Source organism: Epinephelus fuscoguttatus, linkage group LG8 (genome assembly GCF_011397635.1).
Source record: "Epinephelus fuscoguttatus linkage group LG8, E.fuscoguttatus.final_Chr_v1".
NCBI lineage: Eukaryota > Metazoa > Chordata > Actinopteri > Perciformes > Serranidae > Epinephelus > Epinephelus fuscoguttatus.
Genome location: NC_064759.1, coordinates 43,647,160 through 43,791,338, shown reverse-complemented (window position 1 = coordinate 43,791,338; position 144,179 = coordinate 43,647,160). Strand labels below are relative to the sequence as shown.

Here is a 144,179-nt window from a genome sequence, read left to right as displayed (position 1 = left end):
CACTTAAGCATTGTGGTGGAGAAGTACTTAGGACTCACTGTGAATCATTTCTAAAAATAGCATGAGGATGGGTTCAGAAAACACTAGTGGAAAATTAGGGGAATTACAGCTTGTCCTGAGAATGACCCTAGTAAGAGGAGGCGGTCTTAGATCTAGGAAAAACATTACTCAGCAGAAATATGACACCATTATGGTGGGAAAAAAGTGACTCAGCAGAGGTGGGATATCGTTACGATCAGAGCCAAGTGGGAAAGAGATGACTCAGCAGAAATTCTACGATAAAAGAGCGAGCGCAAACAAAGAAATTTCGGTCTTGCTCCGGAGCTTGATTCATTGGGTTGTGATGTGTTTGTTGCCTGCGAGCACATTAAACTCAGTTGCATCTGATTCTACGTGTCTCCAGTGATTTTTTTACCTCTGAGTATTTGAGTTTTTGATATCTAATGGAAGACAAAGAAAGTCCGTTTGAGAGGAGAAGAGCGAGGTCGCGAGCTAACTGGCCCAGCTCCCGACCATTTGAATTATTTTTCTACAGTAACTCTAGCCTGTTTCAGAGAGAGAGGTAACTTAAGCTCTCGGTCAGTTACCGTAGTAACAGACTCTATGAACCTAACCTGGTCGGGACCAGGTTTTCTCTGTTTCTCTCTGTCTCTGCCCTCTTTCAGAGCCACACTCTCCATTTGATTTCCTCATTCATTCAGTCAGCAGGCGAGCTTTGGCGTAGCCTAGTTCTGCTGTCTGTCATTTCAAAAAATCAGAGTCAGTATATTAGAAGTCCATTAGGCACAGTAGGTGGCGACTGTTTTCACTAACATGGCATGTCCTTTTGATAACGATCCCGTGGATGAAGGTGCAGAATTACTGCGCAGAGGATTAAATATTCGTTGGGAGGTGGTTATCAGACTGCGCGTAGATGTTCTAGCATTTCCACACAATTATCTTTTTGAGCTGTACCGTTTCACGTCACAGTCCATCATCTACATACACAACCTAATCCGTCCTTACATTTGCAACATTACCAATCGTAGTCATGCTCTCACATCCCAGCAGATATTGTGTGTTGCGCTGTGTTTCTTTGCAAATGGAAGTTTTTTGTACAATGTCGGAGATGCTGAGCCCTCGAGTAAGGCAACTGTCTGCAGGGCGGTCAGAAAAGTGTGCTCGTTTTACGGGCATCTGCCTTCTTTCTGTTGGCTGAGTAGAAGTCTGTGTTAGTTTAAATAGGCTTAATTATTTAACAGAACATGATATAGATGAGAAGACATTTATGTGTGTGAAAACAGCATTATGTTGGGGATAAAACAACTGCACAGTCAAACAGCCACTTAATATTTACTTTACAATGTAAAACATGATCAAAATGAGGTACCCCCATGAGATTATGCCGAGGTCTTACCTGTTTGAACAATGTTTTTTATATTTCATCCTAAACTGCTGCCAAGTGCGCTTCTCCCCCGTGGGATTGCAGCTAAATGAAATAAATTAATAGGCTACCATTCAAGCAGTTTTCCCCGGTAATATTATTGTAATTGCGAAGGACTACATTTAAACTGTCATTTAAACTTACACAATGACCCGAGCAGCAATGTTCTCCCACGCCGTCTCCCTCTCTTTTGCAGCTGCAGCGGTGTTGCACTTCTTCTTTGAAAACGTGTGCAAACTCACCTCAGGGCTCCACTGATGCTGGCTTTTTATAGTCGTGGTGCATGCGCTTAACTCCTGGTGAAACTACTCCGAGTTGATTAAACTGATTCAAATCAGCTGTTCTGGAACCGGAAACTCAGAGTTTCCTATCTCAGAGTAGATCAACTCAGAGTTCAGGATTAGACTCAGAGTTTGTTGAACCTGCTTTGTGAAACGGACCCCAAGTGGGATAATATGGCACTATGAGCTCTCTAAGATATGATGGAACCTGACCATTTAGAGCTTTGTAAGTTAGGAATAGGATTTTAAATTTAATTCTGGATTTTACAGATAGCCAGTGCACAGATGCTAAAACAGGAGAAATGTGATCTCGTTTCTTAGTTCCTGTCAGTACATGTGTTGCCGCATTCTGGATTAGCTGGAGAGTTTTCAAAGACATGTTACCTAAGGAAGCATAAAGTGAACAGAATTGGTCCAAGCACAGAACCTTGTGGAACTCCAAAACAAACTTGAGTACGTAAGGACGATTCATTATGAACGTGAACAAACTGAAAACGATCAGATAAATAAGATTTAAATCAGCTTAGGGCAGAACCTTTTAGGTCAATTAAATGTTCCAGTGTCTGTAGCAAAATTTGATGGTCAATTGTGTCAAACGCCGCACTAAGATCTAATAAAACAAGTACAGAGACAAGTCCTTTGTCTGAAGCAATCAGAAGGTCATTTGTAATTTTAACTAGAGCTGTCTCAGTGCTATGATGCACTCTAAATCCTGACTGAAATTCCTCAAATAAATTATTATCATGGAGAAAATCACACAGCTGGTCTGTGACTACTTTCTCAAGGATCTTTGACATAAAGGGAAGATTAGATATTGGTCTATAGTTGGCTAACACCTCTGGATCCAGGGTGGGCTTTTTTAGAAGAGGTTTAATTACAGCTACCTTAAATGACTGTGGTACATAGCCTGTTTAATAAAGACATATTGATCATGTCTAATATGTGAATGTTAACTAAAGGCAAGACTTCCTTAAGTAGCCTAGTTGGGATGGGGTCTAAGAGACACGTTAATGATTTAGATGAAGAAATCATTAAGTCAACTGTTGAATAGAAATCAGGGAGAAGCTATGTAGATATATATTAGGTCTTACAGCTGTGTTTGAGGGCAGATTGGTTCCATTTGAGGGCAGGAGGTCATGAATTTTGTCTCTGATAGTTGTAATTTTGTCATTAAAAAAGCTCATAAAATCATTACTGCTAAGGGCTAAGGGAATACAAGGCTCAATAGAGCTGTGACTCTCAGTCGGCCTGGCTACAGTGCTGAAAAGAAACCCGGGGTTGTTCTTATTTTCTTCTGTTAATGCTGAGTAGTAGTTTGCTCTGGCATTGCGGAGGGCCGTCTTATACAGCATAGCTATGAAATGACACACCAGACTGACGGATGATAGATCTCAAAGGCAACATGTAAATTGAAAACAGCAAAGGTCCGAAGACACTGCCTTGGGTCACACTATTGTCACCATTAATTGTCCCTGATACAGTGCCCTCCAAAAGTACTGGAACAGTGAGGCCAATTCCTTTATTTTTGTTGTAGACTGAAAATATTTGGGTTTGACATCAAAAGATGAATATGGGACAAGAGATCAACATTTCAGCTTTTATTTCCAGGTATTTACATCTGGATCTGATACACAACTTAGAAGATAGCACCTTTTGTTTGAACCCGCCCATTTTTCATGAGAGCAAAAGTATTGGAACATGTCACTGACAGGTGTGTTTTGTTGCCCAGATGTCTCCCAATTACACTGATTATTCAAACAATAAATAGCACTGAATGTCTGAGCTCAGTTTCAGATTGGGTACGATAGATTTTGCCTGTGCAGACTGCATTTAGAGGTGGAACCAACATGAAAACCAGAGAGCTGTCTATGGGTGAAAAAGAAGCAATTGTGAATCTGAGAGAAGATGGACAATCAATCAGAGCCATTGCACAAACATTGGCCATAGCCAGTACAACCATTTGGAATGTCCTGAAGAAGAAAGAAACCACTGGTGTACTAAGCAACAGACGTCGAACAGGTAGACCAAGGAAAACATCAGCAGTTGATGACAGAAGGTTGTGAAGGTATCACAATCTACTGTTCGCAGAAGACTTCATGAACAAAAGTACAGAGGCTACACCAGAAGATGCAAACCACTCATTAGCAAGAAGAATAGGAAGGCCAGGCTGGAATTTGCCAAAAGGTACAGAGATGAGCCTCAAAAATTCTGGGAAAAAGTTTTATGGACTGATGAGACAAAGATTAACTTTTTCCAAAGTGACGGAAAGGCGAAAGTTTGGAGAAAGAAAGGATCTGCTCATGATCCCAAACATACAAGCTCATCTGTGAAACACGGTGGAGGTAATGTCATGGCTTGGGCTTGCATGGCTTCTTCTGGGACGGGCTCTTTCATCTTCTTTGATGATGTAACACATGATGGCAGCAGCAAAATGAACTCAGAAGTCTACAGAAACATTTTGTCTGCTAATTTAAAGAAAGATGCAACCAAACTGATTGGGAGATCCTTCATCATGCAGCAAGATAACGACCCAAAACACACTGCCAAAACAACAAAGGAGTTCATCAGGGGCAAGAAGTGGAAGGTTTTAGACTGGCCAAGTCAGTCTCCAGACTTAAACCCAATAGAGCATGCATTTTACCTGCTGAAGAGGAGACTGAAGGGAGTAACCCCCCAAAACAAACAACAACTTAAAGAGGCTGCGGTGAAAGCCTGGAAAAGCATCACAAAAGAAGAATGCAAAAGTTTGGTGATGTCAGTGGGTCACAGGCTTGATGCAGTTATTGAAAGCAAAGGATTTGCAACTAAATATTAAGTCTCATTCACTTTAATCTATTTTAAGTTTATATGTTCCAATACTTTTGCTCACCTACAAATTTTGTGTTCCATTACAAATAATGCTGTCTTCTAAGTTGTGTATCAGATCCAGATGTAAATACCTGGAAATAAAAGCTGAAATGTTGATCTCTTGTCTCATATTCATCTTTTGATGTCAAACCCAAATGTTTTCAGTCTACAACAAAAGTAAACGAATTGGACTCACTGTTCCAATACTTTTGGAGGGCACTGTATATGTTCCCCAATTCTGACCTGAAATTTCCTTTCAGAAATATAAGACTGAAACCAGTTAAGAACTGTACCAGATAGACCCACACATTCCTCAAGATGGCTAAGTAGAAGATTGTGATCAATAGTGTTGAATGTGGCACTAAGGTCAAATAGGACAGAAATATCCTTTTTTTTATTTTAATGAAAATAGAAAAGTCTTACATTCACAACAAAATGACAATACATTTCATGAAAGAACAGAAAGCCAGTGTAAAGTGAAGAGTAAGTGAATAAATAAATAAATAAATAAATAAATAAATAAATAAATAAATAAATAAATAGTAACTGTGAAAATAATACCAACATAATAACAGCTAATTACCTACCAATATTAAACTTTTCACAAATGTTCTTTGTTTTTATGGCTTTCTTATTTCCTAGCGGGGTGAGGGACTGTAAATATAATTCAAAACACTTGTAGAAAACAGAGAAAATGGGTTTATCTCCAGCAAATTTAGCTCTGTGGATGTGGAACTTTGCATAAAGTAGTACCAGGTTAATAACAAAAGCCTTATCCAGGTCTTCTGTAGTATCAGAATGAAAGCCAAAGATAACATGTTCAAAATGCAGATTAAAGTTCATATATAACTTATCAGAGATACATTTTGCAATATCCTTCCATAACCTTTTTGTGTAGTTACAATGCCAGAATATGTGGTTAACTGTTTTGGGTTGTACCGAGTAAAAGGAACAATTGACATCAATATCATTCTTAAATTTCTGCATGAAATGCTTTACTGGGTAAATTTTATGTAATATTTTATAAGACACTTCTTTGACTTTGTTAGTGATCATATATTTGTGTGGTAACAACCAAACCTTGGTCCAAGGTATATTGATGTTAAATTTAGGCCAGTAGGTGGTGATATAAGGTTTCGTTGAGATTTCATTCATAAAAAGTTCCTGAATGGCTCTATTGTTGCTTTTGTGTGATCCAAAACAGACTTTGCCACAGACAGTGTTAAGCGAATTTACAACGGAGACAGTACACGCTGAAAGGAGCCTCTGTACAAGTTTACAACACCTGTAGGAATGGAATCAATTACCTGGTAAAATTATTTGACTGTAACCGGAAAACCAAACTTTTGTATAAACTCCACATAGGACATTAATAGGCCATCTGGACTCAGCAACTGAGCAACTGTATGAATATCTCTTTCAAACCAGTTTCTAAGGAAGAGGCTCTTTTTGTTGTGTAAAATGTCTCCGTTGTTCCATAGATAATACTTCTGAGGGGAGAAATTGTGTTTGTAGATTATTTTCCATGTAAGTAAGACCTGTTTATGGAACTCTGACAATTTTAGAGGTATTTTATTAATCTGGTAATTGCACACTAACAAATAGAGAAGTCCACCAATTTGGTTAAATACAAATTTGGGGATAAAGTTCCATAAAGAGGAATCATTTTAAAAAAAAAACTTTTTAACCAATTAATCTTAAATACATGGTGTAATGATCCAAAGTCCAAAAAATCAAGCCCTCCATTCTTTCTGGTATTGATTACGACAGATTTTCGGATGTAATGTATTCTATTCTTCCACAAGAAGTTAAACAACATTTGATCAATTTTTTTGATTGTTTTACTGTCCAGAGCCAGAGAAGAGGCAGCATAAATGAGCCGTGAAATTCCCTCATAGGAGCACACAGCCCCTCAAAGACAGATCTCTCAGCAGCCATTGATTAAACCTGCTCTCAGCCTTTTTTTATTCTGGGCTCAAGGTTCAGAGAGCATCTCTCCTGCTGCTCTTTTGTAATGGTAATACCTAAATAATTTACCCTACTTTTAACACAAATATCATCGATTGAGGTTATATCATTGTTTTTTAATGCAAATAATTCACACTTACCTAAATTTAAGCATAAACCTGATGCTTTAGAAAAAACCAAGATTGAACGAATAGCCGGCTTTACTTGTAAAGTATCTTTAAGAAAAAGTGCAGTATCATCTGCTAGTTGACTCAGGCAAATTTTCCTACCAGCAATAGAGATGCCCTCCAAATTACATGATTTTATATATACACAAAACATTTGAGCCACCACTAAAAACAAATAAACAGAGACAGGGCACCCCTGTCGTATTCCTCTCTCCTGATAAAACCTCTGTGTAGTACCACCAGTCAGTTTTACAGAGCTGTTACCATTTCTATAAAGAGTTTTCATTGCATTACAAAAATATTCCCCAAACCCAAATTTTTCAAGGCAATAGAAAATAAACGGATGCTCAACAGTATCAAAAGCCTTGTAAAAATCCAGGAAAAGGATAAAACTATCATCTTCAATCAAATCTGAGTAATCAATCAAATACAAAACAAGTCTTAGGTTATTAACAATGTGACTTTTACTCATGAATCCTGATTGATTTTCTTTTTTTTTTGCAATTATCTTTTTTATTTGGAAAAGTCAACAATTTAGCATACAGATTTTCTACAATTTTTCATACTGTAGCACACTTTTCCAGTTTTCCATTTTGCCGTTCTCTGCATATGTACAAGAAAGAAACTAAAAATCGCAGTCCTCTTATGCAGAAATTCAGTCCATACAGACCTTTCAGTCCTTCACTCCCATGGATGAGAATTCAAGGAAATCTCATTAACCATTCATCTTTATAACACTGAGCGTGCTCATCTGTGTTCTCCCACAAAACATCAATTAGCCATAAATCCAACGAATTTCTACCTTACTCTGTCCGCCATTAGGTGTTCCATTTTCACACATATGCCCAACTCTCATTCCAGGAAATACTAACTATGTACAACCGAACTGAAGGGAGCTTACATTTTTACATTTTTCATAACAACGGGAAGAAAAGGGGTTTGAAACATTAATGGAGTTATACAAAGTCTGCTCTCATTGGGGTTATAAATTCAATCCATTTGTGCCACGTTTGGAAGAATTTGTCTTTTTGAGCTCTCAAGGAATAAGTCAATTTTTCCATCTTAAATATTTCTAAAATTACATCCTGCCAATCTTCCACTGTAGGTGGTATTGTATTTAGCCATTTTCTGGTGATTGATTTTTTACTAGCAGCCAAAAGGGCCTGCAGCAGCTTTGTATCCTTCCTCTGTTTCAAGCACACAACATGGCCCAAATAAAGCGTCTCAATATTCATGGGTAACTTAATTTTAAATACCGTGCACAATGTCTTATGGACACCTTTCCAATATGAACTCAATTTAGGACATCCCCAAAATATGTGGGAATGGTTTGCCTCCATTGACCCACATTGTCTCCAACACCCTGAACTTTTAGTGTTATATTTTTCTTGGTGTGGGGTCTTAAAAAATCTTACTATATTTTTCCAACAGTGCTCCCTCCATTCCATAGAATTAGTTGAGGACCACTGAAAGCTGCAAATTTCTCCCCAAGTCTCCTCCGACATCCTTATTCCTGCTTCTTTTTCCCATTTTTCCTTAATATACAGGGCGTTTTCATTTCCAGCCAGAAACAGAGCATTGTAGAGCTTAGAGATTGATTTAGAGGGAATCGAAACAAGGGCCGACTTTAAAATTCTGAAGAACTCAGATTCTGCTTTTGAAAAATCAGCAGGTCTGCACTTCTGATTAAAATAATGTCGCAATTGAAGATACCTGAAGAAGTCCCTCTGCTCTAGGCCGTGTTCATCTTGTAAATGTTGGAAACTCTGTATTGTGTTTTTGTGTGTAAATGAAAGATAAGTTGTAAGCCCTTTCTGTATCCAGGATTCAAATCTTTTGTCTACTCTATTGGGAATAAATTCTGTATCGTAAGCACACCATCTAAAGAGCCTGAGCATGTTTTGAATTTCACATGATTTAACTACTTTCTGCCATATCCTCAATGTAATACTGATCCAGGGGTTATTTCTCCCTTCTAATTGAGCTATCAAACCTCTATCTGCAATTACAGCCTGCAGAGGGAAATCTAAGCTGATTTCAGATTCTAGTTCCTTCCATCTGGCTTTATATTCACTGTTGCACCAATACAGTAAAGGGGTTAGCTGTGAAGCATAGAAATATTTTTTTAAACAAGGAAGTGCCACTCCTCCTCTTTCTTTCCTCATCTGTAAAGTATTAAATCAAATTCTGGGTTTCTTTCCTTGCCAGATAAATCTAGAAATCCATTTATCCCACTCTCTGAACTGGTTATCACTTACTTCCACTGGTAAAGTCCAAAAACATATAATAGCTTTGGGAGAGTGTTCATTTTAATTAATCCTTGAGCTTAAATTTAGGAAGGGAATGAGATTCCATCGATGTAGGTCTGATTTTATCTTCAATGATAATGGCCCATAATTTGCTTGTGACAATTTTGAAAGGTCTTTTGTTAGCGTTATTCCTAGATATTTTAATGATTCAGCGTCCCAATCAAGGTTATAATTGTCTTGCATGCTCTTTGGTGGAGTGAAGTTTAAAGTCATAACCTGTGTCTTTAATATATTGAGCTTGTATCCTGATAGGTTTCCATAAACGGCCAACAGTGTCATCAAACCCAAGAAGGACTTCTCTGGCTCGCCCAGAAGAACCAAAACATCATCTGCAAAAAGCATCGCCCTCTGTTCAATCCCCCCCACCTCAATACCTCTGATAGCATTACTCTGTCTCAATAATTGTCCTAGGGGTTCAATAAATAAAGCAAAAAGGAGGGGGGATATTGGGCAGCCCTGCCTTGTTCCCCTCTCCAAAGTAAAAGAGTCGGAAAGGTCTCCGTTAATCTTAATCCGTGCTGTAGGCTTATCATAAAGGGTCTGAATAATTTTTATAAACTTATCTTGAAAGCCAAATTTTCCCATAACCTTATATAAAAATAACCATCTAACGGAATCAAAGGCTTTCTCTGCATCTAAACCTACAATCATTGCTTTTGTTTTGTCCTTCTTTATCTGTCCTAGAACATGTAAGGTTCTTCTTATGTTATCTAGAGTCTGCCTGTGTTGGATAAATCCTGTCTGATCTAAGTGGATGAGATCAGGTAAAAGTGTCTCTAGTCTGCGGGCTAAAATAGATGTAAACAGTTTGTAATCAACATTGAGAACACTAACCGGCCGATAGTTACCACATTCTTGTCTATCTTTTTGCTCTTTGGGAATAACTGATATAATTGCTTCCCTCCAAGAGGGTAGAAGTTCTCCTTTCTGCAAGACCCAGTTAAACGTATTAAGTAGTAATGGTGATAGTTGTGGTTTCAAGACCTTATACCACTCTGGAGTAAAGCCATCAGAGCCCGGGGACTTACCAACCTTCAATTTAGAAATGGCTAAAGTCAATTCTTTTACAGAAATTGGTTGAATAAGGCTCTCGCTCTGTGAACTGCTAAGTGTAGGTAATTCTAATGAACTCAAAAATGAATCTATTTGAGTTTCATCGGGAGCCTGGGGTTGAGAATACAGCTCCCTGTAAAATATTTCAAAGCTCTCTTGAATTTTCTCTGTTGTATTTTCGACAATTTTTGTTTTTGGATTCTTAATTTTATAAATTGTATTTTCCATTTGTTGTTTCCGTAGCCTATATGCTAACAGTTTTGCTGATTTGCCCCCTATTTCATAATTTCTTTGTTTCAAGAAAACACACTTTTTTTGGGTTTCCAGTGTAAATATATCATCAATTTCGCTTTGCAATTTTTTAATTTCCTGTTTCAAATTAGAGTTTATTTTATTACTGTCAGCCAATTGTAGCTTTTTTAATTTCCCCTGTAGGTCTGCTAATTTTTGCCCTTTAAGTTTCTTCATATATGAAGTAATGGAAATAATTTTCCCCCTCATTACAGCCTTTAATGTGTCCCACAGTGTTGCTGGTGATACTTCCCCCGTGTCGTTAAGGTCAAGAAAATCTCTGATGTCCTCCTTTAGCTTCTCCAATACTTTTGTGTCATTAAGTATGGAGGAATTCAGCTTCCATATGGGTTTCTTTACTTTTCTTCCTAGAGCTAATGACATAGAAATAGGGCTATGGTCTGACAGATCAATTGTTGCAATATTACAATCCCTAATCTTGAATCTCTCAGAGCTGAAGACAAAAAAGTAATCCAACCTTGAGTAAACTGAATGCGGGAAGGAGTAGTGTGTATAATCTCTACTAGTAGGGTGTAATTCTCTCCACACATCTATAATGCCCAACTCTCCCATCAGAGCTTTCAGTTTCCTAGTCAGAGACCGATTCTGTATAGTCGCTTTTGAAGAATCTAGTGCTGGGTTCAGCCTGATGTTAAAGTCCCCACCGCATATTATCACTCCTTGAGAGTTAACCATTAAGTCAAAGACATGTCTGTACAGTAACCAATCACTTCCCGGTGGAACATAAACATTCAGTAAAGTAATTATAGACCCCTCTATTCTCCCAGTGATCTTGATAAATCTTCCCCCTTCATCTACAGTCTCTGATATGTGTTCATAAGCAAGTGCATTTGATATAAGGGTAGCAACACCTCTCTTGTGGCCTGACTTAAATGAGGAAGAAAATACCTGTCTAAAACCCAACCTTTGTAATTTTGCATGTTCAGACTGACTCATGTGCGTCTCCTGAAGGAAGGCTATCTGTGCTTTTTCTTTTTTCAGTTTTGACAAAATCTTATTTCTCTTAATTGGATTCAAAACCCCATTCACATTATAAGAAATTATTTTCACAAGTCCACTTTGCATTCAGTCATAAAAATAAAAAAATAAAATAAAAAATATCCCCTCTTCCCCTCTATGTAAGTAATAAGCAGTTCCTTCTCATTAGAATAACAGTAACACAAACTAGAACAGAAACCTTGAACGTTCTTAACAAGGAACATTATAAATTTTGTCCACACTTCCAATCTTGAGGCTTTTTCACTCACCAGCCTCGGTTTTGAGGGATAACCTTTCTTCCCTAACTGGGATAAAGGGCCCTCCGCTGTCTCAACAGCCACAAAAAATCTCTAAAGTGTCTCGACTCCTCTCATAGTGAATTAAATTGTTCCGTCTTGATTATAGCGACTATTTATCTAGTTATTTTTCCTTCAAATTAGTCCTTATCTTCTGTTTGATCCCGTCTGAATACCTGCAACTTTTCTTTATATCCTGGTGCTCCACTGGTCCGCGTCGCTCGCTGTGCCCTCGCTGGTAGCCATGACCTCCGCTGGATCCTCTCCAGAAGGGATACCGGCTGCGTAATAACTTTTACCGATAGTCCCCGGGCTGCAAGATCCGAGGTTGCCTCCTCCGCCGTGTTGTAGGTCTTTGTCCCGTCCTCATAGTGAACTCTCAGCCGGGCCGGGTACAGGGTCTGGAACTTAATGTTTTTTTCTTTCAAAGCCTTCCGCGCCTCTGCGTATTCCCTTCGTTTGGTCAGGATAAACGGTGCATAATCTTGGTCGAGGTTGATTTTGCAGTTTTTCCACATGAACCCTTTCTTTTGCCATGCTAGTTTTAGCACCTCTTCTTTCGTTCTAAAACTGAGGAATTTAACAAGGATCGACCTGGGTTGGGCACCTGCCGGGGGTTGCGGTGCCAGTGCTCGGTGGGCTCTCTCTATCTGTAGATCCTTCGAATCGGGTATGCCGAGGTTCTCTTTAAGCAGCTTATCCAAGGCGATCATTGTTCTGGGCCCGTCTTCCACACCTTCGGGCACTCCATATATCCTCACGTTTTCCCTCCGTGCGCGTCCCTCCTGGTCCGCTAGCTTCAATTGGAACTGCTCCTGTAGAGTTAGCATTTCTGCTAGAGCCTCTTCCGCGTTTTGCAGTCTCTCTTCATTCTCCATAATCCTTGCTTCGGCTTCGTCCAGCCTCGAGTTGGTCTTTGTGATTTCTCCTTTAATATCTTCAAACTGTTTTTTGTTGTCTTGTCTAAAATCTCGAATCTCTCTGAGAATCACGGTCAGGCTCACCGACTCCTCTCCTCCTCCCATATTATCGCTGCCGTGGCTAACGGGGTGTGAGCTACCGTTAGCATCACCGTGTTGCTGTCCTTTGTTGCTTTTTTCAGAGTCCAGAGCAGGTTTTTTACTCTTAACTTTAGACGTCATCCTCGCCCCTCTACTTTATATAATGGCAGTGAACCAATTAATGTAACACTTCAACTTTGGGGCAAATTTCTATTTCTTTTGTCGAGAGCGCTTTCCCTACGCAGCCATCTTGTCGGTGACCCGGAAGTCCTCCGAATCCTGATTGATTTTCATCGATTATTGAGTCCAGAACTCCTTTAAATCGCTTTGCAAAAATTAAAGCAAATATCTTATAATCATTATTTAATAGAGTTATGGGTCTCCAGTTGTCAATAAGAAGCACGTCTTTTCTGGGGTGGGTATTAAATTAATTAACCCCTGTGTCATAGTAGCAGGAAGTTGTGCTCTTGCAACGCTCTCAGAAAAAACCTTCAAAAGAAATGGTGCCAACAGATCAGAAAACTTTATAAAACTCAGAACTGACACCGTCATTCCCAGGTGATCTATTGTTTTTAAGGTTTAAGATAGCGTCTTACACCTCCTGCTGGTTGATTAGGGAATCACACATCAGCTTCTGAGCATGAGTAATGGTTCTAATAGAGTGTATATTTATATAACTAAAGAACAACAACATAGCATTATGATCAAATTTAGTTTTGTAAAGAGAGGAGAAGTAATTATAACAAAACTCGGATATCTTTTCCTTATCATTGATAACAGCCCCACTGATATTTAACTCAGATAAAGAGTTGTGCCTGGCTCGAGATTTCTCCAGTTTCTCCAGCCACTTCTGCCTTGATCTAACAAAAGCCCCCTCTGCCTTACATTTATACAAGTCATCAAGTTTCGTTTGGAGTTCAGTCAATCTGAGTCTATCTTTAGCAGAGAGTGAATCTGGAGGAACGCTGGTTAGGGATGTTATCTCAGAGGTGATATTTCCTACTTCTTTTCTTCTAGATTTAGCTAAGTCGCTACCATATTTCCTCATATATTTACCCATTTCATATTTCAACAATTCCCAGTTTTTGCCATAAACTTTGTCCTTCTGAGCTTGATCCCAATGCCGCGTAATCAATTTCTGCAATTCAATTTTCACAGAATTATGTTTTAACAAGGAGCAGTTCATTTTCCAATAGGAGAAGTGTTTTACATTTAGATTGTCTCGAGACAGGTTAACATAAAGCAATACTGCCTTATGATCTGTCAACGGAGTGGGTAAAAGATCAACTGTGATGGAATCCTTATCTAGAGAGTTAGAAACAAGCCAATAGTCGAGCCTTGATTTTCTAGAGCCATCCTTGTTACTCCAAGTGTAAACTCTGTCCCTGGGGAATTTCTCCCTCCATACATCATAAAGATCATATTTATTCATCAGTGTTTTTAATGAAGAATTTGCAAGCGAGGGCTTACCGGGTGGCCGTCTGTCAAGAGACTCGTTCAGAACAATATTAAAGACCCCTCCAATTATCAGGTGTGCGTTAAAATAATTTTGTGTTAAAATGGTAAGTTTAGCGTCCAAAGAGCCCAAAAACTCATCATTATCTGACCTGCAATTATAGCCATAAATATTAATAAAAAGGAAAACTATGCCCCTTATTCTGCAAACCAGACAAAAGTAGTGACCCTGTTTGTCACACAACAATTGCAAAGTTTCCCCTTCAAAATGACCCTTCAAGTTAGATACCCCTGCAGAGTGTTCAGTCTCATGTGAGAACCAAATATCACTGCCCCACTGTGCTTTCCAAAAGCTTGTGTCTTTAATGTTGGACTGTGATTCTTGCAGAAAAGCAAAATCAACTTTTAGCTGTTTAATAAATAAAAATAAAGCTTTATGCTTCAGCCCATTTCTTAAGCCCCTGGCATTCAATGAAATAATAGAAAAAGCCATAAATAAATTGAAAAGAAAAAGAAAAAAGAATATTTAACCTTCTGCCTAAATAGTGTCGTTAAATTAAACTAATAAGCAGCAGGTCGTTATCAGTATTAATGTGTTGATGACAGAGCTCAGGTGAAGCTACGTGCAGCAGAGCAGGAAGGCTACTAACCCCACTAGCTGTCCCGGATGTTAGCGAGTGCTAGCACGTGTCTCTCACAGCAGCAGAACCGCAAAGTAAAAGAAATACAGTCCGAGTGAAGCGCTTGAGCCGCGGGCGGATACCCGGCCGTCACCGACAACTAAAGCCTCGACTGGTAACAAGTATGAGGGCCGTTGTGGTGACCTAGCTCGATGCTAACTTCGGCTAGCGGTAGCGGTTAGCATCCGCCGCTAACACCTGCTTCCCAGCTCACCACAACGGCCCTCCTGCCCGTTGCAACAAAACGCTGGAGGCTCCTGTTGCCGGTGACGGCCGGGTATCGGCCCATGGCTCCAGCGCTTCACTCGGACTGTATTTCCTGTCCTAGGAAATAACACAAAACGCAAACATCAACTTAATCAAATTACAGTGTAAACACAAAGAGTCATGTAAAGGCAGTATTACAAACATATATATGTAAAGAAACAAACCATATTCATCCATATTGTGAGCAGAAGAGGGTGAAATTAAATAATATAAACACATTTTATATTAAATCAGGGAATTTTAAGTATTTGATAAACAAGTCTGATATTTTTATGGCTTTGTTGTTTGATGATGTTGTTATTGTATTAAAGTATTGTTTGAGTTCATTTTCAAAGTATTTTCCATTTGGTTTTTTCTTTGCCCATTTTGTTTTGTGAATGTGAAATTTGCCCAGGATGATGATAGTCTGTAACAAGAGGGAAAGGTTGTGAGGTATGGAGGGGTTTTCAAAGTGAAAGAGGATGTGGCTTTCCTGGAGGCCCATCCTGTGTCCGGTTTTGTTATGGATTACTCAGATTCAGATTCAGAATACTTTATTAATCCCCGGGGGGAAATTGTTTTTGTTCCAATGCTCCGTGCAAAGTAGAAATAGAAATACAGTATGAAAGGAAACAAGAGATAAAGATGAAGATATAAATAAGATACTAAAATAGCCAATGAAATAAATAAGATAAATATTAAAGTAGACATTAAAATAAAATAAAATAAAATATTAAAGTAGACATTAACATAAAATAAAATATTAAAGTAGACAATAAAGTGAAATAAATAATAAAAATAGTAAAGTAGACAATCTGAAATATATACAATATACAATGAAAAGGTTGTAGCGTTATAAATGAAATAAGAATGAGTAATTATATTGTGTGTTTTGTTTTATAAATAGCCAAATGAGTCCGATCATCAAAGGGAGGAGTTGTACAGTTTAATGGCCACAGGTAAGAATGACTTCCTGTGGCGCTCAGTGGTGCATTTAGGAGCAATCAGTCTCTGGCTGAAGGTGCTCCTCTGTTCGACCAGAGCGTTGTGGAGAGGGTGAGAGCCATGCTGAAGTATCGCCCGCACCTTTGACAGCATCCTCCTGTCTGACACTGCTGTCAAAGGGTCCAGCTGCACCCCCACAACGTCACTGGCCTTTCTGATCAGCTTGTTGAGTCTGTTGGCATCGGCTACTCTCAGTCTGCTGCCCCAGCACACCACAGCAAACAGAATAGCACTGGCCACCACAGACTCATAAAACATCCTCAGCATAGTCCGGCAGATGTTAAAGGAGCGGAGCCTCCTCAGAAAATAGAGGCGGCTCTGTCCCTTCTTGTAAAGGACTTCAGTGTTCTTAGTCCAGTCCAGATTATTGTCTATGAACACACCCAGGTACTTGTAGTGTTCTACGATGTCCACGTTATGCCCCAGGATGGAAACTGGGGTCACTGGTGTCCTCGTTCTCCTCAGATCCACCACCAGCTCTTTTGTCTTTGTTGTGTTGAGCTGCAGGTGGTTCAGCTCACACCATGAGACAAAGTTATTCACCACAGCCCTGTATTCAGCCTCCTCACCCTTGCTGATACATCCAACTATAGCAGAGTCATCAGAAAACTTCTGAAGATGACAAGACTCTGTCTGGTAGCTGAAGTCCGTGGTGTAAAGGGTGAAGAGGAAAGGAGATAGGACAGTACCTTGTGGAGCCCCGGTATTGCTGACCACTGTGTCTGACACACAGTGCCGTGCGCACCTGTGGTCGGCCAGTGAGGTAATCCACAATCCAGGACACAAGGGGGGGATTCACCAGCATCGCCGTCAGCTTGTCACCCAGTAGAGCAGGCCTGATGGTATTGAAAGCACTGGAGAAGTCAAAGAACGTGACCCTGACAGTGCTCCCCGGCTTGTCCAGGTGGGCGTAGATGAGGTTCAGCAGGTAAATGAGGGCATCCTCAACTCCAATCCGGGGCTGGTAGGCGAACTGGAGGGGATCCAGGTGCGGCCTGACCATAGGCCTGAGCTGCTCAAGGACGAGTCTCTCCAGGGTCTTCATGATATGTGACGTCAGTGCCACCGGTCGGTAGTCCGAGAGACCACTGGGCTGTGGCGTCTTTGGCACTGGAACGAGGCAGGACGTCTTCCATATCACAGGGACCCTCTGGAGGCTCAGGCTCATTTTGAAGACACGATGAAGCACTCCACAGAGTTGTTCGGCGCAGGCTCTGAGAACCCGTGGGCTGACACCATCAGGGCCTGCAGCCTTACCAGCGGGGAGTTTGCTCAGCTGTCTCCTAACATGTAGAGGTGTAAAGAGTGCAGGTTGAGGAGGGGGAGAGTTGAAGTCCAAAGTGAGAGGAGGGCAGGTAGCATGGGAGCCAGAGGAGGTGTGAGGAGTGGGGGATGGGTGTGAGGGGCTCACCAAGTTGGATGAGGTGTTATCAGGAGGAGGAGGAGGGGGGGTCAGAAGTGGTGGTTTTGTATGTGAGTCCAGAGGTTTTTACTGTATGAGCACTGATAAAAGAGGTGGATAATGGTTTCTGGTTCTGTTTGGCAAAAATCACAGTTATAGTCTATGTTTAATTTAAATCTCTCCAGGGTTTTTTTTTTTGCCGGATATAAATTATGACAGATTTTGTATGATATTTCTTTGACTTTGTTGTGAATGAGCAGCTTCTCGCCAACCAGCCACGCCCTTCTCCAGTTTATTTCCCCATACAGTGAATTCCAGTAAGAGTTGGCTGCCGGTTGATTTGAGGGTTGAATGAGATTCCTGATAAATTTATTTGAGCAGATTTTAGTTGTTATATCTATGTTATGGATGAATAGTTTGGTATCATTTTTCTGTGTAAGAGGATGGAACTGGGAACCTTTCAGGAGCTGTAAAATTTCCATTGGTATTGTATTGGAAACTGTAGTGTATTCTGTTTGTGAGATTGTATTTATTGATAAATTGATTGTAAGATAAGATTTGTCCTTGTTCATCAGTTAACTGATTAACCCATAATATCCCCTGATCAAACCAAGATTTGTAAAATATTGTTTTGTTTCTGTGCTGTATGTGTTGGTTGTTCCAGATGTAGCAGCTGGTTGGCGAGAAGCTGCGTTTGTAGATCAGCCCCCAGGAAAGCAACGCCTGTTTATGGAAGTTTGATAACTTAATTGGTATTTTGTCAATTTTAAAATTACACTTGAGTAAAAAATGAATTCCTCCTAATTTATTAAATAGATAATTTGGAATTGCATTCCACATATTGACATTTTCTCTGATGAGGCAACATAACCAATTAATTTTGAACATATTATTCATAGTTTCAAAACTTAAAACTTCCAACCCTCCATTTCCCCTCTGGTTACAGAGAATCTTTTTTTTTTAGATAATGGGCTTTGTTTCTCCATATGAAATTAAAAAGCATTTTATCCAGTTTTTTACATATGTTTACAGGTAAATCCATTGACAAAGACATGTATACAGACCTTGATATTCCTTCAGCTTTAGCTAATAAAACTCTACCATAAATGGACAAATCTTGCATTAACCACATATTAAACCTTTTCTTTACTTGATTTATGATGGAGCTGAAGTTCAGTTCAGATCGATTGGACTGGTTGTTTATTGTTACCCCAAGGTAAGTAACTGTGTTCTTGACAGGAATACCACAGACTTCTGGCAAGCTACAGGTTTTAAGTGGCAACAATACAGATTTTCCTAAATTCATAGTTAAGCCAGATACATCAGAGAATTCTCTAATACAGTTTACTACTTTACTTACTTCTGTTTGCGTCTTAATAAAAATGGCAGTGTCATCTGCCAGTTGTGATATTTTAAATTCTCTGTCAAAAGCACAGATACCGTGAAAGTTTGTCATTTTAGCTTGTGTAGCCAACATCTGTGCTACAAGGAGGAACAGGTATGGGCTTAGAGGACAGCCCTGTTTTATTCCTCTGTCAATACTGAATCTAGGAGAGGTTCCATGTTGTAGTTTTACTGAGCTGTTGCATCCCTTGTATAAAGTTCCAATGATATCGATAAATCATTCTCCAAATCTCCAAGGTATTGAGTGTTTTTACTATGAATTGGTGGTTTACTGTATCAAATGCTTTGTAAAAGTCAAACAAAACAAGACTGTCCTCGTTTATGTATTCATTGTAATCTATTAAGTCCAATATTAATCTTACATTATTAATTATACTTCTACCTGCCATAAACCCAGATTGTTCCTCATCAATAATTTCACCCAATCCCACCTTTAGTCTCTGCGCAAAGATGGAGGCAAATATCTTAGCATCATTGTTTAATAAGGTTATTGGCCTCCAGTTTTCTATATTCATTTTGTCTTTATTTGGTTTGGGTATTAATTTTATAAGTCCTTGCTGCATAGAAGGTGGGAGTTTGCCTTTGGTGATTGATTCTTCAAAAGTACATGCAAGAAACGGGGTAAGGGCATCCTTGAAGCTTTTGTAGAATTCGCCAGTAATGCCGTCGTTTCCGGGAGATTTATTATCTTTTAGTGAATCTATAGCTTTAAGTATTTCATAATTAAAGATTTTTTGGTCACACAAGTCCTTAAGTTTGTTGTCAATTTTTTTAATATTTTGATTTATATTTCGGGCGGCACGGTGGTGTGGTGGTTAGCACTCTCGCCTCACAGCAAGAGGGTTGCCGGTTCGATCCCGGGCGTGGGAGCCCTTCTGTGTGGAGTTTGCATGTTCTCCCCGTGTCAGCGTGGGTTCTCTCCGGGCACTCCGGCTTCCTCCCACAGTCCAAAGACATGCAGATTGGGGACTAGGTTAATTGGTGACTCTAAATTGTCCGTAGGTGTGAATGTGAGCGTGAATGGTTGTTTGTCTCTATGTGTCAGCCCTGCGATAGTCTGGCGACCTGTCCAGGGTGTACCCTGCCTCTCGCCCAATGTAGCTGGGATAGGCTCCAGCCCCCCCGCGACCCTCAAGAGGATGAAGCGGTTAGAAGATGAATGAATGAATGAATGATTTATATTTTGACAATACAGATCCATTTGATTTTCATCAAGAGTTTGTCTTTTCAGCACTGTAGCCAGGCTGACTGAGAGTCAAAGCTCTATTGAGCCTTGTATTCCCTTAGCAGTAATGATTTTATGAGCTTTTTTAATGACAAAATTCTAACTATTAGAGGCAAAATTCATGACCTCCTGTCCTCAGATAGTACCTATCTAACCTCAAACACAGCTGTAAAATCTAATATATATTTAGATTGCTTCTCCCCAATTTCTCTTCAAGAATTGACTGCAGTGATTTCTTCATCCAAATCATCAACGTGTCTCTTAGACCCCATCCCAACTAGGCTACTTAAGGAGGTCTTTCCTTTAGTTAACACTCATATATTAGATATGATCAATATATCCTTATTAACAGGCTATGTACCACAGTCTTTTAAGATAGCTGTAATTAAACCTCTACTAAAAAATGATCCCACCCTGGATCCAGAGGTGTTAGCCAACTATAGACCAATATCTAATCTTCCCTTTATGTCAAAGATCCTTGAGAAAGTAGTCGCAGACCAGCTGTGTGATTTTCTCCATGATAATAATTTATTTGAGGAATTTCAGTCAGGATTTAGAGTGCATCATAGCACTGAGACAGCTCTAGTTAAAATTACAAATGACCTTCTGATTGCTTCAGACAAAGGACTCGTCTCTGTACTTGTTTTATTAGATCTTAGTGCGGCGTTTGACACAATTGACCATCAAATTCTACTGCAGAGACTGGATCACTTAATTGGCTTAAAGGTTCAGCACTAAGCTGGTTTAAATCTTATTTATCTGATCGTTTTCAATTTGTTGGCGTTAAATGAACCATCCTTATGTACTAAAGTTTGTTTTGGAGTTCCGCAAGGTTCTGTGCTCGGACCAATCCTGTTTACTCTATATATGCTTCCTTTAGGTAACATCATTAGAAATCACTCTATAAATTTCCATTGTTATGCGGATGATACTCAGTTGTATTTATCAATGAAGCCAGAAGAAAGCAATCAATTAACTAAACTCCATAATTGCCTTAAAGACATAAAAACTTGGATGAGCACCAATTTCCTGATGTTAAATTCAGACAAAACTGAAGTTATTGTTCTTGGCCCCAAACAACTCAGAGACTCTTTATCTGATGACATAGTTTCTCTAGATGGCATTGCTCTGGCCTCTGCCACTACCGTAAGAAACCTCGGAGTAATATTTGATCAAGATTTGTCTTTTAATTCTCATTTAAAGCAAACCTCACGGACTGCATTTTTTCATCTGCGTAATATTGCGAAAATTAGGCCTATCCTGACCCGAAAAGATGCAGAAAAATTGTTCCACGCTTTTGTTACCTCAAGGCTGGATTACTGTAACTCTCTATTATCAGGTAGCTCTAGTAAGTCCTTAAAAACTCTCCAGCTAATTCAGAATGCAGCAGCACGTGTACTAACAGGAACTAAGAAACGCGATCATATCTCTCCTGTTTTAGCTTCTCTGCACTGGCTCCCTGTAAAATCCAGAATTGAATTTAAAATCCTACTGTTAACTTATAAAGCTCTAAATGGTCAAGCTCCGTCATATCTTAGAGAGCTCATAGTACCATATTATCCCACCAGAACACTGCGCTCTGAGAACGCAGGGTTACTCGTGGTCCCTAAAGTCTCCAAAAGTAGATCAGGAGCCAGAGCCTTCAGCTATCAGGCTCCTCTCCTGTGGAATCATCTTCCTGTTACGGTCTGGGAGGCAGACACCGTCTCCACATTTAAGACTAGACTTAAGACTTTCCTCTTTGATAAAGCTTATAGTTAGGGCTGGCTCAGGCTTGCCCTGTACCAGCCCTTAGTTAGGCTGACTTAGGCCTAGTCTGCCGGAGGACCCCTCTATAATACACCGGGCCCCTTCTCTCCTTCTCTCTCTCTCTCTCTCTCTCTCTCTCGTATCCTATTACTGCATCTAGCTAACCCGGCCATTCTGGATGTCACTAACTCGGCTTCTTCTCCGGAGCCTTTGTGCTCCACTGTCTCTCAGATTAACTCATATCGCAGCGGTGCCTGGACAGCGTGACGTGTGTGGTTGTGCTGCTGCCGTGGTCCCGCCAGATGCCTCCTGCTGCTGCTGCCATCATTAGTCATTAGTCATACTTCTACTGTTATTATACACATATGACTATTGTCACACATGTATACTGCCAGGTATTAATACATACTTTCAACATATTGTACCGCAGTAGCCAGAACTATAACTATAATATTATTACTTTCATTAATGTTGTTGTAAGCTACTGTCATTACCTGCATCTCTCTCTCTCTCTCTCTCTCTCTCTCTCTCTCTCTCTGTCATATGGATTACTGTTAATTTATTATGCTGATCTGTTCTGTACGACATCTATTGCACGTCTGTCCGTCCTGGAAGAGGGATCCCTCCTCAGTTGCTCTTCCTGAGGTTTCTACCGTTTTTTTTCCCCCGTTAAAGGGTTTTTTTTGGGGAGTTTTTCCTTATCCGCTGTGAGGGTCTTAAGGACAGAGGGATGTCGTATGCTGTAAAGCCCTGTGAGGCAAATTGTGATTTGTGATATTGGGCTTTATAAATAAAATTGATTGATTGATTGATTGAGTACAGTTTTTCATAGAAGTTAGCCACGTAGTTAGAGATTATTGATTCATCTTCACAAATTGTACCATTAATTTTAAGTTTGCTCACAGAAGACATTTCAGCATTTCTTTTTTCAAGGTTAAAGAAATACTTAGAGCACTTCTCGCCTTATTCTAGCCATTTTCTTCTGGATCTAATGAAAGCACCTCTAGCCTTTTCTTCATAAATTAAATCCAACGCAGATTACAGTGAGGCAAGTTCATTGGCCTCATCCTCAGACGGGTTTTCTTTTTCAGTTAAGTTCATAATTTTTGTAACAATTTGGAGTTCTTTTTCTCTTGTTGTTTTAGACATTTTTTTGCCCAATGCTATAGCCAATCTTCTGATTTCATATTTTAATAACTCCCAGGACTCTCCATACAGGTTGGTAGTCACCGCTTGTCTCCAGTACTTCTCAATAAGCTTTTTTATTTGGTTTTGAAAGCCATGATTCTGAATTAGTATTTTATTTAATTTCCAATAGTCTGTGTTAATTTGTGGTCTTTTTGACAGGTTTATCCTAATTGAAATTGCTTTGTGGTCTGTGAAAATAGTGGGTTCAATGTCTGTTCTCTACATTATCAATTATGCTGGCTGAGACCAGCCAGAAGTCAATACGGGACTGTAAGGATTTATCTTTATTACTCCATGTATACATTTTATCATTTGTTTATGCCTCCATATGTCAATTAAGTTTAATCTATTACATACATTATCTAGCTCATTCATTGCTCCTTTATTTTTTGTAGGAAATCTATCAATTTCATCATTCATAACTGTATTAAAATCCCCACCCCAGATAATCTTAGCCAAAGGAAATGTTGACAACTATCCATTGATTGCATCTTCTATAGCCAAGAATAGGTTAACATTTTCTTTTTTATTATTGGTTGCATAAATGTTTACCAAAATAAATTGTGAATGATCTGTGTTTAATAACAACATAATCCATTGTCCCTTATCATCTGAAAGGTATTTAATAATTTGGCCTTTAAAGTTTCCCTTTAGGACAGCGACCCTTGCTGACTTGTTTGTACCAAATGAAAACCAGATGTCTTTCCCCCATTGATTTTTCCAGATTAAACTATCTGACTTTTTGGCATGCGTTTCTTGGATGAAGTAAAAGTCTGCTGGTTTTCCCTGACAAAACAAGAACACCCCTTTCCTTTTTAAGTCATTTCTAATCCCCCTCGAATTTATGGACAAAACAGAAATAGACATGACTGGACTAATGACTTAAAAAAAACCCAAACAGAACGGACAAACAAACAAAAGATTTAACGAAATCTCAATCCTCTCTTAGGTCGAGATAAAAAATAAAACTGCCCCCTCTCGGTGTTAGGCCATAGGGCTAAATCAAAATGTTCCTCTGTATAATTAGTGATATCTGTTCAGTATTTTAGTAAAGAGACAAGAAAAGCTTAAGTGTATAAGGCATTACATTTACTTTTTTTTTTTTTGTAGTTTTGGCACATTTAATGTGATCTTACGTCATGCAGTCACTCTTAGTCCATCGATGTAGGCGAATGGCCCCCTGAAGCCAGCTCTCTTGCCCTCCTTGCGGGCCTGCTCCACCTGGGGCCACAGCTTGTTTCGGGCATCCTTCACCTGTTGCGCAAGGTCTTCAAAGACCCTGATCTTGTGCTCCTTGAGCACTGTCGCTGTCCTGGCGTCCCTCCAGACGCAGTCCCGGTGGGCTATGGATATGAAAAGCACAATGATGTTGCGGCTGGACCTCTGCTCCCCGGACTGGGGGCCCAGCCGGTGTGCGACATCCACCGTCAGCTCCAGCTGCTCCTTGATTCCCGGGGAGACCTGTCCAAACAAGTCGGTGATAATCTTCCTGGTGTCCTCGCCGGTTGTCTCGGGGATCCCAGCCACCCGAAGGTTCCAGTGCCTCCTGTACGCCTCCAGCTCGTCGCATTTCTCCCGCAGCTCCGCTTTCTCTTTTTGCAGTGCGGTGACTATTGTCTCCAAGGTTTGAACTTTTGTTGTTACTTCTTCCATCTGCTTCCCCATGCCATCCAATGTGTCTTTGACCTCTTTCACAGTGTTTTCCACAGAATGTGTGCGTTTAAGCGTTTCCATCTGCAGCCGTTCAATTCTTTCCATTGCAGCAAAAATGTGGGCGTTAGAAATGTGTCAATCATCGTCCTCCGCACTGGCTAAAGTTTTTGATTTTTTTAGATGGTCTGTTAGGTTGGCTGGCAGTGCCTGAAGCATCTGTAGTGGAAGCTTTCTTGAGCTCCTCGTCCATTTTTTCCAATTGTTCATCCATAGCTTTTCTCGCATAAGAGTGTATATCCTGAATATTACTCATAATTGTCCAAAAGCAGCAAATAATGTCCAAATGAGGCTTGTGTCGCTGAAGTGCAGCATTCAGGCTCACCCACACAGGTGCGTTCGTTTAGCCCAATCAACACAGTGGCTCCATTTCACAATCTTAAACCTCTTTAAAAACTTTTAGGTCCTTTAGTCCTTCTTAGTAAAGTCTTTGTAGCTTATTAAAGCCCTTTCAAGATAATGCAAATGTCAGTTTACCGAGTTAGGTGCATTACACAGTTTCTCACACCACCGGCATGCTCCCACCGCGAGCTCACTCCCCCTGACAACTGCTGTTGCTGCTGTCTGGGGCAGGATGCTACACAGTTGAGCCAGAGAAGAGGGGCCCAGTTTGAATGTTATGTTTACAAACTGCAACGAACAAAACTCCAGACTCTACCTTTAATAGATGAGAACTGATAAATCACTTTGATGGTGCATCACTCTAGCCCGTATTTCCCATGGAAGTATGTAGCCTATTGCAGTTCCCCAACCCATAGCAAGTTCCATGTGTGTTTTTCTCCCTCATAGTCAGCGTGTAGCTTCTTACCAGGCTAGTTAGCTAAACAAACCAAAAAACCCACTGAGCTTCCTGTCTGTGACGGAAGCTGTCATCAGCAGAAAACCGAAAAGGCACCAACGTGGGGGGCTGGAAAATGACCAATCATAAGAGTGCCAGGGTCAGCCTTGGTATCCGCCCCCAAAGTGTCAAAAGTCCTTGCTTCCAGTGAGCAGAGCTCCACCGCGAGCGAGCACAGGGGAGAGAGAGAACGAGAGCTGGAGTGAGCCAGCGCGCGCAAAGCAGCTGCACAGTGTTGTTGTGTGTGTCGCTGCTGTTTTTTACTCGCTCGCATCTGCCTCTGCTTCACTCTGTTGCTGAATATGTGTGCGAAGATCAAACAAGTGCGCGCGGCAGTTGAAATCTACGCGCGACACGAAATAATTTACATGAGAGAGAGATCTGCGTGCGTGCAGATGTGTTATCCACTCGCGCGACATATGACACAAATATAACGCCACAGGGAAGCTTCAAAACGACCGGCAGAGTTAGCATGGGATAACCAGATCTCAGGTAAAAATATTAAATGTGATTTGTGTTCAGTCATCAAATCTTTGATGAAAAAGCTCTTGTTGGTGAGGGATCTTACATTAAAAAGGGCCATTTTGGTCTTAGAGGCAAGTGGATGATCAGAGGAGGAAGAATGTTGGTCTTTGAGGGGCATAATACAGACAGGTGCAAGTGTCCTTTTGATATAAACAAGGACGTCCGCGATCCCAGAAAAGATTAGAGTTGTCAATAAAGTGCGTGCTGCTGTTTTCACATGCAGAGGAAAGCCAAAAGTTAATGCTGAGCAGCCTACTGAAATGCCCCATTTCGCACTGCTATGGGACTGTTTAAGGACGTTAAAGAGACTGATAAAGGCTCGTTTTGATAGTTTGGACTGCTGTTTTTTGATGTTGTTTGTGCTGACGTGTATTATGATCTTCCCTTTCTTTCAAAAATGCTTCAGAAAGTAGTTGCAGACCAGCTGTGTGACTTTCTCCACGATAATAATTTATTCAAGGAATTTCAGTCAGGATTTAGAGTGCATCATAGCACAGAGACAGCACTAGTAAAAGGAGGAAAAGCGCTGCAGAGAGTGCATCACAAGGAGTGAAGTTGCGTCTTCTTTTCCTCGCAGATGATGGTTCGGGTTCATTCTCTCCTGTTGCGTGGTAAGTGTGGTCCATTCGCAAACTTTATAACTAAAAAAACTTTTCACTACTCTCCATCGACGAACTACTAACACTCTCTGCTGTTTCCTCCTCCTTCTTCCTTCCTTCCGCTGTCTTCATTGGTTTATTTATACACGCGAAACTTGTTCTCTTGCTGGCTGGATTGTCCGCTCGATCTGCCGTACATACATGGTAGCGCAAGATGGCGACCTCTCTAAAGCAAGGCCCTTGCTATATATATATATATATATATGTATATAAAAGCATAATTATAAGGCTCCGAAAACCAAACGAATTTTATTTTATAGCGATTATACACTTGTATAAACATATTAATGGGTAGAATATTCAGATTCAGATTCAGATTGACAATAAACCATGCCAAATATTACACACTGGCCCTTTAAATCTTATTTATCTGATCAATTTCAGTTTGTTCACATTCATGATGAATCATCTTTATATACTCAAGTTTGTTTTGGAGATCCACAAGGTTCTGTGCTCAGACCAATTCTATTCACTTTATATATGTTTCCCTTAGGTAACATCATTAGAAATCACTCTGTAAATTTCCATTGTTATGTGGATGATACACAGTTGTATTTATCAATAAAGCCAGAAGAAACAGATCAATTAACTAAACTTCATAACTGCCTTAAAGACATAAAAACCTGGATGAGATCCAATGTCCTGATGTTAAATTCAGACAAAACTGAAGTTACTGTTCTTGGCCCCAAGCAACTCAGAGACTCTTTATCTGATGACATAGTTTCTCTAGATGGCATTGCTCTGGCCTCTAGCACTACCGTAAGAAACCTCAGAGTAACACTTGATCAAGATTTGTCTTTTAATACCCATTTAAAACAAATCTCATGGACTGCATTTTTTCATCTGCGTAATATTGCGAAAATTAGGCCTATCCTGACCCGAAAAGATGCAGAAAAACTGGTCCACGCATTTGTTACCTCAAGGCTGTATTACTGTAATTCCCTATTATCACGTTGCTCTAATATGTCTTTGAAAACTCTCCAGCTAATCCAGAACGTGGCAGCACGTGTACTAACAGGAACTAAGAAACAAGATCATATTTCTCCTGTTTTAGCTTCTCTGCACTGGCTCCCCATAAAATCCAGAATTGAATTTAAAATCCTACTGTTAACTTATAAAGCTCTAAATGGTCAAGCTCCATCATATCTTAGAGAGCTCATAGTGCCATATTATCCCACCAGAACACTGCGCTCTGAGAACGCAGGGTTACTTGTGGTCCCTAAAGTCTCCAAAAGTAGATCAGGAGCCAGAGCCTTCAGCTATCAGGCTCCTCTCCTGTGGAATCTTCCTGTTACGGTCTGGGAGGCAGACACCGTCTACACATTTAAGACTAGCCTTAAGACTTTCCTCTTTGATAAAGCTTATAGTTAGGGCTGGCTCAGGCTTGTTAACTCACTTGCTAACTCGGCTCTACTGCATGTCACTAACTCGACTCCTTGTCCGGAGCCTTTGTGCTCCACTGTCTGGCAGGTTACCTCATATCGCAACTATGCCATGATGGTGTGATGTGGTTGTGCTGCTGCCGTGGTCCTGCCTGATGCCTACTACTGCTGCTGTTATCATTAGTCATACTTCTACTGTTATTATACACTGTAGGGGAAATACCTCTTTAAGAATATTTGCACTCATAATAAAATTTTGTGGCACCACCCTCCTGAGGGAAACGACTAATCAAATGAGTAACTCCGTAAGTCACTTATTAATTCATCAGCACACTTATCAATAATGAATCAATCTCAATATCTGGTTTATGAATTCTCTATACAGTGATCTCAGCTCCTGTCCAAAAGATATATACACAGACAATGACTTGGCGATAAATGAAGATTTATTTAAGCTAAATATGTAACAACTGAATAAATGAATAGCAAATGATAATTATATGACATAACACAAAATCAACAGCATATAAATGGAATGAAATGAGAGGTAACACTTGTGTGAGTTATTAAGTTTGGCAATAGTGGGACACTATATATATATACATATATATCTTTTGGGAACGCAGGGATGTGCAAAACCATTCACCTAATGAAACCTAAATTAAAATCAGGATAATTAACTAAGCCTCCTGCTCGACCTCACTCTTCACTGTACAGCGGCTCACTCAGGTCATGGAAGTTCTTTGCCTACTTTTTAGCAGCGGGGATCAAAGGCAAAGCTCCTCTTGGGGCCCCGGACTGTTACTTCGCAGCTTCTGGACTTTCCAGCAGAATGAAGCCAGCTGTCTCACAGCAGTGTGGGAGCGGTTGAGTCTGCAATGTGCCTGGGTGCCAGGTTGGTTGCCTTACGCTGCAGAAAGCCTTTGGGCTTGGCACGAGAACCACTGTGGCAAGTGGCTGGCAGCAGCTGGTTCCGATGAATCTGGGGAGAAGAGCTCGGTCGGCAGCTGCTGGTCTACTTCGTTGTGATTACTCGCTAATAATAATGGTGAAAACAATATTGTTGGCCATTCGATATTGTTGCCAAAGTTATTATTAAAGTGCAAAAATGTTGAAAACAAGGAGCAAGTAGATAAAGTCAAAAACTAAAGAGCGTACGCAAACATAAAAGCAAGAGACTAAAAATGAAGAAGAGCGCGACACGAGAGTATACAAAAAGCGGAAATTACTCAAGGACGGAAAATACAAGAAGCAAGAGAGTCACAAGGTCAACAAGAGGAATAAAACAAGAGGAATCACAAGAGCGTAATAAGCAAGAGAGCGAGCCGCGCCGAGCGCATTCCTCTTTCTCTGACCAAAGTGGGCGGATTTGATAAAGTGGCCTCTCTAGTTAAAAAAATAGACTAATCATGTTATTTTGGAGGAACTTAATGCCTTTCTTATACGAGGTCTAATACTTTGACATGTTACGTGCGATGGACACACACTACATTATGGTCAAAATTGATTCTTAACATCCAATTAAAAATACAAACCAACATTAAATCAAAATACAATTATTATGCCGCGGTATCAACTAGGCTACTTCAAATACACATACCCTAGGCTAACCTATAGTTGCAATATATAATGGAAAAACAAAATGAAAAAGGACATATTCATGCGAACAAGTTGATTAATAATCCCCAATTATATCTTAATTCGAACTATAAAGTTAACTTCCTTATGGGAACTTTGCTTAACTCCGCCACAAGATGGCAGTATGGCTCCATGTTAGACGAGGGGTTAACAGTTGAAATTGAAATTGAATTTTGCAACTTATCAATCTTTTGTTTTACAGGGTTAAAGCAAAATATCATTCAGGTAGAATGCATGATTATGCACGTGTACAAGTTTAGGACATAGAAAAGCAACCAACAAAGAGGAAATTAATGTATAATTTCACTTCCAACAGACATTTCAATTTTGTCACACAGAAACATTTGGTAAGAGAGGGGTTGGCGTGATCCCCCGGGGTGACAGGAAGGGACGGGATGTGGTGGAGAAAAGAAGCATTGTCTTAGGTCCTGTTTAGATGACAACGGTTTCTCTAAAAACGGAAAAGTCTGTCATTTGCGTTTTAAAAAACTTCTGCGTTTATATGACGATGTTACTGAAACGATCCCCGTTCACATGGAGCCACAAAATCTACTGGAAACGCTGTAGTATGCACGCCAGGCCAATGGGTGGCAGTGTAAGCATGCAAAGATAACTTTGTCTGGATGGACGACGAGGTGGAGTTGCTACAGTAACAGATCTACACTTCAAATCAACAGGGTGAGCAGCACAAACAGATCTCGGCATTGTTGTTGTGGCGGTCGGCATGCCTAGTGACTGGAACGGTAATGCGCATGTGCGAAAAGTCTCCGTTTTCAGAGGAACTGCATATTGCAAGTTTACATGACAACGGAGACGCTGCCGTTTCCAAAAAGTTGCACTCTGGAACCAGTTTTCAAAACGTTGCGTTTTCAGGCACCCAAAATGCCGCTGTCGTGTAAACGATCGGCCAAAACGCAACTAAAGTTTGCCGTTCTCAGTTGGTCGTTGCATAAACAGGGCCTTAAGATCCTTGCAGGGCTGTTAATCAAGATGCGTTGCCTCAGGGCGGAGGAGGGGACCCTTTTATAAGTTAATGACTTAAAAAGCATTTTAAGTACCTAAATGAACCCTTTACCCCTCCTTTTTGGCGCCCAGATGTCTGGAGGACACATCACCGGAGTAAGCTCGGGGGCAGGGTAATAAACATTTGACCCTCACTTGTGGCCTTCTCACTGTCTTTTTTACTTGTAGTCCAGAATCTGGAGAGCTGAGGAAGGCGGTATGCTCCTACAACACATATGATTATTGCCACATACATATACTATCATATATTAATATATACTTACAACATATTGTACCTCAATAGCCATAATTATTCTTATGATATTATTACTTAAATTAATGTTGTTGTGAGCTACTGTCATTACTGTCTGTCCTGCATCTCTCTCTGGCTCTGTCTCTCATTATGTATCATTTTGTCATTAAGAATTACTATTAATTTATTATGTTGACCTGTTCTGCACGAAAGTTACAGTTACATGTCACTACATTAGTCAGCCATAGAGCAAAATAATGATGATTCACAAGTGCACTGATGACCACAGTATAAACAGTGCACATGGTTTATTACAGAGAAGTCAGTATACGTAAGGATGAAAGACACCACAGACAAAGAACAAAATAAGACAAACTAAATATCTCAACACAAACAGTGATCAAAGTTCTTCTGGATAAAATACATTATGATGATATAAAAATATATAGCATAGAATAATTAAACAGGACCAAGTAATCAGTGCCACATAAGGTTTGTGCAGAGATGCACACTGAAGATGTTCAAGGCCATCATGAACAACCCAGATCATCCACTCCACAACACCTTGATGGACCAAAAAAACTGTGGTGGAGGGCTCCCCTCTCTCTTCGATGCAGGACAGAGAGATACAGAAGATCCTATATATATACCAACAGCCATCAGGCTTTATAATTCTTTGACATATAATAGATGAGCTGACAGATAATTGAATTTCCCTTTGGGGATGAATAAAGTTATTCTTATTCTTAATCTTCTTAATAGTGCTTGACAGTTTGATTTCACACAGCATTGTCTATCTGGGTACAGCCTTCATCTTACTGCACTTCACAGGGTCAGATCAGTTACTGCGATAATCTTAATCATTCCCATATTATACTGATACATAACATCATGTTTCAGATGAATTTGTACAAACAGTTTTATGTGTTTATCATGAATATATCAAAGAAATATTTACTATTCTTCAACACTGTACATGATTACACAGTGTTAATGAATGTTTCATGAGAACTGTTAAGTTAAGAGCAATGAGTTGCAGAAGTCATTGTTTTGCAAGTCAACAGAAAGTTTCATCCAGTCAACACCCAGTCCTAAACAACGTACTATGCATTCTTTACAAAATATAGATACATTATTTAAAGGAATATTTAACCCATACAGTGAGCATTGGTATATCAATTAGTCATGGTGTGTTGTGTTGAATTTGTGAAGTAAAACTTTATGTTTCTCTCATGCCTCCACGGAAAATGGCGAACACATTGTTTTATTGGGATCACGTTTATCAACAGCAAAACTCTGTTTACAAACTTGCACAATAATCCAAGTCTCACTGATCCAGATATATGATTAATATTTCCCAAACACATATTTTTTTGCTGAAATGTTTTTAGCAAAAATGCATGTATTTGGGAAGTGCTGAGCATAGAACTGGATCAATGAAACTTGGATTATACTACACGAGTTGTGAGTTTTTAAATGAATGTTTTGATAGAGTTTTGCTTGTTTTGTTTTGCTTTGTTTGCTTTGTTTTTGAAGTGCGAAAAACTGCAGCTGGCTCCAAACAGAGTTAATCCTCATAGACCATATTAAAATTCATAATTTAACAGTAGAAATAAACATGTTTACATTCTGGTACAAAAAGTGTTGGTCTCTATAGCCAATTTAAACATACATGACAACTGTACAGGAGTGAATTTTTATGTAATTCACCCATTTACATTTTCTTAAGGCTCAAAGTTGCGCATTTTTAATGGAAGGGCTGCTTGATAGACAGGCTGTCTGTGAGACGTCGCTACAGTCTATGTGTCAGATCCACCCCTCGCTCCTCCACAGCTCCACAGGCCGAGATGCCGAACTCAGGGCTTCAAAGTGGGAGTCCACAAACCAATGGGTAATGTAATGGTAGTTATGTCCATTATTTATACAGTCAATGTGTTAAATGTGGTTCTCAATCAATGAATAAATCAATGTTTGCTGTTTCCATGCATGCAAGAAATCTGTTTTCTTCACAAATTCAAGGCAACACCACATAGCTTAATGATTTACAAATGGCCTTTTTGTGGGGGAAGTATTCCTTTAAATAGCGTAACATAGTATACTGAATTTACAGAAATAAAAAAAATCTCTATTTACAGTAATTCTTATATCTAAACTTTATAACATTTCAAATCAATGGTATGTTACTCCCTTGACACAGTTCCAATCACCTGTCATTTACTGAATGTTTCTCATGTTGCATTCTGAATTTGTCTGAGTCTGTCTGCTGGTTGAAAAAGTCATTAGCCAGTAGATTCAAAGTTCGGGATGCATGATATTGGATTTCTTTGCCAACATGCTGATATGTAATAACTCATTAAAACCAATAACCGATACTGACACTGATATATCCACTTTTTTCCCCACCTAAGTTTAGTGATCATCAAGTCTCTTCTTCAGTGGTATTAACATCATATTATGCATACTCTTATTGTGATGACCCACCAGCAGATGGAGATTTTATTATTATTTTATTCCTTACTTGAGTCTCACACAAGTCCATGTCATTCAGGAATTGGGAACTGACATAAACAGCGAGTGTGGTCAACATTCTAACAGCATTTCTGCTGACCCCTCACATGTTCTTAAAGGAATACTCGATGCCACACGACGATTTGGGAATTATGCCCTTTCTTTATCATTTTCATATTGAGACAACATGATCGATATCTTTTTTGTGTCTGTATGTCCAGTGGCTGGGTCTCAGCAGTTAGCATGGCGCTTATAGGGGTCAGTACGTCTTGCGCTGTGATCCGCAGAGGGATACACCGGTGAGCAGGCACAGGCACAGACGTAGCTTGTAAACAAAACTCAGCTGTTTATTTAGCCTAGCGATATCTCTGGACTATAGTAGCTGCAATGGATGACTTTGAACGCGATTTTGAAGAGTTTCTTGTAGCGGACACAGACCCAGAGCCATACCTGTTTGAGCCGCCTACAAGTGCCATGCTAACCGCTGAGACCCAGCCACTGGATGTACAGACACAAAAAAGATATCCATCATGTTGTCTCAATATGAAAATGATAGAGAAAGGGCATAACTCCCAAATCGTTGGAGTATTCTTTTATGTGAAAATACACAGTGAAGACATAACATAATCCTAACACAACAAAGCTGTTACCTGCAGCCTTCGCTTGCAAACGCTACTAACATTAGGTCAGTCCAAGTAATTAGTGGAAACATGCTAACGTTACACACAAATTAGTAGTAAAGTAAGACCTGTTCATAAATGTTCTGGTGTAGCTCTGAATTTCTTACAAACTGAGGACAACTGCCTGCTGTATATTTGTGTTCATGGTCACAGTCACAGATAATTTTACATGATGCTCCTTCGTTTTCCGCCATGACATCAAAAGTACAACCAAGCCCTCATAGATACATCTCTGGTAAAACTGTTAGGTGTTATGTGTTTAGCAATGCTCGCTGCATACTGCTTACTCGATGAACACTGTAAACATGGCTCCTTCTTCTTCTGTGGTTTAATCGCTGCGGGCCGCTGCGGGCAGCTGCGGGCGAGCAGAATCACTTCTGCCTCGGGTGCCGTATTCTGGTTTGCTGACTTCCGCTGTGCGTCCGACCCGAGCGAGGCTACGCTCAATAGCCATATAAAGAAAGGCCTTTTTGTCGCTGTTGGGTTCAAATAAATATGCGGATCTTCAAGGGGGGGTGATATGAACTAGGGGCAGTTTTATTAATGGTAAAAACTTCAGCACAGCTGCTTTAAACATTAATTTGAAAAACGAGAGTCCTTTGTAGTCATTTTAGAAGAAGTTTGATAAATGGAACTATAGTGTGTTTACGCCCTGCGCGGAGGGATACACCAGTGAGCAACAGCGTAGAACAGAGTAATGTGTGTGCAAAGCTGTATGAAAGCTTTGTTATACATCATTTTAGTGTAACTTTATTATTATTTTTTGCTGTGAAAACACTGGACTACCGATAAGTGCTCGGTCTTGTCGGAAAGCTGCGGTTCTGCTGTTTTACATGATATGAGTGGCGGTTGCGGAGAAAATCCATAGAGAATAGGTGTGAATTTGGACGCACTATGCGTCGTTCGGGCGCCCTCTTTAGGGCACACGCATAACATCTGCAGCGCAGCTCGCTGAGATACGATATAAAAATATCTTTGCATGCGTGCCGTCGCCCACAGTATTTTAGTCGATATGCGTAAAACCAAAGGTAAAACTAAATGTTGAAATAGCAGTAATACCACATTCATTCAAAAAATGATACAAGGGATGGAAAGGGGGAATGGCAGTTTTAAAAGGGGGATGATTTTGATCGTTTTTTATTTCAAGAGGGATGCCATCCCCCCTCATCCCCCCTCAGCTCGAGTACTGCCCGCAGCTACACGACCAATCCTCCCCTGACCTCCGTCTCCCCTCAGCCCCTTGCTGTTCCGCTGCCTCGAAGGATTCAGCCTCTCTTCTTGCCCGCTCAGCATCCAACACCTGGAGTTCCTCATCGGTATACTCCGATTCAAACAGGTATGGCTCTGGATCTGTGTCCGCTACAAGAAACTCTTCAAAATTGCGTTCAAAGTCATTCATTGCAGCTACTATAGTCCGGAGATATCGTTAGGCTAAATAAACAACTGAGTTTTGTTTACAGGCTACATTTGTGCCTGTGCCTGCTCACTGTAATTTTGCTCTGTATCCCTCCGCGGATCACAGTGCAGGATGTAAACACACTATAGTTCCGTGTATCAAACTTCTTCTAAAATGACTAAAAAGGACTGTCGTTTTTCGAATTAATGTCTAAACACGTTTATTTTAAATGCACATGTAGAAATACCAGCTTCAGGGTTTCTGTAACGTTTATTTGTTCACTTTTTTTTGTTAGACTTCAATTGTATTCGCTAAGCTAAGCCACAATGCTAACCGCTGAGACCCAGGCACTGGATATGCAGACACAAAAAAAGATATCCATCATGTTGTCTCACTATGAAAATGATAGAGAAAGGGCATAACTCCCAAATCATCGGAGTATTCCTTTAAGGGAGATTATCAACTGCCCTCCAACAGGCCATTCAGAGTTCCTCCATTTAAAAACAACAGGCTGAAAATTTCATTTATGAGGAATTACCTGAGACATGAAGCTGTAACTTTTCTGCAGATTGACATGAACTGTATTTCATATGACCAGAAGACAACAAGCTAATTTGAGGTCACATCATATCTATTGGATGATCATAAAAAAATAACATCTACTTTGTCAAAATCACTTCATATTCTGTCCTTAGTGCAGCTTTTTCTAGTTTTTTTTTTTACAGTGAATGTAAATCAATGAAAACCAGTAGAGTATGCTTTGGAAAACTGCAGTAAAGTGAAGATTGGCCTCATCCCCATACCACACTGCTTGCGTGAGCTTGTGTGTTGTGGGACCTCTTTTTTTAAATTTTATTTCAATGCCGATGTTAACCGGTTACAATGGCTAGACTGCCTGTGTGAGTAGCGCGGCTCAGGCATAGCTTGGTTAAGGCTCAGCTGCAACTTATCTAGAGATTCAGAGTCCTGCCTATTTTATTCTGCATGAGGCACGCAGTTCACAACAAAAATAGACAATCAAAATGATCTACTGATCGTCATATTAGCATCATACCAAGAACATTACACCTTTCAGTACAGTTTCAATGTTTATATCTGTAGAATGTCTCAGGCATGGAAAAAATATATCTTTAACTGACTTCTTGTTTTGGTTTCAAATGAAAATCCCTCTAGTGTTTCTGTGGAAAGAATCCCTTGATTTGTTAACACAAGGCTTTAATAGTAAAATATTGATGGCTGGCAGGCAGCAGCGCCACAGCAGTAACGCTGTCTGTGTGAACACCACATGCGTGCCAGCCGCAGCAGTTCAGTGAAATAGCTGTCACACACAGGCAGAGGTAGGCAGTGGCCTGGGCACGAGAGGCTAAAATGTACAAAGACACTGGTATGACAATAGTAAAGAGAAGCTGACATGAACAAAGTTTTTTCTTTCTGTATAGCATAGTGATTATGAGGTTGTTACTGTGACTGTCTTTTTCGTTTTTTAGTCATGAAACCAACATCTGATCACTCAACGTCCTTTGTGTCCCAGATAAAATGCAGAGGAAAATGCTCCATCTCTTTGAGGAAGACCTCATCAAACCTCTCGTTTTGGGCCACAGTGAAGTGATTCTTCCAGTCTCCGATGGTGCCTTATATTCACAGCACATGAAAAGAGAAGGAACAGGTTGCATCATGAATCACTGGTGTGGATATTCAGTGCATTCCAGCAGTTTTCTGGAGTGAAGTACTTTATTTTCGAGTTGTTCCCTCTTACTACTTAATTCATCTTGTCTGCATCTGCTTGTGTCCAAAATGTTGGTCAGTAAAATGAGATAAATACATTCTGGTTCTATACAGTCTGTATGAATACTATACTGTATACACTGTGTAGTATAATTGAGTATACCTGAAATTTATGACAGCGCTAACACAACAATTATGTGACTGTCCAAATATTTAGGGACTGCACTGTATGTATATCAATTCATATGATGGGGACAGAAATGCATGTAAGACACCACCAGATTTCTAACAAATTGCCCCCAGCATAACAAGCCAATAAGTCCTGCAATATTGTTGAAAACTCAAAAGTAACGATTCTGGGGTTCAAGCCAGTGTGGACTGTTAAAAGTTGAAAACTGCTAAGGATCAAGACCTTTGGCCATTTACAACTCCTGCATTAAAGAAAACTAACACATTGTTTGATGATCAGACAGAGGCACAATTATTTCCATCCAAATCCATGCCGAGAGACGCCCTTCTTTGATAACATTGTCGCCCCCTTTTGGACAATTGAATTAACATTTTAAATGCTTCAGTATTTTAATATAATGAAGAAATATACATTTGGTTAAAAATGAGATGAAATAGAAAATGTTGTGCATACAGTACAAAATTGCTACAAGATATTGAATATCACTGTGGGCTAACCATTAAATTGATCGGGACACCATTTGAAACGTGACATCTAGTATCCAAAGAATGTCTGTGTCCATTTTGGTTGTATTTGAATGAAGACTTGTTGAGATATAGATAGGCATGTAACGATATATCGAATTTCGCGGTTTTGTCACAATACAGTAGGGATGTAACGATACCAGAAACTCACGATACGATATTATTACGATAAAGAGTCCACGATACGATACATTATCACAATATCTATTACTGCTAGGCAGGTAGACATTAAAGTGCCATAACAAAGTCATATCAATTAAAACTATAGTGACAGAATATGAAAATGGAAACATTCAGTCTTTTTTAACCTACTCTGAACAAAAGTAGTGTAGTACTATTACTAGAAAGTCATCTGAATGACATCAAATTATGAAGATAGAGTCGTCTTAATATTCATCAAATATACAGAACTTAGAACAATCAGACCCTGCAACAACAACAAAATTAACAAATTACAAATAATGTAAACTCAAAAACACACAATCCCTCAATCACAGATACAGAGAGAGAGAGAGAGAGAGAGGGAGAGAGGGAGAAAGAGAGAGAGAGAGGTGGGTAACGTTAGAGATGTGTGTAAAAGAAAACCAAAATAAATAAAGCTCAGCCATTTTCCTGGAAGTCATAGAAAAACTCAAAAACACACATTCACTCAGTTTGTTCACACCAGGTTTACAATCTTGACATCAAGGAGACCCTAACACTTTCTCAGAACAGGAGATGAGGAGAGGAAAGCTCTGGTCCTGCGCTTTCATGTGATATGCATGGCATTACTGTGCGAGCCTGCATTCGCGAGTAATCCATCCAAGAGTAATGTGTGTACAAAGCTGTATGAAAGCTCTGTTATACATTATTTTAGTGTAACTTTATCTTTTTTTTTCGCTGTGAAAACATTGTACTACCGACAAGTGCTTGGTCTTGTCAGAAAGCCACGATTCTGCTGTTTCACGTGATATGTGTGGCTTCTCGCTATGACGAACGGTCGCGGAGAAAATCCACAGAGAATTACAATCAATCTCCTTACTTTATTCACCATTCTAGCATTTCTGTTCACTTGTCTCGTTTCCTCTGATCACGCACAGGTCAGAGAGTCGAGGTTGAGAGGCTGAGCTGCACGAGTCTGCTCTCACCTGCGCGTGCAGTGGCATGCAAAGGATTATGGGGAATGTAGTCATACGGTCATATTACCGGCTCTGTAGGAGAACGCAGCTATATAATTACCGTGGCATTCCCAGAATTTATTTTATCGCGACACCGTGAAATTCGATAAATCGTTACATGCCTACAATACAGTGGATGTGCTGAATAACGTTTATTAAGTTTTAAGTTTAAGTTAAGTTTATTTCCTTTATTAATCCCCCTGAAGAGAAATTGGGGACCTATACATGCAAAAATTGGAGAGATGTCAGAGTGAGGGGGCTGCCCTTGGTGAGGCGCCCCAAGCGGTTGGGGGGTTCGGTGCCTTGCTCAAGGGCACCTCGGCAGTGCCCAAGAGGTGAACTGGCACCTCTCCAGCCACCAGTCCATGCTCCATATTTTGGTCCGAACAGGGACTCAAGCAGGCGACCCTCCGGTTCCCAACCCAAGTCCCTATGGACTGAGCTACTGCCGCCCCCAACCATGACCCTGAGATTAAAGCTCTGTAGAGCGTACTGGTGATTTCTAATGTTTTTTTGAATTATGGAATGTGAAATGTTTTGAAATTTAGATTTACTGTAGTAAGCCACACCCTCCTTAAGCAATCATTACCAAATTATAGGCATTGACTAAGTCATAACTCTAGATGGCACAAACCGAATTTTGTATGAATCCCTGTAGCTGATTATGATATAACCTTTGCACATTTATGGCATGCTCACATGACAGAATATCCCAAGACTGGTTACTGAAGGTCTGACAGAGCATTCGCAAATGTGCACCAAGTTTGGTTACAATCATTTGAGCCATTTTTGATTTATGAGTATTTCTGTAAAATTGAACTTAAAGACAGATGTTTCAAAATGTATAATTTCAAAACGGATTCATGTACCATAATTTCTTTGATAACTTAGATCAGTGATATCTGTAGATGATCCTGCCAAGGTTTTGGGACGTTTGGACTAACGGTCTGGGACAAGTTTGCAAAAGTATGATTTAGAGAAAATTGAGAAAGAAGTCTTAAAATTTGTCATTTTTAGAGCATCTAAGTAAAGATGCAAATAAATTGAGATTAAAATGGTGATAGAACTTTGATTCCAAGACAAGCCGTACTCGAGATAATTGCAAAAACATGAATTTGATTGTTACAGCGTCACCTTGTGGTCAACAGTTGTCATTTTTTGTACTTCAGAAGTGGGTGGAATTTGCAACCTATCTGCCAATTTTGGTGAGTTTTTGTCATATGCTTGTTAATTCATTAACAAAGCTCAGTTTCTTCGATCAGTGGGGCTGTCATATTAGTGAAGAGTGTCAGACTGAATTTACAAACACACCATGTCAGGTCACTCACTCTCCGGGACCGCAAGTGTTACTTGAATAAGTAAACACTGACCAACAGGACCAGACTGGCTGACCCATATGCTCTCACCCAGTAGATGGATGATTTAACAGGATTGACGAAGGTGGGATGGCTGGCTTTGTGGTTGATTACTGTACCAACCTTACAAAAGAGGACAGCACTTGAATGGTTAGGCTACCTCTGTTTTGTTTTGTTATTGAAGCTTAGCTAATGCACTAAAAAGTTAGCGTTACAGAGAAATCTAATATTCCTCTTAATACCTCCCCAATTTCTGATTGGGTGGACAAGATAACCCTTAATACACACAATAGCTTAATAGATACTATGGTGCAGAAGGCAGAAATACCAGTTTTTGCAGGGTGTTTAGAGCATACTAGCATGATCTGGTACCAGATTCAGGTAGCTAACATTAAGAAAAGGGACCTGTATGTAATATTTTTAGATCTTGCAAATGCATTCGGTTCAGTACCAGATAGCCTCATTTGGAGTGTGTTTGACTGCATATTTTCAGGATATTAGGTTGTTGGCAGAGGCTAGAAATGACAGGTATTATGACAGGGTGTACAATTTCTCTATTACCATTTACTATGGCGATGGAAGTAATCATCAGGGATTCCAAGTAAGTGGGGAGAGACGGCAGAATGGAGAGCATCTTCCACCAATTAAGGCTTACATGGATGACATGATACTGGTGACCACAACAATGCCATGTACAAAGAGGCTACAAGAGAGGGTAAATAAGAACCTCAATTGGGCCAGCATGAAGATCAAGCCTAGTAAGTTTAGAAGCATCTCAACACGTAGAAGGAAGTTAAGTGATAGGAAGTTTAGATGATGAGTAAATCCCAACAAATAGGGAAAAGAGCTTTGGTAGGTGGTACAGTGTGAAGTTGAATGATGAGGAACAGGTGGTGAAATTCAGAAAGGATGTGGCTGAAGGACTGGATAGAATAGATAAATCACAACTTCCAGGAAAGTTGAAGTTGTGGTGTTTGCAATTTGGGCTATATCCTAGGTTAATGGGGCCACTGTCAATTTATGAAATTCCAATATCCGTTGTGGAGAGAATGAAAAGGTTGGTTAGCTCCTATGTTAGGAAGTGGTTGGATGTTGCATTGTATGGAAAAGGGATACTTCAGCTGCCAGTATCTAGTTTAACAGAGGAATTTAAATGTACCAAGGTCAGGACAGAGCTCTTGTTATCTGGGAGTAAGGTTCCAAATGTGGTTCCAAATCCATCCAAGGGGAGGGAGTGGACCCCAAGGTTGGCAGTTCAGGAGGCAGAGGCAGCTCTTAGGCATGAAGAGATTGTAGGTAATGTTCAGTTTGGCTGGGGAGGCCTGGGACTTGGCTCAGGCAAACCGGTATGGAATAAAGCAGGTCCCAAAGATAAAAGAAAGCTGGTTGTGGAACAGATACGTAGACAGGAGGAGATTAGTGGAGGAGAGTAGTGGCTGAGGCTAAGCAGAGACAATGGTTGAATTGGGAAAGTATAGAGAAGAGGAGGCTTAGTTGGAGGGACCTGTGGAATATGGAGGAGAATCGTATTAGATTCCTGGTAGGGGCTACATGATGTGTTACCAACCCCCCAGAACCTAAAATTGTGGGAAAATGGGGCCCATCATGCCCACTGTGTTCAGGTAATGCAACCTTAAAGCATATTTTGTTAGGCTGTAAAGTTTACTTGTCACTAGGCCAGTATACATGGTGACATAACCAGGTGTTGAAAAGCTTAGCTGCAGGCATTGAAGGGAAACAAAGACAGGCAATCAGAGGCCTGACATAGTGTTGTGGTCAGTGAGTCAACAGATAGTTTATTTCATTGAGCTGACAGTTCCTTGGGAAGACTCAGTGGAAGAAGCCTATGAAAGAAAAAAGCTTAGATATGCAGACTTAGGAGGAGAAACTGAGAAGCAAGGGTGGAAAACTAGGATTTGTCCAGTGGAAGTGGGGTGTAGGGGATTCATAGCAAGATCGGCTGTCTCACTCCTGGGGGAACTTGGAGTGCGGGGGCAGAGTTTGAGGAAGACAGTGAAGGAAATGTCAGATGAAGCAGCTAGATCTAGTCAGTGGATTTGGATGAGGAGGAATAATGTCAGTTGGGGGCTAGGGGTGGGTAATATGGAACAAAATCAATATCTCGATATCTTTACCTGGAATTTCGATATAAGATATATATTGATATTTTCCGTAATAAATAAATGGCCGTTTTAAAAGGTGGTGGTCCTACGACAGCGGCGCTGGTATGCAGCCCGCCAGAGAGTTTGATCTGGCAGCTCAGAAGGATCACATTTGAAGAAAATAAAATAAAATTTGAATAAATAAAATGTATACAAGTGAGCACATTAGCGATAGCGACCATCTCCGAGACAAAAGTTGCGGGTCAAAGTCAGCACAATCAAATATGATAGTGACAATGAGGGGAGGGGGGGGCGGCGCTCAGAAAGAGGGACAGGGAGAGGCGGGGCAGAATGTGCGTGTGTGTGTGTGTGAGAGAGAGAGAGAGAGAGAGAGAGAGAGAGAGAAAGAAAGAAAGAGAGAAAGAACCGGCAGCTGTGGAGCGGAGAAACAGGTGAGATGGCGTGTAGCAATGGACCACATCGATGTAAACCATAGCGTCACATTCCATATCTCGTTTTAAAAAATATCGATATATCTGAAATATTGAGATATCACCCGGCCTTAATGGGGGCCAGCAGGGGGACCTACTAAGCAGGGAACATAACTCCTTGAGATCAGGTGGAGAGATCCACCAATCAGTCCACTCTGGAGAAAGTCCAGGATAATGAAGGTTATTTAAGTGTGGGAGTGGCCTATTTGAGTCCCTTATGTTTTAGACCATGCTGCAACCCAGATGAGTGTGTTTGCTGATTCTGTTAGTTTATCTTCTCTACCTCCTTTAACTTTAGCTTATATTGGGAGTTATGTTATGTAGCATGTGAAATAGGGCATGGTGAATGTGCTGAGAAAGTTAGTATCGGCACGGTCACTACTTCAAGCGTGCATAGTGCATAGAGCATAGAGTCTGGGTTTGTTGAAGGTGGCAGTGCTGTTTGGGTTGAGAAAGAGCGTGTCTATGACAACCAATCACATCTGTTATAAGAAAGTATCACACCCAGCAACAGGGTCAACCACACCCCCTCAGTGAGATAAGCCTTATGTTATTTGTGTTATTTACACGATGACATGTAATTTCTGTCTCTACATGGTCACTCATTTACAATTCTCTTCTGCTCCCTGTATTGTGCACGGCAGAGTTCCACCCCGATGCGCACACACACACACACACACACACACACACACACACACACACACACACAGAAACATAGGTGAGCACACTAGAGCGACCAAACCCAACCTGAGTCTGAGACAATTATAATGGAGCTCAGCCCGAACCCGACAGACTTTGTGATTTTTAAGTCCAAACCCGACCCAAGCCTGACACAGTTTGTTACCTGACATAGTTATTGTTATGGACAGTGTGTAAATGACCATTAAAAGACTGCTGTTACACACGCCACTCACACAGCAGCTAATGAATCGTACATCGTAGCCTGTTGTCATTGTACAGTCTGCGTACATCAAACTTGATATCATACCCAGATTTATTACATCCATGTCACACAGTGTAGCTGCACTAAACTTGTTAAGATTGCTAAAATCTCAGTCTGTGGGAGACTTTATTTATTATCAACTCGAGGCTGAGCAAAGTGAGCCACAGTGTTGAGTTTCTGTATCAACTAAAGCGGTAAATGCTCTTACCTTTCCTCATGAATCTTCCCTGATGGTGGCTGAACAGGTCACCTGGCACCTGCTCATAGTTGGCCTGAGGGATCTTCCTCATGTTGTTGAAGGTGCTGTGTTTCACCACATTGGTCAGCTGCTCATCAGTCAGCTCTTTACCCAAGAACAAGGAGATCCTCTCCACTGCTGACTGCAGGTCCTGGACAAAAGACGCAGGAGTAAGAACTAAAGATCTATTTTCAAAACCATTTTTACAGACTGATACTTCTTAGCATAGGACATGTCAGCTTATGGACATGAACATAATGATTTTAGCTCCTACTTGAATCATCTCTTCATAAGTGATGAACAGCATGTTCATATCATCCTTGTGTGAGTACCAAGTCTTAATATGCTCAAACCAGCTGCACCCAAACACTGCAATGAATAACGCACAATGTTAGTGTCACATGGCAGACTTTCATCAGGAACTACACAGCTGAGAAATGCAAACATTGTTTTGTGAGTAACAGAGAGCTTACCGTCTCCTCTCATGAATTTCTCAAAGAAGTCATTGAAATCCTTTGGAGTTTCCAACATGTTTGCAAGCTTATGGAAGTAGAAGTAAGACACAAGGACATCTTTGGGATTTCTTGCCACGTAGATGACCTACAAGAGGAACAGCCTGGGTATCAACTGTTTATTGGGGACTGACTGCACTTCTGAGAGTTTCAAATGATATTTTGATGGCCTCTGATGCAGGTGACTGTTCTATGTTAGTACTTCTTGACCTTATTTATTTATTTGGTACAGTAGACCATCATATACTCATTAAGAGGTTACGTGGTGTTGGTATGTTAGGCTTATAATTAGACTGGTTTTAATTCAATCTCACTGACAGGAGTTTCTCCATCTTTTTTTTCAAGACTTCATGTCTGTTTCCTCTCCACTGTCCTGTGGAGTCCTGCAGGGCTCAGTTCTGGGGCCTAGATTTTTCTCTTTATATTTGTTGCCCTTTGAATAGATCATAAACAGATATAACATTGCATATAATTTATATGCAGATGACATCTAACTCCACTTCTCTTTCAAACCTAGTGAGACTTTTAGGTTATAAAGACCTACTGAATACCTTAAAGCTATTAGGGCCTGGACAGCAGACAACTTTTATAAGTGTAGTCCACTGATTGTGTGCATTTGAGTTAACTTAAAGTCTACTTAAAGTACAGTTAAAGGTACTGTAAAGGTAGAATTCAAGTATAAAATATAATACCTAGATAGTAACATAGTATTGTACTTAAAGGTGGAAATATATATATAAATAGTGATTTATAAGTATGATTTTAAGTTCACTTAAAGAGAACTTGCAAGTGTACTTGTAGTATAAAAACTGAAAGTCATTTTCAGCATTTTCTCAATGACCCCCTAACCCCAAACTGCAACATATTCAATCCGAAGTTCTAAACAGAGTTCACCTGACACAATATAAACTACACAAAATGGGACTTACAGCGACATTTGTACACACTTGGGTCCCAAGCGGGACCCAAGCGGGACCCAATCCCAATGCAGCCCTCTACTCTGCAGTTCTAGGAGATTTGAATGGAAACACATCCAACATATACTAACATCACCCAGATGTGCTGATCACCAGAGCGGGAAAAAAAGGAACTGGCGGCCAGCACCTTATCCCTGCTGCTTTTAGGTAGCCTCAGGATGCAGAATGACATACGTTGTATGTCATTATATAAATGGAAACACACTGAACATGATAACATACAGTACGACATGACCCAGATGTGAGGATCATTGACACCCTTCTACGTATGATGTAGTCTGTAAAGACATGACGAGACACAGCAACCTTTTTTCTTCTTGTGGCCTACTAGTGGAAGTGGGGCAGCGTGGATCAGCGTGGATCAGTGTGGATGAATTAAAACCTGCTTAAATGCACCACATAAATTCTCCACTCCACTAAGCACCAGTATCCATGACAGGATATTGCCAGCCTAGGAGGAGCACCATGGTAAACATGATAGTATAAAAACAGGAATAAGATGTTTTGTTTATAGATGCGTTGATGTTAATAGGTTGTAATTTATTCTAAGATTAGATTATTAATTGTTTATAGAATGTCTCAAAAGTTGGGGAAATGTAGTAGTACACTCACTGGTTACAATGACATTATAGTGTGTTATGAACTATATGTATTACATGTTTGTATCCTCCTTAAAATGCTGAACAGGGGGACCCGGAGTAGTTTCAGTCATTTTCAGTGTGTAGGTACAGTGCCCTCCAAAAGTATTGGAACAGTGAGTCCAATTCCTTTATTTTTGTTGTAGACTGAAAATATTTGGGTTTGACATCAAAAGATGAATATGGGACAGGAGATCAACATTTCAGCTTTTATTTCCAGGTATTTACATCTGGATCTGATACACAACTTAGAAGATAGCACCTTTTGTTTGAACCCACCCATTTTTCATGAGAGCAAAAGTATTGGAACATGTCACTGACAGGTGTGTTTTGTTGCCCAGGTGTCTCCCAATTACATTGATTATTCAAACAATAAATAGCACTGAATGTCTGAGCTCAGTTTCAGATTGGGTACGATAGATTTTGCCTGTGCAGACTGCATTTAGAGGTGGAACCAACATGAAAACCAGAGAGCTGTCTATGGGTGAAAAAGAAGCAATTGTGAATCTGAGAGAAGATGGACAATCAAACAGAGCCATTGCACAAACATTGGCCATAGCCAGTACAACCATTTGGAATGTCCTGAAGAAGAAAGAAACCACTGGTGTACTAAGCACCAGACGTCGAACAGGTAGACCAAGGAAAACATCAGCAGCTGATGACAGAAACATTGTGAGAGCTGTAAAGAAAGACCCTAAAACAACTGTTAGTGACATCAGCAACAACCTCCAGAGGGCAGGAGTGAAGGTATCACAATCTACTGTTCAGAAGACTTCATGAACAAAAGTACAGAGGCTACACCAGAAGATGCAAACCACTCATTAGTAAGAAGAATAGGAAGGCCAGGCTGGAATTTGCCAAAAGGTACAGAGATGAGCCTCAAAAAGTCTGGGAAAAAGTTTTATGGACTGATGAGACAAAGATTAACTTTTTCCAAAGTGACGGAAAGGCGAAAGTTTGGAGAAAGAAAGGATCTGCTCATGGTCCCAAACATACAAGCTCATCTGTGAAACACGGTGGAGGTGCTTGGGCTTGGGCTTGCATGGCTTCTTCTGGGACAGACTCTTTCATCTTCATTGATGATGTAACACATGATGGCAGCAGCAAAATGAACTCAGAAGTCTACAGAAACATTTTGTCTGCTAATTTAAAGAAAGATGCAACCAAACTGATTGGGAGATCCTTCATCATGCAGCAAGATAACGACCCAAAACACACTGCCAAAACAGTGTCAAAAGAGTTCATCAGGGGCAAGAAGAGGAAGGTTTTAGACTGACCAAGTCAGTCTCCAGACTTAAACCCAATAGAGCATGCATTTTAGCTGCTGAAGAGGAGACTGAAGGGAGTAACCCCCCAAAACAAACAACAACTGAAAGAGGCTGCGGTGAAAGCCTGGAAAAGCATCACAAAAGAAGAATGCAAAAGTTTGGTGATGTCAGTGGGTCACAGGCTTGATGCAGTTGTTGAAAGCAAAGGATTTGCAGCTAAATATTAAGTCTCATTCATTTTAATCTATTTTAAGTTTATATGTTCCAATACTTTCGCTCACCTAAAAATTTTGTGTTCCATTACAAATAATGCTATCTTCTAAGTTGTGTATCAGATCCAGATGTAAATACCTGGAAATAAAAGCTGAAATGTTGATCTCTTGTCTCATATTCATCTTTTGATGTCAAACCCAAATGTTTTCAGTCTACAACAAAAGTAAACGAATTGGACTCACTGTTCCAATACTTTTGGAGGGCACTGTATATACAGCTGCTTCAAGCTGACCTTGCCCTTTTTCTGGCTGAGAGCAGGAGGCATGAAGTGGAACTGCAGATGTGTGACCCTCAGCCGGGGTGATGGGGCCAGGATAAACATCTCTCTGTTACCAGTCACCTCGATCCAGGGGATGAGATCAGCATTGGAGTAGTTGCTGAGCTTACTGATGGCTGTCAGATCTCCCTTTGTTTCAATGAGCAGCAGGATCTGCTGCATCCAGATGGTCCCTGTCAAACAGAGCAGACAGGCCTAATTCCCACACTTTGTGTGTACAATGACAACAATTAGATCAGCCATGTGTATGAGTACACCTCTCCTGTTCTGTGTGGAGCTTTGTCTGTCCTGCTTTCCCTTTGAGTGTTTTCACAATGCACACTTGTCTGGCAGATCACTTGATATCCTGCTCTCTGCTGAAATCAAATTGCAACACACAAAAGAGCAGGACATTCATGTGTACATACTAATCAGCCCTGTACCTTCCCCTAAGCTGAGACTTCCAAGAATCACGCTGACCTTAAGTACACTCAGTCCCACTGCAGGACACTGGTCACAGCAGGAGCCTGTGCTGGAGCCCCCTTCCATCTTTACTGTCCTCTCACCTGACTTTGGGTAAGTGACGACAAACACATCCGAGTCTCTGATCTCCAGGTTGTAAATCTGGTCCACATCATCTGGATCATGAGTGCCATTGATCAACTTGAAGCCTCTGTGTGCCACCAGTTCATCAGGCTTGATGTCATTTAAGTCCATGATAGCTAAAGCAAAATAAAAGGACATGTGGTCACCTTAACCCATCCTTATCCACGTTTTCTGTTGCTGTTAAAGCAGTTTAAAGGGGAGCTACGCCCATTTTCCAAATTCATATGTTATGCTCATTCTCTAACACAGTCGAAAAATATAAATAAAAGTCTACAACTCTCTCCCAAATCCAAAAACTAGAGAGCTAAAGCTAAAATTCATTATGTCATAGGGTATAAAGTCTGGAGCTGCTCCATAGACAATGAATGGTGAAAGATGTTCTAGATCAGTGGTTCCCAACTGGTGCATCCCGGTCCAAAAGTAGGTCACTGGCTCCGTTCTGAAAGGACTGCAAGTGACTTGCGAACATGTCAAGTTTTGTAAAAACAAAAACACTTTATATTGAAGTATAGTGAATTTCCAGCACAAAGCTTATATTTTGAAGTGCTGTTTCCTGCTGTGGAGTGAGTGACTAACGGACAGCTACTTGACAGAGACAAGTATGACACTGAATATAATAAACTGTGTGGACCATGAACCAATGACTGATGAGAATTCTGGACCCTGAGGCTGGACCAGTAGGAAACCACTGCTCTAGATGACACTGAGAGCATTCTGGGAATGTTCTGAGTTTATGGGTACAATTTCTGTTTCACAACTGAGAACACTACAATAGAATGAAGCTCATTTGAGTATAAAAAAGAGAACAAACATTCTGAAGATTCACAAAATCATTCTCGCTTTCACTGTCTATGAAGCAGCTCTAGACTTTACACCCTATGACATCACATGTGTAGGAGCCATTTCATAGTTTAATTGTTTATGTGTATGTGTTTAGTTTGTTTTTTTTACCACTAGAGGAGGGAGGTCTCACTCTGATGCTATTTTTAGTTAATCACACAGGTAATTAGCAGCTGCACATTCACAGGTGTTACAAGGGTTTGTTGATTATCAGCAGTCAGAGCAGAGCGGTGGTGGAAGCACACGGTTCTTACCGTATGCCAGCATTTTGTTTCAACCCAGCAACATAATTTGGTATGTAGTCCTTTTCTTTTGGATTTATATTTTTTGCAATAAATGGGAACGTCACCCAAAAGAGAAACTTCTTCTGGACAGTTTAATTTAATGGACTGGAGTACGTGTTAAGAACATTCCTGAGCCACCGCAGGTGACTAATTAAATTTTTGGTTTATGATAGTCACCATAACATGTTTGAGACTTCCTTCTCTGGTTTCTGGCTTTGAGACAGGTTTAGAAATTAACTTCAGTCAAGCCAGCCCTTACTTGGAAAAATACGGCCCAAATAACCCTGTATGTTGCTTAGCAGTTGGTGCAGGGGCTAAAATCCCATTTCATAGTTGGGGGGGACAATAAACAGTAAAATTTTAGAGAATAATTCCAGGGGGAAAAAAAAGGAAAAAAAAGTTGTAGCCTGTCTTTTATACAGCATCTTTACCGCAGTTTGACACTTTAATCTTCTCTCTATCTCTCCAACAGGCAGGCATAGGACCTTTCTTAGCACTGGCTGAGTCCACCTGCACATGTCCAGATTTAAAACAAAATGACTGAAATCACATTAACATGTACACAACGACAACAGTCAGGTGCTGAGTGTGTCTGGAGCAGAGCAGGTCTCTGTCTCCCCTTGCGCAGTAGTGTGAATATTTATACTATTAAGTAAATGGAGAAAACATGTCTCTCATTGTTTAATAGCAGCAAAACAATAAGGCTTCATTCATTAAAGACAGAAACTTGATCTCTCTCCTTCTCTCCCTCTTTTTTCTCTGGCTCAGGTGTGTGGAATGGACCCTTCGTCTCTGGCTGGATGCAGGAGCAAAACGGGGTTTTTTTTGTTTGTTTTTTTTTAACCGGCAATGAGATCATACCTTTAAAAAAATGTTTGAAAGAAAAGTAACTAAAGAAAATGTGTAATACTGAATATTTTGTTTGTTTACAAGGTATTTTGAATATTGAAACCTGTTTTATTGACCTGTTCGTAATAAATTACTTTTTTTGGACTTTAAACGTTTATCTCAGCATTGCAAGTTATTGATAACGAGAGAGTCGAGACTCAAGCCAGCAGCAGCCACATGTAGAAAAGTGGACATACAGTGAATGTCTATACTTATGAGAAATGGCTTAACAACTAAACAGTTCCTGCAATTAAAGGGATAGTGCACTCAAAAATGAAAATTCAGCCATTATCTACTCACCCATATGCCGATGGAGGCCCTGGTGAAGTTTTAGAGTCCTCACATCCCTTGAGGAGATTGGCGGGTAGAGCGGCTAGCACACCTAATGGCTGACAGTGTCCCAGACTAACGTCCAAGAACACAAAATTGAATCCACAGAGTACCTCCATACTGCTCATCCGTAGTGATCCAAGTGTGCTGCAGCCGCGACACAAAAAGTTCTTTCGAAAAACATCATATGAACTCTGTTTTTAGCCTCACTGTAGCCTGTAGCTCTGACTGTTTCTCTGTGCTCCACGCTCACGTGTGCGCGCTTGTGCGAGACCAGCGAAAGCATGAGCTTTGCTCACCCGTGTTTACATCACGTGACACGTGCACTGCAGGGAGAGACAGCAGAAAGATACAAGATAATTTGCACTATGGTCTTTTTAGCAAAGGACAGCCCAACATGTCTGAAGACTTTGAAACTGAGAAGGAACAGCATTTCTTTGTTGAGCCGTATTTGTTTGAGTCCGAGTATACGGATGCAGAACTCAGACTACTGGACGAAGCAGCCGCCGCAGCTCATGAGCCTCAGCCAGCCGCAGAATACCGGAGTCGAGCACTGGAAACCTGGTGGTGTAGTTGTTTCAAATGCAAAGCAATGCCAACGGATGAGGAAAGTCTTTGCTGCTCAGAATGGGAATTGGCGATGCCTGCACTTGAGAATCTGGACATCAGTACTGACGAGACTGCTGCTCTTCAGAGATCACCAATCACCCTGAGTGCGCACACGTGAGCGCGGAGCACAGAGAGGCAGTTAAAGCTACAGGCTACAGTGAGGCTAAAAACAGAGTTCATATGACATTTTTCGAAACAACTTTTTATGTCGGGGCTGCAGCACACCTGGATCACTACGGATGAGCAGTATGGAGATAATCTGTGGATTAAATTTTGTGTTCTTGGACATTAGTGTGGGGCGCCGTCAGCCATTAGGTGTGCTAGCCGCTCCCCCCGCCAATCTCCGCAAGGGATGTGAGGACTCTAAAACTTCACCAGGGCCTCCATCGGCATATGGGTGAGTAGATAATGGCTGAATTTTCATTTTTGGGTGCACTATCCCTTTAAACTGGTTTATAAACAGTGCGCTGTCAGATCTGCCACTGCGCACCTCACAACCGTGCGTAATATGACTATCACTAAACTCTGAGCTTAATCATTAACTTTTAGCTTAGCACAGCACTCGTAATTGAGTAGGCTTTACATTGCAGGAGAAATGTTGCAGACAGTTTATATTATCAGCCTGGGCCTGGGGCTTGTTGTAACAGTAAATGGGATGTGTTGTAACTTGTGTAAGTTAAACAGGTACAGCTTTACTGCAGAGGGGTCATGTCCCTCCTGTCCCCCCCGGGATTTCGTGTAATAGTAGACATTAAGGTAAGAGCGTGTAAGAACAGACTTCAAAATAAAAGCTCAATTCCTGTGAATCACATTCATTCAACAAGTCAGTCAGTGTGTCATGAATAAATTAATAAACTAATAAATGAATAAACAAGTAAAAATTAATACGCAAATGAACAGAAAACAAATGAATAAATAAGTAATATTAGATAATAAATTCAAATAATAACATAAAAGAATAACTACTATGCCTACCTGGAAACTGCATTTCAGACAAAAAAGAGGACTCCAACTGGGTTAATATGTATTCAAATTAACAATAAACACCAGACTAAGCTGACTTGAAATGTCAAAAATCCGTCCAATTAGCCCTGTATGTTATTTTGTGGTTCGTGTATACGGTAGGCATTACGGTAAATGTGTGTAAGAAGCAACTTCAAAATAAAAGCTACGTTCCGGTGAATCACATTCAACAAGTCAGGCAGTCAGTTGGTCATAAACAAGGAAAAATAATCTACATCACAATGTCCTGAAACTCTCTGAGTGGCACACTGGTTTAGTTTTTTATCATTCTGAAATCAAAGTGTTCTGTGGCAACGTGACATTTCCTTTTAATTTATCTGAATGTAGCGAGAAGATAGCTCATAGATGAGGGTTTAGAGGGCTTTAATTTTAAAAATCCACATAGTTTCCTGATACTGTCTGTGTGGCACTCTGAGGTGGTCTGTTAAGAAGCACCCTGTTACTACAAACATATTCACTTGGGATTGTTAATGACGCTCTTCAGAGGTGTACTGTCATTTCAAGTCCAATTGGTCTGGTGTTTATTGTTAATTTACTGACACAGCTCGAGTCCTCTTTTTAGTCTGAAATACAGTTTTCAGTTAGTAGTTATTCTTTTGTGTTATTATTTGCATTATCTAATATTACCTATTTATTAATTTATGTTTCACAGGAACTGAGCTTTTATTTTGAAGTCAGTTCTTACACGCTCTTACGATAATGCCCACTATAATGCAAAACACCGTGGGGGGCAGTTGGATTGTCCTTTTTTTTTGTGAAGGCTGGCTTGACTGCAGTGGAAAAACTACCATCAGCCACGAGCCGAGTGCTGCTAAAATATGTAAGTGGCTGCTGGATTTGCCTCATTCACCAGACAAAAATCAAAGGTAATCTACTGAGTGGCAGGTAGATTTTGAATTCCACCAGCCAGTCAGCCACTGTGGCAGCTGGGCAAAAAAGTTCATTTCCAAGCCTGCTCTGAGAAAGAGGAGCTCACGTTCACAAATATCAATTGAAATAACACACATAAATCTAAATTTAGGCGGGGTCCTTTAAAAACAGCAGCAGTAGGTTTTCATTTAAAAATGATACATATTAATGACAATGGCATCACTTCATCTCTCATCATTCTCCAGCACACATTACCGAACTACACAAGTGTATGGGGTGCCGTTTGTAAAGTGTCTCACGCTGAAAATAACATCAACATTTTGCCACATTTAGCTTCAAACAATGTTTAAAAAAGTATTGTGTTTAACGTCACCTTTTACCACATTTAAAGCAATATTTGTTAACTTAGAAATATATTAAATAGTTAAATCTAAATATTAAATGTGGCACCTAAATGTTAAATGTTAAATCTAAATATTAAATCTAAATCTAAATGCTAAATCTAAATCTAAATCTAAATGTTAAATCTAAATATTAAATCTAAATCTAAATCTAAATGTTAAATCTAAATGTTCTGGGTGAAACTAAATATTTAGCTAATATGCAAATTCACACTGCCGGTCACCGGAAGTACCAAAATAAAAGCTCGAGATGGTCAGACTGTTTATAGAATCAAATAACGAATTAAAACCAACTTATCGGGGGAAATGGACACTTGAATATACATTAGCGTGATAATTACTACCTAAAATAACAAGAAACGTGTTTGGAGAAACAACCTAAGCTAAGCTAACAACCGTCAGTTCTTAGCCCCGTTTGCAGTGTCTGTAATGACTCATTAACTCTTAAACGGTCCGTGAAAAAAATATTTTTTCCAGCGGATGTCTTAGTTACAACATGATTGAGCTAGCAAAGCAGTTTTGTGTTGCGATGTGTGGTATTTATTCAGTTTTGGGAAATCACGATGTCTAGAAAGCACCAGTGGCCGCAGCAGCAGCAAAGCTATCAGGACGTCATCTGTTAAATGTCTCCCATTGTCGGATACGGCATGAAACTACTCCAGTTAGCTCAATCATGTTGTAATTAAGACATCCGCTGGAAAAAATATTTTCTTCACGGACCGTTTAGAGTTAGTGAGTCATTACAGACACTGCTAACGGGGCTAACAGCTAACAGTTAGCCCCGCTAATCTACGATAACCATGTTATTAATTTCAGAACGTGATAGTAATGTTTGTTCAGTCATAGTGTTTATAGGCTTTACAAACACCAGATTAGTCTAAACGGTGATACAGTGACGTGAAAAACGTGAGATGTGCATATATATATGTAGCTAAACTCCGCTGGTTTTCTACCCGGAAGTATTTGGAAACAACAAGGTGATTCCCTCAGAAGGGACACTAACAGCTCAAAGTACACGTCAAATAAAATTTCTCCAAACACGTTTCTTGTTATTTTAGGTAGTAATTATCACGCTAATGTATATTCAAGTGTCCATTTCCCCCGATAAGTTGGTTTTAATTCGTTATTTGATTCTATAAACAGTCTGACCATCTCGAGCTTTTATTTTGGTACTTCCGGTGACCGGCAGTGTAAATTTGCATATTAGCTAAATATTTAGTTTCACCCAGAACATTTAGATTTAACATTTAGATTTAGATTTAGATTTAATATTTAGATTTAACATTTATATTTATATTTAGCATTTAGATTTAACATTTAGATTTAGATTTAATATTTAGATTTAGATTTAGCATTTAGATTTAGATTTAATATTTAGATTTAACATTTAGATTTAGATTTAGATTTAGATTTAATATTTAGATTTAACATTTAACATTTAGGTGCCACATTTAATATTTAGATTTAACTATTTAATATATTTCTAAGTTAACAAATATTGCTGTAAATGTGGTAAAAGGTGACGTTAAAAAAATCACAATACTTTTTTAAACATTGTTTGAAGCTAAATGTGGCAAAATGTTGATGTTATTTTCAGCGTGAGACACTTTACAAACGGCACCCCATACAAGTGGAGCAATTGGAAAGTTATCTAAAAGTAGGCTACTCCTCTTTATGTCCAAGTGACATCATAGTTCAAATACCACAACGTAATAGGGTTTCACATCATGAACAAATGAAAAGTTGTGTCACATCTATTTCTATCAACAAGTTGCATACCTGCTCTGTTCTCCTTCTGTCCGATGCTGAGTGAAGCACGTCAAGTGTGGTTAATGTGATGTATTCACCCCTACCATCAGGAATACCTGCACCAACACACTTGGTTGCTATAAATACGCTCCAGCGCTCCCACCTCTTTACGTCTGCTGAAAACCGGAGATACGCATCGACCGCGCGTTGTTCCGCACTGACAGAAGAGATAGAGCTCTGTTCTCATCGCATTACAGTGAAGACAGAGGGGGAGGAGCTGGAGCTATCCCACAGGAAAAACCTCAGTGTTGCTTAAGCAACGTTAAAACCCATACATGGTTCACACCCTGCATGATAAGATATCTGAAGCCTGAGAATAGTGGCCCAAACATGAAGCAAATTGTGTTTAAAAATATGTTCACTAACACGTTGTCTAGGTTTAAGAAAGCGCATATATGATACAGTAAGATTCAAAACCGTCAAAACTTCTAGGACTGAGAACCTAAAACTAAACTATCCTAATGCTAACTACTAAAAGATCCCAGGACATTTATTCCATCAGTCTCAACCATTCCCATGCACCTCTCTCTTAATTATTAATTAAAAATGTAAAGAGTGTTATTTTGTTTGAACATTGAAAGGGACACATATCAAGTGGGGGTGTCTGGGGGTTGTCCCCCAGGAAATTTTGAGCCTTAAACACTTCATTCCCTGCATTCTGGTGAATTTTTGCATCACTTTATGGTGGACAAGTACTTATGTATAAAGGAAAACAAAATTCAGGTGGCAGATGACAAAATAAAAATAGAATAGAACAGACTACAGAAAAACTCTCAGGCATTCTATACTGCTTTCATACATTTATTCTTCTGTAGATCAACTTGTCTTATTTCATGCTGTCTGCTGAGTCAACACACCGTTTTTACTGTGTACACCTGATCGGCACACGGCTGCTGCTACTAGTTTTACCTCTTGGCAAAGATGAGTTATGAAAGCAAATGCCAAAATGTCCGTAACAGGAAAAGTCATTTATTATATAGTGGTAAATATTATCAATGTCTGTTAATTAACTAGCCCCTGGCCTCAAGTCATAATTGCATGAGGCTCCTGGGCAAAATGTGTTGAATATCCCAGCATTAGACCTGTTATGCCAGCTGAATACTGACATCTATCCAACTCCATCCCCCCAGCTTGTATGTCAGACTTATGTTAGAAATTTGTAGTCTCCAAGTCCTCTCTGAAATAATCCTGATGACAACACTATGACATCATTGATGGTATTTTTTTTAAACATGACAAAACATTATATTCACAGTCTGCGTGTAGTATTAAACATTTAATGTGGGCCATCGACTTTTAAATGCATCCAGTGGTACCAACCATGTCATACCAGCTTCTCAGGAAGGGAGCTAAATAACGCTCCAAAGCTAGGCAACATTTTGACAAGGGAAAGACAGCATGGCCATTTCAGAGGTCCCTTGACCTCTGACCTCAAGATATCTATATGAAAATGGGTTCCCACCAGTGTCCCCTTTACAGACACGCCCACTTTATGTTTATCCAATGCAGTTTTTTGCATGCAGTATAATGTGTTACTGTATTTGAATATTTCTGCATACTGGGGTCCCTTAGAATTACACAAATTTGGTGTGACTGGAAAGCTGAGACTCCTGTAGATTCAATGAGCCCAGTTTTATTGAAGTGTGATGTTAGTCCCATAGCCATTTCATTATAGTGAGACCATTTGTTTGAAACTTGACCTCAGTGTATAAAATGACATATAGTGACCTCTAGGATTATTCCAGCCCCATAAAACTTTATAGCAAAACTAGAGACCTTAAGCATTCAGAGGATGGATGGCTTTCATAGATACATTGACAGTAAGGTGGTTTCTCAGCAGTTTCCAGAACAGAAGTGTTCACCATCCAATTCCTGAAAAATGTAATTCTTACAGAAATCTCCTCATGTCAGAAGCTTTTGATATCAAATCACAGCATGGATTTTTCTGTGGTGTTCCTCATGATCTTGGTGTATTATATCCCTATTCCATCAAGGTTAGCATCTGTACGCAGGTGTTTTAAACACGGGTAACCCTGCCAAAAACAGGCTAAACTCCTTACCCATTGCCAGTAGACCAGTACTCTATAGCAGACATGTAAGTCTTTCTGTATGTCTTTTTTTTGTTTTCTTTTGGTGTGTCACGGACATGGACAGGCTGGGAAACAGGTTAGTAAACAGCAGAGAGGAGCATGGAGGCCTATGAAAACTTTAAGGTGGTAACTTCTTTTTATATATCTTTGACTTCTTTAGTCTCTTTAAAACTCAGTATAGACTAATTTGGATCGATTTTTGAGCGCTGCTTGAGTGGAGATGGCGGTATTTTGTGAGGTGCGTCACTGCATCTTGGCAGTTTAGGGGCTAAAATTAGTGCGTTCACTCAAGTGTCGTGTTTCCTTCAATGCCAATCACAGCTGGGGCTGATAAATAGGCGTGGCTACTGCAGGGTCATTTGAGCAGTGTGTGAATGCCAATTGTTACCTTTCCCATTACATTACTGTAAAAACCAGATGTAAGTGGGTGTTAGTTTTTTAATCAATTCTCCAGTAGTCAAAAATGCTTAAATGTAGCACCAAATCTGTGTAACAAATGGTATCAACCCTGCAAAAAATGATGTATCAACTTATAAGACATAAGTGAACATGGCAATGGCCATTATATACTTCCATCACAATGTTCTCAACCCCTATGCACTCTAAATTTTCAAAGTTTGAATAGTTGTCTCATCAAAACACAATGGTTATTACATATTTATGACTAAAACAACTTGACACACAGTGCTGAGCATCTCAAATTAATGTGTAGTGATGTATACCGCTTCTGTGTGAAATGTACTGTTGATTTGGCTTTCCCTAAAGATTCCCTATGTTGACAGAAATGGGTCCATGTGGGTCTTAGAGGGTTAATTTCATTACACTTAATTAGGGGTTTTGACACTTTAAAATTCTTTAAAAGGAAACTAAATCTGTACAAGCATATCTATGTTCAGTATGAATTCTAAAATTCAGTATTCATCCTTTTAAAGAGTGGAGGCACATCCTGACGTTCTCCCACATTCTTCTGTCTGTCTCAGCTGTACGGGGACTATAGTGAACAACAATTTATGTCAAACAAGTCAAACAACAGTTTCTGGACTGCATGTCCCTCCTCACTGCTGTCAGCTCAGAGGGACACCTGCTAGCTGACAGCAGTGGTATATTTTTTGTTTTACTACTTGCTCTATTTGGATTTACAGCTGTGCCAGATTGCCTATTTTTTATGTCTGACTTTACTCGCAGGTATATTCAGTGACTTGGGATTTGTTGTGTCACTCCTTTGATTGATAGTTGTCAGTAAACTTGCTTTTTTTCTGTTTTAATATGACTGTAAACTGATTATTTGGGGGTTTTGGACTGCTGGTTAAACAAAACAAGACATTTGAACAAGACACCATGGTATTGATGGGCTTTTTTTCCAATAATCTACAAGACTGACCAACTAATCAGGGAAAAAATTAGATTCTGACGACCACATGCTCAGTTTACTCAGTAGGTAACAGTCTGAATAATAATAATAATTAAATATATGACATTTACTGTGTGAAAGAGCTCCTCTGCAGAGCTCCCCCCTAAGATTAATGTTCTATATTATGAAACTGTAATCCTTTTTCATAATGTTATTATAATGTTAGTGGTGGTGGTTTTTATTCTCGACTAGGCCTTGTCTAGAATAAAATGTTTTATGACCAGCTGTTGGAGTCCCTGCTGTTTAACCTAAAATCATACACACACAGATGACCCTGCTCAATTTCTGATGAGGCCTGTACAAGCACATGACTGCTGAGTGATGATTTAGGTGTGTCAAAGGAAAGCGGATGACTCACGTATGCAATCAAATATTTGATGTTTTTCATCTTCACTTGTGATTTCTTGACAGCCAGATGTAGGAGGACTCTGCATTTTTCCTGTTGGGCAGGGTTCTTTACGGACAGTCAGTTCCTCACTCACAATAACCTTTGACTGCTAACTCTAAAGACTGGACAGTCTGGAGAGCACAGATTTTATTAAAAATATAAAAAAAAGGGTACATACATTACATTTGTATTAACAAATGACTAAAGAAAAGAGTTCCTGAAGTGAGAAATCAAATGAATGTTCACAGAGAGAACAAAGTGATGAGATAAAGAAGTGTGTTCCTGTTCATGGGATCCTTTCAGCACATAGTGTCCTGGAGTTCAAGATGCTAATCTGTACAAACAAAAACAAAATGTGCTGATATACAGATAAAGAACTTTCTGCACATCAAACGTCTAATTTAAGGACTGTAAAGACCTTCAGACAAGAATCAAACAAGATCAACAAGTTTAGTCATGACATCACAGTGAAGGAACAGTCAGTACGTTTACATAACACTAGAGAAAATCGATTTATTAGTCCGACTAAAACCAGACTTTTAAAATTGATATAAACGTGTTAGTCTGATTGAAATTGCACTAAACTGAACTTCTCCATGTTGGACTAATGCACCCAGATAATGAGGTTGGGAGTTGAATAACTCCTGTATGTATGGAGTCAATCTGACCCAAAGTAGCCGAGGCGCTCTGCGCATGTTCCACAGTTTCTGCCCCGAGCTTTGACCTGGAAGTTGAATAGCATTAAATGTGTAACAGAAGAAGAAGGAGCTGCTACCAACATAGCAAAATCTACATCCAGTGTGCACCTCATCTGTACAACGAGTAAAGTGTACAGCATGTACACAGCTGTAAGTTGTCCACCCTGGTACCAGTTTGGTGCTAGCTAACCTTAGCTAACTTGTTTGTCGGTTGTTTGGTCTGTGAAGTAATAGGTCAACCAGAAAAAGGTCCAATACTAACAAGCTGAAAGGGGGCATATTGTCAGCTATCGTAGTAGAGTCAAGCATACTTCAGTAAATAATTCGATTCCCCTTCCGTGCTTGTATACTGGGACAAGGACAGTAGTCTAATGAAACGGCCTGGTCAAGCTATAACTGCAGCTCGGAATAACTGTGTATGTAAAAGTACTGAGTGCTACATGGGGACTTAATCTGATCTCTCTCTCTCTCTCACACACACACACACACACACACACACACACACACACCTCTGTTCCATGCCACCTCACCTGTTTCTCCTCAGCAGACAACATGCCCTGCACAGCCACCACCTGGTACTGTTTGTGTCTCAGGCTGCCAGGGAACTTCCTGATGTGGTGGACAGCTGTTGAGACTGTGCCCTTGCTCAGCAGCTTCCTGGTGTCTGATGCTGAACTGCCAGGATCGAGAAGCAGTAGGCACAGGCTCCCATTTTGCCTCTGCTCCAAGCCCACTATAGAGCGGCTGTGACCTGCAAGCAGAGTACCCTCAGGGTTCTCAGTTACATTTAAAACTTTTTAAGACCTTTTTCAAACCACCTAGAATGAAATTTAATGCCAAAGTCAAGGCCATGCTGGCAAAAAGTGTGCCGGATATATGGGGCAGCTGTGGATCAGAGGTAAAGCGGGTCGTCTACCAACTGGATGATCAACGGTTGATTTCTGGCTCCTCAAGTCCGCATGCCAAAGTATCCTTGGGCAAGATACTGAACCCCAAATTGCTCCTGATGGCCGTTCAATGGATGTGTGAGTGCATGTCAATGATTAGTGAGGAGCAGGTGGCACACTGTATGGTAGCCTCGGCCACCAGTGTGTGAATAGGTGAATGTGATGTAAGTGGTCAGATAACGAGAAAAGCCTATACAAGTGCAATCTATTTATTTATAGGGGTGTAACATTCTATCGATCTGGAGTGATATAACGATTTTATTATCAACGATCCAATATCAGCGATGCAAAGTGAAAGCATTGATCCATATCATCATCTTTAGCATAGGCTTTTATTTTGAAAGTCTGTGTCACTGTCAAACAGCGGCAGGCACATACAGTCAGGTCCATAATTATTTGGACAATGATACAGTTGTCATCATTTTGGCTCTGTACACCACCACAATGGGTTTTAAATGAAACAATGAATACCTGCTTTAAGTGCAGACTCTCAGCTTTCATTTAAGGCTTTTTTCAAAAGTGTAGTATGAACCGTGTAGGAATTACAACCATTTCTTCACACAGTCCCCCAACTTTAAGGGCTCATAAGTATTTGGACAAACTAACATAATCATCAATTAAACAGTCAGTTTTAATACTTGGTTGCAAATCCTTTACAGTCAATGACTGCCTGAAGTGTTGGACACATAGACATCACCAGATGCTGGGTTTCTTCCCTGGTGATGCTCTGCCAGCCCTTTACTGCAGCCGTCTGCACTTCCTGCTTGTGTTTTGGGTGTTTTGCCTTCAGTTTTGGCTTCAGCAAGAGAAACGCATGCTCAATTGGATTCAGGTCAGATGATATGACTTGGCCATTGCACAACATTCCACTTCTTTGCCTTAAAAATGTCTTTGGTTGCTTTTGCAATATGCTTCAGGTCATTGTCCATCTGCACTGTGAAGCACCGTCCAATGAGTTTTGAAGCATTTGGTTGAATCTGAGCAGATAATGGTGCCCCAAACACTTCAGCTTTCTTCACACAGCTGACTGTGTGAAGAAATGGTTGTAATTCCTACACAGGTCATACTACATTTTTGAAAAAAGCCTTAAATGAAAGCTGAGAGTCTGCACTTAAAGCAGGTATTCATTGTTTCATTTAAAACCCATTGTGGTGGTGTACAGAGCCAAAATGATGACAACTGAATCATTGTCCAAATAATTATGGACCTGACTGTAGCAAGCAGCCAAGAGAAAGACGAAAAGGATAGCATTATTTACTCAGGAATAAATCAGCAGAGTGGAAATAATTTGGATTTTAGAGAAAATACAGGACAAGAAACAGAGCACATGACATATATAAACAACGCTGTTACGAGATAAAACACAATGTAATGTTACCTGCCTGGACGAGCATCTCACTCAGCTAACTTCTTGCTTAAGCAACATTAGCTGCTCTGTTTTAACAATGTTCAGCTGAAAAATATGCATGCAGGCTAAAATTCAAATGTTATTAATATGCGTTTTATGGCTGTTTGGGGAAGTTTTCCTTTAGTGCTTTCAGTTAGATATTCCTGAAGTTTTATGAAAAAGATTTGGATTGGTTTGGGTAAAAATCAAAAGATTTCTTCCAGTGAGGTCTCTCTAACAGAAAGCCCTGAAGATTTACTTATCCCATTTGCTGTTTACTTAGTTGAGTCAGTTTAAAGTGAACTTTACTGTACTTGTTATTTATCTGTTGTTTGTGTTTTATGGCCTAAAGTAAAAAAAAAAGAAAGGGGTGGCAGCATCTTCTGTAACAGACTGTGTTAAATGGACATTTAATATCGCCTAATATTGATCGCACACCCCTGAATTGTATCTAATCAAAATCGTATCATGGAAGACTTTGAAATATCTGAAAATATCATATCGTTGTCCAAAGAATGGATATAATATGCTATAGTGATGAAACTGGTGATTTACACCCCTATTTATTTATTAATTTCATTCATTTTCCATAACTACTTATCCTGTTAGAGGTCACGGGAAGAACTAGAGCCTATCCCAACTGACATTGGGCAAGAGGCAGGGAACAACCTGGACAGGTCATCGGACTATCACAGGACTGACACATAGACACAGACAACCACTCACGCTCACAATCATACCTACAGCCAATTAAGAGTCACCAGTTAGCTGACATGCATGCCAGAGAACCTGGAGAAAACCTATAGTGACATGGGTAGAACATGCAAACTCCACACAGCAGGGCTTCCCCTCAGATTCAAACCAGGAACTCTTGCTGCGAGGTGACAATTCTAACCACTGTACCACCGTGCTGCCCAAATTCTGTGTCAGTTCTCAGCCCTAGAAATAATTATTTACCAAATACTTTAACTTAATAAAACATTTTAATACTCACATTCATATGACATTAACATAGCTTTGTGAGGCGTGAGTCTGCATGCTAGTAACATTAGATGATAAAAGATATTAATTTGCTGCACACAGAGTTTGCCTTTTGGTCACAAAGGCTCCTATCTGAACTGAAGCTTACCTGAGTGTATTTTAGCAAGTGTCACTAAACAAAAGACTACAGTTTTTACAGCTCTGCTCCTTTGGCTGCAATTTGTCCAAGTTCTTGAGCTCAGCCAGCAAATGGAGTCTGGTGGTTTACATACAGGCAAACACATTTTATTCATCTGACTGTTGTTTGTGACATTACGGTATACATTTTATTGTATGAAAGTAAAAGAAAAAAAAACAGAGCTTGGAAATAAAATACTTTGTTGACAAATGTAATACTTATTTTGGCCTTATTTTGAGAATATTAAATTCAAGGCCTTTTAAGAGTCCTGGGGGTACCCTGTCCAAGGTTTTTGACCTTGTGAAGACAACAGCATTTCCAGTTGTTATGAACAGCATCAGCAATCCTGATGCAGGGTTGGACTATAACTTTTGTCCACCTGCCACTGTGGCTGGTAGATTTCACAATCTAGTAGCCACTCAAAATATTATCTTTTTTTGGCTGGTTAATGAAGCAAATGCAGCAGCCATTTACATGCTTTACTGGAGGTTGGCTGGTTGCTGGTGCTAGTTTTCAGCCCTGTCTGGGTGTCATAGAGAGGGGGAAGCATGGTTTTGTTTAAATATGGGGATAAAAGTACACATTTTCAGACAGTCTCTACTGGAATACATTCATAATATTGTACTAAGTTGTTCACATGAAAAGTGAAAGAAATGGTTATTGCACTGCAAAAACTCAAAATCTTACCAAGAATATTTGTCTTATTTCTAGTCAAAATGTCTCATTTCTAGTCAAAAAATCTCATTACACTTAAAATAAGACTCATCACCTTAAAAGTTACTTGTTTTTAGGCAATTTTCACTTGTTTCAAGTAAATTTTCACTTGAAATAAGTAGAAAAATCTGTCAGTGGAGCAAGGTTTTTTTTCTTATTACAAGCAAAAAAAACTTGGTCCACTGACAGATTTTTCTACTTATTTCAAGTGAAAATTTACTTGAAACAAGTGAAAATTGCCTAAAAACAAGTAACTTTTTAGGTGATGAGTCTTATTTTAAGTGTAATGAGATTTTTTTTGACTAGAAATGAGACATTTTGACTAGAAATAAGACAAATATTCTTGGTAAGATTTTGAGTTTTTGCAGTGTGACAAGAACAAACTTTTTTATTCTTGACGCTAGGGACAGACAATATAGCTTATAAATAACATTGCAATATTTTTAGGCTATATCACGATATTTTGAAATCTCTGAAGTACTGTAGACTACTAAAATACAAAATTGTGTTGAAATAGTGTTGATGTTATTGCTTTGAACTTGAAGCAGTCAGATGTTTGCAGTTATCACCAAGTTTAACTGTTGCCACTGCACCTTTAAACATGAGGATTTATTCACTGTGGGCTGGAAACACACCAAAAGCTCTCCAGTTCATATATTAATATTTGCAAGTCCCACTGGTGCTCCATGGTTGCAAAATGTGGCTAATTGGTCACAATCTTGAACCCTCCTCTGTTTATGCTATTGTTAATCTCATAAAGTTAAAGTGTTACTGCAGCACTGTTAAACAGATTATTTATTTACTGTAAGCTGGAAACAAACTAATAGCTCTCCTGTCCATGTATTGATAATATTTACAAGTTGCAGTGGTGCTTTATGGTCGCAAAATGTCACATTTACAGGGCTTAAAGTGAAAAATTTTCCTGAGCCTGAAGCCTGAAACCTGAAAGCCATCTTTTGTCAAAGATGGCTGCTGTGCATATAACCCATTGACCCACACTTACCTCAGTTTTGCTGATTCTTTACTGTATTGCAGTTGTATTACAATGCCGCAAAATGCTGCACCTGGCTTGTTCAGCTTCTTGCACCACGTATTAAATGGTTTGCCCTCAGCGCCCTCCTCCTCGAGCCATGCCCACCTCCATTTATTTTTCACCCCTCTCTCCAGTTCTGCTGTATTAACACTGGGTTTAATATAGTTTGCTTCCATCTCTCTGCCCTGCTCTACTCTACTTCAACGCTACTTAGCTCCCTCTTTACTCTACCAGTAGACTACCACATTCCCCTGTTGCACAAAACACACACAACAGTGTTTCCCCTAGGATGGAGTTGTAGCAGCAGAGGTGAAGCACACACATGAAAAATAATTTTCACATGCGTGAAACTTTTTTGTATGCTTGCAAAGCACAGCCTGCTGGGATGTTTCTATGTATCTACTGGCACCAGAAGGGCTCTTTAGGACTAAGTACATACAATACATTTGTGCACAGTAATGAGCAGGTGAAATGTCTGTCTAGCTTACATATGAGGTGTCTCAAGATTTAGGAAAATTCAATTTTTGGGAACATAATAAAAGTAAAAAGTCACTTGACATGCTGCTGTTTTGTGCTATGACCTATTTAAGTGCTTGAAGTTGTTATTTACGTGACAACGCCGGAACGCAACACTGGCTCTGCTCCAACAGTGCCGTGCTGCACTGCTGTGCAAGCAGAATGTTTGTCTGTGCGTAACAGCAGTCTGTTGATGGTTATTTACACACTGTCCATAACAATAGCTTTGTCAGGTAACACACTGCGCCAGGCTTGGGTCAGGTTTTGTCAGGAAAATGAGCGTGCTCACCTGTGTGTTGCAGAACTCCGCCATGTGCGATACAGAGAGCAGAGGAGAATTGTTAATTCGTGACCATGTAGAGACAGAAATGACACGATGACATAACATGATAAATAGTATATTGTTATGTTATTATATGAAGCGTCCGTCGTGCAAAATAATATAACTTTAGTTTATGAAGACATAAAATGGAGCCCTCTCCTCTTCTTTTACTTTACTCACAAGTGTGTGAATTGACCTGGATATGAAGTGTCCATTGCTCCAAACAATAACGGTTAAAGCACTAAGACGGGAAAAAAATAAAAATAAATTAGCAGCAGCGGTCATATTTCAGCAGCTGCGGTGCACCGCTGCTAGTTGCATATAGGGGAAACACTGCACAGCATGCTGTTTTCTCTCACTGTCCGATAGCTGGTGGTCAAGCTAGCACAAGCCAATCATTCAAACGCAGTTGTTGCACATTCACCCACTCTCATTTGGATATCAAGCTATAACGGACATCTAAACAACATGTGCTTGGAAGTAGTGTGTGTTGAAACCCGTCTCTGTGTGTGTGTGTGTGTGTGTGTGTGTGTGTGTGTGTGTGTGTGTGTGTGTGTGTGTGTGTATGTATGCAGGGTCCGACGTTAAGGTTTTTTTCCGGGCAAGTACTTCTCAAATCTACTTGCCCCATCTAAATTCTTACTTGCCCTGCCTAAAAGGTTCTTTTTCTGGCTGTGTGGTGCATATTTTTGCTCATGACTTACATCTTACATCAGCAGAGACGCTCAGCCAATGGAGACAGCAGCACATAAAAAAGCAGCACACTGCAACTGGCCCCTCCGAGGACAGACACAGGAGAGGAAATACACGACTACAGGCCTGGAATTAAGTCATTTTTAGGACAAGACCACTTTGGCCTTTGATAAATACAAATTTATTGGGGCATCACGGTCAAAATGTGGGGCACCAAGGCCAAAACCAATGGCGCAATAACAATATGTGCTAACTACATTGAATGAAGACAAATCAATATATGTGTTGAAAAACAGTACTGAGTTTGTTAAAACTGGGTGTGCATGACTGGGGATATATCTCGCTTCTTGTTGTTTTGATTCATGTCCCTTATTTATTAAGTCTTTCCAGTCACCCTGCAGCAAAGTGAACCCTCTTCTTCAGAGAGGATCTTTGCCTCCCAGTTTGTTCCTGGCGGCAGAGCAGAGTGAACTGTCTTTCTTCTCAGAGGATCTTTGTCCCATGAGAGCAGGCACTAACAGCTACTCTCCGTGTCCGCAGTGAAAACATCTTTTGCTGGCGATTTGACAGTCACTAGAAGCACATTATGAACCTTTGTAAAAGTTTCTGTGTGGTACCTGTGTTGTTCATGAGCTAACGTTGGCAGCTAAGGACTGAGAGGCTGTCCGGTATATGTGTGTGTGTGTGTATGTGTGTGTGTGTGTGTGTGTGTGTGTGTGTGTGTGTGTGTCTGAGGAGTGTCAGTACGTTAACTTGTTAGCCGTAGCCTTGCTGTTTGTCATGTTAATGTTAAAAAAAACAGGGCATGCTACACTGGCCGTATGGTGAGGGGCTTTACGGCCACACTCCGGGGCATCCACGGCACTGGCCGTTTGGCCGTGGTATAATTCCTGCCCTGCGTTAAAAAAAATAAAAATAAATAAAAATAAAATAAAAAATAAAAAATCCAAGTCGGTGCTGCTTGCCTGATCGGGCATGTCTGCGCAGGGTCTGCTGGCCCGCCGGCTATTTTTACTTGCCCCGGGCATTCAGGCAACCGTTAATGTCGGACCCTGTGTGTGTGTGTGTGTGTGTGTGTGTGTGTGTGTGTGTGCATGCTGTTTTTAGACCCTCCCCACTCAGCTCTTATTGGCCAGCTGAGTTTGATAACACTATACTATTGGTGGAACTACCCATGTACTTCGCTGAAAATCAGAAGATGATTCGTTAAATGCTAACTTATGCCAAGTTGCCAAAAATAGAAAACAAGCTAACTATGCCAACGACGGATTGGAAATATACAACAACATTTTTTGCCAACACTACATATAAAACAATAATCTGAGACTGTGATGTATTAAGTATTTGTGAAATGTAAATGCACCACTTCTAAGCAGAAGAGAGAGGATAATGTTATCTCAGAACCTTATGGTGGAAAAGTTTCTCCTTCTCTGTGCTGCTGCATCACGTCTGCAGCTGTCCGTACCAAAGAGTAACGTGAAAGTCAAGAACGCTCACTTCAAATCTTGGGACCAAAATGTCCCCAGAAGTACACTGCACACCACACTAACTAGCACAAAAATCTCCATCTTACCAGTGCCTAGATATCTCTCCTTTATAGAAGCAGATCAAAAGATTAGACAGCCCCCAAACTCGAGCTGAAATCTGATCAAACTGTATAATTAGGCAGCACTGATCAAATATAAACCAAGATTGTGTTACTGAGTTGCCTATTTCTCGCCTTAATTTTTTTCAGAAACATGTTTTAGCTTACTGTTTAACTGTAATACAAGATCTGTTCTTGCCAGCCAGTCGCCTTTGTTTTAAACAGACGAGGTCTCATTACGCAGGGCTGGACTGGGACAAAAAAATGGCGCTGGCACTTTTGGCCATGGCGGCCCACTATGATTAAAATTATTGTAAAATTATTAAACCATCATCATTAAGAATATTTTTTTACAACTATAGTAATAAAATTAATGATCTCTTTGTTTTTATTTGTTTTTGGCAGTAAAAGTTAAATATCCCCATTGACCAAAAAGTAAACATCCATATTGACTGACCACCCCCCCTGTGTCTGCATGAAATGGTTTGGTCCTGCCTTAGCGCACTGATAGTGACGGTGCCTAGTAGCAGTCAGCAGTTGCGCTAGAACGCTACAGTCATCATCATGCTACCTAGTACTAAAAGAAAACCATCTTCAACCTGAGCCTGAGACTGGGGAGAGTACAGACTCGTCCCCCAAACACCGGTGAACATCCAGGGAAAGGACATTGAGATGGTGACATCTTTTAAGTACCTGGGTGTTCATCTTAACAATAAACTGGACTGGACTGATCACATAACAGCACTGTACAGGAAAGGCCAAAGCAGACTCTACCTGCTGAGGCGGCTCAGATCTTTTGGAGTGCAGGGGGCGCTCCTGAAGACCTTCTTTGACACTGTGGCATCAACCATCTTTTACAGAGTGGTCTGCTGGGGCAGCAGTGTCTCGGCTGCAGATAGGAAGAGACTGGACAAGCTGATCAAGAAGGCCAGCTCTGTCCTGGGATGCTCTCTGGACTCTGTGCAGGTGGTGGCAGAAAGGAGGATGACAGCCAAGCTCTCATCTCTGAGGACTAACGACTCCCATCCTCTGCAGGAGGAGATAAAAGCTCTGGAGAGCTCCTTCAGCGATAGACTGATTCACCCAAAGTGTGTGAAGGAACACTATCGCAGGTCCTTCCTGTCTGCTGCTGTCAGACTACATAACCAGCACTGCTCACAGAAAACTGCACCATGGACACTTTATAGACACTATGGACACTTTATAAACTACAAGCATTGCTGTCCCCCATGTTGTTGTTGTTTATTTGCACATACAATATTCACTTTGCACTACATATGCTCACTTTAATCCATTGCTCATCATCATCATCATCATTATTATTGTTATTATTACTATTATTATTATTATTATTATTGTTATTATTACTATTATTATTATTATTATTATTGTTATTATTACTATTATTATTATTATTATTATTATTATTATTATTATTTATTGCCGTTTCTTGTATTTTTTGTACTTTTTTTGCATGCCTAGTTTTTTAAGTTTTTAAATATTGAAATCTTTAATCTGACTCTTTCTCCTTGACTGCTGTAACACTGGAATTTCTCAATTGTGGGATCAATAAAGGTATATCTTATCTTATCTTATCTTATCTTATCTTGTCATTCATGATCTGAGCCGCCATTATAGGTGGCCATGTCAGGCTATAATAGGGCTGGTATCGTGTAGTCTAAACCCAGCATCATTGGCCAATAAGGCTGCCAACAATTAATTTTTTACTGATTAATCTAACCATTATTTTTTTGATTAATTGATTAACCTAATGACTAATCAATTGATTATTTTAAAGATTATTTTTTATTATTCAATTATAAAAACAATTAATTTGCCCCAAAACTAAAATAAAAAACTCTAATTAATATTTCAATATTTCATATTTTAACATAAATCAGTGCACACTGAACTGAGTTACTCTGATTTTATTAAGAGCGAACAATGCGTTTCGCCTGTGGCTTCTTTGATTTCAATATTTTATTCAATCATTTTCTCATAAGAGACTGATAATAGCGGCATATTTTAAGATTAGTCTAGTCACTGTTGTGTTATGTTACTACTACTACCACCACTACCACCACTACTACTACTACTACTACTACTACTACTACTACTACTACTACTGCTAGTAATAATAATAGACCCTATTTATCAGATGTGTACTGGACCTCAAATTCAAAAGGATTAAATCACTGCATATCATGGCAGCCTTTTCCCTGAACTGGAAAATCAGTGTTTTTACGTAAGTACTTGACTTAAAACTGAAAATGCTTATAACACGGATTTATTTCTTCACTGGAGTAATATGCATTTCAGATAATAACTGGCAAATGTATTTTTGCACAAGCGTGGAGCAGGGAAAATAACTGAAACCATCTGCAACAGACAGCAATTTCAGTTTAAACTGTTTCCTCACCTGCATATGGCAGCTAAAGTAAACAGTAAAATATAAAATGGCTGATTAACAACGTAAGGTGACACATTAATTAGAGTTTTTTACATGAACAGCGGTGCCAAAAGTTGAAGTGACTACTATTGACAGAAACACGTTCCACATGTTAATAACCCTAACAGATCATACCTGCATGGGGACAAAAAGTCAACAGGATGGTTCTGTCTGCTGCTGTCTTAAAGGGATAGTTCGACATTTTGGCAAATTCGCCTATTGCCGTTATCCCTCAAGTCATATAAGTAGGTATGTTACCTTTAATCGTCAGTGCCTGCTGTTTTGAGATCGGTGGGGTAGAGCTGCCCGCTGCTCAGCGCACAAAATGGAGGTGAACCGTACGGTCCCCTTCTCTCCCTCAAAACTAATCAAATACACCATCAAATGACTCCAAAACACTCTAGTGGACAACACATGGCTTGCGCATTCCCCACGCTATGAAATAATGATGTATAATTAAGTAACATTACGACACATGAAGCAAATACTCAGAACTACTTTCTTGAGTAAACCACTGGGCGGAGTGACACAATGCGCACCTGAGACAGTGCCGTAGTTATTGCTTGCAGCCTTGCATTTGCGGTATCATCAGCTGGACACACCAGAAAGTTTGAGAAAAATTTACAGAGTGTTGTTGTAAATCATGGTTTACACATGTATTGTAAAAGGTTGCGGTAACAAGCCGAAGACGTGGAGCAGAGTGAAGTTTCACGTAGTACCAACCAAAAATGCAGACAGGATGAAACAATGGCTATTTGTGCTGGACATCGACCCCAACATGCCTGTGGAAACGGTCTGGAAAATGTTTGTTTGCTCCAACCATTTTTTACCAGAGGACTACAGTGAAAGGATGAAGAGCAGAGCTCAGGAATGGTTCAAACACTTTTCTTGAAAGATACTGCCATACCATCTGTTGGCATCACAAAACAAGCAGACGTGGTAAGTGATCGCTGTGTATTTTGCTCAACAATCTCTCTGCTGTAACGCTACCTCCATGTTGAGTAACATTAGCCTACAACCCAAGCATGGTAAATAAGGCTAAAATGCAAATGTTGCTGTGGTTATGTTGTGGATAGTCCGCCATGATCAGCAGTCGGCTTCTTCTCAATAAACTTGTTGTTTTGATGATGGGCGTAACTGCACTAAACATATACTGTTTGAAATCACTCCGCCCAGCAAGTACTGTATGTCTGGAATGTAGTTCCAGCTGTGCATTTGACTTCAAAACAACTCTGTCTCGTAATATTACATTATTATTTCATAGCGTGGTGAATGTGTAAGCTACAAGTTGTCCACAAAAGCATTTTGGAGTCATTTGATGGTGTATTTGATTAGTTTTGAGGGAGAGAGGGGGCCATACCGTTCACCTCCATTTTGTGCGCTGAGCAGCAGGCAGCTCTGCCCCACCGATCTCAAAACAGCAGGCACTGATAATTAAAGGTACTGTACCTACCCATATGACTATAGGGATTGCCAGAGTACAAGCTAAGTAAAAAAGCTTCACCACAGAGCTTGTTTATTGAAAATAAATAAATAAATAAAAAAATGCCAGATTTCCATGTGTTAGACATCGTTGGAAAGCTTAGAAACTACACTCTCAGAATCTGTAAATAACTCAAAATGCCACTCGGGAGAGTTGTTCCTGGTTTTTCCATGGCTGGTCACAAATGTCATCAAATCCTATACACACCCCTGCTGACACCTGACCTGTGTGAGGCTGCTGCAACTGGATTTGCGTCTAGGGCAAAGATGAGTGAGGACAGCAAACATGGAAAGGTTGGAAACAGGCAACTCATTTATATACCAATATAAATATAGCAGTAACCCACATTATAAATCATTAAACGTGGGTTATTGCTACATGTGGCCTTATTCATTACAGCAGGGATACTCAACATGTTTTGTCCAAGGGCCACTTCTGCATAACGACAGGAGGCCAGGGGCCAGTAAATAAACAAATATTGATATTTATCATTATATGTAATAAATGATTACACGTGAAGACTTGATTCACATTATGCGTTTCAATATGTACCCCTTCCCATTACTATAACCTTAACCACCTCTCTTATAACCTAATACTTCAAAGCTAGCTAATCGCTACCTTAACATTTTCTTCAAGACTTCTACTTCCAGGCCAAGGGGCGAAGGAGGCTGACTGTGGAATGACATGTAGGTATGGTGGGCTGGTTACGTAGCAAGTGGATGCATCACGTAGCTACTCCAGCTGTAGTTATACCTAACTGAGTCACAGACAGCCTGCCACTCAAAGCGCCATGCCCTTAATCATGCTTAATTTTAAGCATTAATAAAATGTTAAACATCATCCAATGAAAGATACAATCTATTTGCAGGTTTGTTAGGACCCATTCTCGGAACCCATCGGCTGTATTCGACATTTGACTTCCGGCAGATGGCGATACAGCCTCTGGGGGCAGAACCCTGATTTTTTGGCATTCCAGTTTGATTTGGGTGGAGGAAGCGAATTTCCGTTTCTGACTTCCGTTTATATATAAGTAAATATGCTGAACCACTGCGATGGATTCAGAGTTTGCAGTGACGGCAATTATGTTCCGCCTCGTTAGTTCACCGCACAGAGCGTTTAACCTGGCAACAACTGCAGCCGGCTGAAACGTGATTGGTCAATATCACGCGGACTACAAACAGCCTACAACTGGAAACCAGGGCTCTTCCGCTCTTCTTCCGGAGGCAAGATCTCCGAGGTTTGCCTACAGACTCTACATTCACTGAATGCAGAGTCTGTATACAGAGACTAATTAGGACCTAATCAGTCCTGTATAGGTATATGATGTGTGATTGAGGAATATGGCAGGTGATGTTGCTGTGTACCTTGGTGCTGCAGGTAAAGAGGGGGCAGGGAGGTGCGGATGAGTCTGGGTATCAGTCCGCTGCTCCTGCTGTACTGGAAGTACTGCTTCACCCAGTCAAACAGCCGGTTGTGGGTGTCACCTGGGCCTGTGGGCTGGTGGAAGTCAATGATGCGGGCACTGAAAACATACAAAACCAACACAAACAACACAATACAAGTCTTACTTAGTGTTACACTTAACTGATACATTACCAAGTTCAGCTTCCTGAAGATTTTAAGCCACAACCATAATGTGACTAGAATGAGATCCTGCAGCTGAGATCCTGCAGCTGTAACTACGAGACAACTCATCAGATGAGTTGTAGGCAACTATGTTATTCCTGCCAATTGCTCTGCTTGATCTACTTACCATGATTTTATGTGGGGAAGGAAGCTCACCAGTGTGCATCTGGTGGCCGGGTCTTGACTAGGTATGTCCTGATCTGATCTCAAAGATCAGTACCGGGGCAGATTAAGGCATTTTTCTAAGGATCGGCTATATTAAGAAATATAGCCCCATCTCATCTTTAATTTTACAACAGCCTGTGCTGTTTTACTTGCAAAGCTTTCATGCACAGCAACATGAGTGAGCTGTCATCAACTCCACAACTCTCTGCTGTCTGTCCCTCTTCCACTCTGCTGAACTCCTGTGAGCAGGGGCTGAGTCCCTCCCATAGCAAAACACTTCACACCATTAACAGCGAAATGCAGTATGCAATGTTTTATATGTTATTGACCAAAATTATGAGCACTCCTGTCATTTTAGCACAAGCCTTATTCTAGCTCTTTGCTTGTTCATTATCTATGGCGCATGGTATTTCACCGCCCTGCTTGAAGGACACACAGACAGCGGTGTGAAGCCAATTAATTTATGGGTATCAGGAAGCACCTGCGTCAGCAGAGGCTCATGGCAATCCTATAAACGAGAATAATAATAAAAGAAACAAACATTAATCTCCAGACCGAGTTATTACTCATTTTATGTTTGATCTGTTTGTGATACTTGTGAACTCGACAGATTTTATGAGGGATGACACAAAGTCACGTTTCTTTAATCTGCACCTTATGTGGGTGTTCTATTTTTACATGAATTAACGAATGGTTAAGTTAATAACACATTGACTCCACTCGGTACTCTGCTGCTACGTCGCCCCAGACAGAGTGCCCCAAGTGCGCTCTGCCACTCTGGGTACTCTGGTACCAAATAATTATTTCCCTCATTGGTTATGAACTGAATTACTTAAGTGGTTTAAAATAATTATTTGACATGAGAAATTGTAAAAACTCACATCTGTCAAACATGAATTGGGCTTATTGTCCTTGGTTAAATACTTGTAGAGGCATCCCTATATAATATAATTTAGTTAGCTAAGGCTGTCAGCTTATTAACTCCTTGATCGTATCAGAATATAGTTACTTTCATCACTGCTCATTTTAGAGAAGCCATGGCAAGAAAACCTGTTCTTTGTTAATGTTATATAATGCATGTTTAGACTGGTTCCTGTCTGCATCCAGGCACAGGAAAATAAAAGGCTCGCTACCATTATTCTGGTAATCACAAAGCCTAAAAAAACACCCATGTTACATTTTGTTAACTTACGGTTAGGTTTCCATTCACTGTGTATATGTCTCAAAATATGCTCTCTCAATCCCTATCAATAGGGAGGCATCAAAAAATAGCCTTCTTCCTTATTACTGTGGGATATTAACTCTATTAGCTCAAATTCCAAAATTATATCTCACCACCTCCACTAACCCCTCTACAATCACGCACTAATGTAACATTTAACTAATATTTAACTCAATATTTAATTCACACTGACCCGCAAAAAATTATGATTAGAAGCACTTTTCCTCTAACTCCCCAATGTCAGATGACATGGTTTAAGGGAAGTACATGTAAAATTAATAGGCTGTTCGTGGTTAACATTATGTGTACAGTATGTACAGTGTCCCAGACTAATCTGTTAGTCTATCTGTTAATGTTCCGTAAATCTATTAATTTAGTGGGGGATAATCTACTAACATGCTTTAATGCATATGTTAAGCATATGTTAATTTGACAGATGAGGTCACAGTGACCTTGAGCTTTGACCACCAAAATCTCACCACTCCCTTGCTGAGTCCATGTGGGCAGTTGTGCCAAATTAAAAAAAAATTACCTCAAGACATTCTTAAGATACCGTGTTCATGTATGTACGGACATTCAGACAACCCAAAAACAAAATGCCTTCTGCTTTGACTATTGCCGGAGCTGAGGCATAAAAATATTGTTACTAGCAGGCCACGTTACAGTGGCTTTAGAAAATGTTGTACGTGTTGCTTTGCTCAACTTTGATTGTTGGATGACAAAAAGCGACCGGTCCAGGGTGTACCCCACCTCTCACCCAATGTCAGCTGGGATAGGCTCCAGCCCCCCCGCGACCCTCAAGAGGATAAGCGGCTAGAAAATGGATGGGTGGATGGATGGATGGATGACAAAAAGCAATATAAGACCAGCATAGGCTGTGTGCTTTAACATACTAATTAGAGGGAGTGTAGTGCTCACCTGATTCCCAGAGAGGTAAGGAGGACGTAGATCTCTGTGGCTCCGATCCAGGCTCGTGTTCCCTGCAGCCGCTGGTTGAAGTGGGAAGCACCATGTGGATCAAGCCCTTCTTTCCAAGCCTTCTCAATCATACTCTGCACCCGGGGGATACTAGGCACTGTCTTCTCTGGAGGAGGAGAGTGTCAGGTCAAAGTGAATGGCAATAAGTGAAATGTGTACAGGTGCAGACCTGGAGTCAAAAAAAACACAAAGCCCTGGTTGTTACTGTTTTACTCTTTCTTAGTTTCGTCGCTCGCTTTCTTCTCATGTGATCAGTCTGGCATAAATTCAACCAAAAAAATGTTGACACTTTCTTGGATCTTGATGTACTGTACCATGCTTTCTTGGTGAATTTTTAGTATGTCTGTTATACATTTCTATCATTATGCATGGCTAACCAGCCAACTGTGGGTGATGTCACATCAAGATAGTTCCAGTACAGCTACAGTGGTGGTTGATGGCAGAGTCTCAGTTATCAAAATGACAAAAAACTTGCTGTGTTTTTGCACCCACTGTCAACAGTCCTACAGGGAGAGAGATACTAATCTCTGCAACAATAATGTCACCAGACCAGAATGCAGAGCAAGGACAAGACATAATGTGCTTTGAATAAACAGCATGGTTGGAGACACACATACCATGGCAACTTACCAAAAGAAAAATAAGGAGAGTTTGTATTTAAATGAGCATTTTCCAGTAAGCAATTCAGCAGTGAACATTAGTATAAGAATCACAAACATCAAAAGAGAAAATTACACTAAAAACTGATGACACTTTTATCTTAAATTATTTCACTTTTGGATTTTGGCTCTGGAATAAAATCTTTGACTACGACATCATATTTAGCTCCCAACTGCAACAACAAAATATTGAAGTGAATGAATTGGCTAAAGCTCTAAATCATGTCTCTGACTGACATCTTCTCCATTCCAACTGTGACCCAGTGATGTTCTTGGTACTTGTCCTGTGACTCTGTCACATAAAAATCTAAATTTTACATCCATGCTTCCAGAGGATGCACCTAATTATTTTCTACACTAATGCTTCGTTGTAAACAACAAATCCATTTTGAGAGAATTGAAACATTGATGTCGCATGACTAATCATTTTGAAAGTATTTCTCACAGAATCCACTGAGAGTGAAATGTGTGTTTTGGATGCAGAGTGATTGAGTACCTTGTAGAAAGGGAGCATATGCATCAATTCTGTGCAGAGAGGAGAGGAGCATCTGGAGGTTTCTGTATCCACAGCCCCAGCCTTTATCCCCTGCTGAGGAGCAGAAGTGGTCGGTATCTGCACTCAACCACACGTGGACACTGTCTCTGCATTCAGTCTGGTAATATTCAGATAACGCTCTGACCACACCTACACCCCAAAAAAAGGAAGCTCAAGTCAGTGCATTCCAGCAGCAGGGCAGCAGTGTTACCGACAGAGCTTAACTAGAGGACATCAGATCCCACTCTGACCAATATATTGTACATCAAAGGTGTTGAACGCTACATGTTTAAGTAGCCTATAAATACAATCATTATGGAATTCCAGAATTGTCTTAGTCATAAACCAGCGGCAACAGGTTCAAAGGATTTATTCAAATTCAACTAAAAAGGCAGCAGTTGTGTGTTCAAACCACAGACTGTATAAGAAAGATGGATGACATGACAGCTCCCCAAAAGCCAAAACATCTCAATAATCACCTGGTTGCTGGCTGCAGTACAGGTCATAAACCCCGTCCCCTTAATGGTAGCAGATGGGACAGTGACCAAACTAAAAACTTCAGGTACACATCAAATACTCAAATACATTTTGGACAAATATGGTATCTATCAATTAAGGTAGTAGTTCTCATCATGCTGATGTTTGTTCAGGTACAGTGGTGGAAAAAAGTTTTTGGACACCCCATGCATTTGTGAAATATTGCATTAAGAATCACTCTTAGGTCTTCAAGTGCAATTTCTTTTAGTACAGTCACAGCCAAAATACTAAATAAATCCTAAAAAAGCCATTAAAAACTTAAAATTGATTGGTTCCATAAAAATACATAAGAAATTTTGAGTATTGGGTCATTTTGGTACCAGTGATGAAGGTTGTTCTTTTTATTAAAAGACACAATTTTTGTTGCCAAGCTTCGTGTCTACATAAAGCCAGCACATTTGAAAGTTCTTCAGACACAAAAATGGCTAAAACAAGGAACCTAACGCAGGAAACACGCCTGAAGATAAAGATTCTCAGCCAGGAAGGGTACAGCTGCCGCCAGATAGCCAGGAAGTGCAGATGCAGTCCTTCAGCAGTTGGATACACTCTGCAGAAATACAGATGAACCAACAGCTTGGAAGACAAACCAAGATCTGGGCGTCAAAGGTTTCTTCAGCAAGAAATGACCGCATCCTGATCCGCATGTGCAGGCAAAACCGCCAAATGACATCACAGGAGCTTCAGCAGCAGTGGTCAAACCAAACTGGTGTCCAGTGTTCCACCTGCACTGTACGTGGCCGACTTTTAGATCATGGCTTAAGGTCCTACAAGGCTATCAAGAAGCCCCTGATCAATGAGAGACAGAGGTTAGCCTGGCGTCGTTGGGCCCAGGCACACAAGAACTGGACAGCCAGGAATTGGAAGAAGATTTTGTGGTCAGACGAGTCCAGTTTCCAGCTTTATCTTCCTCCTACTAATGTGAGGGTACGCAGAAGGCCAGGCGAAGCATGTACAGTACCTACTGTCAAGCATGGTGGAGGCAGTATCATGGTTTGGGGATGCATGAGTGCTGCTGGTGTTGGTCATCTCACTGTCTGTGATGGCACATTGAACTCTACCAAGTATTGTACCATTCTCGAACCCACATGCTCCCTTCTGCGCGTGCACTGTTCGTCGAGGTAAAAACTGGATGTTTCAACAAGATAATGCCCCTTGCCACACATCCAAGGCCAGTAGAACTTGGCTGCAGGAGCACAGTATCCAGGTCTTAGAGTGGCCAGCTCAATCCTCGGACATGAGCCCCATTGAAAATCTGTGGTGGATTATCAAAAGGTCTGTTTCAAAGCATAAACCAAAGAATTTAGAAGAATTAAAAGCAGTAATTCAAGAAGAATGGGACAAGATTACCCCTCAACAGTGTGAAAGGCTGGTGGGGAACATGCCAGCCAGGATTAGAGCTCTACTACGTGCCAGTGGCAGGACTACTAAATATTAATTTGATGATGTGATGGTTTATTTATTTTTTGTTCAGTTTTGAACACATTCTCTGTTATTTGTTGACTTTGATACCAACAATGTTGAGAACTGACATACTGAAACTGTCAAGAATTTAGTTTTGTTAGTTTTTCTTGTAAACAATAAACAAAAAAATATAATTTGTATTTGTTTGTATCTGTCTAATGCAGCCACACCTTTTGAAACACAAAAAAGATTTTTCCACAAATATTTCATGATAATATTTGAGATTGTGTAAAATTTTAAGGGTGTCCGAAAACTTTTTTCCACCACTGTATTAATTTTTCTTAAATAAGTTTGGTTTTAACTAGTAATTTTATGTTAAATTAGAATTACTACCCTGCGATTGTTACCTCCATGCACCAGTCAAGTTTCCATCCATGTCTGTGAAAACATGGATGCTTCACATACATTTTCGCCCGACAGCACAGAAGATCTATACCAGATCTATAACTTTGACCCCAAAATTCTAATCAGTTTATTCTTCAGTCCAAGTGAAGGTTTGTGTCAAATTTAAGATTAAGATATCATGTTCACAAAATTGAGACAGACAAGGTCACAGTGACCTTGACCCTTGACCACCAAAAACTAATCAGTTCATCATTGGATCCAAGTGAATGTTTGTGCCAAATTTGAATAAATTCCCTCAAGCTAAGATATTATGTTTATGAGAATGAGATGGATTCAAGTTTACAGCAACCTTGTCCATTGACCTTTGACCGCCAAAATCTAATTAGTTCATCCTCAAGTCTAAGTGCATGTTTGTGCCAAATTTAAAGAAAGTCCGTCAAGGTGTTCTTGAGATATCAAATTCACGAGAACGAGACAAACAAGGTCACAGTGACCTTGCCCTTTGACCACCAAAAACTGATCAGTTCATCACTGAGTCTGTGGACATTTCTAACAAATATGAGTTGCGTTTTTGAGATTTTGTGTTCATGAGAATTAGATAGACACATGGTCACAGTGACTTTGACCCTCAACCATCAAATTCAAATAGTTCATCTGTGAGTCCAAATGGATGTTTGTGCCTATTTAAGGAAAGACCCTTAATGCGCTCTTGAGATATCACATTCACAAGGATGGGACATGTATGTTTGTATGTACAGATGGATGAACAACCTGAATACATAATGCCTCCGGCCATGGCTATCGTGGAGGCATAACAGAGGGGGACTGAGGTCATGATTGACAGCTGTGTGTGCCAGTTGGTATGCTCTCTATCAGTGACGCTGCTGGCAACTGGTCGGACAGATGTATGGGCAGGAACTGCTGCTGCTGCTGTGAGACTGGCATTTCTGTGAGACTGACTGGACTTTACCTATCCAGAATCTCTTGAATCCTAGATTTGACTTTGGTATATTTATTCAAATTGAGTTAAACAGAGGCTACACCAACTTTATCATCAACCTGGGCCAGAAATTTAGCTCTGGATGTATAATTCTATTGGACTTAGATCATCCAGGCTTTAAGCCTTTTAGGCCTTAGGCCTTATTCTGGGCTGAGTCGTTCACTGGACTTGATCTTCATTTTGCCATGCCACCTAAAAGGCACTCCAACAATAACTCAGAGAAACCCATCGCCATGGCTCAGGTGCATGAATTACTTGAGCAACAAAAAGACTTCTATAAAAAACTCCTAGAACAACAGGAGAACTTTCAACTGTGTGTTGCAATTCTTGTTGATTCCTCTAACAAAAGAGCTGTGGAGTTGCTGAAAGAATTCCTCAGGACTAGTCTGAAATTTAATCAAAAGGAATTTCATAACTTTCAAATCCACTGCAAGATATGGGGTTATACATGCAAAGAGATAAGGAATAATGCTGAAACAGTATGCAGTAGTCTCATTTCTCTCAATGACAAAACTGAAAGGCAATCCAGATAACAATATTGTCATTGATGGAAAAAAGAATCAATCAGTGAAAAATGGTCCAATTCTGAGGACAAAGTAAAGAAGCTGCTGTCTGAAAAGTGACTAGGAGGGTTTCGCCATCGTCCACCGAGCCAGGTACAGTACAATACAGAACAGGCCCATTTTCGTTAAGTTCCTAAGCTGTTGGGACAAACTGGAGGTCCTCAGCAAGGCCAAAGTCCTGAAAGGCACTGACATCTTCATAACAATAATAATAATGATAATAATAATAATAAACTATTCATATAGTACCTTTAAAAACACAATTAAAAAGTGCTTTACAATAAAACTTAACACTTTAAAACACAAGGAGAATGAAACAAATTCAAAAGAAATAAATGAGAATTAGAGTTATAACATAGCAATAAAATAGACAGCTCAGATAAAATCAGGAAATGTTTTTTCGACTGAGGTATGTTTTCAGGGAGAGACTTAAATGAAGACAGTGACTCAGACAACCTTATAATCTCGGGCAGGTCCATTCCAGAGCCTGGGGCCCTGATTTCAAAAGTTCTGTTCCTTTTAGTCTTTATCGAGCTATTAGGGTGAATGCCATCATGACGGAAAAAAGCTGGACCTTTCCAGAAGAGATTGACACTGTCCACAAAAGCCATGTTATGGGCTGCACAGATGAACTCCAACCAGGTATGGAAACTGAGAGTGCAGCTAAAGTGGCTCATGCCAGGGTTAAGAGGGGGGAAGGGACCAAAGACAAAAATCCTTTTACTGTGGCCCCTGAGAGTCGAGAAGTCTGGTGAAGTCACATTTTAGTATTGCACTTATCCAAAAACAACACTTCCGAGAAGGACACACAGTTTCCATAAGTAGTGCATTAGCAGGGTTTTTCCTGCATAGAGAATTACGAGGTGGCCACCTCCATCAAATTTTGCCTCGCCCCAACTCTTTACAAAAATCTGATGGGTGTCATAATGGAAAACACTTGTATCTCATAAGTATTGCTCTTGATGGATTTCTGTCATTTGTGGTTGGTGTTTTGTAGCAACTTGTCAGTGTGTTTCCAACAGCCTCTTAGGTCCCAAATGTGGTGTTTTGTGGCAATCCGTCAGTGGAGTTAGTGCCATGAAAATGTTTTTGTTTTTTTTTTCTCCAATTACAGAGACATCACAGCTGACCAAGTGGATTTTGTTTGTGAACCTGACCACACATTAAAGCCACAGTTAACTTTTATAAAAATAACTTTTTTTCATATTTGCAATAAATGTCACATTAGAATCATGAGCAATGTAGCAGGTGGAGCAAATGTACGCCCATAATTCAATTAGGGTGAGCAAAATAATGGTTTTGATACCCTACTTTAAATTTTTAAAGCTTATCATCATACAGTTATTATTATTTAACAACGATCAAGCTGAAGATCAATTTGAGTAAGTAGAGTAAGTAAATATTTCTTTTGACCATGTCGGTTGATACACATACTGTGGAGTGCAAAATCTTCACATTTCTTCAGCAAACGAAAACACACAGAATCACTTGAGTTTGAAGAAAGGGCAAATGTTGGCTGAAATCAGGACCCAATTGTATGCTTACAGCCACAGTCTACATCTGGTAAAACAGACTATGATATGCAACACCTGTCAGGTGGATGGATTATCTATCTCAGAAATATCTCTTGAGTGCATAATAATTGTCTTTGACCTGTAACTTAAACCTGTGAAAAAAGGGGACAAAAAAGTGTTGCATCTAAAGTTTTGTTTAGTGTATATTATATTCCATTTCTGCCAACATATCCCCCTAAATCCTACACACTTGACCTAAATTGGAATTAATGGATTTCTGCATCATCTTAACGACAGACTTTTCAGAATTAACATTCCAATTAGATTTCAAAAAATGTACTATATCATAACATATACTGATATTGGGTTAATGAGATTACAGATTCCAAATTAAGTGCAACAGTATTTTCAGAAATCTTGAAAATGTTTCGAAGTAACTGAAGTGGAAACTCTACATCTCATTTTCATGAACATCTAAATATACTGCACACTTGCAACCACAAAAAACACAAACCAAAAGTGCACCACCACTCCTTGGTCACTGTGCAAAGCACACTTAGCTAGGGTTGGGCGATAATACGATAATAAGGTATCTAGCAGTATCTAAAAATAGCAACGTTATCAGTTTCATTATTGTCATGAAAAAATAATCTGCCACGCATATAGGCCTATAGGGGCCTGATATAATTTTAAATATAATTTATTTCATGCCTAAATAATGAGTGTTTGTCCAGCACTTATGTATGTGTGGTTGAGTTTTCAATTTAATACTAGGGATGCACCGAAATGAAAATTTGTGGCCGAAGCCGAATAAAATTAAATGCTTGGCTGAATACCGAGTACCGAATGCCGTTGTTTTTCATTAGTTTTGCAGATGAACCCCCTCCAGATTAGTGTTGTCACGGTACCAAAATTGGGGCCCACGGTACGATACCAGTGAAAGTATCACAGTTCTGAGTAGTATCATGATACCACAGCGAAAATTTTCGCTTCTTGTCATTTATAAAAAGATAAATCACTTTTCTATAATACGTAAATGATATTTCAATTGAATAAATTACTTATTGACATATTCATACTTCAAAAACAGCATCAATAAGTGATTAACATAGGGGGGATCAAAATAAAATAAATAAATAAAAATCAACCAGCCACCCTCCTCCCCTGACAAGTTAAGAACAGTCCCCTAAGTGTGCTGAGGTTTGTGGAAATGTGAACGGCTTGTTTCCCCTCCGTCACATACCTGTGTGCAGCCACGGCTCGGCTGTTCAGGTACTTTTGGGCAGTCATGACACCAAGAAGAGGAAATTATTGGACCTGGAGCCGGACTTCTCCGTCGCCGGTAAGCCGTTATCTTGCGCCATGGAGCGCTATGGCCGCCGTATTTGACAGGAATACATTCCTGTCTGTGCCTGTGACCCCCGTTCAACCCACAACCGGCAGGATTCGCCTTTCGTTTCTGCTGCTGGTTGAAATCTGTACTCGCACAGCTGCTCCTGAATGATTTCTTTTGCTCGCACAAAACTATTTTCAGTCGCAAATGCGAGTAAAATGCTCACACCGTAAACAAACAAATCACTGTGTTTTAGTACCACAGTCTACCGTTGGTACCAGTATACCCTGCAACACTACTCTAGACAGTTCAGTATTACATTCTTTGCAAACCACTTTTCTTCTATCACTCTCCAATAATTTGAAATATCGCCGCACTGCCGACATTTTAATCCAGTATCTTTGATTTTACTCCGTCCATCACCGCACGCTGTTTGATTGCGTCATCAAAACACGCCGCTATTATTCGGCTTTGCTTTTTTTGCAATATTCCGCCGAATATATTCGGTTACCGAATATTCGGTGCATCCCTATTTAATACTATTACAATTCAAAACTAATAGTAGGCTATAATGTTTCTCTTTTAACTGCCCTTAACTGTTGTCAGGAGATGACATTTGGTAAAGTTTTTGGATGTGACATTGTCACATGACAGCTCGGACGTGAGAAAGAGAAGAAGCAGCAGCAGCAGGTCCAGTGGCCATCAGAGTGGAGGAGGGAGAAGCACAACCTGAACCACCCAGCACCGCGGCCAAAGTTGTCAATCCACTATGTGCCCTGCTCCAGCCGGATAAAGTAAACATGCTGTTTTTTTTGGCGGTGGAGAACTCTGTTAAGTGCTGTAAAGTTTAGTTGATTCAAAACACACATTAAATACGGCTTAATAGAGACAATTTCAAACACAAGTACGCAAATTGGCTTCACTATAAATCGCAGCATTGACAGACAAACACTTGTCTTTATCTGAACACATTTCCCCCACCAATACAACATGCTAACGTTATTAGTACAAGTCTATGGCATTTTACACTGTATAAATTAGCGTAGCTGCCAGCGATCTTTCATTCTTCTCATATAAAACCAGGGACAACAGCAACATTTAACAAAGGTAATGGTGGGGCGTCGGTGGCTTAGTGGATAGAGCAGGCACCCCATGTACAAGGCTGTTGCCACAGCAGCCCAGGTTCGACTCCGGCCTGTGGCCCTTTGCTGCATGTCATTCCCTCTCTCTCCCCCCCTTCACACTCAGCTGTCCTATCAATTAAAGGCAAAAACGCCCAAAAAATATCTTTAAAAAGAAACAACAAAGGTAACGGTACATAATTTGGCTCCGTAACAACTCACAAGATTCACCGACAAAACAACTGTCTTATACTAAACATGTTTTCCAAGCAAATACAACATGTTAACGTTATTAGCGCCAGCCTATGGCATTTTACATTGTATAAATTAGCCTAGCAACTAACGTTAGCGATCTTTCCTTGTCTCATATAAAACCAGGGACAACAGCAACATGTAACAAAGGTAACGGTACATAATTTGGCTCCGTAACAACTCACAAGATTCACCGACAAAACAACTGTCTTATACTAAACATGTTTTCCAAGCAAATACAACATGTTAACGTTATTAGCGCCAGCCTATGGCATTTTACATTGTATAAATTAGCCTAGCAACTAACGTTAGCGATCTTTCCTTGTCTCATATAAAGCCAGGGACAACAGCAACATTTAACAAAGGTAACGGCACTCAATTTGGCTCCATTACAACTCACAAGATTCACCAACAAAACAGCTGTCACACTAAACACGTTTTCCAAAAAATCCAACATGCTAGTGTTATTAGCGCCAGCTTGTGGCATTTTACATTGTATAAATTAGCCTAGCGACGAGCGGAGATTTCCTCTGTTCATATGAAGCCAGGATGAATCCCGAAGTATGAATCCCTAAAGGATATATCACACACAAGACTTAAAATGCTATTTTAGAGGAGGCTTTATTGTCTTCACAATTTATTGTTTCTTATCTGTGAAATACAAGTAAATACAAGCTTTGTTTCCACTGAGGGAAATGGTGTCAGTATACAGAAACAGAAAGGAGGTCTGCATCACTGCAACGCTGAGCATTAGGGTGGACGAGTTCAACGTTGTGTAAACAAAGGAGGTGTTTTGAAAACACCCCCATTTCCACAGTTAACTTAGCCTGTCCCTTCTGCTGCAGGAAATAATGGATTAATCCTGGAAAACTACTGATGTAGCACTTTTCTCCTTATGAAAGGAACACGGCGATTATTCGACCAATGACAATTTGGTCGGATGAGAGCATATCAACCAAATAAGGAGTCGACCAGGAGACTACAGCCCTACTGTTAGCATGACTACTTTTTTTGGTTCAGTTGTAAGAGAGACTGATGGGAAATGGGAAAACTAAAATCATAACAGCAGCAGATTTACATTTTGATATTTTAAATGACTTAAGTAGTAAAAGTGGCTGTCCCAGCTACATATAGGAGTCCCCAACTAAGAATTTAAATATTCAAATCTGATTGGTCAAGTCTTGCCTAATGTCAATTGATCACTGATTTTTTTTTTTTTTTGTTTGTTTTTAATGCTCACTGATCTATATTCTCATTCTTTTTTCCACACCGGACACAAGAGTTGGACATAAACAATTTGTGGACCTTGGGAGGCAGCTTAAGTTTCCTGAGCATATTGCAAGGACGTCACTCAGGCCAGATTTGGTCTTAACATCTGACTCCACAAAGCAAGTTGTGCTGCTAGAACTTACAGTCCCCTGGGAAGACCAGATGGAAGGCCAAATACCTTGAGCTGCTAGAGGCCTGTAGGTAGATTGATTGGAGGGCCCACAGGGCACCAATCGAGGTGGGCTGCAGGGGTTTCCCAGGGCAATCTATGCACTGGGCACCCAGGCTCCTTGGAATTAGAGGGTAGCAGGGGAGGAAAGCCACAAGAAACCTCAGTGAAGATGCAGAAAAAGCCACAAAGTGGCTGTGGATCAAGAGGGCAGATGTGGTGGGACTGATCTCCCCCGGCTGGGTCACTCAGGTGAGGGTGTCTGATGACACGCAACACCCTATGACCCTTGGTTCATCACAGATTATGTGTCCAAGCCATGCCACCTGTTTCTAATAACTGTCTTCATGACTCTGCATAAGAATGTAGAACTTTCAACTTTCTCCCATACACAAAGCTGTTTTTTTTAACTTTCACTCAACTTTGCTGTGTAGTGCACAAAATATCAAAGTCAGTGATAGAGACACAGAGAAGACTGTAATGGATGACTCAGTTGACTAAACCCACAGAAACAACACCCAATGAGTGTATTCCTTTAAACCAGCAGGGTGTCAGTGTTGCTTTTGCAGGGTTGAGGTTGCAGGTCATGCACAAACATACCCTGAGTTCTGGTTCTGCCGTCATCAATCCCTGAGGCCAGAGACTCCATCATCTCAGCTCTCTTACAGTGAAACTCTGCAGGGGTAATAAGGCCCCTGGCTACAGCTCTCTCCATGGTCCTCTCCATCTGTCTACAGTAGCCCCCTCTGCCGTCCACTCCAAACTGCCTCTGCACAAACAGCATACCATACATCAGGCTGACAGACTGGAGTCTTGTTTAAGTGCAAGACTGAAAGTGTTCAGATACTCAAACATGTGCTACTGCATTACATGTATACAGAGAGAAACCACAAGATTCTGACAGTCCACACACACAGCAGAGGAAAAATCATGACAACACATGGCTGTTTAGACACAACACCAGTAAACTACAAAACTGGGTGTGGAAACAGGTTTGTTGATCACTGAATGACTACTAGGGGTCTGGGGAAAAAAATTAATACAGCATAGTATCCCAATATTTTTGTGTGGCAATATCACATCATCACACAGTGCTAAGTATCGATTTTTTAATTTAATAAATTATTAATATTTTAAATACAAATTAAACTTTTGGTAGCCTACTTGCCTTTTCAATTTTTCAATTCAATTTTATTTATAAAGCCCAATATCACAAATCACAATTTGCCTCACAGGGCTTTACAGCATACGACATCCCTCTGTCCTTATGACCCTCGCAGCAGATAAGGAAAAACTCCCCCAAAAAAACCCTTTAACGGGGAATAAAAACGGTAGAAACCTCAGGAAGAGCAACTGAGGAGGGATCCCTCTTCCAGGACGGACAGACGTGCAATAGATGTCGTACAGAACAGATCAACATGATAAATTAACAGTAATCCACATGAAACAATGAGACAGAGAAAGAAAGAGAGAGAGAGAGAGAGAGAGATGCAGGTAATGACAGTAGCTTACAACAACATTATTGAAAGTAATAATATTATAGTTATAGTTCTGGCTACTGTGGTACAATATGTTGAAAGTATGTATTAATATCTGGCAGTATACATGTGTGACAATAGTCATATGTGTATAATAACAGTAGAAGTATGACTAATGATGGCAGCAGCAGCAGGAGGCATCTGGCAGGACCACGACAGCAGCACAACCACACACGTCACGCTGTCCAGGCACCGCTGCGATATGAGTTAATCTGAGAGACAGTGGAGCACAAAGGCTCCGGAGAAGAAGCCGAGTTAGTGACATCCAGAATGGCCGGGTTAGCTAGATGCAGTAATAGAATACAAGAGAGAGAGAGAGAGAGAGAGAGAGAGAGAGAGAGAAGGAGAGAAGGTGCCCGGTGTATTATAGGGGGGTCCTCCGGCAGACTAGGCCTAAGTCAGCCTAACTAGGGGCTGGTACAGGGCAAGCCTGAGCCAGCCCTAACTATAAGCTTTATCAAAGAGGAAAGTCTTAAGTCTAGTCTTAAATGTGAAGACGGTGTCTGCCTCCCGGACCGTAACAGGAAGATGATTCCACAGGAGAGGAGCCTGATAGCTGAAGGCTCTGGCTCCTGATCTACTTTTGGGGACTTTAGGGACCACGAGTAACCCTGCGTTCTCAGAGCACAGAGTTCTGGTGGGATAATAAGGCACTATGAGCTCTCTAAAATATGACGGAGCTTGACCATTTAGAGCTTTATAAGTTAACAGTAGGATTTTAAATTCAATTCTGGATTTTACAGGGAGCCAGTGCAGAGAAGCTAAAACAGGAGAAATATGATCTCGTTTCTTAGTTCCTGTTAGTACACGTGCTGCTGCATTCTGAATTAGCTGGAGAGTTTTTAAGGACTTACTAGAGCTACCAGATAATAGAGAGTTACAGTAATCCAGCCTAGAGGTAACAAAAGTGTGGACCAATTTTTCTGCATCTTTTCGGGTCAGGATAGGCCTAATTTTCGCAATATTACGGAGATGAAAAAATGCAGTCCGTGAGGTTTGTTTTAAATGAGAATTAAAAGACAAATCTTGATCAAATATTACTCCGAGGTTTCTTACGGTAGTGCTAGAGGCCAGAGCAATGCCATCTAGAGAAACTATGTCATCAGATAAAGAGTCTCTGAGTTGTTTGGGGACAAGAACAATAACTTCAGTTTTGTCTGAATTTAACATCAGGAAATTGGTGCTCATCCAGGTTTTTATGTCTTTAAGGCAGTTATGGAGTTTAGTTAATTGATTACTTTCTTCTGGCTTCATCGATAAATACAACTGTGTATCATCCGCATAACAATGGAAATTTATAGAGTGATTTCTAATGATGTTACCTAAAGGAAGCATATATAGAGTAAATAGGATTGGTCCGAGCACAGAACCTTGCGGAACTCCAAAACAAACTTTGGTACGTCATTTGTAATTTTAGCTAATGCTGTCTCAGTGCTATGATGCACTCTAAATCCTGACTGAAATTCCTCAAATAAATTATTATCATGGAGAAAATCACACAGCTGGTCTGCGACTACTTTCTCAAGGATCTTTGACATAAAGGGAAGATTAGATATTGGTCTATAGTTGGCTAACACCTCTGGATCCAGGGTGGGCTTTTTTAGGAGAGGTTTAATTACAGCTACCTTAAAAGACTGTGGTACATAGCCTGTTAATAAGGATATATTGATCATATCTAATATATGAGTGTTAACTAAAGGAAAGACCTCCTTAAGTAGCCTAGTTGGGATGGGGTCTAAGAGACACGTTGATGATTTAGATGAAGAAATCACTGTGGTCAATTCTTGAAGAGAAATTGGGGAGAAGTAATCTAAATATATATTAGGTTTTACAGCTGTGTTTGAGGTTAGATAGGTACTATCTGAGGGCAGAAGGTCATGAATTTTGCCTCTAATAGTTAGAATTTTGTCATTAAAAAAGCTCATAAAATCATTACTGCTAAGGGCTAAAGGAATACAAGGCTCAATAGAGCTTTGACTCTCAGTCAGCCTGGCTACAGTGCTGAAAAGAAACCTGGGGTTGTTCTTATTGTCTTCTATTAATGCTGAGTAATAGTTTGCTCTGGCATTGCAGAGGCCCCTCTTATAAGTTAACTGAATACATTATGCTGCAAAAAAAAGACTGGAGTGAGATGAACAGACTAAAAACTTTTTCTTATTAGATAAAAGAGATGTTGACAAAGTTTTCCTTTGGGGACATAATTCGTAATTAATTAATCAAAAGTAATTAATCAAAAGATATCGCAATATATTTTATCACAATACTCAGCATACCGCAACATGTTTAAAATTGCAGTAATATTGTATCATGACTTAAGTATCATGATAATATCATATCCTGGAGCCTCTGATGATTCCCACCCATAATGACTATATCAACTTTTATTTTGAAATGTAAACCTGAGCTGCAATATGTTTGACTTCAGAAACATTAAAATTGTTTAGTCACCTGTAACACAAACCCCTGTTGAAGCTGTAAATAGTTTTAAGTTCTTAGGCATCCAGATCACAGACTCCCTCTCCTGGTCCCTGAACATCAATTGTGTTATCAAAAAGGCACAACAGAGACTTTACTCTCTGAGGTGTCTGAGGAAACATAGCATGTCCACAAAAACCCTCATCAACTTCTACCTGTCCACAATAGAAAGCATTTTGACTGGATGCACACTGGTATGTAGGGCTGGGCGATATGGCCTAAAAATAACATTTCTAATCTTTTCACACCACACTTGATTTACGATTTTAAACATCATTTTTTTCTTTCTTAGAAACAAACTACTGAAGACAATGGAAAAACTTTTAACAACAAAAATTAAGAAAAGCTATTTCCATTGCCCCTTTCCTCCTGATTTTTTGCATCCACGGTGCAAGAAGGGTGGTGTTTTTTGAAAAGCAGTGGAAGCTCAAGTTGTGTTTCTATCGAGCTGAAGCTGAGCAAAGTGGCACACAGGAAAGATCAGCCACAGTTCTAAGAAACTTGTACGACGCACAAATCTTGTACATTTTTCATTTACGTGCAGCACTCATTGTTAGTGTTGAGTGGCTCTGACTAAGATGGAAAGAAAAGTGGAAACTTGTGTGCTGACTGCTGTTGAAACTGGATGTGTGTTACTGAACTTGTGCACAGAGCCTATTGAAAGCTCTCAGCAGTATGCAAAGTCGAGAAGAGATCACCCAGCTGATAAGTAAGGGTTAATGCCCAACAAGTAGTTCATTATCTCCGCTGCATGTCAGGCAGCTCTGGCCTCCCTGATTATAAAAACTCAAAGAGCATTATCCTGCTTGTTCCATGGTCATTTGCCAAAGAAAAAGAAAATTGAGAGGGAATATAATTTGACAGTATGTTTAACAAGAATCCAGACCTGCAGCTTCTTGAACTCCTCTCTTTCCTGCCAGGCCTCCTTCTGCCTCCTCCTCTGCTCTTCCTCCTGCTGAAGCTGTCTAGCCAGCTTCAGGTCTGACCCCAGTCTCTCTGTAGCAACACATGTAAACCAAAGGCTTAGAAATGTATAAGCTGAGTGTGCATCAGATCAGACAGATACATAAAACGGATTGAGAAAAGTGCAATAGAGTAAGCAGGGAGGTATGAATATATGCCCACCTGCAGAGTTCACAGCTGCTCTGTCATCTAAATGCAGTTCCACATGTTCCTGCAGAGAGAAGCCGTCACTGCAGACAACAGAGCACAGAGGGCACTCAAATCTTTTCTCTCCTACAAAAAAGATCATAAACTTCATTTAAATCCAGTTATCGCAAGCTTATTTCATATGGGGGGGTTAACAACAGAGAGAGACAGGCTAATGGTCTTTTCTCTGGTCCAGTCTGTGTCATCCTTTAATAGTCAGATTAAATTATGTTATACTATGGCCTGGGTGAATACTCCATTCTGATTGGCTGTAGGGTTTCCATTAAAACCTAAGTAATTCCAGTAAAACTGTCTGTTAATTAGGGGTGTAACGCTTCACAAAATTCACGGTTTGGTTTGATAGAATACGTGGCGTCACGGTTTGATAAAGTAAAAGAAAAGTAAAAATGCCAGAGAAACTGCCTTGATTTTTAAAAATTTAATTTATGAAAACTAAAATAATTGTGATTTTGTTTTTTGTACAAAGCAGAAGCTACGGTCAGGGTGAAATGGGCTCGGTAAAGTCTGGGTAAAGCAAAATCAGTGATTCGCTGGAAACACATCATACATGTTGGAAAATACTTGTTGAAAGTAGTGTTGGGCAGTATCTAAATTTTGTTCCCGTTAAACCTTCCCCAAAATGTCTGCTTGCGCCTATACCGTTCGAAACAGAATAGCAAACATTACATAGGCCTAAGAATACTGAAAAATAACACCAAAACATGTACAACATTAACAACTTTTATTAATAAATATTTAAAAAAGTGCAAATGCAGCAGTCAACCAAACAGAATGAAATAACACCAAATTGTCTGTGGTCTACAGTCCACTTCCAGCACAGATCAAGATCAATTAAATTAATACACAGCCCTATAGCATCCAATACTTATAGGCTTATCAAATAGTAAACTAATAGTAACAATAATTAACAAAGGCAGTAACGATAATGTGTGCTATACAGCGTATCCTGAGACCGCAACGGGTACTGTCCGTTGGTTTACTTTTAGAACCTATCAACATAAATCAAATAAATTAAAGCACAGCTCTACAGCATCCAGCACTAGGGCTTCTAAAATAAGAAAAACAGAACAATAAATAACAAGGCATAACCGAAAATGGGCATATATAATCCTATCCTGAGAAGGCAACGGGAAATACTGTTAGTTGGTTTATTTTTATTTTATTTTATTTATTTAAGTTAGAAGGAACAATGCACATTAATGAACTTTTATATGTAATACGCTGAATTATAGCCCCAGGCTAATTTTCATCTGTAGTCCCTTGGCAGGTTGATCTTACAGAGTAGTAAAAAAAAAAAAAAAACATTAGAAGAAAGGAAAGGAAGAAAAACATGTGATAGTGAATACATTAGTTCACCGAGGACAAAAGGAGAAAAAATATATACCATATAAGATAAAACATAACAACATGGTGTACAAACATCAAAAACCGGGGCCATTGAGGTGAATGTCTGTCCAGTCCAGTGTATGAAATTGAGTCCAAATAAAGTGCTATGTGCTGTGGTTATTGCATGATGCCCATAATGACGTATGTGGATATAAAAAAAAAAAGAAGAAGGAAAAAAAAAAAGACAATAAACAACAACGACAGTAATTCAGTCCACATAGAATTCTGTCAGAGTTATTGGACAATGCCCATAGACCACATATTTCAAGTATTTCCGCTATAAGTGCCAGTGCTGATAGATAAATATAAATATAGACCAATGGTCACATTTCACAAAGTGCTAAGTGCAGGTGATATTGCACTATGCCCATGAAGTGCTACATGCTAATATTTGACTGAAGAATACACTACCCATGATTACATACTTGATTGTTTCTGAGCCACAGTTTTAAGTGACCCTTGAAAATAGCAAGGCTGGAGCTTTCTCTGATTGAGGGTGGTAAGGAGTTCCATAAGGTGCTTCCTCTGAAAGACAGAGCATTTTGACCAATGGAGGTATGTCTCAGTGCATAATGCAGAACGTGAAAGCGACATCAATATATCATCCGAAACCGAAGATATTGTTGGAAAAAAGAGATAACGCGACGTCAGTCGTGTGGAAGTGGTTTGGATAACGTTACCTCAAAAGTGACGAGGAGCAGATGAAGCCGGTCTGCAAAATATGCCAGTGGTTGGTACCAACCAGGTCGGGAAACACCACAAACCTTTTCAATCACCTGAGACGACACCATCCCAGTGACTACACAGAGTCTAACTATGCGGCCACTCCACACACACAGCCTAGCAAGACCCCTTCATCTGCTGTTGGCGTCGATAGCGGCAGCTTAGCAAAACAACAGTCTACCCAGTCGTGTTTTGCAGCCATTACCCCATATGAGAAGCATTCAAAGCGGTAAGTTAATATACAATGTTTCAATAAGTTAAAGCTTTTATTTGACATTGCTTCTCGTTCTTTGAGTCTACATATGGCTAAAGGGGAAAAAAACAACCGTAAACGGACAGCGTGATAAGTGTTGCGTTCAAGGTCCCCCCCAAAAACAAGAGAAAAAAAAAGGCGTAATATTCAATTTTTTTTTTTCACAATTGAATCCCATGCCATCGAACGAAGCTTCGAATTTTTTGGGTCAGCCCTAAATCCCACATGCAAGGGGCTAGCCATAAGGTTGTTGTTTTCAGCAAGTTGGCCTTGAATAGCTGATAGCTATTGATAGAGCTGTAGAGCTGTGTTACTTGTTATGACCTAAGGTGTATTTTAATAAACCTGCCTTTGGTTTAATTTATTCTTTCAAGCTTTATTCCATCTCATCTTATCTGAGTTCTGTTGTATGTTTGTGCTCCACAGATTTAATTGCAAACTACAGCTGTTTAGTAAGTTAAAGATGCGTTACTGCTAACAACAGCTTGAAGTGGGGATGAGGTCTTAAGGTTTTTTTGGAAGGTCTTAAAAAAGTCTTAAAAAGGTATTGGAATTAACCTCAGGATTCCTGCATATACCCTGTAAAAACATTTTGTTCTCAATATTGGAAAAGCATATTATTTAGTGTTTTATGTTATTAAACTTTTATTGTTAATCTCTTGTTTCTTCAAGCTCCAATCAGGATGCTCCCCGAACTGGCAGAATCAGCAAAAACTACATATCGTGATAAAAATCGAGATCGATCAATATGAAAAAATATATCGTGGTAACATTTTCGGCCATATCGCCCAGCCCTAAAAACAACTACTTATCCTTTCTCTATATATTAATATAATCCTATCATCACCTCAAATATACTCAGAACATTTTAATTATGCTTGTCATTAATTAGCCGCCAGTTTAGCTAGTGCTAGCTAGTTTACTCTGCTCGATGTAGCCTTCCAGCCATCAGTAGCCCACTTGATCCAACGTCAAGAGGTGGACATCATTGGATCCCTCTTTCCCCTGCATAATCTAGCTAGCTAACTGCTACTGTCATTATAAGAACAGAGTTGGACTCGGGCTACAAGGTTTCCTTTGTTTTGTTGTTATGGAAATAGCCAAGCCAGCCTAGTAGCTAACTAGTATAGCCTGTGTGTATGTTTAATCCAGGTGGCAGCCCAAATAGCAGCCAAAAGAAGAATGGTGGACATAAGGAGCTATTTCAGAAGAGTAAGTCGATTTTAAAGAAAATGTTTTCTCAGTTGCCAAAGTAAATAATAATCATAGGCTAATAATAATAGCCTACTTAACTAAGCTATTGCCTGGCTACACGTTTTTCCTCACTGTTAATATGCCATGTGTCAACATGCAGGTGACAGAAGCAGTGCCAGGCACTAGTGCAGGCAGAGAAGAGGAAAGTGGAGTGGCAGGGACAGGGTCACAGGTGAGCTAGAATGACTTGGTGATATGTTAGTTAGGCTAGATATAGTACTTAGACATGTAAGCGTCTTTGAGCACTTGTAAAAGCGCGTTATAAATAAAATTTATTATTATTATTAGTAGTAGTATTACTTTATTGTGACAAATATTAGGCTGATGATTTATTGTATAACAATGGTTCATCAATGTTGATGTGTGTCTGAATTGAGAGCTTTGAATAGACAAATATCTCACTGCTAGGGATGGGCATCAATTTTCGATTGCTGATGATTGATTGTTAAGGCTTTTGATCGATCACAAATAATTTTGATCGATAGTCGCAGTGTTTCCCCTACAATGCCTGGCATAGGTCCGGCGAGCCGCCGTGCCAACGAGACCCTTCCGCCCGGCGAGCCGCCGTGCCAATGAGACCCCCCATCCGGCGGCTCGACAGTCCTACGAGACCCCCCAGTGGACCTATGCCAGGCAAAGAATCAGAAATAGACGGAGGCTCTCATCGCTCTCAAAAGCCTCGGCGGCTTCCCTTGAGGCCTCTGAAAACACTACGCCATTGAAAGACGGAGGTTTTGCTGAAAACTGAAGCCCATAACTCTGGCTGGCAACGGTTGGAAACACCCAGGGGTGAACTGCGCATGTGCGCCATTCTTCCTCTTTGGCCTTGGGGTTTGAAACTCAAAACTGGGGCAGCTGCGCTCTCTTGCAGCGACAGTCTGCACTGCACGCTTTTGTTTTCTCTCTTTTGAAATACTCGCTTATCAATTAATCGATAAGTGATCGTTAAATTTTTTGATGATCGAATAATGAATTTTGATCGTTTGCCCATCCCTACTCACTGCTCATATGACATGGATCCATGTGCAGATGACAGAAGCAGTGGTGTCAGGCACCAGCGCAGGCAGAGGAGAGGAAGGTTGAGAGGCAGGGACAGGGACATAGGTGAGCTTGAATAATAATGACTTGGTGATCGTAGTTAGTTGTTGGATTTAGTATTGTGACAAATGTTGATATGATGATGTACTGGTTGGTTCATCATCGTCTGTTTGAAATGGGCATTTTGAATAGGCACGTTTCACTGGTCACATGACACGCATCAATGTGTTATTTTATCAGTTAACAGTCTCAGAAGCAGTCCTGCCAGGTATTGGCACAAAGAGAGCAGCAGAGGACGAGTCACAGGTGAGGCCCAGGCTTATAAGTTACAAGTAAATGTAGATATTACTATACTAGTATATAAACAAGTGAAATTAACATGTTGCAAGACGCTGTGACCAGACCACTCAAGAAGAGTTCGCCACGCTCCAGCCAATAAAAATAAGATACAGCTACCCATCAGCCAATCCAAAAATAACATACAGATACCTATCAGCCAATCAGAAAATAGTATTGCTGTATCCGGGTAAGATATAGGTGATCTGACTGCAGCAAGAAGAGGGTGCACACACAAGACGCCTGGCACACAGAAATGCCACGCATTATCACATGAAAGCGCAGGACCACACACATCATTGTGCTGTCATCCCATCACGCTATAAATACAGATCAATTGTCTACAAAATAAAAACCTGACGAATTTCTTTACAATCCACGATACAGATGTTGTTATCAGTCACTTCATATAGTGAGAAATATCGTATCTTACCACATCTTAGGCTTGCGTGAGTGACTTTCACTTCACCTTTGCTCACCCAGACAACTGCAGCCTAATGCATGCTGACAGGGCCGTAGTCACCATATATATTGAGGGGGGCACGTGCCCCCCCCACCAATGCCCAAAATGTCTCCCAATATATAACTTAAACTGAAAAACAAATATTATCTTGGAGGACATCATTGCACTTGGTTGCCTATTTTTCTATGATCTTAGATGTAAATATTGCATGTTTCTTTCAGATAAAACACATTTTTTGACTTGTGAATGAGTCAATGGAATTTCTTGCAATGATGAAAAAATACTGGCAAACATGTCCACCTGGCACAAACCACATGTTTTGGACAGCTGTGAAGTGACAGAATGTCCCAGCATCATGGTTCTTATATTGCCAGATTTCAGAGAGTCTCCCCTTTTCATATATGGTAGAATATGTCATTTTCCAACTTGCTATGGTGAGATACATGTAAAAATGTAAGAATTTAGGCACACAGATTTGTTTTTTTCATTGATATAAAATTAATATAAAATACAGGCACACAGAAGAACATGAAATGATGGCCAATCTGGTTAGCCCAGACTGTCCTGAAAAAAACAAGATATAGCATGTGTATGTAGCCTTTATAATGACTGTGATATGAGCTTAAAAGTAAAGGCAGTAAAAATACCCCAAAAAGGCCTAGGGCCCACGGGGTTAAAAAGTACCGAAATAAGGTACCGTTTGGTACTGGTACCGAATTCCAGATACCGGTACCGGTACTGTATTGGTTCAATTATGAACGATACCCAACCCTAATCAGCATTTACTTAACAGTTTGACAAGACCGCATGTCAACTTTAGCCAACAGATCTTTTGTCAACAGGGTGGTGGATTAGTGGGTAAAGCATACGCTTCGGGACGAAGGCTTTTGCTGCAGCGGCCCGGGTTCGACTCTGACCTGTGGCCCCCTGTTGCATGTCACTCCCTCTGACTCCCTCTTTCATGCTTATCTGTCCTGTTAACTGTACTGTCAAATAAAGGCTAAAATGCCCCCCAAAAATATTAAAAAAGAATCCTTGCTAATTTCAGCAGCTCTCTTTAAACACATATAGCACAGTTTAAGCTGTGTAATTTATTTTCCAAATGTAATAGGATAGTTCAACATATTGTTAGGTTTGTAATGCATACCATACCAAAAGCCTCATACCAAACGGTTCAATACTAATTCGTGCATTGTTACACCCCTACTGTTAACCTTTCTAAATTAATGCACCCATACTCCAACTGAAGCGATATATTTTACTCTTATGTAAACGTTTGCAGTGTATATGTGAAACGGTTTTACAGAGGAAGAGCACTCCATTAGTTTTGTGTGTGTGCATGTGTGTCTTTGGTGGCAGTTATGATAATACAGTAATGAAAGTCAAAAAGAATTCCACTACTCTTTGAAGACAACATAACCAACCTTACCAAAGACAAATACTCAAGTCAGTTAGATGGGAAGTGTAGCTCACTATAATTGGTCTCCACCTTCCATGTACCCAGAAGTGGGTCCTTTAAGTGACTCTTCACACCGCCACACAACCCTGCAGCTAGTCACCGCAACGCCTGATTTGTTGTGAATGCAGCCTAACCCTGTACCAAGTAGTAGCCAAACCTCTCCAGTCAAACAATGCCTGCATTAAATCCTTTTTGTGCCCAGATGTAAAAAAATAAATTGTCTGCAGCCAATCACACAATTTAATGCAACATGTGACTGGCTCATTATCTCAGCAGCTACAACCCACACAGTCTGTGGTGTGGTAAAGCTGACTGCAGTGTATTTGATGGAGTTGGCATTTCAGGATGCCTAGATGCTGGTAAAATGTTTGAATGTGTGGCTATACTACACACCTGTGGCATCTGGTGGCAATTTACACAACTACATACTTAGTAGTATGTATGTATGAAATGAAATACTCTATTGGTATGGGTATCATGGGTATTGGTACTGGTATTGTCTTTTTTTTTTTTTAACTATACTCAGCCCTTAGAGAGGTCATTTTGTTGTTCTACATAGTATGCAGCAACCATAACAAAAGTACTGTGTATATAAACTGAAAATGTTCTTTCAGAGGAGACAAGGACACACACCTGAGAGACTGCTGGCTGATGGTGATGTCCTGGCAGCTGAACACACCAGTGCTGACCCTGTACAAACACTTCGTCATGAATAAAGATAAATAATGTTCACATACACCGATCAGCCAAAACAATAAAACCACTGACAGGTGAAGTGAACAACACTGATCATCTTGTTACAATGCAATGTTATATTGGGAAATCTTCATTTCTGACATTCGTGTGGATGCCACCTGATACACTCCACCCACTTGAACACCAGTGCAAACCAGGCACTCCCCATTATGGCAACAGCACTCCCCAGTAGCTGTGGTCCCCCAGCAGGAAAATGCGCCATGCCACACCACAGAAACTGCTCAGGAGTGGCCCGAGGAAAGTGACAAAGAGCTCAAGGTATCAACCTGGCCTCCAAAATCCTCAGATTCCCATCGGATCAAACATCTGTGGGACATGCTGGTACCCCACCTCACAACCCACAGCACTCAAAAGATCTGAAGCGAACGCCCTGGTGCCAGACACCAAGGGACACCCTCCAGAGGTCCTGTGTCCATGCCTTAACAGGTCAGAGCCAAGTCAGGTCCAAGGAGCACCCACTAAGGATTGGGGGTACCTCTGGGGTACCAGAATGTACCTCAAATGTTCGATCAAGTTGGGATCTGGGTATCTGGAGGTGAGGTCGACGTCTTGAGCTCTTTGTTCCATTCCATTCCTTGTTCATGCCTGAGCAGTTTTTGTGATGTGGCATCGTGCATTGTCTTGCTGGGATTGTATGTGGCTTCATTTTAACAAACATTGAACTGTTCTAATCTCTGCTGATTTGAACTAGTATTGGTGCCCCCTGAGAAATTTGAGATCCCACAAATGAATTGTGTGCTGATGACAATAGGTGACAGAACATAATGTTCTGTACAAAGCAGCAAAGATGCAAATCTAAAAGGCAGAAAAGTTACCTTCAGCTGAGTGCTGTTCCTGTAGATGCAACTCAACATGCTCCTGCAGAATAAAAGAGCTGCTACAGACCAGTGCACACATGGGGCAGGAGAGCAGCTTCTCTGTGACAAATACAGAACAATTCAAGTCAGTTGTGAATTTAAAATTCAAAATAAAGTTTGGAAGCGCTAAATCACCTTTTCTTGGGAAAGACAACCGCTTCTGCTTGGCTTTGCTCTGCTCAGATTTAATTCCATTACTGTTCTCATTACAGTGCCCGACAGATTTCTGTCTGGTTTTAGGGATCTGTGTCGTCAAAGTCGAAGTGATAAGTGCAGTCTCTCCAGCTGATGAGCCCTCACTTTGTATTGTACTATTCTGTTTAGGTCGCACTGAGTCTGTGGTAACACTACAGGCATGGGTGGGTGTTGCTTCACCAGCTGTATCACAGCTATCTCCAGCCAAGCAAGACTCAGGTGTCTGGGGCTTTTTGGTCACAGTTACACCAGTACTTGTTTCAGCAGAGCAGCCTGAAGTGGATGGGAAGTGAGCCTGATCCTGGACTCTGGGCTGCTTCTCTGGATGTGCAGAGCTGATGTGGAAGCAGAGTTCATCGTAGGACACTCCAGACAAGGAACAGAGTGGACAGTGCATGTCATTTTCCAGGTGGCTGAGAAGGAGATGTGTCTTCATGTCTTCCTCCAACATTATTTCTTCACCACAGATTTCACAGGTCAGCATGGCTGCAGCCTACACACAGAGACAAGTTACTATTACTTTCCTGTGGCTTGTTATCACACCTCAGACTAAAACAAAAGGTTTGCACAAGTTGGCACAATTTCAAGTCTATGTTATTACAATTTGCTACTGCTGATTAAAATCATGAATTAGGTTTATTGGATAGTGTCCTTTATTAAAGGGAATCTTTGGTATTTTTCAACCTGTACCCTATTTCCTCATGTTTATTTTGCCTTTTTTTGCCTTTATTAGATAGGACAGTCTAAATGTGAAAGGTTGAGAGAGAGGGGATGACAAGCAGCATGGAATGCTGGCTCTACCCACTAAGCCACTGGGTGCTCCAATTTCCCCATGTTTTTGTAACTAGGTGATTAGGGATGGGCAATATATGGAATATAGTCCATGTATCACGGCTTGTTCCACATGGAATGTATAAAACTAATATTCAACACTGGGTATAAACTGTCATGCCGTTTTTTTTTTGTTTGTTTTGTTTTTCAAGCCAACTGCAACAACAACTTTATTAAATTACAGAATAAATATAACTGTAATCAGTTACAGTTACTGAGAAAAAAAACATATAATTGAATTATAGTTACTAATTAAAATGGTGGTGATTACAAAGAAGTTACATATGAATATAGTCTTTTTGGTAAAAAGTTAATATGTAGAATAAAATATTCATTCTGTTGCTTTGCTTTTTTTTCCAACTTAGCTAATTGCCCGGTTTCAAACATTTGTAATTAAAGTAATCAAAATGTAATCAATAGGGATGGGCAACTATTCGACGATTTTTCGAATAATACCCCCCCCCCCTCGGAGCCACGCACACAGAGATCCATTCATCATGACGGCCGGACTCCACTGGCTGCAAAGCGTCACGTCAGTGTAGCGTCGCGGCGTATTCATTTGGGCTCCACTGACTGCGTATGGAAGCGACACGTAGAGAAGCCAGCGGGGTTGTTTACCGTTTGCTGCATGTAGGCTGCATGAAATGTTAAAGCATTGTCCACCTAACTTATTACATATATTTGAGTTATCTACAAGTTTACTGTACTGTTTGTCATCTACTCGCTTTCAAATGTCCGCCACGGACATTTACACAATGTCACGGATAAACATGGGTAAATGCATGAAAAAAAATCATCACATATCACCTCTGATAATTGTTTATTCATTTAAAAACACATTGTGCTCGTGTAGCACACTATTTCATGTAGTTTTTATCTGCTGGAGGGTCGCGTAGGGGAGTGTAGCGCGACAAAAATAGAAGAGCCACGTAAAATACTGCGACAGATGGGGGTTGTCGCTCTGCTCCCATTGCCGGTGTAGCCGCTGTAATTGATTAACAGGGGGGCGAGCTGCTACGGGACTCGCGCTGCAGACGTGTTGCAGTGGAGCCCGGCCGTACGGTCCCTCGCCGCCTCCTGTGTGCCTCGCTCTCAAATGACTGTGCATACTTGTTGTAGACTTGTGATACGCAAGCTTTGCCTCACAGAGTTTGCACTGCACCTCATTTTCGTTTATTTTGTCTAAGTTGTTCCACACGGAACTTTTTGATGACTGTAGTAGTCTCTGCATGTCTGTTTGTAGAAGAGCATCAAACTAGCTGGTAGCCCATCTCACACCGCTGTAGCAATCCTATACTCCCCTCGTGTGGTTAGGAGCTGAATTGCATGTCAAATAAAGGGGGGAAATAAGACGGCGAATAGTAATAGTCGCATTAAAAAAAAATCGATTTTTCAAAATAAAACAAAAACTATAAAACTACTAAAAACAAAACTATTCGAAAATTCAAAAATCGTGACCCATCCCTAGTAATCAAACAGTTACATAACTTATTACATTTTAAACAGGGTTACTAGTAATCTGGGACCATCACATTTCAAGAGTAGGGTTGGTTCGGTTCTCGGTAATACCAATTCGGTTCGGTACTCCGTCTTAGATGGGGTTTTTTTTTTTCTTTGACCGACCGGACCGCATACTCGGGCAAAACGTACACGGAGCAGACTCCGCAGATGTCCGCCCGGTAAAAGCGGACATCCGCAAGCCCTGTGCACGCAAAGCACGACCGCACGGACTCCGCTCCGCGCACCAGTGACACACAAAAGACTGCTCGGCATGTATTTTACACATCGCGGGGATATTTCACGGACATTTTTACAGGAAAATAAAACGCGGAAGTGCGCTCGACTATGGAAACCCGAATAACTACGGACATTCCTCGTGGAGTCCACTCCACTTTTTGACGAATTCGGCGAGCGATTTGTGTATGCTGCCATCTTGCAGCGCCGCCATTGCGACACATTGTGACATGTGTCAGTCATCAATTCATTATGCTGTCATTGTGAACTGACTCTCTACAGTGACAGCATCATGAATAGCTGGATTGATGATGTTAGACAGTGGCCTCCAGTAATAATTAAATGTCACGCTGCTAGCTTGCTAACGTCAGCACACGTAACGTATGCTAACGTTATATTACACAGTGTTTAATGATACAGTCTGTTATCTCCCTATTACTCTAATCTTTCCAGCTTGTGGTTCAAACAAATGATTAATTTCTAAATTAATATCGGTACTCATTTAAGATACCTTCATCAGTTACCGAAGGCCACTGTCTAACATCATCAATCCAGCTATTCATGATGCTGTCACTGTAGAGAGTCAGTTCACAATGACAGCATAATGAATTGATGACTGACACATGTCACCGCAGCAATGGCAGCGCCGCAAGATGGCAGAATACACAAGTGGCTCGCCAAATTCGTCTATAGTACGCCTGAGTCTGTGAGCACCTGTGTCTGCCTGGAGAGAGAGGGGAGTGGGGTGGGGCAGGACTGAGCTAGGGGGTGCGAGTGCGCATGCGCCGAGACCTCTACTGTAGCCTGGGGAGTCGATAATGGCGGACAATTTAGTCTCAAAGAAATCAAAGAATGTGCCACTATGGCAACACTTTGGCATTGAGCCAGACAAAGGAGGCAACCCTTGTTTGCACTGATTGAGTAAGCTGCAAAATTTATTTGTAAGGAATAAAAGAAACAACGCATTACTGTCACTCTGTTGTCCTATGGTCGTTTTTTATTTTAAATGAGTCAATTGCGCCCCCAAGTGGCGAAAATCTGGCATTACCGACTTGATGCGGGTTTTTTTTTTCTTATACCGACCCAACCCTATTCAAGAGTATCCTTCCCAACACTGATCACTTGCAACCATACACACACGCATGCACAGACCAACTACCACACAAGCACACACCTGTTCTCCATTTAATATTCAATGAGTTTTTATAATCCTGTCCCACCTAGATTTCCTATCCTATGGGTTCTTCTTTCCATACTGTAGATTTCATTATTTTTTTTTCATTCCATTTAATCAACTGTGGTGCTGTTGGTTTTAGCCAATTTCTACTTATCTGTTTAATTGCTGTTATTGTTAATATTCTGTAGAGATATTTGTCTGCTGTGAGAAACAGTGTCTGAGGGGTTTTACCTTAGAGTATATGTCCTGGACCCAGGGAAAGATTGCACTGAAAGAAATTATCCATTTCCTGCCTTGTTTTGGACGAGAATTCTTTTAGAACTGGGCATGAATACAATATATGGGTGTGATTAAGTAGCTAAAGTAATTTCTTTACATTATTTTGAGTGAATAAGTGTTTCAAAAAATCTTAATTGAAGTTTCCAGGAAAACTCCCTCCAATGTAAGGAGTTAGGGATGCATAACATCGGCACATCATCAGTATTGGCCAATATCGGCTTTAAAATTAACTATCCAAATTATCCAACATGCTTTTTCTTATTTTGCACAATGAATTGCATACACTGAAAAGTATTGTATTTCATGTCTCCATCAGCTGGTGGGCCATCACGCTTAGAGAGTATGCATGCATAATATTATGCTAATTCCACTACAGAAGAGACTTGATGATCACTAAAATTAGGTGGGGAAAAAGTGGTCATATCGATATCAATTATCGGTCCAATGAGTTGTTATATATTGGTATACAGGATATTGACAAAAAAATCCAATATCGTGCATACAGTATAGAGTTTGTCATTTTCCAGGTGTTACTACACTTATGTGTCCAGTCTTCTTCTGAAATATTGTTTTTTTGTGCTCTCAGATAACAGAGACTGTAAAGGGATTTATAGGCCTACAGATTTTTCACATCAAGTGCGAGAAGTCTGATGGGAACATAATTAAGTTTTATACCACTCGGTTATATGTAGTAAAAGACATAACCATGACTAAAACAAAATAGGAGAAATACCATAATGTGGATAAAAGTCAGGCAGTATTTTAAGTTAAATGCTCTCCACATTGTTATTCTAAAAGATGAAGTTGTTTTTTGGTGCTCTGTATATGCTGAAATAAAGAAATGTTTGTATAGGGAGGTAAACAAACATTTACAAAGAGTGTTAACATTGACATGATGAAAACCATGGTCAATAAGCATTTGTGAATGAAACCTGAGGCCTATACTACGAAGCCAGTCCAACTTACCCAGGATATGTTCTCGTCATCTGGTTTGACTATCCCTAACACTGGGCGTCTGGATAACCAGTACAAAGCTGGTTATCAACCAGTTCAGTTAACTCTTGCGTTTTCCTAACCAGCCACGAGCGCGTTCGTGTAAAAGAAGCGAAATGTTGCATTTATAATAACGGGAGCTAACGTTAGCAGTGTGTGGATTATTTAACTGATAAAATATTATGTTTCATCCTAGTTCTCATCACGTAGGTGTCTCATTATCTTGAGCGGATACTCTGAACATAACCTGCTCCGGAGCAGGTTAACATTAGCGGTTCAGCATAAATTGTCACAGTGATTTATCCCGGTAAAAAAGAGAACCAGCTTCTTCTTGGTACTGAAAACCCTGAGTTAACCCCAAAATTACCTCGCTCGCTAACTTCAAATTCTGCTTCGTAGTACAAGCCTCTGGTGTGTGACTGATGACAGACACTAAAGTTAAATAGTGCTGTCTAACACCTCCTGGACGCTTTGAACTGTGTATAAGGAGTAGTGTCGCATCGACTTTTTTAACGTTACATGACCGCATGTCAGTCACACAGTTCACACTGAGAACCAGTTACATTCAACACTGTAACATACATTGTTGCCTGTCGCCGGTAACACTTTGTGTCTTTGTCTCAATGAGTTGAAATTCTACTCACGGTTGATCGAAGAACTTGATATCTGAGCGATGAATGATTAGTGTTTCGCTTTCCTTTCTGCAGCTTCGAAACCATCCATGCAGGTTTATGGCGCCACTGATACTGTCAGATTTCCGGCCCAGACTTTCACAATAAAATGATTGCAATCGAGGATACATGTAATGTTACAAGAGTAATTATGTAATAATGTTCCTATATCCACCTTATTTTCAAACACGGAAGTAAATAGTGATCAACTTCCGTTTTTTTGTGCGTGACTTCCGGTCAGCCGCTTTCCCTCATGCTTTCCCTTACCGGAGCTAACGGTGCAAGCTATTTTTTTTTTTTCAATTTTTAGTTGTTAGTCAATCAGTTAGTTAGTTAGTCTGTGTATTTTGTATAGATAACTGTACCCACGTTTCCGTTATAACGGAAATTTATTCCCTCTAAACGCGAATAAATCGCACGTCAATCATAAACTATGAACCAAAAAAGCACAATCTATCCCGAGTGAGACAAACTGCTTGATCCCCGTCTCCAGTGTACCAGCAGAGAACCTGCAGAACCGAATCAGCGAAAAAACACACCGGGCTACACAGCCTCTCTACCTGAGCAGCTGAAGCTGCGGCTCGCACCCTCGACACACAGACACACAGACGCCCTTTTCTTTCTGTCAGCGACATACACTCCTAACACAGGACAGTTTGTTTTAATTGACTGAGTTGATCATTAAGCCATAGTGATGCGCGGATCGGCTGATAGCACCTGAATCAGCATGTACGCATCAACCATCCAGCCGTTACAACATGATTGAGCTGGCAAAGCAGTTTTGTGTTGCTATGTGTGGTATTTATTCAGTTTTGGGAAATCACGATGTCTAGAAAGCATCAGTGGCTGCAGCTGACAGGGACAGTTAACGTTAACACTAGCAGCAAAGCTAACAACAGGATCGTCATCCGTTAAAAGCCTCCCGTTGTCGGACACGACATGAAACTACTCCAGTTAGCTCAATCATGTTGTAACTAAGACATCCGCTGGAAAAAATATTTTTTTCACGGGCCACTTTGTGAGTTTAGTGAGTTATTACAGACACGGCTAACGGCTAACAGCTAACGGTTAGCCCAGCTAATCTACGATAACCATGTTATTAATTACACAGAGAAAATACTGTTTGTTCAGTCATTGTGTTTATAGACTTTACAAACATCAGATTAGTCTAAACGGTGATATAGTGACGTGAAAAATATGATATATACATATATATAGCTGAACTCAGCAAGGTAAACAACAAGGCGATTCCCATTTACACAGTGGTAAGAGTGCTGGACCGGAAGTGTCGCACAAAAAAACGGAAGCTGGCTGCGTTCTGTTTTGCCTCCGTGTTTCCGTGAAAAGTAAGGTGGATATACAGTGGTCGAATTGAGGGGGGATAAGGGGGGAATGCCACCCCCTTTGTTAGAAAATTGACCAAAAACCATCCCCCTTGTTAATCTAGAATCTGTGTGTGCAGGCACGGACGTAATTTGGGGGGTGGGGGGGCGACGACGACACAGGGGACATGTCCCAGCCGTTACAACCGTTCAATTCGTTTTTAACATGTGGTAACGTGTTTTTCCGAGCCGTCTTTAAACGCGCTATGAGTAGACTGCGCCAGGCGGCTACACATGGGCTGCATCCCAAGTCCCATAAAATTGCTGCTAACCACCTTATCTAGCCACCGTATCTAACTGTTTAGTCCCTCCCATTTAGGAAAACATGCAAGGAGTCAGGAGTGAGGAGTTAGGAGCGAGGATTGCTGATTAAGAGACATGAGACGGCCTTACTCTGAAGCGTCACGTAAAGCGACGTCCTATTCTGGTGACAGCGCGACAGCTGGATCTGCTGGATAACGGAGCCAGCGTTTGGGTACATCCCAAGTCCCATTATATTCGCTGATCAAAGCTGTATTTATAAAGCCCAATATCACAAATCACAATTTGCCTCACAGGGCTTTACAGCATACGACATCCCTCTGTCCTTAGGACCCTCACAGCTGATCAGGAAAAACTCCCCAAAAAACCCTTTAACGGGGAAAAAACAGTGGAAACCTCAGGAAGAGCAACTGAGGAGGGATCCCTCTTCCAGGACGGACAGATGAGCAATAGATGTCGTACAGAACAGATCAACATGATAATTTAACAGTAATCCGTATGACACAATGAGACAGAGAGAGAGAGACAGAGACAGAGACAGAGACAGAGAGGCAGAGAGACAGAGACAGAGACAGAGACAGAGAGGCAGAGACAGAGACAGAGAGAGATGCAGGACAGACGGTAATGACAGTAGCTTACAACAACATGAAAGTAATAATATTAATTAATATTAATAATTAATATTACCTACAAGCTATTAAACATTATTCCACTCACATGACATGCAGGACAATTCATGATGGGCAAATGTGTGTGTGTGTGTGTGTGTGTGTGTGTGTGTGTGTGTGTGTGTGTGTGCGTATTTTAATATCAGCACGTGTGGTTCTGGACATGAGCAGCTGCACATTTAACAGCCACACATCACCGACAGTCCGCTGAACAACGCAATGGGTTGTGGATGAAATAAATTTAATAACAACATGACAGCAGGAAATATCATCAACGTTACTCTTTGTAGTCACGTAGGCATGTGAATTACAGCGTTTCATTGCAGAGAATGCATGTAACGGGTACACTTGCGCTATTTCTCCGCCATCTTGTTCAAATGAACCAGATGTAGGAGGCGGGTATTTATACGTCAGAGCCTCAAGCTGAAAAAGACTTCCTGTTAGGAACCTCTCGTGTTACCTTACTCATTGCACCTAACAGATCCCTCCTAACTCCTAACGCTAACTCCTTACTGGCAGGAATAAGAGACCTGAGACGGCCTTAAAGATGGTGGACCTCAAACGACTTCCGGTTCAAGTCAGGAGTTAAGAGTTAGCAGTATAAAATAAGAGACTTGGGATGCAGCCATGCTGTCTGTTGTTATCTGAATCAATTGCACAGCCACAGACGAGATGTGTGCTGGGGCAGTGCTGCTGTGTTTACTATGTTCAGCAAACCAGCCAGCAAGAAGCAAAAAACTTTACAGTTTCTTCCAAACAAACCGTGTAACTTGAGTAATGCTGTTGCATGGAGATAATGTTCGCTAAATGATGACTAGTTAAAGGCCAATTTCCACCAGATGTGTGTTGATTGCGTCTGCGCTCGGCACGGCAGCGGAGCCGATAGGGTTCAATTCTAGTCAATGTGTGTGTTTCCACCGGCTGCAGCTGTGGTGCGTTCCGGCTCCGTCTCAGGTCCGGCACTCCGGAGCCCTCCGCAACAGATACGCAGGACTTCTATTTTTGCCGGACGCCAGAGCCCTTGAAGAGATTGTTCACACTTCACACACACATACTCATTTACTGTACCAAGCGTGGACGCCCTCTCACTCTCTGCTCCAACACTGACTGACAGCTGACTCCACTCATTCACACTCACCACTGCCCCAGGACCGCTACAATATGCTATCTACAGAGATAGCACTGGCGATCTGAACCGGTCAGTTGTGAAAAATAGCACTGTTATACGGGACGCATTTGCCCCCATTACCGTTTTAGCTAGTTTCGCGGCTCAATACTGAACCAATTTTAGAACGAGTGGTACCCATGAATCATACGCACACATACACATGGGGAAATAGAGCCCAGGCTGAAAAATACCTAAGTTGTCCTTTAAGGTTTTTTCCTACTTGCCCTACCGGGCAAGTACTTCTCAAATCTACTTGCCCCATCTAAATTCTCACTTGCCCTGCCTAAGAGGTTCTTTTTCTGGCTGTGTGGTGCATATTTTCGCTCATTACTTATATCTTACATCAGCAGAGACGCTCAGCCAATGGAGGCAGCAGCACACTGCAACTGGCCCCTCCGAGGACAGAAACAGGAGAGGAAATACACGATTACAGGCCTGGAATTAAGATATTTTTAGGGCAAGGCCACTTTGGCCTTTGATAAATACAAATTTATTGGGGCATCACAGCCAAAATGTGTGGCACCAAGGCCAAAATCATCTTCTTCTTCCATCTTCTAACCGCTTCATCCTCTTAAGGGTCGCTGGAGCCTATTCCAGCTGACATCAGGCGAGAGGCAGGGTACACCCTGGACCGGTCGCAGGGCTGACACATAGAGACAAACAACCATTCACGCTCACATTCACACCTACGGACAATTTAGAGTTATCAATTAACTTACTTATGTCTTTGGACTGTGGGAGGAAGCCTCCGTGTGGCCAGAAAGAACCCACACTGACACGGGGAGAACATGCAAACTCTGCACAGAAGGGCTCCCACACCCAGGATCGCACCATCAACCCTCTTGCTGTGAGGCGACAGTGCTAACCACCACACCACCGTGCCGCCCAGGCCAAAACCAATGGCGCAATAACAATATGTGCTAAGTACATTGAATGAAGACAAAACAATATATGTGTTGAAAAACAGTACTGAGTTTGTTAAAACTGGGTGTGCATAACTGGGGATATATCTCGTTTCTTGTTGTTTTGATTCATGTCCCTTATTTATTAAGTCTTTGAAATCTCTTTATTCTTTTGTTATCTCCTAGTTATTAAGAAATTATTAGAAGAAGAAGATTCTTTATTGTCCTTTCTCAGCACATTACATACATTTGACCTCTGCATTTGACCCATCCTACTGTATACACTGGGAGCAGTGGGCAGCCGCAGTGCAGCGTCTGGGGACCAACTCCAGTTCTTTTGCCAGTGCCAGTGGTCAGGGTCACTGACAGGAGTATTCACCTAACATAGCCTACATATCTATAATTATATAATTATTTATATGTCTCTATGGATATTTTTACATAAATCCCCAATATTTTATTTGCCTTTAAAAAATCCTCTTCCTTCATTTAATTTGACAATGTTTATTGTATTGTATTATATGTATTAATTCTCTACAGGATCTTGTATGTTCTTTAATGTGTGCTCAATTTATCAAAAGAAAAACACAAAAAAACGTTTTGGTGAACCCTGCAGCAAAGTGAACCCTCTTCTTCAGAGAGGATCTTTGCCTCCCAGTTTGTTCCTGGCGACAGAGCAGAGTGAACCGTCTTTCTTCTCAGAGGATCTTTGTCCCATGAGAGCAGGCAGCTACTCTCCATGTCCGCAGTTAAAACAACTTTCGCTGGCGATTTGACAGTCACTAGAAGCACATTATGACCCTTTGTAAAAGTTTCTGTGTGGTACCTGTGTTGTTCATGAGCTAACGTTAGCAGCTAAGGACTGAGAGGCTGTCCGGTATATGTGTGTGTGTGTGTGTGTGTGTGTGTGTGTGTGTGTGTGTGTGTGTGTGTGTGTGTGTGTCTGAGGAGTGTCAGTACGTTAACTTGTTAGCCGTAGCCTTGCTGTCTGTCATGTTAATGTTAAAAAAAACAGGGCATGCTACACTGGCCATATGGGTAGGAAGGGCATTACACTCCGGGGCATCCACGGCACTCGCTGTTTGTCTGTGGTATAATTCCTGCCCTGCGATTAGAAATAAATAAACAAATAAATAAATCCGAGTCGGTGATGCTTGCCCTATCGGGCATGTCTGCGCAGGGTCTGCTGGAGACGGCTGTTTTTTACTTGCCCCAGGCATTCGGGCAACCGTTAATTTCGGACGGGATTAGTTTTACATAGGTACATGGGGTAAAGTAATAGGCCTAATTACCAGAGATTTTAGTCCCGTCCGAATGTGCCATGTCAGTAATCATTACCGCATGATGTCAGTAAAGATTACCGCGACTTTTACCTTCTGTAAAAGGGTCCGGGACAATTACCTCAGGTAATACTAATCCCATGCGAATAGACCAGCAGTAAATATGTGTGTTAGGGCTGGCAAAAAAAATCGAAGTTAGAAATATATTCGAATATATATTTTTTTTTATAAATTCGAACCTTAATTTGATAATTCGAATATCATTAATAATTAATTAATACTATCAATAATGTTGTAGGCCATATCACGGCGAATCCCGTTCGGGCGGAGATGGCTCGCGCACAAGCCAGGCCAGGACGCAGCGACGGAGGGAGAGGCGCCGACGAAGGAGCCCGCTGCGCCAACAGCACCCACTGCGCTGTCCGCGATGTGTGACCTGTTCAGGGAGACATATAGGGAGAGTGTTGCACCTGCTGCCTCCCTGCCTACCCTTTTTGAAGAAGAGATGAAACGTTACCAGAATGAGACACCACTACGAGCCGACCAGGGGTCCGTTTCACAAAGCAGGTTCAACAAACTCTGAGTCTAATCATGAAATCTGAGTTGATCTACTCTGAGATAGGAAACTCTGAGTTTCCGGTTCCAGAACAGCTGATTTGAATCAGTTTAATCAACTCGGAGTAGTTTCACCTGGAGTTAAGCGCGTGCACCACAACTATAAAAAGCCAGCATCAATGGAGCCCCGATTCAACGAGTCACCATGGCAACGGGGAAGAGGAGGGCTGCGTTTTTCACTCCACTAGAATTAGAAATCTTAATGCGCTCATACGGCGAGTTTGAACACGTTTTCAAAAAGAAGTGCAACACCGCTGCAGCTGCAAAAGAGAGGGAGACGGCGTGGTAGAATGCGTAAGTTTAAATGTAGTCCTTTGTAATCACAATAATATTACTGGGGAAAACTGCTTGAATGGCAGCCTATTAATTTATTTCATTTAGGTGCAATCCCGCGGAGAAGAAGCGCACTTGGCAGCAGTTTAGGATGAAATATAAAAACATTGTTCAAACAGGTAAGACCTCGGCATAATCTCATGGGGGTACCTCATTTTGATCATGTTTTACATTGTAAAGTAAATATTAAGTGGCTGTTTGACTGTGCAGTTGTTTTATCCCCAACATAATGCTGTTTTCACACACATAAATGTCTTCTCATCTATATCATGTTCTGTTAAATAATTAAGCCTATTTAAACTAACACAGACTTCTACTCAGCCAACAGAAAGAAGGCAGATGCCCGTAAAACGAGCACACTTTTCTGACCACCCTGCATACAGTTGCCTTACTCAAGTGCTCAGCATCTCCGACATTGTACAAAAAACTTCCATTTGCAAAGAAACACAGCGCAACACACAATATCTGCTGGGATGTGAGAGCATGACTACGATTGGTAATGTTGCAAATGTAAGGACGGATTAGGTTGTGTATGTAGATGATGGAGTGTGACGTGAAACAGTACAGCTCAAAAAGATAATTGTGTGGAAATGCTAGAACATCTATGCGCGGTCTGATAACCACCTCCCGACGAATATTTAATTCTCTGCGCAGTAATTCTGCACCTTCATCCACGGGATCGTTATCAAAAGGACATGCCATGTAGTAGTGAAAAAAGTCTCCACCTACTGTGCCTAATGGACTTGTAATATACTGACTCTGATTTTTTTTTTTTAAATGACAGACGGCAGAACTAGGCAAAGCTCGCCTGCTGACTGAATGAATGAGGAAATCAAATGGAGTGTGTGGCTCTGAAAGAGGGCGGAGACAGAGAGAAACTCGAGGTTCATTGACAAAAACCTGGTCCCGACCAGGTTAGGTTCATAGAGTCTGTTACTACGGTAACAGAGCTTAAGTTACCTCTCTCTCTGAAACAGGCTAGAGTTACCCCTCTTTCTCTGGTTTTAGTTACCTCCCTTTTTGAAACGGAAAACTCAGAGTTTCCCTCATTTCAGGGTTAACAGACTCTGAGTTTTCACTAAACCTGCTTTGTGAAACGGACCCCTGGATCCACTCTTGTGGTGGAAAACTACAGGTGCACTGAAGTATCCAAACATTGCTCAGATAGCGAGGCAGAAGTTGGTCATACCTGGCACTTCTGTGAGGTCAGAACGGCTGTTTTCATCCGAGTATCACGTTCATATTGCGCCAGCAATAAGCATCTTATTTTTTGTGTTTTTTTTGTTGTTGTAAAATAAATAAATAAATAATAATAATAATAATAATAATAATAATAATAATAAATTCTAATATTATTCGAACTCTACTAAATTAATTCGAAAATATTCAAACTCAATTTCATGGTGCTTTTGACAGTCCTATCATACGCACATGACGGCAGGAGGGGACGGCGGTGCGTGAATGGATTTACCCCTCCCACTTATGGTAGTTTTACTGATATTTCTTATCCCGTGCGAATCGGCCATTAATATTACTGACGTCATGTGGTAAAGTGACATTACCCCACGTGCCCATGTAAAACTAATCCCGTTCGAATAGCACTTAAGATTAATTTTCACAGCTATTTCATAACTGTTCTTATTTATACTCTAAAATGTTTTTTTGTCTGTATTGCATTAGCAATACTACTGCATTATTAGTGTTTTTAAAGGCAGCAGGTATAGGTCATATTATCTTGATTAATTTTGCACATCTGTGCTGTCATATTTGATGATGTGTGCATGCAAAAAAAAAATCAAAGCTACATTGCATCCCCCTTGTTAAAAATTAACAATTCGACCACTGTATATGAACACACACACACACACACACATATATACATATATATATGCATACATACATACACACACACACATATATATATATATATATATATATATATATGTACAGTATATATATACATATATATGTGATTCGCTGTATTCTCGTATTCACCTGTAATCTAATGGAGCAAAAACGCACTTGGCAGCAACTCAAAATCAAATGCAAAATATTGTACAGTCTAGTGAAAGTTTTGCTTATACTTCATTCTGTCAATATTGGGCTGAGGTTAATTGAATTGCTGAGAAATGACTTTGTATTCACACAATCTCCTTTATTCTCAGATGGAGCTATGATGGCATGTGAGTCCCATAAATGAGCCAATTACACTACGGAAACTTTGAATATATGAAAAGTATTCATAAATCATTGCATAATGTAATGTAGATTTATTTCTTATTAACACTAACAAACCTGCAGTTCTGTAGAATTCCTCTTTTTTTAAAGATTATTTTTTGGGCCTCTGATGCCTTTAATGGCAGGACAGCATAGTGTTAAGAGGTAAGAGAGAGGTAAAGACATGTAGCAAAAGACTGTAGGCTGGATTTGAACCTGCAACCGTTGCAATAAGGACAAAGCTTCTGTACAGTGGGCTCCCGCTCCATCCACTAAGCTACCGGTGACTCAAAGATTTTCCTTTGATAATCCTTTCTGATATATACCTTGGGAAAACCACTAAAATGGGCGAAAGTCTTTTCAGAGCCAGAGTCACTTTTCTTACAGCCTGACAAATGTGTTCAGTGTCTCTGATGTTATAAAGGGGCGCCCCCTAATACAATGGAAGGGGAAACACTGGGTACAGAATGATTGGTACCATCCATGAGCATACCAAATTGAACTGTACTGCTCAATGGAAATGGGGCTTAAGGCTTGTATGGAGTTCCATAAATGATTTTATTGTGAGTTATTGTGAGTGTCTACATGAAAGCAGAAGAATTTCCAGTCATTCCAACATTCAGATTTTGGTAATATTTTTACTGTGCCTTTATCTGTCTTTTATCCAATTTTCTTGGTGTTGTCAAGCTTGTCAAGCTTTAAACTATCTATCTATCTATCTATCTATCTATCTATCTATCTATCTATCTATCATTTATCTATTTTGAGTTAATATGCTACTACTTCTGGCAAATACTTGTGATTGGTTGAAATGTCGGAATTCATCTCATGTTGTTTTTCTCATCACTCACTTTGTGTATGTGGCCAGTTATGTCCCTCTTGAGCCACCGTAGGGTCAGGCAGACCTCAGCTCCTCCTACTTCCTGGTTTTCAATTTGTTTGGCTCAGTATATAAGCCCACACCAAAGAGCATGGATACCAAGAGGCGAAGCTCAATAGAACGCCCCATAGCAACAGACTCGCCCATGGTTTCGTCCTAGACCATCAGCAGACCGCAGCAGACCCGCTTGCATACAAAAACACACAGACAAACTGAAGTATATTGCTATTAATTATGCTTACAATGCTGCTCACCTCGTGATAGCTTGGTCACAGCTGCTTTTTCACGTTTTTGTAAAGCAAAATATAGACTTTAAAAAAAACAAAATGAAGAAAAACGGCCTAGATGGCATCTCTACATATTACATCCACTTATGAGAAGATTAACTTAATTAGGCTACTCCTTCAGAATCACCACATAAGCCAATCTACCAAAAAAAAAAATCAATAAATAATAATTTAAAAAAATCAATATTTTAGCTAGAAACACATTAATGGCGACGTCACATAGTCAAGAATAAAGATTTATTTACAGTTTGTACAGTAAGGGGACAGTAATAATAATAATAATATATAAGCTATTTTAATATGATATATTTTAATGCTAAAGCAGTAATCAGTTCTGATATAAATGGTCCAAGAGGCCATATATAGGCCTATATATACATATATCTTCTCACTAAAACTGGCATATTAAATTGATATTAAAACACCTTAAAACTTACACCTCTGTCAGGATCCTTCGGGAAACGGTGGAAGGCCAGGTGCGGAGTGTTCCACCAATAGTTGTTGCAGTTAATTGCACTACACTGTTTTATTTTACTTTTTTTTCCCTCTCTCCTTGACATCTTGCATGTTGTCTGGGCGCAACAGTCCAAGCTCAACAGTCCAAAATGGCGGCAGTGCCCCTAGTGGCTGTTGGCAGAAATTAAACGGAGCTTCGCCTCTTGGTATCCATGCTCTTTGCCCACACCTCACTCTTGGTACAGGGTTCTGGAGTTTACAGAGGTGGTTGGCAACAGCTGGACTGTGAATGGGCAGGAGATGGCAGAGGGAAGTGACTGATCAGGAAGTGAGATGGGAGGAATTGAAGTGGCTGGCGGGAAGGAAGATGGTTGGAGTTTGGCAGGTAAAAAAAAACAAAAAACAGAAAATGTAAAAAAACAGACAGCAAAATGATAGAGGCAACATAGAAGGAACTGATAGTGAGGGAAGTGTAACATCAACAGCAAAGGAGACTGAGGAATAAGACAGTCAATATTGACGGTAAAAGAGTACAGTGCTCAATACCCAAAAATAGGAAGCCGACTAGGGGAGTCATTTCAGGAATACAGTTACAGTTGTGTCAACAGACCAGATTAAGATAATGTGGTGGGTGCAAAAGTGTTAGAAGCCAAATGGTTGAAAACAACCAGAAATGGAGAGAAATGCGATAGCCTGTCTGTATTGATTAAATTTGATGAATCTAGGTTGCCAAGTAAAGTGTATATAATATAGGATATATGAGCTATGAGCTATGAGGTGAGGCCATATATTCCTCCACCACTGCGATGCTTCAAGTGTCAAAAGTATGGTCATGTAGCGGCAGCTTGCGAAGGCAAGCAAAGATGCGGTAGATGTGCAGGTGAGCACGAGTACGGCAAATGTGAAGAAGGGGCTAAGCTAAAGTGTTGCAACTGTGGAGGAGAGCATACTTCTGCGCAAGCAAGAAAACGGCTGAGGTGCAGAGAGTCAAAATCTCCCAGGGGATTTCATATGCAGAGGCAGTGAAGAAAGTAAAGACAGTGCAGACGGATGCCTCTAAACCAGCGGCAGTAGAGAGTAACAGCAGACCTTGTGGAGGATGTGCTAAACCAGACATAAAGGAGGATACGCTGATTGTGGGCAAGAATGAATTTGTGTTGTTTATGGTTGAGGTGATCAATTGTTCGGCACAAACAAGCAGGAAAACTGAAAAGATTAAGATTATTGTGAGAGCAGCTGAGAAATATCTTGGACTTGAGGGGATAAGCTGGGAAGCAGTGGAGGAAATGTTAGCTGGAGAAACATCTAACTCTCAGACATGGGCTGGTGGATCATCACAGTCTTAATTATTTTACAGTGGAATGCAAGGAGTCATATCTAATGGACAAGAGTTTAAAAAGTTTGTATCAAACTTATCAGACAAACCCCATGTAATATGTATTCAAGAGACATGGTTAAAGCCACAGTGGGATTTTGTTATGTATGGTTACACTGCAATAAGAAATGATATGGAAACCGGTAAAGGTGGAGGAGTGGCAACATTTGTGAGGAATGGGTTGAATTATAATTTAGTCAAAATAGGAAGAACAATAATCCATTGTAATCAAAGTATGGACAGAAAAGAGCATCTTAACAATAGTCAGTTACTATAACACATGTAATAGACTGAGTACTGATATACTGAATGATGCAAGTGGGCTGATACAAGGGAAAGTAGTATGGTGTGGGGACTTTAATGCTCATAGCACATTATGGGGGAGCAATAATACAGATGCAAATGGGTCGGTAATAGAGGAGTTTATAGATAATATGGGTTTGGTGTGTATCAATGATGGAAAGGGCACAAGAACACAGAGAGTGTAATTGATCTGACGCTCACATCCACTATGATTGCAGGTGTTAGTATTTGGTTAAACTGGTCAACAGTAGGCAGTGATCATTATCCAATAATGGTCAAGATTGGAATAGAGATACACCAAGATGGGGGAGCAAGAACACCAAGATGGAAGTTGGATGAAGCAGACTGGGATGCATTCCAAATATTAAGTGAAGCCAGGTGTGTTAAATTACTGGAAGAGAATGTAACAAATGTAGAGGAAATGATCAGAAAATTGATAACAATGTTGATACAGACAGCAGAAGAAACTATTCCGAAGAGTAGAGGAAGTAAACAAGGAAAGAGTGTGCCGTGGTGGGATGACAATTGCCGTAAAGCAATAAAAATGAGAAATAGAACATTTAGACAATTGAAAGCTCACCACGCCCTAGACACATTGATCCAATACAAAAGAGCACAAGCATTAGTTCAGAAAACAATAAGATCAGCAAAATGGACATACTGGAGACAATACTGCAATAAAATTGGGAGAGAAACACAGTTGGCAGATGTATGGGGAATGATTAGGAAAATGAATGGCATAAAGAATAACTTTGAAATACCAGCAATGCATAGCAACAACATGACAGCAATAAGTACTGTAGAAAAGGCAGAGCTCCTAGCAAAGCTGTTTGTGAAGGTTCACAGCTCAGAAGATTTATCTGTAAAAGCTAAGCAGTGTAGAGATAATACCCTTACACAAAATATAGGAATTACAGAAAGAAGGGCATCATCAGGAGAAGAAATAGATTTACCCCAGCAAGCATTTTTTGGTTTAAAAAAACATCTACATGAAGACCTGACGTCTAGGCTAAATCACGGCTGAATATGGGCTGTCAGTGAAAATAGACGTCTAACCACAGCCAAAGTGTAGACGTCATCAATGATACGGCTATGTAGAGACCATGTCCAAAAAATGGAGATAAACATATTTTAATTACTGTTGACTCTCCATACGTGATTGAATATCATACCGCACGCCATCTGCAATGGCGAAAATTACATTTAATCAATTTCAAAATTAAATCGGCTAGATTTCGGTTACCTGTAGCCAGACTAAATCGGAGCTAAATATAGCCAATACATTTAAATCATGACTATTGCTCGCTGGGACGGTTTACTCAATTTGAACTGAGGAGAGCAATTTTAAATGCACGACAAACATCACCAGGGAAAGATGGTGTATGTTACAGTATGTTAGCTCATATGACAGACAGGGCACTTGAAGCAGTGTTAAGCTTGTTTAACAAGATATGGAAGTAAAAAACTATTGTCAAATGATCAAAGTGGATTTCGTAGGGGAAGAGGGACGATGGATAGTGTCTTTTGTCTTGAAACAGAAATAAGGAAAGCTCAGACCAACACAGAAATGGTGATTGCTGTATTTTTGGACATTGAGAAAGCATACACTATGCTATGGAAAGAGGGACTACTCATCAAACTCAATAAATTAGGTGTAAATGGAAAACTGTACAACTGGGTATTAGATTTCATGTTTGGGAGACAATAGAAGTTAAAGTGGGTACAGAATATTCTCAAATATATCAAGTTGAGAATGGAACACCACAGGGAAGTGTCTGCAGTCCAATCCTGTCTAACGTCATGATCAATGATATTTTTGAGCAAGTGGCTTGAGGTATAGGGAAGTCATAGTATGCTGATGATGGGGCCTTATGGATAAGGGGGCGGAATCTGAAATATATACAGAAGAAACTGCAGGCGGCAATTGAGAAGGTGGAGCAGTGGGCAGATGAATGGGACTTTAAGTTATCTGTTGCAAAGACACTAGGGATATGTTTTTCTTGACATCACAAAGAGATCTCCTTGAAACTATATGGCCACACAATTGAGCAGGTCAGGGTCATAAGATTACTAGGAATGTGGTTGGAGGAAAAGTTGACTTGGAAGCATCGCATTGATAAAGTAAGGGATAAGTGCAAAAGAGTCAACAATCTCTGCCTGTCAGGAAGAGACTGGGGAGCAACCACAGCATCACTGTTAAATATATAGACCATTATGAGAACAACACTAGACTATGGATGTATAGCGGCAGTAGCTCAGTCCATAGTGACTTGGGTTGGGAACCGGAGGGTCACCTGTTTGAGTCCCCGTCCGGACCAAATATGGAGCATGGACTGGTGGCTGGAGAGGTGCCAGTTCACCTCCTGGGCACTGCCGAGGTGCCCTTGAGCAAGGCACCGAACTCCCCAACCGCTCGGGGCGCCTCACCAAGAGCAGCCCCCTCACTCTGACATCTCTCCACTTTGTGCATGTATAGGTCTTGTTTGTGCATGTGTGTCTTTCAGACCTGTGTGTAATTGACAAGCAAGAGTGAAAACACTGAATTTCCCCTCAGGGGATTAATAAAGTAAATAAACTTAAACTTAACTTACAGGGTATTTATCAGCAGAAGAAAGTCAATCAATCAATTTTATTTATAAAGCCCAATATCACAAATCACAATTTGCCTCACAGGGCTTTACAGCATACGACATCCCTCTGTCCTTATGACCCTCGCAACGGATAAGGAAAAACTCCCCAAAAAAACGGTAGAAACCTCAGGAAGAGCAACTGAGGAGGGATCCCTCTTCCAGGACGAACAGACGTGCAATAGATGTCATACAGAATAGATCAGCATAACAAATTAACAGTAATCCACATGACACAATGAGACACACAGAGAGAGCGAGAGAGAGAAAGAGAGATGCAGGTAATGACAGTAGCTTACAACAGCATTATTGAAAGTAATAATATTATAGTTATAGTTCTGGCTACTGTGGTACAATATGTTGAAAGTGTGTATTAATATCTGACAGTATACATGTGTGACAATAGTCATATGTGTATAATAACAGTAGAAGTATGACTAATGACTAATGATGGCAGCAGCAGGAGGCATCTGGCAGGACCACGGCAGCAGCACAACCACACACGTCACGCTGTCCAGGCACCACTGTGATATGAGTTAATCTGAGAGACAAGGCTCCGGAGAAGAAGCCGAGTTAGTGACATCCAGAATGGCCAAGTTAGCAAGATGCAGTAATAGAATACGAGAGAGAGAGAGAGAGAGAGAGAGAGAGAGAGAGAGAGAGAGAAGGTGCCTGGTGTATTATAGGGGGTCCTCCGGCAGACTAGGCCTAAGTCAGCCTAACTAGGGGCTGGTACAGGCAAGCCGGAGCCAGCCCTAACTATAAGCTTTATCAAAGAGGAAAGTCTTAAGTCTAGTCTTAAATGTGGAGACGGTGTCTGCCTCCCGGACCGTAACAGGAGATGATTCCACAGGAGAGGAGCCTGATAGCTAAAGGCTCTGGCTCCTGATCTACTTTTGGAGACTTTAGGGACCACGAGTAACCCTGCGTTCTCAGAGCGCAGTGTTCTGGTGGGATAATATGGCACTATGAGCTCTCTAAGATATGACGGAGCTTGACCATTTAGAGCTTTATAAGTTAACAGTAGGATTTTAAATTCAATTCTGGATTTTACAGGGAGCCAGTGCAGAGAAGCTAAAACAGGAGAAATATGATCTTGTTTCTTAGTTCCTGTTAGTACACGTGCTGCTGCATTCTGAATTAGCTGGAGAGTTTTTAAGGACTTACTAGCGCTACTTGATAATAGAGAGTTACAGTAGTCCAGCCTTGAGGTAACAAAAGCGTGGACCAATTTTTCTGCATCTTTTCGGGTCAGCATAGGCCTGATTTTCGCAATATCACGCAGATGAAAAAATGCAGTCCGTGAGGTTTGTTTTAAATGAGAATTAAAAGACAAATCTTGATCAAATATTACTCCGAGGTTTCTTACGGTAGTGCTAGAGGCCAGAGCAATGCCATCTAGAGAAACTATGTCATCAGATAAAGAGTCTCTGAGTTGTTTGGGGCCAAGAACAATAACTTCAGTTTTGTCTGAATTTAACATCAGGAAATTGGTGCTCATCCAAGTTTTTATGTCTTTAAGGCAGTTATGGAATTTAGTTAATTGATTACTTTCTTCTGGCTTCATCGATAAATACAACTGAGTATCATCCGCATAACAATGGAAATTTATAGAGTGATTTAATGATGTAACCTAAAGGAAGCATATATAGAGTAAATAGGATTGGTCCGAGCACAGAACCTTGCGGAACTCCAAAACAAACTTTGGTACGTAAGGACGATTCATTATGAGCGTGAACAAACTGAAAACAATCAGATAAATAAGATTTAAACCAGCTCAGTACAGAACCAAGAAAGTCATCTTAAAAAGCTGGATGTACAGCAGGCACAGGGACTGAGGATATGTAGTGGAGCACTTAAATCCTCTCCAGTAGCAGCCATACAAGTGGAAATGGGGGAACAGTCTATGCGGATCAGAAGAATGAAACTTATGTTAGCATGTTGGGTCAATCTTCAAGGGCATAAGACTTCACACCCTGCTAAAGCCATACTGGAGGACTGTTGGGAACATAATGGCCCTCATTTATCAATCTTGCATGGAAACAGGTGCAGATCTGAGCACAGGATTCATCTTACGATAGGACATACGTGATTTATGAAACATTCGTATCTGACCAGTCCCAGAGTACAAATGATCAGGCCTCGATAAATGTGGTGGCTGAAATCGATCGTCATTAGCATGTCACGCCCTTAAATATTTGTGGTTCAGAGGCCTCGCCCTGTGAGGTCACAACATGGAGAGGAGAAACATTGCAAAGAAGAGAAACTTTTCCTAGCTGGAAATCGACACCCTCACGTCTGAGGTGGAGGTAAATAAAGACGTGCTTTTTGGAAGTTTAAAAACTGGCATTAAAGGAGCTCATAAAAACGCTGTCTGAAAGAAGATCACAGAGGCAGTCAACAGCGTCAAATGGACTCCGGCTGAGGTTTGAATAAAATTCTCAATAAAGTAGCCTATGCCTAATGATGATGATGATAATAAAAAAAATAATCTTTTATTCATCCATAGCCTAATAGCCTATGCCTGGTAGTTGATCAAGTCACAATTCTTTACGTTTAGGTCAAGAAAAAGTGTTCAGACTTAAAGCTGGCAACAAAAAGCCCTTAGGTGCAGCAACACACAGACTGGAGGTGGCCAACCAGACCCCAGCCTGACCCTGATGGGGACCAAGGAAAGAATCTCCTCACTAATCGGGTCAGAATCTATCTCTGGCATAAGTGGTGGTGGAGACACAGACACACTTGCATCGGAGCCGGAGCAGAATGGTAACTAACAGCCCTCTTTTTGCTTGCATTGTAAAATCAGACAGTTAATTTAACCCTGACAGTACACTATTGTCCAAATAAATAGGCTTACACATGTTACACAGGTACACATTTTTATTGTTTCGTTTAAATGCTGTTTCAGAGCCAGGCACCAGCGGCATGGCGTCCAGGTCTTCTCCCCAGAGCGGTCCCACCGAGCCAGGCAACCGAGGGCAAGTGCGTGCCCTCCGCCTCCCGTGCTGGGCCAAGACCAGCAATCATCACGGCAGAGGTCCTGGAAAAGCAGACAGAAATATGCCGTGTATTGGCTTCAGTTGTTAGCATGTTTGAGGCAATTAATAACACGCTAAAAGAAATTAACGAGAATTAAAAAAAAAAAGACCTGAATAAAATGTTTAAATGACTAAACACTGTCCATTGTCTGTATTGACTATCCCTTTAGCCAATAGCCCCTATAGGCTATACTTGCATTACATTTCAGATTAAATACTGTAGAGCACTTACACGACTGTAAGGTGTACTTTACATTTTAGAAAGCGATGAATGAGGTCCTGTCTCCTCCGTATAGCCCCCAGTGGAGGCTGTGCTGGCCACAGTTCCCTGCATTGGTTCATCTGGCTGCGCTGGCACATCAAACGGCACTCCACTGTCTAAAGCAATATTGTGCAAAATTGCACAGGCCAAAATGATGTCGCACACCTTTTCTGGGGTATACAGCAGCGCACTGCTACGCACTGTGCACTGCGCACTGCGCACTGTTAAACCTGCGCTCCTGCTCTGTGGCAGGGTTTGCCAGCAGGGTTATAAGGTATTGAGGGGATAACCTTTCTCACCTAGAACAAGAACCATACCAAAATGATAGTCATTTAATAGCCTACTTTGTTTAGATTTATTTAACGCAGTTTACTTATCAAGGAGATGACTCCGGCTCTGCAGTGCGCCCTCCTGTAGCCGTGCGCCCACGCTACTGTTATGGAATATAAATGAGTTGTGCGTCCCCCCTGGCCACTTGACTATCACGTCTAGTAGTGATAGCCTGGCATCACAAATTACATGTAAGTTAATATAAGAGTGGTCATTTTTGCCATTGATGAATGCGTAATCATTCATGGCTATTTTATTTCATTTTGTTATATTGTTATATGTACTGAATATGTGGCTGCTTATGCTTAGATGACAAGTTTGAGGTTTGTTTAATAATTATTTTCAGACTCAGCCAAATCTTGCTGTGCTGCACCACAAATCCACACTGACTCAAACTTGTGTACACAAGCTGAGACCTGACATGAGATTTAATCGTAGCGTCCGCTCACTTTTCTGTTGTACGTTCGTTTGATAAATGAGGGCCAGTGACTCTAATTTTATGAGCTTTGGATGGATAGGGAACATAAAAGCAGAACAAGCAGGTTTAGATCATATACAATTCAGTCCGACATATTCGGACATATTCACGTACTCCTCTCTAGCTATTTATAAAACCATCAGTAAACTTTGAAATACAGCAACAACTGAACAAAAGGAGTAAGCAAGTCTCTGCTGGGAGGGTAGCTCAGAGTCATCTGGAACAACACTTCTCAGCCAAAACAATGATTTTCACTGATGGGTCAAAAGACCCTGATACTGGACAAATAGGAGCTGCAGTTTTCCTTTCCACACCACAAAGTAAATATCAAGAAAAGAACCACAGATCTTTTATCAGTATATGCAGTTGAGCTTTCAGCTATTATATTAGGTTTGGAGTGGATAGAAGCATAGGCATTTCTAGCCCATTTTTGGGGGTGGTGAAGCACCCCTAAAATTTGAGAGATTTTTTTGTATTTATTTTTTTACTGTATGTCCTTTTTTAACAAGCTAGAAAAGTGTCAAAACCATACAGTACTTGGTTGCAACATAATATTTTTACAACAAAAATACAGCAGCACCCCAACCGTCGTAGGTCACTGTTCATGTTGTCAGGTAGGAGTTAGCTGACGTTTTTTCTAGCTACAGGTGGTCAGTAGTCTACCACTGTCCTCTGTTTGAATTGGAATGAGAGAAGCTAGCTGTTGTGTCATGTGCATGTGTTAATATTAAAGCCATAGGCGTAGGATTGGGTAGGGACGGTAGGGACACGTCCCTACCAATATTCAGCCCCTTCTGTATTGTCCCTACCAATGTAAACACTGGCTGTCGGCGTCCGCTCAATATGGTACGCAAAGGGTTAACAATCGTTGGCGTCTACCATACGTCCCGCCTCTAACTTCGTATTGCTCATCGATTGGCTCTACCGTTATTTTGGTAACGTGTGATTGGTCCTCCCCAGCGCCGCTCTCTCCACTGATTTTGTGGGTGCGCGTCACCGTACAGCTCACGGCAGTTCGTGAGAGAATGACACATACACGGGCGTTACCGTTAGCGATCCACACCGGAGCGCCGAGTGTGAACGGTGAGTCGGTTGGTTCAGTAAATAAGCTAAACAAACACCTGTTGATGTTAGGCTAACTGAATGGTGTTCCTTGGCTACTCATTGCTATATAATGAGATGCTAACAAGCTAATACTAGCTTAGCTAAGTTTGGCAACTATTAGATCAATATCATATGCCAGAGAACATGAAATTCCACTTCACATGCTCCATCAGCAATCATAGATGTCATGTAGTGATGACACAGTTCACATTAATGTTTGTAGTAGGATGACAGGATATAAACAGTCTGAATAAATAAAGTGTAAATATATATGTGAAATAAATATGTGAGGTGTACGCTGCTTTTCTATCTTTTTTTTCCCTTTTCTTTCTTTCTTTCTTTCTGTCAGCGACATACACTCCTAACACAGGACGGGTTGTTTTAATTGACTGAGTTGATCATTAAGCCATATTGATGCGCGGATCGGCTCTGATAGCACCTGAATCAGCATGTACGCATCAACCATCCAGCCGTTACAACATGAGTGAGCTAGCAAAGCAGTTTTGTGTTGCTATGTGTGGTATTTATTCAGTTTTGGGAAATCACGATGTCTAGAAAGCATCAGTGACTGCAGCTGACAGGGACAGCTAACGTTAACACTAGCAGCAAAGCTAACATCAGGATCGTCATCCGTTAAAAGCCTCCCGTTGTCGGATACGACATGAAACTACTCCAGTTAGCTCAATCATGTTGTAACTAAGACATCCACTGGAGAAAATATTTTTTTCACGGGCCACTTTGTGAGTTTAGTGAGTTATTACAGACACGGCTAACGGCTAACGGCTAACAGCTAACGGTTAGCCCAGCCAATCTACGATAACCATGTTATTAATTACACACAGAGAAAATACTAATGTTTGTTCAGTCATTGTGTTTATTGACTTTACAAACATCAGATTAGTCTAAACGGTGATACAGTGACGTGAAAAATGTGATATATACATATATATAGCTAAACTCAGCAAGGTAAACAACAAGGCAGTTCCCATTTACACAGTGGTAAGAGTGCTGGACCAGAAGTGTCGCACAAAAAAACGGAAGCTGGCTGCGTTCTGTTTTGCCTCTGTGTTTCCGTGAAAAATAAGGTGGATAAATAATAGCTCCTTCAATGACCGTCTTCAGCATCCATGGTGTGTGAAGGAGAGACTTAGGAGAATAGAGATCCACTGCTCCCAGTAAAAACACCAACACTGACTCATATTCATGTAATAGATATTGGGTGTAAGTGCAACATTTTGCACACAGTTGTATTATAATGATTTTGGAGCATTTACATTTTTGTTGATTTATTTTATTTATGTTTAACATGACGAAGCTGACTAACTTGTGTTGACATTATGGCTGTTTTTTAGCCTATATACATTCAGATGTTGTTTAATGAATTACACAATTGTAAAACATACAGTATGTTTTCCTCAGGCTACAACAATCAAAATCTATGACTGTTGCATCTCAGATTGTCCCACTGTTCACATGTCTTGTATCAATATATTTTTTTTTCAGATGACAAGTAGTAGAGAGTAGGGATCGACCAATAATCGACACCACCGATAATATCGGCCGATATTCAGCATTTTTATGATAATCGGCATTGGCCGTTTTTTCCACCAATAGCCGATAAAATACGTTTATTTTAATTAAAATATGTTTATTTTAATTAAAACATGCTCCTTTGGCTCTCATGCAGTCGTCTCTCTCTGCCTGTCTGCCTGAAGTCTCCAATCTGTGCTGTGTAACAAATGTCCCGCCTACAGCCCCCACTGATTGGCTACACGGCATAAGTGAGTGACAGCCAATCAACACTGAAGGTAGATGTAGCGCTGCAGGCAGCGGCCCCACCGCTTATGGCAAGCCGTTTTAACATTTAATCACTAAGTCCGACTATCCGGAATTACCATTATAGATATCTATAACGTCATATTGACTAGTAGTAATGTCATTGTGACTAGTATGAATTTTAATTTAAGATATCTGTAATTCAGTTTTGACTAGTCAGAATGACGTTACAGATATCTGTAATATCATTTTGACTAGTCAAAACTGAATGACAGATATCTATGATGTCATTCTGACTAGTCAAAACTGAATTACAGATATCTATAACGTCATTCTGGGGTTTGTCATTATAGATATCTACGATTACATTATGACTATCTATAATTCCAGTTTGAGATATCTACAACGTCATTTTGACTAGTCATAATTCAGTTGTAGATATCTACAACATCATTTTGACCAGTCATAATTCAGTTGCGGATATCTATAACGTCATTTTGACTAGTCATAATTCAGTTCCAGATATCTACAACGTCATTTTGACTAGTCATAATTCAGTTGCGGATATCTATAACGTCATTTTGACTAGTCATAATTCAGTTACAGATATCTACAACGTCATTTTGACTATCTGAAACTCAATTCAAGATATCTAGAAAGGACCATGTAGATATCTTCAATTGATGATAATTAAAGATATCTTGAACTTGAATTATGACTAGTCAAAATTAAATTGTAGATATCTGAAACTGGAATTACAGATATCCACAATTCAGGTGCAGATATCCGAAATAACAATTGTAGATATCCGCAACTACATTGGAGATATCTATAATGACAAACCCCATACACATGAATGGCAAAAATAGTTTGAATCTTACTAGTCAAAACTGAATTACAGATATCTGTAATTAGAGTTTTGACTAGGCAAAATTATGTTGCAGATATCAGTAATGAATATCCAGTCTAGCGATTAAATGTTAAAACGGCTTGTCATAGAGAGAGAGGAGGGGAGAGAGGACTGCTCCGTGAAGCAGCAGTGTGATGTCTGAAGGTAAAGCAACAGAAAATGTCGAAGTTGCAATAAGAAATCCTCTATGCTGAAGACACCACTGTTGATGCTTGATAAACACGCCATCTTCATACTGTGTCTCAGTGTCTGTTCCCCCCCTCACGCGGTTGCTTGCGAGTCGCAACGGGCAGCCATTGGAAACAATAATGTCATCTAAAACTACTTAACATCGGCTGCTAAAGCTAACAGACATATAGAAGTTTACTTCAGTGCATTTCAGCTGTGTATGGTCGGTATGGCGCTTGCTTTTGTGTGTGTGTGTGTGTGTGTGTGTGTGTGTGGCACTGAGAAGAAACTGTTGTCTGTGTGACAACAGTTTCTTCTCAGCGCGACTGTGTGTGTGTGTGTGTGTGTGTGTGTGTGTGTGTGTGTGTACATGCACGCTAGCTTCAGCAACTGATGTGAAGTTGTTTGTAGGCTTCATTAGTTCATTTAGACATGCATTTAAAAAGTATAGAAGAATATCAATTAAATTTATTTATTTTATTATTTATTTTATTTTATTTATATACTTTATTAATCCCCCTGAGGGGAAATTCAATTTTTACTTGGCATTAAAGTAAAAGTACTCATTTTGCTGAAAAAATGAAATGTGACTGGTATATTAAATACATGTAATTACAAATTCATTCATTCATTCATTCATCTTCTAACCGCTTCATCCTCTTGAGGGTCGCGGGGGGGCTGGAGCCTATCCCAGCTGACATCGGGCGAGAGGCAGGGTACACCCTGGACAGGTCGCCAGACTATCGCAGGGCTGACACATAGAGACAAACAACCATTCACACTCACTTTCACACCTACGGACAATTTAGAGTCTCCAATTAACCTAGTCCCCAAATCTGCATGTCTTTGGACTGTGGGAGGAAGCTGGAGAGCCCGGAGAGAACCCACGCTGACACGGGGAGAACATGCAAACTCCGCACAGAAGGGCTCCCACGCCCGGGATCGAACCGGCAACCCTCTTGCTGTGAGACGAGAGTGCTAACCACCACACCATCGTGCCGCCCCTGTTACAACATTTAATAACATAATATATCTTATATACTGAGAGTGAATATTGCCCATTAGACATAACCCAAACAAATTACATTTTATATTTAACCACTACAGGGATATCAGTGACGAATTTTACCCAAGAGAGGCTGCTCTCGGTGGGGTAGCCTGAGCGCTCATGAACACATGTTTATTATCTATGAGCGCTGACACCGCTGTCATCTAGTGGGACCTTACATTCAGCTGTGCTCTATATTAATACGTCAATCATGGGTTTGAAGTTTAAACTACGCATGAAAACACTACATTTTGTGACAACATAACAGTAACATATTGGTAATTACGACTTACAGTTGTGCGCCTTTCCCTCACTTGTCATTTTCCGATGTTTGTTGCGAAATGCATGCTGGGATACCTGGCTGTCTTAAGTCCACACAAGTCTGCTCCAATGCATCCCTGGTAAAAGGGGCGTGGCGAGAACACATCCGGGCATTTGGACTGAACTTGGCTAGATGTGAACTTTGAATTGGAACAATACTTGGGCTGTGACTGATGACATGTCACAAGTCCACAAGAACACAAGTCCACACAAGAACACATATTGAGAAACGGCTAATGTCTTGGAACACTTAAGCTTCAAAAGATAAAACTGGCTCGAGCGTAACATCACTGCTGGTAGGTAGTGGTTTGAGGTTTTCTGTTTCTAAGTGAAATGCTGTAATTTACCCTTTGCTAGTGATGGCTTCATGAAGGCTTCATGAAGCTTTTAACCCTTTTGGACCATTGTATTGAAAATTGGTTCACTACTCGAAGCTTCATTCATTGAGCAAGTGGGTGACATCTGCTGGCACAGTGGCTGTTGTACAGCCTTGCAAAGGTGCTACTGTGCACTTTGAGTTTTGTTGTATTGTGAAAAATACTTAAATAAAGCTGAAATCTAACTTCATTTTACGTGTCTGTTGTTTTTCTTCCTTACCTTAAGAATTCATATATTATATTATATTATATTATATTGTATTATATGTTATTATAATAACATTAATTACATCCACAGCCTCATTGAATCCTGTAAATATTTGCTCTGGCCTCTGCCTATCGAACCAAACCAGTCAGGTTATTCAGTCGGAATGAAACAGTGAAGTGGTTTGAACATCGTCAGTCACGTGGTTTTTCCCAATATGAAGCAACCTCCGGCACTGTGCTTCAGAAAAATACCCTGTCGAGTTTGAAGCATGCTTCAGAGCCTTGGTATCAGAGGTAACACTACCCTCTGCTTTGTACCTTAGTGACCCTTGCTCCCCAGTGTATTTGGCCTTCTGTGTGAGAGGTCCTAGTAGTCAGGCAGGAGAGGTCATTAATCTGCTCTTTTTGTAGATGCGACTGCCACTGCTGTTTTGTTCATTTTGATTTTATTCTATACTTGTTAATTTTGCTATGCTCATTTTGTTTCTTTGCTTTTTGCTTTTGTGAGACTCTTGTTTTCCCCAAGAGGTGAATTGTGAATTTAACTGTTCTTCTTTTGTCTTTGTTTGGATGCGACAGGATTGTCGGTGTGTGACCGTTGATGGTGGAGGGTTTTGGTAATCGAGTTTCTTCCCCCCACCGCATACCTCTTTCACTTGGGTGTTGTGGTAGTTTTTGCACCTCCTTCAATCACATTTTTCTTATTTTGCTCTGTGTGTGCGCATGGTGTGTGGAGCACAACGGCACAGGTGAGTACTCTATCCCTGATTTCTGATTTCTCATCTCTCCTATACTGTATGCGGTCTGTGCTGGCCATCTTTTAGAACTCCATTGTTTTAATGCAATTTACTGTTTTGAAGTAGAACTCCTTTGCATTTTTTAATATCTCATACCTCTTTTTGATACTATCAATCAATCAATCAATTTAATTTATAAAGCCCAATATCACAAATCACAATTTGCCTCACAGGGCTTTACAGCATACGACATCCCTCTGTCCTTATGACCCTCACAGCTGATACGGGAAAACTCCCCAAAAAAACCTTTTAACGGGGGAAAAAATGGTAAAAACCTCAGGAAGAGCAACTGAGGAGGGATCCCTCTTCTAGGATGGACAGACGTGCAATAGATGTCGTACGAGAGAGAGTGAGAGAGAGAGAGAGAGAGAGAGAGAGAACAGATGGTACTTACAACAACATTAATGAAAGTAATAATATTATAATTTTGGCTATTGTGGTACAATATGTTGAAAGTATATATAAGTATATATAAATATCTGATAGTATACATATGTGACAATAATCATATGTGTGTAGAAGTATGACTCATGATAACAGCAGCAGCAGGAGGCATCTGGCAGGACCACGGCAGCAGCACGACCACACACGTCACTCTATCGAGGCACCGCTGCAATGTAAGTTAACCTGCAAGACAGTCGAGCAGAAAGGCTCCGGAGAAGATGCCAAGTTAGTGACATGCAGTACGGCTGAGTTAGCAAGATGCAGTAATAGGACATGAGAGAAAGAGAGAGAGAAGGAGAGAAGGGGCCTGGTGTATTATAGGGGGGTCCTCCGGCAGACTAGGCCTAAGTCAGCCTAACTAGGGGCTGGTACAGGGCAAGCCTGAGCCAGCCCTAACTATAAGCTTTATCAAAGAGGAAAGTCTTAAGTCTAGTCTTAAATGTGGAGATGGTGTCTGCCTCCCGGTCCGTAACAGGAAGATGATTCCACAGGAGAGGAGCCTGATAGCTGAAGGCTCTAGCTCCTGATCTACTTTTGGAGACTTTAGGGACCACGAGTAACCCTGTGTTCTCTGAGCGCAGTGTTCTGGTGGGATAATATGGCACTATGAGCTCTCTAAGATATGACGGAGCTTGACCATTTAGAGCTTTATAAGTTAACAGTAGGATTTTAAATTCAATTCTGGATTTTACAGGGAGCCAGTGCAGAGAAGCTAAAACAGGAGAAATATGATCTCGTTTCTTAGTTCCTGTTAGTACACGTGCTGCTGCATTCTGAATTAGCTGGAGAGTTTTTAAGGACTTACTAGAGCTACCTGATAATAGAGAGTTACAGTAATCCAGCCTTGAGGTAACAAAAGTGTGGACCAATTTTTCTGCATCTTTTTGGGTCAGGATAGGTCTAATTTTCACAATGTTACGCAGATGAAAAAGTGCAGTCCGTGAGGTTTGTTTTAAATGAGAATTAAAAGACAAATCTTGATCAAATATTACTCCGAGGTTTCTTACGGTAGTACTAGAGGCCAGAGCAATGCCATCTAGAGAAACTATGTCATCATGACTAGCTTTTAATAGGATTGCAGTTTTTAGTGTGTGTGTGTGTGTGTGTGTGTGTGTGTGTGCTATCATATCTACTTTATGCCATTGTTACTGAACCCCAATATTGCTCGCCACCAGTGTGTGAATGGGGTAATGGGGGCTTCCCAGCAGGAGGAGGTAGAGAGGAACCCTGGTGTTGTGAAGAAGCCGTATCTGACACTTCAGCGGCCTGATTCACAACACCAGCTGGCCCTCCTCACCCAGTATTACACACACTCACAGTAAGTACTCTGGTACAGTACGGATGCAGTATAAAGGGTGAAGTCAGGAGTTCATCTTAAGTGATCCAGTAACAGAAAGAAGACACTAGACAAGTTAAAAGTTAATTCATTGTTCTCAAAGGGCCTCAGATACAGCAGAGCCACAGAAAGAAATGGAGTTTACTAATCTTTATTTCAACCATTCAGATAACGAGAGACCATAAATCTGCCTGAATAGTATCAAAAGTAGTGGACTGAGAATACTTACATCTGTTCTGTAGCACAGTGAGGTTTAAGAGGGACATGGGGGCCGCATGGGCGCAGTACACACTATTTCCACTGGAGGGCAGTTTGAATCCAGCAGCCTTCTTCTCTGCTTACTCTGAGACTGTTAAATAGCATAGGTTAGCATCAATTTTGCGGCGTTGACAAAGAGGCGTCTGGAGAGGTCCACGCCTATCAGTGTCACGCGATTAAGAAATATAATCCAATAATAGATAATAATAATAATATAATAAAACACTGCAGGGATCATTCTGCTGCCTAATACTTAATTTTTTTAATACTTTGCGTGACTACGAATTTGAATGCAAGACTTTCCCATGTAATTTTACCCTGAGATATTGCAGTAAAAGGTCGGAATCCTTCTTCCATTTCTGCCAAGTTCTAATTAACCGGAATTAGTCTTCACCTGTGGAGCCTTTTAGCACCAAGACTGCAGCCTGTGTGTCAACTTTCCCTGGATAAGTAAAGGTAAAGGGTAGAAAAATCAATGTTGTTGGCTCAGCTGTTTTTGACAGGGTTTTGACTTCATGGCTAAAAGCCAGATACTCAGTGGCAGCCTGCAGCTTGGCCACATCTTCTCTCAGTGCAGCTTCAAAAGAAGAAACAGCGCTATGCCACACCCAGTTAAGTCTGCTGTCCCCGGGGTCCTCCCCTCCCCTCCTATTTCCCTGATTACTGAAGCTGTCCATCCTTCATGCTGCTGTCAGACAACTGTGCTTGCTCTGCACTACATAGAGAGGGTGGGAAACAAAGTGTCAGGGAGAGAAATAGAGTCTGCCTGCTGCTGGATAAAAGCAAGCTTTTTTTTTTCCTAATGCTGCCTTGCCCATTTGACTTAGATTAGTCATTCAGCGACTGACATTGGCAACACTGATTTAACATCATTCATTCTGTAAGGAAGAGGAAAATGGGGAAATAAAGGTGGCTGACACTTTGAAGAAATGAGGAGAGCATCAGGGATGCTGCTTTCAGTCGAGCCATTCATTAAATGGATAGTGCACCCAAAAATGAAAAATCAGCCATTATCTATTCACCCTCATGCAGAGGAAGGCTCTGGTGAAGTTTTAGAGTCCTCACATCCCTTGCAGAGATCAGCGGGGGCTCGCACACCTAATGGCTGACGGCGCCCCAGACTAATGTCCAAGTACACAAAATTGAAACCATAAAAATATCTCCAACATGCTCATCCGTAAGGATCCAAGTGTCCTGAAGCCCCGACATAAAAAGTTGTTTCGAAAAACGTCATATGAACTCTGTTTTTAGCTTCACTGTAGCCTGTAGCTCTGACTGCTTCTCTGTGCTCCACGCTCACGTGTGCACACTCAGGGTGATTGGTGATCTCTGAAGAGCAGCAGTCTTGTCAGTACTGATGTCCAGATTCTCAAGTGCAGGCATCGCCAATTCCCAGTCTGAGCAGCAAAGACTTTCCTCATCCGTTGGCCTTGCTTTGCATTTGAAACAACTACACCACCAGGTTTCCAGTGCTCGACTCCGGTATTCTGCAGCTGGTTGAGGGTTAGGCTCATGAGCTGCGGCGGCTGCTTTGTCCAGTAGTCTGATTTCCGCATCCGTATACTCGGCTCAAACAAATACGGCTCAACAAAGAAATGCTGTTCCTCCTCAGTTTCAAAGTCTTCAGACATGTTGGGCTGCCCTTTGCTAAAAGACCCTAGTGCTCTTTTAGCCACTGTGGTTACGTTGTCTCTCCCTGCGGTCCACGTGTCACGTGATGTAAACAGGGGTGAGCAAAGCTCATGCTTTCGCTGGTCTCGCACAAGCGTGCACACGTGAGTGCGGAGAACAGAGAAGCAGTCAGAGCTACAGACTACAGTGAGGCTAAAAACAGAGTTCATGACTTTTTATGTTGGGGCTTCAGGACACTTGGATCACTACAGATGAGCAGTATGGAGGTACTCTGTGGATTCAATTTTGTGTTCTTGGATGTTAGTCTGGGGCGCCGTCAGCCATTAGGTGTGCTAGCCGCTCCCCCCGCCAATCTCCGAAAGGGATGTGAGGACTCTAAAACTTCACCAGAGCCTTCCTCTGCATGAGAGTGAGTAGATAATGGCTGAATTTTCATTTTTGAGTGCACAATCCCTATTCCTTTTTTTCCCCTAGAAATATGTAAATTTAAGGTATGCTCTATATAATCACAGAGTATTTTGACTCAAGTTTACCACCATGTTTAAGTTCTTTTCATTGCTTAAGCAGATATTTTCTTATTAGGGACCTCGGCCAAAGGCAGAGGACTGGGGGTCCTCCCACAGGAATTACCTATGCACTTATTAGTTACAATAGATTATGTCCTTTTGATGTGCTGTCATGCAATTTTTCCCCAGCCTAATGCTTTACACTGACCTTGTACTGGTCCTCCCATTGTATTGCCTCAGATCACATAGAGCATTTAAAAGAAAAGTTTGTCATCTAAGCCCTTATGTCCCCACTATACTTTGCAACAAAATGTGATGCTCCTGTGCAGCCTTAGTTGTCTAATAACACATAATGCATGCAAGGCGAAGTCAGCAGTTTTACACTCTCACCTTGAAAGTTTGACTAAACAACAGGCTTGTCAGTCTGCTGGCTGTTTGTCTGCAAATCTGCAAATCAGCATGGGAACAATCCACATTTACTCTGCAAAGTGAAGATGATGGTATCTATGTCCACCAGGGTGGGAAGAATAATTAATGCCTATATATAGATAGAATAGATTGTTTCTTTCTGGGCTGGTAGATAGCCCAAACTTGAACCTCACCACATAGTATTCAAATGCAACTGAAAGACAGTGATGAAATTTGCATATTGTTTTTTTCTTTGAGCTTCATATAAATGTTGACTGTCTTGGCAACTTTTACTGTTTAATTAGTTCAGAAAATCTTGTAGGGTGAGCCAGCCCTGACGCTGTGTCCCCATGGCAGACCAACAATAGTCTGCTCATTAGAACAAGCCACTGGTCTGTGTCTGTCGCTCTGCATGGGCAGCTATCAAAGTCTCTGTAGCCTAGTAGATGTTACAGATGCACTGAGGAATACACATGCACAAGAACTACTGTGTAGCTTCATGTGCACTCATGCACACACATTAAAATTGCCTTTAAGGATGATATTCTTCTTATTGTCAGCTAATCTCATCTGTAGACCCAAACCAACGTCCTATGTCCTATTTTGTGCGTTTCAAAGCCTTGATTACTCAATAGAACACAAATGTATTAAGGGTGTTCACAAAATTCACAGTTGGTATGTTTTCAATACAGAAAAAAAGAAGAAATACCAGAGAAGTTACCTTGATTTTTAAATTGTATGAAAACTAACAAAATTTGAGCTTTTGCTTTTTTTGTACGAACCAGGAAGTATGTTCAGGCTGAAATGGGCTTGTTAAAGTAAAGCAAAATCTGTGATTTCTTTCTGAACACATTATGTTAGAAAATACTTGTTAAAACATGAAAAGACTGGAAACTGTGTAGTACTGAATTATGGAATTAGACTGTTAAACTGTTTTTTTTACCATTTCTGTGTCCTACTATATAAATACTAGGTCACTAGTGACATGAGAGTGCATTAAAATTACCCACTGTGTGTCAGTGGTGAGTTTGCTATGTCCCACAAGCTCTCTGAGCTCTTTTAGTCTAATAAATATACACAAATAAACATCTCTGTTAAATGCCACAGTCATATAAACACAAGCTAAAAAGCCATCACTAACAAACCTTTCAGTCTTTCAGCCTGAATCAGCTACCCAGCCCGCCAGCAGTTACTGATCACTGCTGAGGGTCTGTGCTTTGTGCTAGCATTAGCTGTTGAATGAGAGGCTATGGCCACGCAGTGGCTCTTGTTCCCTGGTTCGGGGGATGTAAGTGCTGCTGGCTTGGCTGCTAAAGAGAGTCTGTCACTGTGCAGGGGCTCATGCTATGGGCATGGGGGTCGTGTACGTTAAGCCCCAACAGTATGGTATGGCGCAGTTCAGTTTGGTAGGCTTTTTTTTCGTTTCCACCACAAAAATGCTAACAATGGAACCGTTCCGTACTGTTCCCATTTTTGGTACCCCTTCTGTTGGGGTACCTAGCTCACAGATCTGGTACTAAAAGGTGGAGCTGTGAGCACTGCAGTCCATTGATTGGTCAGTAGCGGGCGGTCAGTCTGCTCAAGGTTGAAGTGAAGTAATGTAGAGTTTTATTAGTAAACTGTAACTATGAAATGAAAGGATGTTTTGCTGCCTCTCACAGCAGCTGTAATCGAACTAAAAGACAACCGGTGACTTTTTGATTTTTTATTTAAAGACTTTATTTTACAGGTTTTCAGTTATATAAACAAGCAAACATACACTCATTTACAGACATAGAGAACATCAGTAAACATAATCCCGTGTGCCTCCCCATAACCCTCCCCCTATACCCTCTTGGGACCAAGAGCACACTAGTGGAAGAGAAAAGCAAATAAATAAATAAATAAATAAATAAATAAATAAATAAATAAATAAATAAAATAAAAATAAAGTAAATATAAATATATTATAAAATAAATAAAGAGACCCATCGACATTCGACAAGATTCCAGGCATGGTAATGGCCATAGCGATCTTGGGATAATGATGATGATGACTAATTACACATAAACAAAGCATGACAGAATAATAAAAAAAAAAGAACAAAAAGAAAGAGAGGATCCATTATTAAAACTGTTAATGCTGAAGTACAAAATCAGTGGACCAGTCAGACAGATCAGCTAGACATATCACTTGGATAATATGATCTATTAGAGATTTAATTCCTTGACATATTCAATAAATGGGGATCACACTCTCACAAATTTGTCACATGACCCATTCAATGTATGCCTGATTTTTTCCAGTTGAAGTAAAGACAATACCTCCTGAATCCATCTTTTAAAGGGTGGGCATTTGTTAGATTTCCAGTTCAATAAGATCAGCCTGCACGCTATGAGGCTACTGAATGCTATTGCTCTCTTTTGTGTATTTGTGGTATGTATTTCCATGGGTGTGACTCCAAAGATAGCAGTGAGCAGGTTAGGTTTGAAAGATGTGTTATATAGAATTGATAAGCAATCAAATATGGAGTACCAGAGGACCAAAACATATGACCTAGCGACACTGGGTTAGCACATCTGAAACAGATGGGGTGAATAGATGGATATATTTTAGCTACTCTGTCATTAGAGTAATGAATTCTGTAAAAGACCTTAAATTGTATCAACCCATGTCTTACGCATATAGAGGAGGTGTGTATGTTAGTGATGCATTTAATCCAGACGTCATCTGTAGTCGTAATTCCTAGGTCCCGTTCCCAAGCTTGTCGTATTTTAGTGTGCATTGAAGGGTCAATGTTCTGAATTATATTATAAGTCTTAGAAATTAGACCCCCTATTCCATGGATTTAAGTTTAACAAATCATGCGAAAAGTCTTTGTTTGGTGGCACAGTGGGTAAGTATGAAAATGTTCGGAAGCGAAACTACGGACTTGGAAATATCTGAAAAAGTGTGATTTTGGGATATTGTGTTCTTTTACTAGGAATTCAAAAGACAGAAAGGAATTTTCGTCAAATAGATCATCAAAGACGACCAATCCGTTTCGGTGCCAGCCAGCAAAATTCGAGTCAGTTTGTGAAGGTATGAAATGATGGTTATGGGACACAGGAGAAAGGCCACTCATCTGATTGAGATTAGAATGCTTGCGAAATTGTACCCAGATTCTAATGCAATTGGAAACAACAGGATTGGAAAAAATCTTGCCATTGGTACATAGTGACAGTGGAGCCGTTACCAGAGAGATTGGTGATATTGATGCATGTGATGACAGTTCCATTGTTGCCCAGACGGGCCTGTCTTTATCAAAGAATGTTGTTATCCAATGTGCCAATTTGGAAATGTTCGATGCCCAATAATAATCAAGAAAATTTGGGAGACCCAGTCCTCCTTCAGATTTAGGTCTTTCCTGATAAATTCTCTTCATTCGGGGTGTTGAATTGCTCCATATGAACGTTGAGATACATTTATCTAATTTAACAAAGAAATGTTTTGGGAGCCAGACAGGAATTGCTACAAACAAATACAGAAATCTTGGAAATGCTGTCATCTTAAGGGCATTAATGCGACTCGCCAGTGAGATTGGGAGGCATGACCACCTTTCTAAGTCTTTTTTTGTGCGTTCTAATAGACTGTCGAAGTTTGCCATTTTAAGTGTTTTAAATGAGCTGGTTACATTCACACCTAGGTACTTAAAGGACTGATGTTCAGTTTTAAAGTGAAAGGGGTCATAATTTAATGCTTTGCTCATGTTATTTATAGGGAATAATAAGCTTTTTGTTAAATTTAATTTATAGCCTGAAAAACTCCCAAATTTCTGTAATAGATGTAGAAGGTGAGGTATAGACTGAATCGGGTTGGCAACAAAAAGAAGTAGGTCATCCGCATAAAGTGCAGCCTTATGGATTGTGTTTTCTCTCATAATGCCCTTGATTCTTTCTTATTCTTAAGTCAAATAAAAATGGTGACAAGCAACAGCCCTGATGTGTCCTTTTATATATTGGAAAGTATGTTGATATTAAGCCATTTGTTTTAACAGCCGATGTAGGGTTGCCATACAGAATTTTAATCCAATTGCAAAATGTTTCCCCGAATCCAAATTTCTTCATGACTGCATGTAGGTATTCCCACTCTATTCTATCAAAGGCCTTTTCGGCGTCAAGTGATAGAATTACCTCAGGCAACTGTATTGGGTGAGTGGAGTACATTACATTGAAAAGTCGCCTCATATTAAAAAATGGCTGTCAACCTGGAATGAAACCAGTTTGATCCTGGTGTATAAGTGTTGGTATCACATCATTCAATTGGTTTGCCAGTGAGTTGGTCAAAATTTTAAAGTCACAGCAGAGGAGACTAATGGGTCTATAAGACGAGCAGTCGAGTGGATTCTTGTCTTTTTTCAGTATCAGTTGCTTGAGTGAGGGTTGGTGGTATGCTGCCATTTTCCAAAGTTTCGTCATACATTGATTTCAGGACAGGCACTAATTTGGATGCAAATGTCTTGTAATATTCGATGGGAAACCCGTCGGGTCCCGGGGCCCGTCCACTCTGCGTGGAGTTAATTGCAGCTTGTATCTCGTTAGCGGTAAGAGGTTGATCAAGCGAGGTTTGAGCATCTGAGTTAAGAGTGGGGACATCTAGAGAGCCTAGAAAAGATTTTATTGTACATGTGTTTGCATCTGTGTTCGATGTATATAGATCTGAATAATATTTTTTGAACTGACTGTTTAAGTTTCGGGTCACATTTAGTTACACCTGGGCCAATGTTAATCTCTGTAATTTGGGAGTTGCTGGTTATTTGAAGGAGTTGATGTGTGAATGGTCGACCTGCTTTCTCTCTGTGTTTGTAAAGTTTTTGTTTAGTTTTAAGTAAGTTTCTTACTGCCTGATGGGTAGATAGGTTGTTGAATTTCATCTGAAGCAAAATGCGCTCTTTCAGTAATTCTGATGTGGGAGATGTTGAGCATTTTTTATCAATGTCCAGGATAGACTGCTCAATTTCTGAAAGACCTTTATTGCGTTGTTTATTCTGATGGGCTGTGTATGAAATTATCTGGCCTCTAATGTAGGCTTTATGTATTTCCCACAGAACGCGTCGTCGTATGTTTGAGCAGTCGTTTGTTTCAAGAAAGAAGTCAATTTGCTCGGTAACAAATTTCTTAAATTCAGTGCATAACAATAGAGACGGGTCAAGCTGCCATGTTCGTTGGGGCTGGACATTATCTAGGAAATGAATGCCCAATTGCACAGGGGAGTGATCAGATATAACAATACTATGGTATTATTAATTGGTAACATGTGGAAGGAAATTATTGTTAATTAAAAAATAGTCTATCCTTGAGTAACTTTTGTGGACAGGTGAAAAGAATGAGAATTATTTTGTATCTGGATTTAGTTTCCTCCATGGATCTGTGAGACTGTAGGACTGCATGACTCAAGGACATTACCAGATTTAGATAGTTGGCTGTCCGGTTTGGCATTGGATCTATCTAATAGTGGCTGTAGTACACAATTTAGATCTCCGGCTATGATAAGCTGATAGGTGTTAACATCAGGTAAAAAGGCAATTAATTTAGTAAAAAACTGTGGATCATCCCAATTGGGGCCATAAATATTTACGAGGATAATTGGAGAATTGCAGAGCCTACCTATTAATATAATGAATCTACCATTGAGGTCTTTAATCATTTTGGTATGGTTGAATTGGGCTCCCTTCCTAAAAAGAATTGCAACACCCCTTGAGTTGTGGTTAAAGCTGGAATGGTAGACCTGACCAATCCAGTTGTTTCTCAGCCTTGTGTGATGGTTGACCTTTAAATGCATCTCCTGTAAAAATATGACATCTGGGTTAACTGATCTCAAATGGCAAAAAAAATTGTTGCATTTAATTACGTTGCCCGTGCCCCTAATGTTCCATAAAATGAAGGAGACAGAGCTGAGCCAGGAGCTCTGTTTATCTGTCTTTGTGATGTCATGTTATATTGAATTTGCAAAGATATGCCATATCATCAAGTCCTTGAAGAAGATAGTTGGATCTAATAATACAAACATATAGTTCAAACCAACTTAAAAAAACAACTGTAAAAAGCTAAAAAAAAAAAAACAATGAGAAAATAAAGGCTCTTGGTACCTATCCCTAAAGGCTGTCAGCCCATCGATGCAGGTTGCTCCATCTCCAGTTGAGCATACCATCAACAAGAACACTTGGTACTAAACTAAGCCCTACAAGAGCTATGCATGAGTAAAACAATGAAGAGAAGTAACTATCTTCAAAACTAGAATTTCCAAATTAGTTGCTTTAAATAGCTGCCATACACAAAAAAAATTAAAAAAAAAATAGATGAACACATAGAAATTTAGAGAGATTAATGTGAATAAACTAAACTAAAGATAAACCAAAAGTGGAGAAAGTGCTGATAGGACTACAAATCCACTCTAAATGTGTCCCACATGCTGTTTGAAAATAAAACAGATAACTAAGTAACTAAAAGAGTAAGGATAATGTAGTAACAGTGTGGGAGAGAAAGGAGTTTGCCCACATATTGATTATTAATTATGAACTAATAAGCATGAAGAAACCCATGTCAGAGGGAATATTATCACAGTGATTGATGCCTGCTTTCAACACTATCATAACTTAGCTATTCATTTGAATACAAAGTAAACTGGCCACTGACCGCTCCATACGGACATCCCCGAAGCTTTCTTTCACGCTGATAATACGACAGTTATCTCTGCGTTGTCTTGACTCCAAATCTTGGCTGTCAGTTGCTTGACTTGAGAGGTTAATGATGTGAGCTGTGTTTCTAGCTCAATGACCTGGTCGGAGTATTGGTTAGCCCCGTCCTCCAGGCTACGGATCGATGTAGCGTATAGCTTGATCTCCTGGTTAGCATTCTCCAAATCTTCGTGTAGTTCGGAGCTAACTGTGGCTATTTCTCCGT

The 144,179-nt window shown here is 40.5% G+C and overlaps 2 protein-coding genes across 6 annotated transcripts; both read right to left on the bottom strand.

The window, feature by feature from the left end:
• Positions 1–36,774: 36,774 nt before the first annotated feature.
• Positions 36,775–59,879, bottom strand: LOC125892875 (amine sulfotransferase-like). 2 transcript variants are annotated; one of them, XM_049583206.1, is made up of 7 exons: positions 59,749–59,879; positions 48,796–48,951; positions 48,206–48,423; positions 44,779–44,905; positions 44,580–44,674; positions 44,276–44,456; positions 36,775–37,211 (listed from the first exon to the last, which is right to left on the bottom strand). In XM_049583206.1, exons 1-7 carry the CDS (start codon positions 59,822–59,824, stop codon positions 37,087–37,089), a joined length of 978 nt encoding a protein of 325 aa, XP_049439163.1. In that variant the 5' UTR covers positions 59,825–59,879; the 3' UTR covers positions 36,775–37,086. The 2 variants fall into 2 exon arrangements, with proteins under 2 accessions (XP_049439163.1, XP_049439164.1); XM_049583207.1 differs by lacking the exon at positions 59,749–59,879 and adding an exon at positions 55,860–56,156.
• A 26-nt stretch (positions 59,880–59,905) lies between these two features.
• Positions 59,906–107,280, bottom strand: LOC125892847 (zinc finger containing ubiquitin peptidase 1). Of its 4 annotated transcripts, XM_049583150.1 has the most exons (12): positions 107,078–107,229; positions 101,360–101,912; positions 101,183–101,284; positions 100,245–100,301; positions 92,655–92,765; positions 92,416–92,525; positions 88,117–88,285; positions 77,914–78,102; positions 76,699–76,864; positions 74,132–74,289; positions 61,007–61,227; positions 59,906–60,112 (listed from the first exon to the last, which is right to left on the bottom strand). In XM_049583150.1, exons 1-12 carry the CDS (start codon positions 107,150–107,152, stop codon positions 60,065–60,067), a joined length of 1,959 nt encoding a protein of 652 aa, XP_049439107.1. In that variant the 5' UTR covers positions 107,153–107,229; the 3' UTR covers positions 59,906–60,064. The 4 variants fall into 4 exon arrangements, with proteins under 4 accessions (XP_049439107.1, XP_049439108.1, XP_049439106.1 ...); XM_049583149.1 differs by lacking the exons at positions 59,906–60,112; positions 107,078–107,229 and adding an exon at positions 103,820–103,947 and having other exon boundaries at positions 60,139–61,227; XM_049583148.1 differs by lacking the exon at positions 59,906–60,112 and having other exon boundaries at positions 60,140–61,227; positions 107,078–107,279.
• Positions 107,281–144,179: the final 36,899 nt, after the last annotated feature.

Bases quoted from the DNA above. Each gene is read 5' to 3' on its own strand.
- LOC125892875 (XM_049583206.1), bottom strand. From the start codon at position 59,824: ATGCAGAGTCCTCCTACATCTGGCTGTCAAGAAATCACAAGTGAAGAT. The intron at 48,424-48,795 runs GTGAGAGGACAG...TCTGTTTGACAG, and splicing joins CGTCACTTACCCAAAGTCAG to GGACCATCTGGATGCAGCAG. The intron at 44,906-48,205 runs GTCAGCTTGAAG...TTCCTCTTGTAG, and splicing joins TCAGCCAGAAAAAGGGCAAG to GTCATCTACGTGGCAAGAAA.
- LOC125892847 (XM_049583148.1), bottom strand. From the start codon at position 107,152: ATGGTTTCGAAGCTGCAGAAAGGAAAGCGAAACACTAATCATTCATCG. The intron at 101,285-101,359 runs GTGATTTAGCGC...TATTTGTCACAG, and splicing joins GTTGTCTTTCCCAAGAAAAG to AGAAGCTGCTCTCCTGCCCC. The intron at 92,766-100,244 runs GTGTGTGTCCTT...TCTTTTTTGTAG, and splicing joins ATCAGCCAGCAGTCTCTCAG to GAGAGAAAAGATTTGAGTGC.